Source organism: Pinus tabuliformis, chromosome J (assembly GCF_031772625.1).
Source record: "Pinus tabuliformis cultivar Carrire ecotype Pingquan chromosome J, CPIR1, whole genome shotgun sequence".
Lineage (NCBI taxonomy): Eukaryota > Viridiplantae > Streptophyta > Pinopsida > Pinales > Pinaceae > Pinus > Pinus tabuliformis.
The window spans coordinates 1,113,340,034-1,113,484,212 of NC_142295.1; the positions used below are offsets into that span (position 1 = coordinate 1,113,340,034).

The following is a 144,179-nucleotide window of genomic DNA, read 5'->3' on the forward strand; positions in this document are numbered from 1 at the left end:
ATCGCCACCCTGAGTCATATCTCACAGACTGTTTTCACCTCCGCTAAAATCATTAGCTCCGTTCTGTGTCACTGATGTGGGATTCACTAAGGCCCTCCTTTGACGGATCACTTCTTGTCGACTTCAGCTCATTATCCAAGAAGTTGATCTAGGAACACCCCCCCAGTACTTTGAAGCTTGCATGCCTCAATGGCAAGTTTCTCACTTCCGGCGACAGGTATACATCAACGACCTTCGACCAGAAGATTTTGCGTGGTGTTCGACGCCAAGTCCTTTATTCACACCACGTGAATTGTACTGCAGTACCTTGAGGGTCATTGTCATTAGTGGTGACTCCTCTCGCGCTTGTTAACGGTTTACATTATTGACCGGTAATCAAGCGATGTCTTTCCATGTTCGACTTCAACGTAATTCTCACATGGATCGACTTGTACTTAGAGTGAAGATCGAACGAGATTGAAGACCCCGGATCTAGTTTCATCCATCCGGGCTACGATATATATTCAGGAAATATAAAGCCATTTGATATGTACATCATTGCAGTAGATGATCATCCTACTCAAAGGATGATAATCTCAGCAGAGAATTATCAGTCTATCATCAGACGGTCGTCTATTATATGTACCAAAATGACTTTATAAAGCTGAGCATGGGAATTCCCGCCTCAACTAGATCATGAAAGTAGAATGAAAAATAATGTATTGTATTGTATTTTATTGCAGGGCACCTCTCAGGGATTGAATGAACTTCGGATCCTCCTAATAAAGCATTTCACCCGATAAACGACCTCATAATTTAGGGGGCAACTGTTATAGAAATTTTTGTGCCTATCAGCATGGAGCATGAAATGTCAATAATCTGAGGGATCCAAAGTATCTAAACTTGTTGTTCTTACCCTTAAAGGAACAAGGTCTGCAAACCACAGCACTGAAAATCAGTTCTCCACCTGAAAACACTCAAAAAAAGGCTATTTCTGGATCATGTCAGTTGCTCCACTAAGCATCTGCGCTGAATGTCAACTGCTCCTCCTTGTACCTGCGCTGAAGGTCAAAAACAATGAAGGCTACCTGCGCTGGGCGAGATTGGCCAAGTGGCACAGTCATTCTGCAAGGTGTCAACTGCCCAGGAAGCTTCCAAACTGACACTTGGGTCAAGGAATTCGCCTAGTGATGAGTAAGAGGGTCTTGAACTCCAAGTGGAAGAAAGATTCTCCAAGTGGACTCAAGAACTGAAGATTAACTAAAGTGGGAGAGGACACAAGTCAGCTTTAGGCCAGTCTCAAGATGACTCATCCTTTCTCCAAAAACCTATATATAGATCTCTCTCATGAGGTCTAAGGAGGCTGGAATTTTGTGCAAGTAAGGAAGTGCTGTTGTTTTGAGAACAGAGCTATTGGGTGTTTTGCTTGAAGGAGGTGAAGAGGAGATTTCTTTCAGCTGGGAGGTGTTGCTGGATTGGGGCCTATTATGGTTGTAACTCTCTCAGAACTTTACTTCTATTATTAATAAAGCTTTGAGATTTTTCTATATGCATGTATCTTGATGATGAATTGATGCTTGTATATTTGGTTTATGCTAATCCTTAGATCGATTATGGATGTATGCTTCTTGTAGTTTCCTTTTCTTGTGCTTTTACAGGATCTGTGTGTAGCTGGGCCGGTGAAAGGGCAAGGAGCTAGGAGCAAGCAGCAAGGAGCGAAGACTGGATCGACTATTAGCGCAAGATAAAGGTTAGTAGATCATCCTTTTCTTCCCTCTCTCATCTCATAAAGAAGAATCCTTGAATAGCTTTTGCATTCAGTTGTTGCTGAGGTACTATCACCCTTAGAGTGGGATAGAGGCATTCTGCATTAGATACTTTTCCCCCCAACAGGGGTCACTTGTCGATAAACCTTGGATTATTGTCAAGGAACCGGCAAGGGGATTGAGCTTGATACTCTGCCCTTGCGTGCTGTCGGAGTGTAGACTGTTCCCCCAGGTGCATTTGTTGCGGTTGGTAACCTTAGTGACCATTATCTTTAGGATTCTACCGAGGTGACGGCGGAGGGAAGATCCCACTGTACCTGGAGCAGACGTCGGCTAGACTCACTTGGATTTTCCAGGGGGTTCACTTCACTCAAGACGGTTAAAGTGGAGGAACTTGTGCCGGTCTATTCATTAAGCAGGTTTTCGGGGTAACTGTTCCACCCGCCACTTCTGTACTGAATCCGGCGATGTTGGGTTTCATCACCAACTAGCGCTTTCGGTCTGGAAGGCTACTATTTGTGCTTGGTTTGACGCCCTAGATTCTTTAGGCGTGTGATTCAAATTTGTTTGGTTCTTTAGAGACTTTAGGTGGTTTGATTTGAAATTTTACTTTGTTTTCATGTGTAGTAGTTAAAAGTTTTTAACTCTGGCGTAATTACCGAGACAGTCCCGTAGACTTCGGGGCCAGTCTCCTGAAGTTGTTTCTGTGGCCGAATTGTTGAGAAGATCCTGTAGACTTAGGGGATCACCTCCTCGAGATGACCCCAGTAATCTAGAGGGTTTGAAGGTCCTTGTAACTCCTCCTAGTGGCAGTAGAGTAGGTTCACCTGAAGAAGGAGAATCTTCCTTGGTAGTCAATTCAGATTACCAAGGCCTAGAGACAGGTTATAATCCCGAAGCTATTACAGTTTCTGAGCTTGTTGGTAGTTTTTCATCTGCTAGTGATACAAGCGAAGAACCTGAAATATCTGAACCTGTTACTCCGACTTCTAGTGTTCCAGATTCACCAAGAGTAGAACGAGTTATCACCGAAAATCTTCCTACTGGTCTGATTGCTATTGAAGAACTTGCTCCAGAGGAAGAAATAGGCATCTCTAACCTTGAAGATCAACTTACTATTGAACTCAGGGAGCGTGAATCTATCTTTTACAGTCCTCCTAGGAGTACTACTTGGTACCTTTCGTTAACCAATCTTTTAGACAACTCAGGGGTAGGTTTTTCTACACCTCGTACTCCCTTTCCACCTGGAGGTATTTATACTCCTGTAAATATGTCTGGTCAGTCATCCGTGTTTACTCAAGCTCCTGAATCTTTCTTACACGACGGTCCTTCTGTTCCCACTGGGTATCAATCACTTTCAGGTACCTTTGCGGGGGCATCTCCTCAACCCATTGATCATGGGTTATTAGCTGGAAACAGTGGTAATATACCATTGGGTGTAGGTGACATTTACATGATGTCAGGTTCAGTTCCCGTTTCCCAACCTCAAGGTGGCCAATTACCGCCTGGGGGGCAGCCTCAGTTAACGCCTGGGGGGCAACCTCAAGGTACACCATTCATGTCTGGGGGGAAACCTCAAGGTCAGTATGTACCTATGGTGCAATACATGCCTCAAGGTCAACCCCAGCCTCAATATGTACCCCAGGGTCAACCTCAGTATCAATATTTACGTCAAGGATGGCAACCTCAAGGGTATCAACCCCAAGGGTATCAACCTCAAGGTCAAGGTCAACCCCAGTATCCATATTTACCTCAAGGTTATCAACCTCAAGGTCAATACTCGGGTCAAGGTTATCAACCACCTCAAGGTCAGTCATATGTTCAAGGTATGGGAACTTCACCTTACAATTATCAATCCTATCCTCAATCCAGTTATGAATCTCAATATCGTCAACCTGTTACGGGTCAATACCCCGGAATGTTAGTGTGGGATCCATCACAGGGTCAACAGATGTTGCAGCCAAGTATACAGTTGGTACCTCAAACTGGACAACCCGTAGTTTCTGGTCCACCCCAGCAACCACAGCCTGTCCAGTCAAATGTTCAAACTTCTGTAACTTCGGTAGTTACTCAACCGCCAATTGCACCTAGTACTCCATCCCAAACGGCTGCTGCAACTACCGCTACATCTGCCACGCTTACTTCTGGAGTATCGACGGCTCCGGTTTCTACTATCTCTGTAACCACTCCTCAGACATCTTTACCGTTGTCTGGATCTACGATTCAAACCACGGTCCAGATGCCTACAGGTCAGCCTGGTATAAGTACGGTTGTCACTACTCAACCTCAATTTTTCATCAACCGTATCAGGGACAGTACCAACCTGGGCAAGCTGTCCAACAGCCAGTTTACCAGTATCAACTGTATCCTGGGTACACTTATCAACAACCTCAACAACCCCAGTACGGTCCGGTTAATCCTGGTTTTCCAGGAGGATATAATACCCCTAATGCCACTCATGTTCCTAGTTATCCTGGATATCCTCCTCCTGGGACTGGTCTTGTGACCCAGAGTTTTAGAGATCCTAATCGGCAGTTACCGTTTATCGCAACTTTGGATTTACCAGACTTGACGCGCCTAACGAACGATCCAATTCAATATCTTCTGTTCTGGCCGCCAATGCCAAATAAGTTGCCCAGCGATATACCCAAGTTTGAAGGTAAGTCAGGAGAGGATCCGTCCAATCATGTGATGACTTACCACCTCTGGTGTGCTTCAAATTCTATCTCGGATGCTTCGATCCACTTACGTCTTTTCCAGCGTACACTCATTGGTCTCGCGGTGAAGTGGTACATTGAGTTACCACGGGCCTCTTTTTACAATTTCAGCCAGTTAGCTACCTCATTCTTAACTCACTTTCAGTTGCCGGTCAGATACGATAACGACATGGAGTTATTGACTTCACTAAAACAATGAACGTCCACGTATATTTCTGATCACATTCATGAGTGGAGACGTCGAAGAAGGCTAGTGAAAGTTTTTATCCCGGACCAAATCTTAGCTGAATGGTTTGTTAAATCATTATTACCGAAGATTACTGAAGATGTAGCTAAGGCCGGAGTAGTTACTGAGGAGCAAGTCATTGCTGAGGCGCAATACCTTGACTTAGTTTATACTCAGTTGGGTACATTACACGAGAAGATTCCAGATCTTCCAAAATCGAATCAAATCGTTGTTGCTCCTTCGGGATCTCATGCCGCTGATGGTATGATTGGTATCGTGAATACAAAGAGCAAGAAGAAGTCTTCCAAGGCTTCAACTACTCCTATAATCACTTTACCCGATTCCCCGATAGGAGAGTCTTCTCCTGAACTTTCTGCCGATATTCACGCTATAGAGTCATCTACGGCCAAATAAAAAAACGGTGGAAAGAAGAAAGGAATGAAGAAGGCTAAATCAGACAAGGCTCTGAAGGAGAAAATGGAAAAGTCGGAAACCAATGACGAAAAGTGCAAACCTCGATATCCTTGTCTTATTTGTGAAGAGGATCATTTTACGAGAGATTGCCCTCATCGGGCCGAGGTTGTGAAAATAGTCAAAGGTTCTCCTACTCCTGCTGTGTTAAAAGATCCATTTCCAAAGCAGGAAAGCAAGATGATAGGTTCTTCCTCGACTGCCAGTGAAGAACCCATTTTGATGATGTCTCATGTGAGGATTGCGACTCGATCGCAAGATTATGGTAGTAAGGCTCCTGTTGATGGTAAGGAAGCAGAATCTTCTCATTCTATTCCGTCAACCTCAGCTCCTGGTTCCGATCCACTACAGATCGAAAAACCTAACCCGGACTTAGTAATCAAACCGCCCGCCAAGGGTGTACTTCGAAGGTCTGCTTTCAATCCACATGCGAGAGCGGCCCAGAATTACAACATTGTTGAGGACTTAGTTGTTTCACCCTCAGCAATGTCGGCTTTAGAAGTGCTGCAATCATGCCCAGCACAGCGAAAATTACTTTTGTCGGCTATCGGAGCTATTGATGTTCAGGACCCGAACCTGATAATCTTCGATCTAGAAAGTAGTACACCGCGTCTACCCCATCAAATGGCTTTCCAAATTCCAGTGATAGTAAAAAACAGGCCTATTCATCGGACTGTGATTGATGAGGGAGCTTCTACGTGTATTATGTCGATTTAATGTTGGAGATCGCTTGGTTCTCCTTCGTTGAATCAATCCCCGACCATCCTTAAGGCCTTTGATGGCTGTGGGTTCCGTCCGTTTGGTATTCTACAGGAATTTCCTATAGGGGTAGAAGGTAAAATCGTTAGTCTGGATGTGGAGGTGGTTGACGCCCCTCTAGACTACAACCTTCTTTTGGGTCGAAGTTGGTCATATGCTATGACAGCGGTCGTTTCATCGGTCTTCAGAGTAATTAAGTTTCCACATAATGGTAAGATCGTGACGATTGATCAGCTGACATACTTTTCATCCGACCCAGCCTCTTCAGAGAGTATCCAGCATGTCGGTAAGACGACAATCCCTTATAGGGACATTGGCGTAGGTTTAGTTAAAGATTCTGGTTTACTGGAAACTTTTCCTTTCCCTCCAATCAACGCAGACCCTTCATTTGCATCAATTCATATGATTACATCAGAAAACATTATTTATGATGATCCTTGGATCGTCCCATCTGAATTTGAGATAGACTCATTCGGTGATGCTATGCCTTTGAGTCCATATGAAATTGCTTATGAAGCTTTCATGTCTTTTACCGACTCGCGTTCAACCGAGATCGACCAAATGAATGTGGTCAGTGAAGAGTCACTTTTCACATCAACCTTAGAACGGATAGCGTTTCCCGAAGTTGTGTCATCTGAAGAACAACTTCGCGAAATCCTAAGTGTAGACGATCTACCATGGGAAGATCTCCATCACAGATCTTCGTTTTTACCTAAGGATGATGCTCTTGAAAATGATTTTTCATCTATCTTTACCACTGAATATGTCAAAGACGCTCAGAATCCAACGAAACATTCTGATTTAGAGTTGAATTTAGGGAATATTTCTCGTACTATTCCCATTGATATTTCAGTGAAGCCTGGAATTGAGGAGAAGATTCATATAGGTGCCTTATGTACAGAAGATGAAATCCGAACTTATAAGGCCCTATTCCAAGAATTCCGCGATGTGTTTGCCTGGTCTTACGAGGAAATTCCAGGAATCGACCCTGCCATTGTTGTTCATGAAATAAAAACCTACCCGGATGCTAAACCCGTCCGGCAACGGTTGCGTCAGATTCACCCTCGGAAAGCGGCTGCGATTAAAGCAGAAGTCGAAAAGCTGTTGAAAGTATGTTTCATTTATCCAATACCATTAACAGATTGGGTATCGAATATTGTTCCGGTCAACAAGAAACAAGGAACAATAAGAATCTGTATCGATTATAGGTATATAAATCGAGCTTGTCCAAAAGACAACTATCCTACGCCTTATATCGATCAAATTATTGATGATTGTGCCAGAAGTGAGATGTTTTCCTTCATGGATGGTTTTTCGGGCTATAATCAAATCAATATTCTACTTGCCGACCAACCAAAAACGGCATTCATTTGTCCATGGGGGACGTTTGCTTATTGCAAATTACCTTTTGGGCTTAAGAATGCCGGAGCCACTTTTCAACGGGTGATGTCTTACGCATTTCATGACATCAAGCACATTGTGCAACCGTATCTCGATGATTTTCCTGCTCATTCTTTACATCGAGCTGATCACCTTGTCAACTTACGAGCAATCTTTATGAGGTGTAGGCATTATCGAATTCGGTTGAATCCCCACAAGTGTGTTTTCTGTATAGAGACGGGTCGATTGCTGGGATTTGTTGTTTCAAAAGCCGGCATTCGCGTCGATCCCTCGAAGGTTGAAGCTATCATCAAATTGCCTCCTCCTTCGAGTTTGCGCCAACTCCAAAGTTTGCAAGGGAAAGCGAACTTTTTACGCCGATTCATTCCAAACTACGCCGAGGTCACTAAAGGTTTTACACGGTTGTTGAAACAGAACGCTCAATTCTTTTGGGATGAGATTGCCCAACAATCTTTTGATGCACTTAAACAGGCGTTGACCCATGCACCGTTGTTGCATCCTCCCAACTACAACCAGGACTACTTCTTATACCTCGCAGCTTCGCATTCCACCATTGGAATGGTGTTAGTTCAAGAAGATGAATTCGGAGCGGAACATGTGATATATTATCTTAGTAGGACATTAAATCCCACTGAGCTAAAATATTCGCATGTGGAGAAATTGGCCCTGGCAGCCGTTCAAGCTGTCCAGCGTTTTCGTCACTACATTCTTCTCCGTAAAACTACAGTCATTTCGGATTGCAACCCTATGATTTATATTTTGACAAAACAAATGCTAGGGGGCAAGTACTCTAAATGGATCGTTATCCTGCAAGAGTTCGACTTGGAGTTTGAGAAATCCAAGTCTAAGAAATCCTTAGTTTTTGCGGAATTGATGTGTGATTTCCCGTGTGCTGACACAGAAACTGTGGCAGAACAGTCCATTGCGGACGAATCTTTGTTTCTTATCAGTACTTTAGATCCGTGGTACGGGGATATAATCATCTATCTCCAAACCCAAACCTTTCGGCCTGAAGCTTCAAAGTCGGAACATCGAAAAATTCGGTTTCAATCCCAGCAATACAAGATTATTGGAGATACACTTTATCGCCAGGCAGCAGACTTAGTTTTTTGACGTTGTTTAAATCACGAAGAGGCTGAGAGGGTTTTAAATGATTGTCACTCTGGAGCATGTGGCGGTCATATGTCTGGGTATGCCACAGCTTAGAAGGTGTTGCACGCTGGCTACTTCTGGCCATCTATGTTTAAAGATTGTATCATTGCAGTCCGGAAGTGCCACAACTGTCAAGTGTTTGATCGCAAGATGCGCGCACCACCTGCTCCTCTCCACCCTATAATTTCCGTTGGTCCATTCGCCAAATGGGGTATCGATTTTATTACTTGTAACCCTCACTCGGCCGGGGGGCATGCATATATCATCCTCGCGGTTGATTATTTTACTAAATGGGCCGAGGCGATGCCTACATTCGACGCAAGCGGAAAAACAGCTGCAGTTTTCGTATTCAATCATATTATAACTAGGTTTGGTGTCCCACAAGCAATCATTACTGACCGTGGGAGCCATTTTCGAAACATCATGATGACTGAGCTTACAAGCCAGCTTGGTTTGCGCCACGATAGCTCTACTCCTTACTATCCGCAAGCCAACGGTTTGGTTGAGTCTATCAACAAAGTTCTGGTTATCATGATCCGACGAACCATTGGTATTCATCGGTCAAATTGGCATAACATGTTATTTTCGGCACTATGGGCATACCGAACCTCAGTGAAAACTTCAACAGGGTTCACTCCTTTCCAGCTAGTTTATGGCTTGGAAGCTGTGTTACCTATTGAATGCGAAATCCCGTCACTTCAAATGGATGTCGAATTACTTCCAGCTACTTCCGAAGAGGAGAAGCGTTTATTATACTTAGCTAAATTAGATGAGACTCGACGTGACGCTACATTGGCAATCGAGACTCACGCGAAGCGAATGAAAGCTCAGTATGATAGAAATGTGACCCCTCGAAGTTTTTCAGAGGGAGACCTAGTGCTATTATATGATCAAACTAACGATAAGCTAGGTGCTGGAAAATTCGTTCCTATGTGGCATGGACCCTATATTGTAAAGTGAAAGCTAGCAAAAGGGGCTTATGAGCTGGTAGATTTTGATGGGGACTCTTTGGGTAAACCCAGAAATGGACTTTACCTAAAGAGGTATTATGCTTAAATGGTGGGTATGGAGAATTTTTAGTTAAGTTAGGTTTTCTTTCCAGCTAGTATGTTTGTTAGTTTAGTCAGTGTGCTTAGCTTAGAGAGTGTGTTTTTCATTGTTATTCTGGCTTATCTTGGTTTTACTCTTGATATTGCAGATGTCGACACCTCTCCAAACATACATCGGATTTGTTGATGGTGCTTGTCGTAGTACACGGAATATCTCTTCCGCAGCTTGGGTTATCTATTCGCCCTCTGACGAGTTAGTTTCTATGCATGGGGTAAGCCTCGGCCAAACAATGAACAACATTGCAGAATACAGTGCAGTGGTTGAATTATTATCCGAATCTATTTCATTTGGAATTCGACGTTTGATAGTGAGGTTAGATTCTGAACTTGTGGTATTACAGCTTAATAGAGTTTATGCCATTAGAAATCCTGTGTTATTAAGGTTATTTTTGAGAGTGCGTCTCTTGGAACGTGAATTTGATTACATTGAATATCAACATATTCCAAGGTCTTTAAATACATTAGCAGATGCAATTGCTTCTCGAATGTTGGACAGACATTTACGATAATCATGCAAGTAAATTTAAAATCATTTCATCACATATGTTAAACAAGATAAGTCGGTAATAGTGATATATATATAGATAGGAGTTTGTCAAAAAATATACATCGTCTTCGATCATAGGTTGAAAAACACCTTATGATCGGCAAAATGATAAGTACAAAAAGTCAAAAATGTCATCTGTGTCTACAAAAGTTACTAGCCAATCACTGGTTGTGCTCCCTATACAACACCACTCCACGGGCTACCTTACACAAGAACCTCCTAAACGGCCCAGGGACCGCGAGTACATAGCGCTGAAGTCTGATAGGAATATCATCTATGGTAGTCTCAGGTATATCCACCGTCAGGCGCTCTAGATCCTGCTCCAACTCAGCTAGTGACTCTGCAGCCGCGTCCTGTGGAGCCGGTACCGGTGCAACTGGATGTCTCCTCTCAAAAGGCCGGAGGTTGGCTCGCCGCTGTGGACCAACATCTGCATTTTAAAATTTTTACTATTAGTTTTGAGACGATATATATAAAAATAAAAAAATATATATAATTTGAAAACTTGTGAAAAATAAAGTACCTCTATCATCCCATTGTTCTCCCTGTGGAAGAACCATGTCCGGATCACCTCGAAAATCTACTCCGGCATACGGAAAATCCTGGATCGAAAAACCTGGTCCTCTAACCAGTGAAAATAACTATCAGGGAATCGAACAACCGCCGCGCCCTCGTTAGGATGTCGGGCCATCACCGTAACCCATCGTATCAGCTTTGGCTCCCGAGGACCCAAGATTTCAACAGTGACTTGCTGAGGGATCAGCATCGGAACTCTCTCTAAGGCAAAGCTCACAACTAGAGGCCCATATCCAAAAGTATTTAGTTGTTCTTTCTTTGCCCTAGTCAGTTGACCCTTCATATTGGCCGACACAGCATCGCACCAGTTGAAAATGGTGCCTTGGAAACAGTCAATCGCCATCCGCATTTGGGACCCAGTGGCAATATGTAAAGCGGCTGCACCGCAAATTCTGGTAACCGTGAAAGCTATAACCTTGAGTTCACACAGAGAGATGTGTTTGATTTCTACGCCTTTCGCATGGTGTGCATTGGGTATGCACCAATCTGCCCGGAGACTAGCAAGGGATTGGCCACCCGGCCTAGTCCCGGCTAGATTGAGTTGCTCACCCCTATTTGGCAAGCCAGTGAGAAAGTATATATCAGAGGGCTCTATCTCGAGCTGGTGCCCTCCGATGTAAAAGCATTGCCCATGAATGTTCCATCTCTCAACCAGCCACTCCAAGAATCTCACCTGAGCCCTCACGCCAGGTATGGCCCAGTATTTATATAGTCTGCATGCTTTTAGGGCATCAATGGAAGGTTGATGATTAATTGCGGCTAAATCAACATCCTCGTGCTCTCTTTCTCTCCAATCCAACATGGTGAGTGCCCTGCACACCAAGAAATGAAGGTTAGAATTGATTTGGGAAAATTCAGATGGTTGTTTGTGGAGTTTGGGGTTTCAAATTCCGCCTTTCGCGGGGGACGCACCCCGCGTTCAGGACACAGAGCGTCGGGACGCAGCTGGCCTGAAGGTGGGCTACGTACCCCGACCTTTTTCCTGTGTGGAAAAAAGTCGGGGGACGCAGGTCACCCTTAGGGCACCTGCGTACCCCGCAGAGCGATTTTTGAAACCCAAAACCCCCCAAAAATCATCTGAATTTTCCCAAATCAATTCTAACCTTCATTTCTTGGTGTGCAGGGCACTCACCATGTTGGATTGGAGAGAAAGAGAGCACGAGGACGTTGATTTAGCCGCAATTAATCATCAACCTTCCATTGATGCCCTAAAAGCATGCGGACTATATAAATACTGGGTCATACCTGGCATGAGGGCTCAGGTGAGATTCTTGGAGTGGCTGATTGAGAGATGGAACATTGATGAGCAATGCTTTTACATCGGAGGGCACCAACTCGAGATAGAGCCCTCTGATATATACTTTCTCACTGGCTTGCCAAATAGGGGTGAGAAACTCAATCTAGCCGGGACTAGGCCGGGTGGCCAATCCCTTGCTAGTCTCCGGGCAGATTGGTGCATACCCAATGCACACCATGCGAAAGGTGTAGAAATCAAACACATCTCTCTGCGTGAACTCAAGGTTATAGCTTTCACGGTTACCAGAATTTGCGGTGCAGCCGCTTTACATATTGCCACCGGGTCCCAAATGCGGATGGCGATTGACTGTTTCCAAGGCACCATTTTCAACTGGTGCGATGCTGTGTCGGCCAATATGAAGGGCCAACTGACTAGGGCAAAGAACGGACAACTAAAGACTTTTGGATATGGGCCTCTAGTTGTGAGCTTTGCCTTAGAGAGAGTTCCGATGCTGATCCCTCAGCAACTCACTGTTGAAATCTTGGAAGGTTGATGATTAATTGCGGCTAAATCAACATCCTCGTGCTCTCTTTCTCTCCAATCCAACATGGTGAGTGCCCTGCACACCAAGAAATGAAGGTTAGAATTGATTTGGGAAAATTCAGATGGTTGTTTGTGGAGTTTGGGGTTTCAAATTCCGCCTTTCGCGGGGGACGCACCCCGCGTTCAGGACACAGAGCGTCGGGACGCAGCTGGCCTGAAGGTGGGCTACGTACCCCGACCTTTTTCCTGTGTGGAAAAAAGTCGGGGGACGCAGGTCACCCTTAGGGCACCTGCGTACCCCGCAGAGCGATTTTTGAAACCCAAAACCCCCCAAAAATCATCTGAATTTTCCCAAATCAATTCTAACCTTCATTTCTTGGTGTGCAGGGCACTCACCATGTTGGATTGGAGAGAAAGAGAGCACGAGGACGTTGATTTAGCCGCAATTAATCATCAACCTTCCATTGATGCCCTAAAAGCATGCGGACTATATAAATACTGGGTCATACCTGGCATGAGGGCTCAGGTGAGATTCTTGGAGTGGCTGATTGAGAGATGGAACATTGATGAGCAATGCTTTTACATCGGAGGGCACCAACTCGAGATAGAGCCCTCTGATATATACTTTCTCACTGGCTTGCCAAATAGGGGTGAGCAACTCAATCTAGCCGGGACTAGGCCGGGTGGCCAATCCCTTGCTAGTCTCCGGGCAGATTGGTGCATACCCAATGCACACCATGCGAAAGGTGTAGAAATCAAACACATCTCTCTGCGTGAACTCAAGGTTATAGCTTTCACGGTTACCAGAATTTGCGGTGCAGCCGCTTTACATATTGCCACCGGGTCCCAAATGCGGATGGCGATTGACTGTTTCCAAGGCACCATTTTCAACTGGTGCGATGCTGTGTCGGCCAATATGAAGGGCCAACTGACTAGGGCAAAGAACGGACAACTAAAGACTTTTGGATATGGGCCTCTAGTTGTGAGCTTTGCCTTAGAGAGAGTTCCGATGCTGATCCCTCAGCAACTCACTGTTGAAATCTTGGGTCCTCGGGAGCCAAAGCTGATACGATGGGTTATGGTGATGGCTCGGCATCCTGACGAGGGCGCGGCGGTTGTTCGATTCCCTGATAGTTATTTTCACTGGTTAGAGGACCAGGTTTTTTCGATCCAGGATTTTCCGTATGCCGGAGTAGATTTTCGAGGTGATCCGGACATGGTTCTTCCACAGGGAGAACAATGGGATGATAGAGGTACTTTATTTTTCACAAGTTTTCAAATTATATATATTTTTTTATTTTTATATATATCGTCTCAAAACTGACAGTAAAAATTTTAAAATGCAGATGTTGGTCCACAGCGGCCAGCCAACCTCCGGCCTTTTGAGAGGAGACATCTAGTTGCACCGGTACCGGCTCCACAGGACGCGGCTGCAGAGTCACTAGCTGAGTTGGAGCAGGATCTAGAGCGCCTGACGGTGGATATACCTGAGACTACCATAGATGATATTCCTATCAGACTTCAGCGCTATGTAGTCGCAGTCCCTGGGCCGTTTAGGAGGTTCTTGTGTAAGGTAGCCCGTGCAGTGGTGTCGTATAGGGAGCACCACCAGTGATTGGCTAGTCACTTTTGTAGACACATATGACATTTTTGACTTTTTGTACTTATCATTTTGCCGATCATAAGGTGTTTTTCAACCTATGATCGAAGACGATGTATATTTTTTGACACACTCCTATCTATATATATATATATATCACTATTACCGGCTTATCTTGTTTAACATATGTGATGAAATGATTTTAAATTTACTTGCATGATTATCGTAAATGTCTGTCCAACATTCGAGAAGCAATTGCATCTGCTAATGTATTTAAAGACCTTTGAATATGTTGATATTCAATGTAATCAAATTCACGTTCCAAGAGACGCACTCTCAAAAATAACCTTAATAACACAGGATTTCTAATGGCATAAACTCTATTAAGCTGTAATACAACAAGTTCAGAATCTAACCTCACTATCGAACGTCGAATTCCAAATGAAATAGATTCGGATAATAATTCAACCACTGCACTGTATTCTGCAATGTTGTTCGTTGTTTGGCCGAGGCTTACCCCATGCATAGAAACTATCTCGTCAGAGGGCGAATAGATAACCCAAGCTGCGGAAGAGATATTCCGTGTACTACGACAAGCACCATCAACAAATCTGATGTATGTTTGGAGAGGCGTCGAAATCTGCAATATCAAGAGTAAAACCAAGATAAGCCAGAATAACGACGAAAAACACACTCTCTAAGCTAAGCACACTGACTAAACTAACAAACATACTAGCTGGAAAGAAAACCTAACCTAACTAAAAATTCTCCATACCCACCATTTAAGAATAATACCTCTTTAGGTAAAGCCCATTTCTAGTTTTACCCAAAGAGTCCCCATCAAAATCTACCAGCTCATAAGCCCCTTTTGCTAGCTTTCGCTTTACAATATAGGGAGCATATAATGCATTGTTGGCATTATGGAGGATGGTCTGAAGGAGATCTTGGAAGTAGCTGCAATATGTCTCTATCTCTTTCATGGTGGATTATGGTTCCTCGTTGCAGATCTGGTTCATATTCAGGGGGAGCATGTTCTTAGGGGGAGCATAACCCTTTGCCCTTGATGTCAAAGGGGGAGAATGAAGCTGAAGTTTGTGAGGTTGCCATCCAGTCCAAAGGGGGAGATTGTTGGCATTATGTTTCTGGTCTGGCTATATATTACAGATGTTGTACTTGATGGCAACTCCCGTGGCAAGGCTCTCAATTTATTAAAAATTAAGAAGTACGCAGGAAATCATTTCAGAAGGTGCGTACCCGCAAGTACACCATGCAGGGACCGCGTCCAGATACGCAGGACAACCGTTCAGGAGGTGCGTACCCCCAGTGCACACATTTCAAGGCAAAGAAATTAAAGAGGGGGATGTTGTAAAATACCTGGAAGAGACGGCGTTCGAGTCTGACGGTAGGATTCTCCGCAGCGACCACGAGAAGTTTCTTGCCAAAAGCCCTTTTTTCAACCTCAACAGTAAAATGGTAAAAATGACATGGTAAAAAGACTTTTTATAGGTTTTTTGGATGAGTGAATGCTAAGTTTGTTCATTTTTCACCATGGAAGGATATTTTTCAATGCATTTTTGCCTATCTTAAACAAGTATGAGTAATGTGTCGTTTTTGTGCAGGACAAAGGGATTTAGAGGGAAAATTGTCATTTTTCACAAACCAAAATATCAGAGTCATCTTTTAAGCCCTTTTCTGACTCCTAAAACATGAAAAGATTGCCGAGCGTTTCTTTTACACTCGTTAAAACGGAATTAAAAGACGATCCCCTTATAGCTCTTTTCTGACCGTAAAATCAGGAAAAGATTGCCGGGTTTTTGTCGTTTCAAACTCGATATGGAAATAAAACGACGTGTCCTTGATCGCTTTTTACTTTTCAGGTCAGTGGCACTAATTGTGAAAGTACTCCTCGGTCGCAAGATCAAGCGGTTCCCCCAGGTATTATTTTATACTTTTTCGGGCTTGAGGGACACAAATCTACGAAAAAGTTCAACTTGGAGTCTTCTTAAGTTTTTCAGACTCTCTAAAATTGAAAAACGCCGAGTTTCTCCTATACTGGACTCGTTAAAATTTCATAGTAAAGGACCTGTTCAATTACAAACAGGAACGAACCACTCCTTCCTAGGGTTCGAATCAAAACTAGGTTGGACTCATCCGAAGGATGAGCTTATAATCAATCATATGTTATCCTCCTCAAGCTTGTTAAAAATAAAGAGGTACTTGCCAGAAATGGTGGGGGAAAAGAGAGAAGAATGAGCCTATTTGTTATCTTTTGTCTCAGAAGAAACTTTATTACCACTCTTGGACACGACACTTTTCATTCACCTGGGTTGGGAAATCCTTTACCTCACAGTTGATCAAACCACTTTGAAAGTCTTCAGCCGGGTTCCGGGGATTAACTTTGAGTTATTCATCACCAAGCCATCTGTCGTGTCGTTATGTGTTCAAGAGGTCTGCGAGCAAAACTTTCATCTGCAAAATACTTGTCATCCATTTGACCATCCCTGAGTCAGTCCTTACAACAACATTTCTTCAACTTGAACAATGATTTCGTGTTGTAGGCTTGCCTACAACGGGTCGCTTTCTATCGACATCAGCACTTTATCTAGAGAGATGACTTAGAAATCGTCAGTAGCTTGAAGTCTGCATGCATCAATGGCAGGTTTCTCGCCTTTGACGTCAGTTTACATCATTGACTTTCGATCAAAGGATTCCGTGAAATGTTCGACATCAACTCATTCATTCACATCTCATGGATTGTACTGGGTACTTTGAGAACCATTGACATTACTGGTGGTCTCACTCACGCTTGTTAACAGTTTACATCATCGACTGGTAATCAAGTGGTTTCTACCATGTTCGACATCAACTCATTTATTCGCATGGCTAGAATCGTACCAATTCGGGAAGTAGAAATGAAGACCCTGGATCTAGTTTCCACCATCCAGGCTGCGAGGAGTTTTGTATTCATTGTCTAAGTAGACTAATCATAAACAGATGGCTGCGTCCATACTGTGTCTACAAAAGTCTATGATTATGATGTACTGCAAGATCGTTCCTGTATCAGAGTAGTTAGTCTGTTAGTTAAAGTTTTGATCTGAGTATGGGAATGCCTACCTCAGTGATGATATAATCTTATACATGTATTTTGTGTTGAAAATTGCAAGTTCTGACCAGGCTCTCCATGAGATAATCCTTGAAATGATAAAGCGCTTCACCCTTCCTAGATAATACAAAACCCTAATCTATTTCAGGCTTCGCACTTTAGGGGGCAATCTGTTACACTAAAAAATGTCACCATGGCTATTTACAGTTAGTATGGCTCTATCAACAGTCATGCTATCCTCTTAGGAAAGTCTTATGCCTCTGCTCTCCATGTCAAACTCCAAAAAGAGAGAAAGTCTTTATAAATGTATTTATCTCTGGGTACGCAGGTTCTCTCAACCTTACCTGCGGGTACGCATCCAATGCTCACAAAAGCTACGTCCTTGGATGCTCTGTATGTAAAGGGTCAGGTGCGTCCCCCTGTAAAGGTCAAAATGCGCAAGTTTCATCTTTAAAAAGTTACTTGTGGTCATTTCTAGAGCATTCTAGAAGGTTGTTCGACGTGTATTGAGCGCCTCCAGATGGTTCATGTACCCCTACCAAAGAGGAACTTATCCCATCAATAAGGGAGCTATCCCATCCAAAGAGGGGATTATCCCATTGATGGTGGACCTGATTAACTTCCTCTTGAGCACTATAAATACAGGCGTTGGGCCAGAAGGAGGGGAGGTTGGAAGCTAAACATTTCTAAGGGTAGATGCTGGAGGAATTAGTACTCCCATTTAGAAGCTTGTGAGGAGAGATTTCCATCTTTGCTTGTTCTATTTGGAAGTGGGTGAGCTTTGTCAAAGTAAAGGAGAACTCTTGATGGACCCTGGGAGGGACTTGCACAACACCAAGGCTCAGGTTGTAATTGTTCCTTTTGTTACCTATTAATGCGAATGAGTCCATTCTTCTCAATAACTTGTTATTTATGAGTTGTTTCATGTACTCCTTGGTCTATATGTTAAATATGCTTTATTCTATGAGATTATCAAGTGCTATTTAATCGTTTGATTGTTAGTGGATGCAGGTTTCAAAGTGAAGGAGGAGCTCATCCGGATCAGCGGAGCTGGACTGCTACAATAGCGCTGGACTACAGGAAGGATCTAAACACTTGATTTCCCATATAGTAAATGCATGTTTAGAGAAGGATTGCTCTTGTTTGTCTTGTTTGTCACTAGAGAGTCTTAGGCTCCTAGGGAGGTTGGTTGTGTCCGCACAATCGACTCTTTCCACCTGACAATCCCTGAGATCGCCCGTCCTCCTGAAGGTCCAATCCAAGTAGCTCTTTCTTTATCAGAACGCACCCTAGTGGGTCAGTTTATAGGTCCCTAGCCCTCTCCTAAATCAACAAAGAACTGGGTCTCCAGAAACTGGGCCCCGCTGATCAAGGGAAAAGTAACATCTTACTTCCTCGGAAGAGGATACTTCCTCTTTGAATTCTCAGAAAAAGAGGACAAGGACCTCATTTTCAGAAATGGACCCTATTTCATGGGGCCTCAAGGGCTATACCCGAAAAAATGGACGCCAGACTTTGACCCAGAAATGGATGTACCTTCAACAGTCCTAGTATGGGTAAGACTCCCCAATCTTCCGGTTCATTGCTCGAACTGGGATTCCCTGAAACACATCGGGAACACCCTTGGGAAATTCATTGACAGGGCCAACAATAGAGACCAGTATGACTGCGCCAGAATTTGCGTGGAGGTGTATCTGGAGGTTGGTCTCCCTGAAGCTGTCGAAATAAGGGTGGGCCCGTGGACACATATTCAGAAACTAGACTATGAGCAACTGTCGTTCAAATGCCGTAAGTGCCAAGTCTACGATCATTTCGCTAGAGACTGCCCGTCCAAAGGGGTTGAAGATAAAGGGAAGGAGGAAGGATGGAATCAGGCGAAGAGATCCAGAAATACCTCCAGGAAGTCTGCAAATGCTAGCATCAGAGCACCCCAAACAGTGCCTGCTCAGCAGCCGCCCATGGAAAGTTAAGGGAACAGATATGAGATCCTTGGATCAGAAACCATAATTTCCCAAGAGACAGAAACCCCGAAAGAAGTCTCCCCGCCTAAATCTAAAAGTGAGCCAGAGATTTCCAAAGGAAAGATGTCTGAAGACGAGGAGGAAACCCAAGAATCTGAGGAGTCTGAGGAAGAAGGGGAAATAGGGGAATCACAATCCACCCCCAGAAGATCTACAAGAGGCCTAATGTCAACAAAAGAAAAAAGGGAGCAAGGAACATACAAAGACAAGCTTCAGGACAGCCAGCCTACGCTAGAGAAGCTTCTAACAAAAACTCCGAAGATGAAGAAGGCCCCAATCCAGAGCTCCAAAGGAGCTCACCACAGTAAAAGTAAATAATGAAGATTGTCTCCTGGAATTGTAGGGGTATGGGATCCAAAGCCAAAGAAGAGGCGATGAGAAGTCTGATAAGGCAGGAAACTCCGAACATCCTCCTCATCCAGGAGACTAAGATGGAGGAATCATCCTTCCTCCAAGCAAGTAGAAAGTTTTGGAAAAAAGACGGAGTGCATGCAACCTCGTCCCGGGGAGCTTCAGGAGGACTTGGGTCGCTCTGTAATCCAAATAACTTCTCCCTCGTCTCTAAATCCCTAAATACTCATCGGATATTGTTAAAGCTGCAACACTTAGAACCTAAAGAAATTATTAGTCTGGTCAATGTATATGCTCCTAATAATGCAGGTGAAAAGAAATTATGTTGGGACTCCATCAAAAATCTGGCAGACCGGGAATATTTGGAGAACATCATCATTGCAGGAGATTTCAACCTCACCCTCCTGCCATCAGAAAAGAGAGGAGGCAGTATTGTCAGAGACCCAGCAAGAGAAACAGTAGAGGATCTCATGCAAGATTGGGACATGATCGATATCAAGCCTTCCATCGGTAAGTTCACGTGGTCAAACAAAAGGGCTGGGCCAGGACACATAGCGGCAAGATTGGACCGCTTCTTGGTACAAAGTTCCTTCCTACTCATTGGATTAGAAGCTAGATCGCGCATTCTGCACAACAGTACATTAGACCACAAGCCTATCAGCCTGGAATTACTGACCTCTGAAGATCTGGGGCCTATTCCATTCAGATTCTGCTCTCTCTGGATCAAGGAGGCAAACTTCATGGATAAGGTATGAGAATGCTAGAAAAACCTAGTCAAGGGTTCTGCCTTCTATGTGTGGGAAGAAAAACTTAGAAGAGTGAAAGCCATGCTAAAAAATTGGGCCAGGACCTTGCCCAATCCAGCTGAGGAAAGGAAAAAAACTCAATCAGAACTGGAAAGGCATCACCTTCAAATTGAAACAGCTGATATATCAAAAGAAGATCTAGAAAAGGAGGCCAAGATTCAGCAAAACTTCCACAAAGCATGCCTGGCTGAAGAAGAGTACTGGAGGCTCAAATCTAGAAGTCTTTGGCTTAAAGCCGGAGACAGGAATTCCTCCTTTTTTCACAAACAAGCTCAAGCTAGGAGAGGCTGGAACTCTATCATAGAAATAAAAGAATAAAGCAGCATCCTGAGGGACTTTACAAGCATAAAAAAGGCAGCCTCAGAGCATTTTGAGAAACTGTACAGGGAAGACATCAGAGCAGATCAAAATTCCAGCCTGCTAGATGTTGTTCCTAAGCTCATCACATCCAAAATAAATCAGGCTCTAGAAAGCAAAATCACGCTTAAAGAAACCAAGGAGGCTCTATTCACCATGGACCCGGATAAAGCCCCGGGCCCAAACGGTTTCACCCCAAGATTCTTACAAACTTGTTGGTAGATTATTGAGAAGGAATTCCTTAAAATGATCCAGAAATCACAGGACTGTCAGAAGATTGGAGGCTGCACAAATTCGGCATTTCTTTCCCTTATCCCTAAGGAAAAAGGGGCAAACACCTTCAGCAGATTCCGCCCAATTTCACTATGCAACATTGGGTACAAAGTGATCACCAAAGTGATAGCAAATAGGCTGAAAATATTCCTCCCCAAAATCATCCCGGAAAATCAAGGGGGTTTCATCAAAGGCAGACAGCTAGTGGACAATTTCGTGCTGGTCTAGGAGGCAATCCATTCCAGCCAATATCGTAAGGAAAAAGGTATGGTCATCAAACTCGATCTAGCTAATGCCTTTGACTGTGTTAGTCATAAATTTTTGTTTGATGTAATGTTTAAAATGGGATTCAGGCAAGGCTTTATAAAGTGGATAAAATCCTGTATTTCGGAGCCTTGGATTGCTCCTCTAGTGAATGGAAGGGCTACTGAGTTTTTCAAAGCCTCCAGAGGACTGAGGCAGGGGTGCCCTCTTTCACCTCTCCTTTTCATCATTCAAGCTTCTGTTCTTAGTTTCTATCTGAATAAAAAGCAGCAAGATCATGCTATCACCGGGTTGTGCATTGCAAGATGGGTGAAGCGCATCAATCATGCCCTTCTTGCGGATGATACCCTCCTTCTGGGAGCTGCAACTCCTCAATCAGCTATCAACTTTAAAGCAGTTTTGGATGACTTCTGCAAAACCTCAGGCAATGAGCTAAACAAGGGGAAATGTCAGATATTCTGTTGGAATATTGCTGCTTCCACTACAAGCTCCATAGCTGGATGTTTGGGATTTACTGCCTCCATTAGTTGGTCCTCTTTCAAATATCTTGGGCTGCCAGTCTTCAATAAGAGGGCGTCAAGCAAAGACTGGGCTCCTCTCTTAGATAAATTCAAAACAAAGATGCAATCCTGTGGTTCCTCTTGTCTTAACACGTCGGCAAAGCTGTGCTCGTCAAAGCAGTTCTCAACAGCCTTCCGATCTTCAAATTTGTTGTCCTCCTGGAACCTGTGGGAATTATAAAAAAGATGGAATAATTAATCAGGGGTTTTTTCTGGAAAGGAGGCAGGCAAAATGACAAGAAATTCTCCCTAATTAGTTGGGAAACAGTCACAAAACCATATCTCGAAGGAGGACTAAATCTCAAAGATCTGAAGGCCAAAAATCTTGCTACGGGAGCCAAATTAGTATGGAAAATAATCGCTCCTAATCCAAGTTGGGCTCAGATTGCATTATGGAAGAAGTACTTTAGAGGTCCAAGGCTCAGGTGCTTAGACCATCCAAAAAACTTGCTCAGAACGCACTTCAGCAATCTCCTCAATAGAACCGCACCGATGATTAACAGTTATGCTCATTGGATACTTGGAAACGGTAGGAAAATTCAGTTATGGAAGGACAAAATCATGAATCGATCCCCTTTGGAAGAAGCTGGAAATTTTACGGCGCTAAGGAATTGGTTGGAGACAGCGCACGTCAATACTCTGTGGGATATTTCAGAATGGACAGAGAATTATTGGACGGGCTGGAAGCGGTTATCAGTGCCCATCGACCTGGAAAATGATTGGACGACATTAAGAGCCGGTCTTTATGGACTGGCCCCCCTCCACGCCAACAGAAAGGACACGAGAGGTTGGGAGAACAATCGCTCAGGATATACTGTTAAGCAGGGATACTTCAAGTTTTTAGAGCGCCCCCCACGTCCCTCCCAATCCAGCTCCCTGGGCAGGGATATGGAACTTCCCGTCTATACCAAAAATTGATCACTTTTGCTGGATTCTCAGCCATCAAAAAATTCTTACTGAGGACAGACTTCAAAATAGAGGATTTAATGGACTGTCTAGATGCGTTCTTTGTAAGACAAATTCTGAAACCGCTCTCCATATAATGATTGAATGCAACTTCACAATATCTGTCTAGCAGGAGCTGCTGAACAATTGGAAACTCGATCTCAATTTCCCCACCTCAGTTCAAGAGTTGTTTGCAGATTGGATGGCCAGATATCCAGGTGTTCAACCAAAGAACAAAAAGATCAGATCAGCATGGAGTGCTTTGCCAAGATTTACTAGTTGGCAGGTTTGGTTAGAAAGGAACAGGAGGATATTTCAAGGCAAATCTCATGATCATAGAATTGTAGCTAATTCAGTGAAATGCCAATTAAGCGAATGGTTGGGAGGCATAGATGGCGATTCAAATCTTAGTCAACATGACAGAGAGCTGGACACTGCCCGTAAGATTAGCTTCCATAAATCAAGAAGCTCACCACCTAATCTTGAAGTTTGGCAAATCAGGAAAAATGAGATCGAATTCCAGGAATGGTTGTCCAAACAATTAATTCCATCTCTATTTTTCAATGGAGCAGCTAAAGGGAATCCAGGGAAGGCTGGGGCGGGAGGACACATTATCATGCCTGAAAACATTTCTTCTCATAATTTTGCCTGGGGGCTAGGCCATACATCTAGCATGCAAGCCGAGGCGCTCGCCCTCTTGCAAGGGGTAATCTTCCTCAAGGAGCTGGGAATTCGGGAAGCTAACATTCTTGGAGACTCCCAAGTTATCATAAGAGCTGTGGTGACCAACTCCAACCCATCTGATCTACACCTAGCCAGGATTCTTTCCAGAATCAAAAGCATTTCAAAATCGCTTCGCTTGACATATTTTCATGTTCTAAGAACAAATAATAAAGCAGCAGACACCCAAGCAAACATTGCAGTTCACTTAGAAGCTGGAACTGTTCTCGGAAACAAGGAATTTTTGTGGACTCCTATACCATGAAAAGATATGTTTTATTGTTCCCTTTTAAATCAATTTGTCTGCATCTTTCATCTAGGACAATTAGCATTCAAAGATCATTTTGAAAACTGTAAAAAGAGGAAGTGGATAAGAGAAAAAGCCAATCCCCTCCTGGCAGAAAGGCATGTTGAAAAATGCTCCTCATTTTGTAACCGAATTTGTGGCCATTGGCCAAGCAGATAATGAAACACTATAACCGTTATTGTTAAAAATAAAATAAAATTATGATTATTATTTATTAATTACTTATTTAATTAATTAATAATAATAATAATAATAATAATAATATGGATTAATAATAATTATTAATTATTAAATATTATTACAATCAATTTAAAATAATTATCGTTTTTACTAAATAATTATTGTTATTTATTACTATCACTGCTATTATCAAATAAATATTATTATTAAATAATTTGTTTATATTACATAATTTAAAATTAAATAATATTAAATTACATTTAATATTAAATAATAATTAATGTAAATTAATGAGAATAATTATCATTATTATTAATTGTAATGATAATAGTAATATTTTTATTGTCATAGTCTTTTTTTCAATATTATTTCTATTATTATATATTTATCAATGGTAGATATAAATGAAGCCATCAACGTATCGCTTGGATTTATTATCCCTTGGGGTTTTTAAATCCTTGGGGTTTTAGTATTAAACCAAAGGAATTGATATTATAAACCCAAGGGATTAATATTAAAAACCCAAGGGATTATAAACTTCTCGGTTTTAGTATTAGTTCCTTGTATTAATATCATTCCCTTGGGTTTTTAGTGTTAATCCATTGGGTTAATATGGAAATTCATATAAATGTATATAAATATTAATGTGTATTGATGTGTATTTATACATGTGGTTGATATACGTCTATTTTCGTTTATCAACCACATTTATTAATGTGGTTGTGCTAGTTACAATAATACAAAGGGCAGGTTACATAATAGTTTTTGTCTCATAATGTATAGGATGAGTATGTCATGACATCCTTCCCATTTGATTTGCTTTATTATTACGTGTGACATACGACTAATTTACAACATAAAATGCATGTGCCTTGTCATATCACATGTCATGGTGGTATTTGGAACTAGCACAACCAAATAAATAAATGTGGTTAATAAACATTTATTACTATTTATTTCTATAGTAATAATAGTAATTAAAAAAATTGTTAATTAATAATATATAATTTATTAATTAAATTAGAAATGATTTATTTATATAATAACATTATTAATTAATAAAAATAAATTAATAATAATAATAAAATTAATTAATTAATAAGAAATAATTAATTTTTAATTATTTTTAAATTATTTCATTTTCTATTAAAAATTAATTAAACAATAAATTAAATATGATTATAGATTATTAAGAAATAATATTAAACCCAAGGAACCACGGTTGACCATGGTTGATTTTCATATTGAGGCAATCCTTCAGACAATGCGACATTCGACCATCATTGACCATGTTTGGCTATGATTGACCATTATTGACCATGATTGATATAATAAACCCAATGGATGAACACTAAAACCTTAAGGGAATAATAAAAACAAGGGATTAATACTAAAACCCCAGGGGATTATTAACCTAAGAGAATAAGATTAAACCCAAGGGACTAATATTATAAACCCAAGGTATATAAACCCTACGATAAAATTTTAAACACTAAAATAAACACGGTTGAGCATGAGTGATTTCCCCATCGAGACAATCTTTGTTCAAATGTGACGTTTGACCATGGTTGACAAACTTTGACCATAGTTGACCATAATTGACAATGTTTGACTTTATAAAACATGGTTGATCATGATTGACCATGGTTCGCCATCATTGTTGATCATGGCTGATGAAATTCAATCATTGTTAATCATGGTTGACAATCATTGACCATGGTTAATCATGGTTGACCAAGGTTGATTATGGTTGACCATAAATACATTGACCATGATCGACCAAAATCAAGCATGATTAGCCATCACTGATCATGGTTCACCGTAGAGACATTGATTAACCATTATGACCATGGTTGATGATGGTTTATAAACACTAAAATAAACATGGTTGACCATGGCTAAATTTCATATTGAGACAATCCTTGTCACAATGTGACATTGGACCATGGTTGACCATGGTTGATTTTCTTATGAAGATAAACTTTGTCACAATGCGACGTTGGACCATGGTTGACCAGGCTTAGCCATGGTTGATTTTCATATCAAGACAATCTTTGTCACAATGTGGCGTTCGAGCATGGTTAACCATGATTGACCATGTTTGATTTTATAAAACATGGTTGACCAAGTCTGATCATCATTGTCCATTATTGACCATGGTTGACCATGATTAACATATTGAGAAAATATTTTTCATTATGTGATGTTAAATCATGGTTGACCATGATTGATGATGATGATGATGGTGGTGGTTACTATCCACTAAGACCAAATTGGTCCATCAGACCTATAATTTTCTTTCTTAGTTTCTAATTGTCTGGCTCCTCATCTTTCTTGGCGAGATTGGCGTTGTAGCTTTCTTTTTTCCCTCTACAATCTTCCAACTTTCTTTATCTTGCATCTCCTTCATCTCTTTTGATTCTTGGGACATTGGTGTCTTAGCTTCGCGATCTATTGTGTTCGTCCTTTTGAAGATAGTCGGAGAAGAAGTTTGTTCTAGGAGATCTACTTTGCTGTTAAATGGATATTTATTTTGTGTGGTATTCGAACCCTCATAACTTGAGGGGTTGTCGAGTTCACTCTTTTGTTGTTGGGCAGGGCTTTCCCCCTGCTTGTCTTGAGAGTTGTTTCTTTCTTGTCCGATTTCTTGTGATTAGGAGTTTTCTTGAGAGTATTCTTCTTTGATGACAGTGTAGTGTTCCTTTTGTGCTCTTTCCCACCACATAGATCTGTGGTGATTTTTTCTAGCAGAATTTTTCTAGGAGGCTTTTCGGCAATTTTTGGCTAGGTGGCCTGTCTCAAAGTAGGATTGACATCTAAAGAGGACAATTTCATAATCGAGTTTCTGGTTCCACACATAGTCTTTACTTGTTAGGTGTATTTCAGCTGGGAATCTGACGTTGAAGTCCATTTCCACACAGATGCGTGCATAGGTGGTTGTGGCATATTCCTCTGTTTCTGGGCACCTGTAGTAAAATTTCCCAATTGCATTTTCAATGGATTTTAACAAAGAGAAGTTCCAGAGATGCAAGGGTAGGTTTGGCAATCTCACCCAAACTGGTTTGAGGTTATGACTGTTGTTGAGGGATCGAATGATGGGTTCCATGGCCTCATGAATAGGCCTGATTGCTCCCAAAACCAAGGGCCAGAATCTAGAATACATTGTCTGCTTTCAGGGCTTTCAAAATCTACTATAAAGAAACCCCTAGCATAGGGGTAGATATTAATTGCATCGGGAATTAGAGGCTTCCATACCTCTGAGATCCAACTATGGAGAGCTGTCATTCCGCGACCAAAAACCATTGAATGATCAGATTAGGGCACTTTCAGAGAACTTCAAAGCCTCATCAAGTGAGGCCCGGACCACCTGGATAGTGGCAGATGGGGCTTCACTATCTATATGGGCAGGAGCTTGTCCCCCAGAGGTGGACGGAACTGAGCCAGTAACTATTTTCGCAAAGCTGGGAGCCATCTGGAGAATGCTCTCCTGCTGAGTATAGAAGATTGCCGAAGAGAAGCCACAAAATCAGTAGATCTACAACTTGGAGAGCCGCTCTATATGTCAATAGAGCCACAAATTTGGAGAAATATAAAACCTAAGAGCCGCAGAGGAATCAACAGACCTATTAAATCATACCTAGCATATCTAACCACAGAAGGCCCAATCAAGCCACAAATCGAACCGCAGAAAGAATCGGCAGACCTGTGAGAGAAGTCGTAGACCTGTGCGTAATTAAATCTCTTCTTGCACGTTCGAGTGATGGAGAGTCGTAGATCTAAATTGGAGAGCCACAGACCTGTGCATAATCAAATCTCTTCTTGCACGTTCGGGTGATGGAGAGCCACAGATCTAACTTGGAGAGTTGCAGACCTGTTAGATCTAACTTGGAGAGCTGCAGATCTAACTTGGAGAGCCGCAGACCTGTTAGATCTAACTTGGAGAGCGGCAGAATAATAAACCTAAGCGAATAATAAACCCTAAGGATGAATACTAAAACCCAGAGGGATTATAAACCTAAGGGGATAAAATAAACCCTAGGAATATGAACCCTTAGAAAATAAACCCAAGGGATTGATATTATAAACCCAAGGGAACAATAAACTCAAGGGATAAAAATTATAAACGAAAGGTAACCCTAAGATAAATATTATAAATCGTAAAATAAACACGATTGACCATGGTTGATTTCCATATTGAAACAATGCGAAGTTGGACCATGGTTGACCATTATTTATTTTCATATTGAGAAAATCTTTGTCATACAGTGGCATTGAATCATGCTTGACCATGGTTGATTTCCATATTGACACAATCCTTGTGACAATATAACATTTGACCATAGTTGACCATCGTTGGAAATGGTTCATCATGGTTTACCATGGTTGACTCTAGTTGACCATAAATACATTGACCATGGTTGACCATATTCAAGCATGATTAACCATCATTGATGATGGTTCACCATAGAGACATTGATTAACCATTATGACCATGGTTGATGATGGTTTAAATAAACCCTAGGGATTAATACTAAAAACCAAAAGGAAATATAAATCTAAGGGGATAAAATTAAACCCTAGGAATATGAACCCTTAGATTAATAAACCCAAGGGATCAAATTTTAAACCCATGACTGGCCATGATTGACTTTGGCTAACCGTGGTTGACCATGATTGTCCATGGTTCGTCATCATCATTGATCATGATCAAAGATAATTTAATCAATGTTGATGATGCCTGATGAAATTAAATCATGGTTAATCATGGTTGAACATCATTGGAAATGGTTCATAATGGTTTACCATGGTTGAATCTTGTTGACCATAAATACATTGACCATGGTTGATCATATTCAAGCATGATTAAGCATCGTTGATCATGATTCACTATAGAGACATTGATTAACCATTATGATCATGGTTAATGATGGTTGATGATGGTTTATAAACACTAAAATAAACATGGTTGACCATGGTTGATTTTCATATTGAGACAATCCTTGTCACTATGCGACATTGGACCATGTTTGACCAATCTTAACCATTGTTGATTTTCATATCAAAATAGTCTTTGTCACAATGTGACGCTCGACCATGGATGGCGATGATTGACCATGGATGACCATGTTTGATATTATAAAACATGGTTGACCAAACCTTACCATGGTTGACCATGGTTGATCATGATTATCATATTGAGACAATCTTTTTCATTTTGTGACATTTGACCATGGTTGAAACAGTGATCGATTTTCATTTTGATACAATCTTTGTCACAATGTGATGTTTGCCCATGCTTGACCATAATTGATGATGGTCGACCATGATTGATATTATAAAACTAAGGGAATAATAAACCCTAGGGATTAATACTAAAACCAAAGGAATTATAAACCTAGGGGGGATAAAATTAAACCCTAGGAATATGAACCCTTAGATTAATAAACCCAAGGGAAAAAATTTTTAAAACCAATGTATATAAACCCTAAGATGAATATTATAAACCCTAAAATAAAAATGGTTGACCATGGTTGATTTTTGTATTGACACAATCCTTGACACAATGCGACATTAGACCATGGTTGACCATGATTTATTTTCATATTGAGACAATATTTGTCAAAATGTAATGTTGAACCATGCTTGACCATGGCCAATTTCCATATTCACAAAATATTTGTCACAATATGACAAAGGGATTATCAACCCAAGGGAATAATATTAAATCCAAGGGACCAATATTATGAATCCAAGGTATATAAACCCTAAGATAAATATTATAAATACTAAAATAAACATCATTGACCATGGCTAGTTTTCATATTGAGATAATCCTTGTCACAATGCAACTTTGGACCATGGATGATTTTCATATCAAGACAAACTTAGTCACAATGTGATGTTGGGCCATGGTTGAACATGTTTGATTTTTATATCGAGACAATTTTTTTCACAATGTGATGTTGGACCATGGTTGACCATGTTTCATTTTATAAAACATGGTTGACCATGATTGACCATGGATAACCATGGTTGACCATGATTGTCCCTGATTGTCCATCATTTTTATATTGAGACAAATTTTGTCATAATGCGACATTTGACTATGGTTGACCATTGTTGAGTATGATTAACCATGATTGACCATGATTGTGCATGGTTCACCATCATCGTTGATCATGATCAAGAGAATTTAACCAATGTTGATCATGGGTGATGAAATTCATCCATGGTTAATCAGGGTTGACCATCATTGACCATGGTTCATCATGGTTGAATGTGGTTGACAATAAATACATTGACCATGGTCTACCATATTAAATTATGATTAACCATCGTGGATCATGGTTCATCGTAAAGACATTGATAAACCATTATGACCATGGTTCATGATGGTTAATGATGGTTGATGATGGTTGATGATGGTTTATAAACACTAAAATAAACATGGTTGACCATTGTTGATTTTCATATTGACACAATCCTTGTCACTATGCGATGTTGGACCATGTTTGACCATGCTTAACCATGGTTGATTTTCATATCAATACAGTCTTTGTCATAATTTGAAGTTCAAACATGATTGACCATGGATTACCATGCTTGATTTTATAAAACATGGTTGACCATGGTTGACCGAGCCTGGCCATGATTGACCATGGTTGACCATGATTATCATGTTGAGATAATATTTTTCATTATGTGACATTATACCATGGTTGAGATAATGATTGATTTTTAGATTGAGATAATCTTTGTCACAATACGAAATTTACCCATGGTTGACCATAATTGATGATGGTTGACCATGATTGACATTATAAACCCAAGGGAGTAATAGACCCTAGGGATTAATACTAAAAATTGAAGGAAGTATACACCTAAGCAGAAAAAATTAAACCTTATGAATATGAACCCTTAGATTAATAAACCCAAGGGATTGATATTATAAACCCAAGGGAACAATAAACCCACGGGATAAAAGTTTTAAACCAAAGGTATATAAACCCTAAGATAAATATTATAAACCCTAAAATAAAAATAGTTCACCATGGTTGATTTATGTATTGAGACAATCCTTGTCACAATGTGACATTGGACCATGGTTGGCCATGATTGATGTTCATATCAAGACAATCTTTGTGGCAATGCAAAATTGAACCATGGTTGACCATGGTTGATTGATTGCCTCATCATTGGGTAATTATATGGGCCTTAATTGGACTTAATTCACCTCCTAGCTTAGTCAAACCAACTATTCTCACAACTTATTGCATACTTTTGATTATATTTTGTTTATGAGATGAGTTAGAGTTGGATATTTTGCTTTATGGTCTAATGTGCATGTAATGCATGAATACAGGATAAAAGCAAGGGAAAATTTAGGAATAAAGGGTAAAAGCAAGGAGTTGTGGCAAAGACCTTGGTAAAAACTCGAATTGGACAAGGGAGAGTAATTATAGGAGGTAAATCCTCCTCATTTACTACCCCTCCATTTGAATATTCCTTCATCAGCTCGGAGAGCAAATAGCCATCTCTTTGAGGACTAAAAGACATCCAAGCAAGTGAAAGTGATAGAAACCAGTTTATCTTGAGTTGGGAGCCAAGCCTCCCTAATTGGAAGGAAGTCATTAGAGACTTTAGATGTATAAGTAGAGAGGCTTAGGACCTCAGTAGGATTCAGATTTTTATTGTAAAACTCTACTTTGTTTCTGAGCTACAAGACTTGTGACAGTTTTGTTTTGTAATCCATGGTTTTGATAATAAGAATGAGTTTCATTTTGAGCCAGCGCTGAGTTAACTTAGAGGGCTAAAGCTCTTGGGTTAGGCCACAACTCAAGCATCCAAAGCTCCTCTTTAATATACATGTATGCTAGCATAGATTTCTGGTTCTATTCATTTCCTTAAGTAGCTTCTTGGTTTTCTGTTCATTTGCTTGAGTAGTTTCACTTTTTTACAACAGTATAGCATAGATTTATGGTTTAACTGTTCATTTTCTTAAGTAGTTGCATTCCACTTACAGAATTGTAGAGTAGATCGGTTGTGCTTTCGTTTACTTTCATTTGTGCCTTCTTTCAATTCATAGGTTAGCTAGGAGGAAAAGATCACCACAAGGTTTTTCGCAAGTGTCTCGGCCTCACCTCCTCCCTCTGGGACCATGTCTTGAGGAAGAGACCCTTCAACAACCCCAAAAACATAGGTTTCTAGTTCTCGCATGAGCTATGGAGTTTGTTGTTTGATGCAGTTACTTGTTCACCCTCACTGGTTTTTTTGTCGTTTTCATTTGAAACCTCCTTCGGCATGTTCTTCATGCATCGTTTCCTCACCATCTAATCCACAACAAACCTGCCCAATCATCATCTGATTCATTAGTTTATCCAACTTCCACTTCGCATGAAGTCTTCCACCTACTTTATGCGCTTTAAATCCCCATCGTCGATCTGACTCACCAGATCCGAAGTCTATCATATCACCTCAACACTTTATGCCCCTTAAACCCCCACCATTGATTTGCCTCCCCTGATCTGATAACTGCCGCATCACCTGATCACCAACTAGCTTGGCCGATCTCCACCGTTGATCTGTCTAGCCTAATCTGACGGCTATCACACAATCTTGCGTGGATTCTTGCATGGCCGTTATCCGCTGGAGATCATGCAAGAAAAGTGGTTTTCTCATGCTACGTGTCACTCAATTAGGCTAATCGCGTGAAATTAAAAAATAAAACTTACAACCTTGAGGACACGTGAGAAACTTCTTACCGCCTTCGAAACTCGCTCCATCATTTCTGCACATTTTCTTCCCGCGATATGATTTATTTCGTCCATCCTCCAATTAATCTTGTTCGTCCATCTCTTCATGTAATCTCCACAGTCCATCCTTTGATTAATCCTATCTGTCCATCTCTTAACTTAATATCCATGATAAGATCTATGATGTTCATCTGCTTCATTACCCTTTTCGTCCATCCATTCACTTAATTCCTCGCAATACGATCTCCACCGTTCATCTGCTTCGTTACCCTATTTGTTCACATATTCATTAAATCACCCGCGATAAGATCTTTGATGTTCATCCTATTCATTAACCTTGTTCATCCATCTATTCACTTAAGCCCTCGCGATAACATCTCCACTATCCATCTTCTGTTCGTTGATCGATCCAATGGTCCCTATGCACTACTGTGTACCTACGTCCTCCTTTCACCAATTTCAATCTCCGACTGCTCTTCTACACCTTAGTATAGTTTAATGCTCTTTATCTCTGCAACTTAGATAGTAGCATTAGGTTAGTGTTGATTTAGAAATTCTGTTTAGCATAGTTGTTTAGATGGTTAGTTAGGTTATGGTGTGATTTAGCATTACATGTTGTTTTCTTCATTACTGCAGTAGAGTAGCTCTCTCTTAGAATAGATTTTCTCTTCTTCCATAAAAGAATTAAGCTTCTTTTGACCCTATAGAAGTCTGGCTTGGAACCCTTGGGGTCTCTTACCAGATGAGCAGTGACAGTAGGCAGGACCTTCACTTTTACTTGTGCATATAGCAATGTCACCTCCAAGTTTGTACAAACCCCAGGTTGATAAGTAAAGCTGGTAGCCCTGGGAGTTGCATCATTCTTGTTGCAATACCTAGGCTCATCACTTTTTGGCATCATTGCTTGGGAGGTGTCTAAGTAGAATGTGATTACTGATTTCTTCTATTTTTAGTCTCCAACTTTCTTTTCTTCTACTTCTTATCCTCAATTTTCTTCCATTAGTTTATTTCTGCAAAAGTAGTATAGTAGCTTCCTTTCTTTCATTTGTCATTATCTGCTTTCCTTTTCATTCTGCAAGTAGTCTTTTTCTGTCAAAAGTCTTCCTTCAATCAACAATTTCATTCTGCAAGTTGAATTTCAATTAAGCAAGTAGTTTTTATTGTTAATGGTTTTTCATTCAATCAACAATTTCCTTTCTGCAAAGTACTTTCTAGCTTAAAAAAAATCTTACAAAAACCAACCCAAAAACATTTACTTTCATGCCTCGTAGGAATAGGGACAATTCAGGGAAATTCTTGTCAAATACCCCCACTGCATCCAACAATCAACCTTCTCTCTTCTTCGGTGACTATGATTTGGAGGAACCTTTAGGTGAGAAATCTTACATATTTGAATAACCTACAGTGGAAGAAGAAGAGGAAGAATTGATTCCTACTGAACCAATGCCTGAAAACCGAAATGAGAGAGGAGATAGAGAGAGAAATTAGAGTGCCTTCTGTTGAGTCTTGAAAATGTCATTCATTTGCATTACACTTTCACTATTATGTCCATTATATCACCTCCATTTCACCTCCATTTCACTACTATGTCACCACATTCATCCCACTTTCATTATCATTGGGCCACCTTTATGTTTTTCCAATCTTTATTATTTCTAAGCCTTTTAAGTGAATTTGTGGTTAAACATTAGAAAATAATGTGCATATGCTTATACCTAACAAATGGGTTGAGGTTGTTGACATGTGTAGGTTGAAAGGAGACTTCTAGAAGACCCTTATGTGGCACTCTAAGGCCAAATTCGAATTTGGTTGGAAAGAATCATGGGATCATGAGGATATGTGTCACATCTCCTAATTGTATTGTAACTCTAAAAAGACATGTGTCTTATCAGTTCCTATTTTGATTAGGACTCTAGAGGTAGAGGGAGAGATTTATGGACTATCATTAATGAGATGGCTCTCATCTTTTTGTATAAATAGGAGATCTCTCTCCTTCATTTGTTAGTCTTTAGTCCCTAGTTCTTAAGTTTGTAGTTCTTCCTTGATGGCTTTTGAAAGCCTTGGAGGACTTTGTTGTACTTTGTACTTTTGAAGAAATTGAATAAAGCTTTGATGTTCTCAACATGGAAGGAGATGTGAAGTAGATGTCATGGAGCATATTAGAATGTAAGGTAGATTAGATTTCATTTTGTAAATATTGGTTTGTAGAATGTAAGGTAGATTAGATTTTTCATTCATGCAAGTGTGTTTAATTTTTCTTTGATTTCATAGGTGGTAGAGGACCCCTGCCTTGCATAGTTGTCATTTTATTTTTGCATTTTATTTCACCATGTATATTAGTTGTACATAAATTTCTTTCAAGTTGATTGTAGATTAGTGATGCACATAGCCTTTTAATGAACTAATGACGTGATAGAATCATCTTGTCCTTTTGCTGAAGCAGCAAGGATACTAGGTCTCATAGTCATTCTCTCATTAATTGATTATTGCATTTTATTTTGATTGAACTAGTTGTATATTTACACTTTTGTTTAAATACTAACTCCATCAATAACATGTTTTAAGTTCTTTTGAAGTGCTAAGTTTTGGAAGTTACCATTAGGGACATAGGCCTTGTCTTGAAATCTTTATCCATACTTGTCCTTTAAAAGTATTCTTAAGACCTTAGAATAGGATTTCCATTTGCATTAAACACTTTAGAAAACCAACAAGAACAAAACCCCAAAAACAACATAAACTATAAAACAACGAAGTAAGAGAAAGGTTAACTAAGCACATATAGTGCACCACACTTCATCAGTTTACGATACCCGGATTGATAATTTATGTAGAGCAATTTAAGACATTAAATTGACTAGACACCTTCCCCATCAGGGAGACCAATGTGGACACTAAGATGAAGAATATAAGTTCCTCTGCTCTACCTCATTTCCATGGCCTAACCACAGAGGACCATAACACTTTCCTTTTTTAGTTTTTTGTTATATGTTGAAGCTATGACTATATGGACGATGAGCAAAAGTTAAAACTATTTCCATCTACCCTCAAGGATGTAGCATTGTGATGGTTCATGGGTTTACCTAGAGATAACATCACAACTTAGGCGCAGATGTGGTAGGTTTTTAACAAAAAATATAGGGATTATTGTAGGTCAAAGGATACTAAAGAAGAGATTTTCAGGACGACCATAGGCCAGGATGAATCCCTAGAAGACTATGAAGAAATATTCCAGCTCAGTTACAAAAGGGACAGGTGCACACTTGACCCTGAGTCACTAAAGTTGGTCCTGCTTAGAGGAGTAAGGGAAGATATTCTGGATACCTGACACATGTTAGCAGGAAGGGATATCTATCAATTACCCTATGAGGATATCAAGACTATCTTTAGAAGCCATTCTAGGGCAGCTAGGAAAAATGGTAGGGGTAGTCAACCTATGGCGAGTACATCATCCTCCAACTTATCCATCAAGGGTGAAATTGGAAATATGCTGGAAGATTTCAAAGGTGATATGTGGTGAGCTCCAGTATTGTAGCAATAATGCTACAACTCCTGGGGCTTCCTGTCTCTCATTTTTATCAACCCGGTAGTTCGTACAAACTTGGAAGCGACGGTGCTATATGCACAAGTACTAGCTCTTGTTGCAGCTGTCACTTGGTCAGCTGGCACAAGTCCGCTAGGGCTCAAGCCAACTTCTATAGGCTCTCAGAAGAAGCTTGCTAATTGATGGACGAAAGCTATTCTCAAAGGAAAGCTACTCTACTTGATAAACTGAACTCAAAGCAAATCAAAGCATGTAAACCTAGGAAACCCTAATTTAACTAGTCTAACCTCTACAATGCAAAGAATATGAATGAAACTTCTACCAATGCTGTCATCACCTCTAATAAGTGAAAATGCATGGATCTAAACTACTTGCATCATGAAAGTTATGTTTTTGTATTTTTCCTTTAAGTGAATTTTATGATTGTGATTTTGTGCTAACTAGGGTTTGGTTGTGCAGATGGGATAGAGAAGGAAGGAAAGTGTGGGACAGGTTGGGGAGGCTAGGAGAGGTCCTTAGGGATCCTTAGCATCCATCCACAGAGGTTCCTCGCATTCAGATGCTCAGCAACCGAGAGAGTGGCCTCCTACAGGATGGATGCAGGGGATCCTACAGGATACTCTGGTTTCTACAGGATGTCTACAAATGGCTACAGGATGACATACCGTGAGTGTTCGGTGTGATGGAGGAGTGATGAAATGGTAGAGGGAGATGTGTAAGGTAGGGATGAGGCTGGTGATGGCTGTACAAGTGGAAGAATAGGATGGGAAGTGAGTGTAGGAAATAGGTTGGGAGGTAAAGGGGTATGTCAACGAAAGGCTAGATAATGGAAGTACGTGAGGAATGAAAGACTTTGGGAGATGACAGAGTGGAGTAGATATCAAAGATGTGTTTGCATGCGTGATCAAGATGGAGGAGAGAGTAATGGAACAAGAGAAAGCAGTGTAAGTGAAACAAATGCTTATGACTGTCACAAAACCGAAAATGCATCAACCTAAACTACCTGTGCTTGTAAATTCAATGAACAGCAATCCAAAACGCGAAGGAGAATGTGCATGAAGCTGTGGTAAAGGAGTGTGGTGCAGGTGTGAATCATGTGGAAGCATCTAACATAACGTGACTGTGTTTGCAGCAATCATGAAATAAAGAAATGTGTATTTTTGGTGGTTAGTCATGGACTTCACCCCAATCCCAAATGAGACGGTAGTGAGCCTTAACAACCTTTTTGTTGGAGCTCTGATCGATTATACCTATCCTCTGCTACACTAAGCAAGTGGAAACAAATTCACCATAAGCAACTCCTATCTAACTCATGAAAAAGACCAACTTAACAACCTGTAATTCGAATTGCATGTGCAAATGAAAAGCTCAAAGTGCTGAAATGAAATGGAAACAACACTACAGCAGAGGGGATCTATGGCTCTCAGGTTGGGCCCTAACCTGAGAGCTATAGTCTCCTTAAGAAAACTCAGAACTAGATCAGAATCTGCCTTCTTTATTCATAATCTAATATCATGCCAAGTTGGCTTACAAAAAGGAACAAAAACTGAGCTGTGCTCCAAAATTACAATAGCAATACGAGAGTTTCAACAACCTATCTAAGGCTAAGGCCTCTATACTTATACAAAAACGATGATCCAACAAGTGTCCTTGATTTTAGGAGCTCGGCTGTCCAACTAGAGTTTAACTGCTGATCCTGTAGGATGGTCATAACTGTTGTTCCTGTAGAGCAGTTTATAACTGTTGTTCCTGTAGAACAGCTGGCTGCTTCTAATCTCAGAGGGGAGATGGATTGGAGCTCAGAGTTCTTGGTGGGAATCACGAGGAATGTCCCTTAGACCGTGGACATCCTCTCCTAAAAACCAGCAGTGCCACCTCATTGTCTCCTTGTCTCCTTTTCCGTTGTCTTTTGCTCCCTTTTAATGCCAAAACCTGGAATCATAATGCATTAGTCACGTAGATAGAGTGCCTACCCTTCTTCCTACGAACAGAATGAATAAACTAAGAAATGCATGCATAAGCAATAAAAAAATGAATGGTTTGAGCAAGTAGAATAGGCCAAAATGAGCCCAAATTGTACCAAAATTGGGGCTCATCATCACCCCCCAGCTGAACCATTTGCTCATCCTTGAGCAACTTAGTCAAGATCCTCATCCTTCATGGCTTTCACTGCTCCCCTTACATCCCAAGCTTCTGTGGTGATGTCTTCTTGGTCGATATGAAACCCTGCTGTGTTTTCCACTTTTTCCCATTGTGCCTGGTCATCCTTTCCTGTACTTCCTTCAACCAATCCTAGCAGCAATGGAGGGCTGAGTTTAAGGCCAATCCAGCTGGCCTGAAGTCTTTGCACGGATCTCTTGTAAAGGTCCACTCTTGCCAATGCTTCCCTCATTCTGGTCGGGGTATGGTATTCCCGGATCTTCAAACTATGTGCCAAGGCATGCCACCTACGTGCACAAGCCTGGGCAGCAGTTTCTCCCAATAATCTGTCCATGTCTTCAAAGTGGGCTATTGCTTGGGCTTGCTGGTCCATAAATTTCAAGGAAGCTGTGGGATCATTGGATAACTGTTGGCGGGCTGAGATGAGGGCAACCGGATCCTCTGGTTCTGCCCGAATGTACAGTGGCTCACTCACTTCTCGGCTCATGACCAATTTTTCTTCAGTGGCTCTCTGATCCTCATGGTTCAGCCATGAAGCAAAAGCCATCAACTACAGATCACCTAAGGCGATATTGGGATCCCAAGAGACTTCATTGGGCAAAACCAGATTGTGGATGTAGAATTCTGCTAGCTTGGCTTTGTCCTCTGCTGAGCTAGTATTGCATATTTCAGCAAATTTTTGTGGGTTATGGATTTGCTCAATACCTCTTTGTGCTAGCGTGTTTATCTAGAACTGTAGCCACTGATCCTTTAAGTACAACCCATAAGACTTTGCAGGATGTCTGCACTGCAGGGCCTCCATGGCCCAACTGGCCATGCAAGCCAATTGTGTTTCCTTTTGTTGTAGTTGTTCCTTTAAGGCTTGCACTTCAATTCTTATCTGTTGTTCTTCTTCCTATAGAAGTGCTTTTGGCCCTTCAAGATTGGTGGTCAGCTCCTTCTTGCCTTCTTGTTCATTTGTGATGCCCCTGGAGTATGTTTCTGCCCCTGCCTTGAGTTCTTGTAGCTGTAACCTTAACTTCTGGTTTTCTTCCTGTAGAAGTGCCTGCTGGCAACTAGCCACATGTTTGGCCATGGTGAACTCGTTCCTGACCTCCCTGAGCTGATCTTGTAGAGGGCCTATGTCCCCCACCCCCTTTGATTTGGCAATTTGCATCCATGTATCGGAGCGGACTCCTTCTTTCTCTAATTCAAAGAGTAGGGGTACAGTAAATTTTTTTGGGATGATCTTGCCCGCCTCCAAGAAGGTATAATATGAATTCAGATTGGGCGAAGGGCTAGTTTCAGGTATATGTTCTCTTGCTGTTTCTTCAGGTAGTTCTGCCTCATCCGCCCTTGGTGATGAGGGTCCTCCTTCTTCTCTTTGTTTGGTTTCCTGTAGTCGAGCCAAGGTATCCTGTAGGACGTTTTCAACTTCCTGTAGCCTGGTTTTCTCGTCCAACAGGTCCACTCGGTCTTGCCATGTGCTCTTCTTCGGGCTTCCCTTTTCGTAGGTAACTGTGACCTTTGAGGGGGATTTTTCTTTGGGAGAAGCAGGGGTGTCCTTAATGACAATTGGGCTGCTGGACTGCTGCTGTGGTTTCCCTGTTTTTATCCGAACACTTCTCCGTGCTTTGAAGTAGAGAGGGGGGTCCCTCTTCCTCTTTCCTTTTGGCTTAGGTGGCGTACTGAGGCCAGCTAATACAGCCGCTGCCTCTCGGGCTAAAATATCCACCTTCTGCTTTTCAAATTTTGGTTTTGCATGGCTTCCTGTAGAAGCCTGTTTTTGCACTTTTGTGCTTCCTGTAGAAGCTGTTATCGGGCTTCCTGTAGAAGCCTTGGTCTTTGCTTTTGGGCTTCCTGTAGAAGCTCGCTTCTTCTTTCCCGTAGTGGCAGGTGTCTCTACTTTTACTTGCTTTGCTGCAGGGGTTTGATCCTCTTGTTTGCTTGTGAGTGCTGAAGAGGTAATTGGGCTGACATGGCCTGCCCCAAATTTGTCTCTTCTGCTTTTTGACCTTATTTCGCTTGCTGACGGGATGGGGGAGTCAGCTTTTTCTCTGTCATCCTTTCCCTCCTCCTTCTCCTTTCGTTCTTTCTTCTGTGTTGGAGTCGGGACCTTTTTGCTTTTCCCTTTCTTACTCTTGGCTACGGGCTCTTCTTTTTCACCGCTAGAGGATCCCGTTTCTTCAAGCATCATCTTTATGTCCCCTTCTCTTGTTAAGTTCCTAAATGATTCCCATGCGAGGGGGACTTTATATGAGTGGAGAGCATCCTCCACAAGCAATTTTATTAACCCATGATGGGCTATCTGATGAGGGATTCCGTCCTTGAGCTTTGTAGAGCACTCCATCAAGGACTGCAGTAAAAAGTAAGGAATGCTCAGCCTCTGTGCTACAGGGAGGTCAATCTGGTGTCTTAGTTCATTGAGCAGCCTGAAGTGATACGCATATACGATGCTGTAACGACCCTCACAGGTGATATATTTCATAATTTGCAAACTGACTTCGTTCCATTGTGGCAACAGGCTTGCCCTTTTCACCCCATTTTTGTCCTCTGTGAATGATTCTTCAGGTGGGAAGAACTCCTTCTTTGCTTGTTGGCTTTGCTTCCGCTCTTCTTTATCCCACGGCAGACCCATGGGCAGTTCTGTGATTCAACTTATATACTCTGGGGTGAGTTGGAGGCTGAGACCTCTGAAGCTTACTGTGGCCATTGTCTAAGATTTAGGCTTCAATGCCTGCAAGAATTCCTCGGCTACTTCATCATCGTAGCCCTGTAGCTTATCACAAAAAGGCATCCATTGTGCCCTGGTAAAGAGATCTACCACTGCTGGATTTCTCCTTAATTTGGTGGAATCTGTGGGTTCTCGCCTGATAAATCCACCCGGCATGATGCAAAATTTTCTTAACCGGAGGTGGTGATGGTGGAAGAGAGTTTAGTTTCGGTGACAGAGTGCAGAACAATGCGTATAACCCACGAAAATTTTACAACACAGTCTAAACCACGCAAAAATCCTGTAGAATTGCAGTATGGGCACACAGACAGCAATTGGTCTACTTTCTCATTTACCCTGACAGTAACTGACAATCCTACCACCTTAAATGAGCAATTGCATGGGAATTCCAGGTTTACCTCGTTACTCGGCCACCTTTTTTCGTGAACACCCGCGTTCCTGTAGAAGACTGCGTCCTGTAGGACTGCGTTCTTGTAGAAACTGTTCCTGTAGGAGTAGTGTGCAAACTTCGGGGAGGACTGCAATTGGACTGCAGTTGAGGTGCGCTTCACTGGTGTTCAGTCGGCCGAAAGCTTGGCGTATCAACATGCAGAGGTATTCAGAAGAGTTACTCAAGTTTTGAAGTGGAGGTGGATGGATATACGCGCAAAATCTAGCCGATTAGATTTTGAATCGGCGCAGCTCATGGCGTGGAGGGTGAGCTATCCCCGCCGGACCGTTGGTTGACGTCACCCATCATCCGCCTGCACATTCACTTGCTGCCGCATTCATTCCCACAGATCTGCCGCCGCCCTTTTCGGTTAAACTCGTTTCTCGGTTGACGGGACTGATCTTCACGTGCGTGCTGCGTGTTCCCTTTGTCGTGGCTGCCACCCCATCATCTGACTATCCCTTCACTAGCCGACGTGGCCAGTCAACTGGCCTTACGATCGCTCAACCATTCATTTCTACGCCATGCAAACAAATCAAAGTAATACTCATGCGATTTGATGGAAGGAAGGATTAGAACACTTACCTGTGCGCGTCTGCACATGATTTTCAGTTTTTTGGACGACGGATCTACCTGCTGCATGTGGCTTACACAGTCCTGGAGGCTCGTGGTTACAGGATGCTGGCACTGTAGTGGACGCTCTGGTTGCATGCGCCCGTGTGTTGCTTGCAGATGGTTGGGCGATGAATGGTATCCAGTCCTGCAGGTTTGACTACTACAGGATTCCCGCGGGGTGCCTTGTAACAGTCTCCCCTCCTTGGGTGCATGTTGCTTGACAATGGAGATGACCTGCTAATCGCGCTCCCGAAGCTTCTGATGCTTGACATGGACATGGTATGAGCTCTCGGTGTTCATTTTTCTCTGACAACTGATTTTTCTACGAGAACTCATTGATCTGGTTTGCTGGTGCAGGGATCTTAGTTGCATAGTGACGAGGATGGTGGAGCAAGGTATCAGCGTCGTGCATGGGCCCAAAAGAGGCTTGCATGCGTCCACACCAACCCGTAGTCATCAGATCTGCTCATGAAACGCATTCTGGCTCGTTCTGAGCTTCTTCAGGAAGTTTCCTGTAGAAGTACAGAGCTTCCTGTAGAAATTTGCACCTTCCTGTAGAAAATCGCACCTTCCTGTAGAAAATCTGTGTCTTCCTGTAGGAGACTCAGCTTATAATAAAAGTGCACATACCTTGAAGAACATAGGCATTCTTGGAGGAGGTGCTGGTGAGGTGTCCTGGCTGCATGATAAGGACTTCTGGCTTTGAGTTGAGAGGCTTCCTCTCCTCCATAGAACACCTGCAATCTCCATGCAAATTTCACATAATGACTTATTGATTTGGTTTTTTTCTTTTTGTTTTTTTTTTTTCTCTTTTTTCTTTTCTTTTTTGAAAGATAGCAGGGGCGCCTCAATGAGGTTTTCACCCCTACCACTTGCCTTAAGCGCCTCAGAGAGGTTTTCACTCAAGGATCTTTATCTCCTTTTTTCCTTTTTTTTTTTTTTTTTTTTTTTTTTTTTGAAAGATAGCAGGGGCGCCTCAATGAGGTTTTCACCCCTACCACCTGCCTTGGGCGCCTCAAAGAGGTTTTCACCCAAGGATCTTTATTATTTATTATCCCTTTTTTTTTTTTTTAGATGCTTCAGGGTGTGCCCAAAGCAGGGGCAGGACCCTTCTCTATGACAAATACTGCCTTCTCCATTGTTTTGATGAACTCTTGTCTTGAGGGAGGCTTCCTGTAGATCTTCAATCGATGCCCATTGACAAGCATGGGAATGGTTTCCTCATCAATGGTTTGAATGAGGACGGATCCATTGTCATGACACTTTTCCACTAAATATGGTCCTAGCCATCTGGTTCTCAACTTCCCCTTGAAATCTTTGTATCTAGAATCATACAACAAAGCCCAATCTCCCTTCTGAAATTTCTTGTCATGGAGATGTTGGTCATGCCACACCTTCCTCTGAAGTTGAACCACTTCTGAGTGAAGGAGGGCCTGCATGCGGTGCTCATCCAGTCCATTCAGCTGCAATAACCTTTCTTGCTGTGCATGGCTGAGATCTAGGTCCAGCTGAGCTGCCATCCTCAAAGTGTTATACTCAAACTCAATGGACAGCAAAGCTTTCTTCCCATAGACCAGCTCATAAGGTGTGAAGCCGGTGGTGGTCTTCCAAGTGGTGTTGTAAGCCCATGTGGCTTCAACCAGGCGATCTGCCCAGTCCTTTCTTCTGCTGCTCACCACTTTAGTCAAGATCCCTTCTAATGCTCTATTGGTGACCTCCACCTGCCCATTTGCTTGAGGATGATAGGGAGTGGAGGTTCTATGCTTGATCTTGTGATGAGCTAGGAGATCTTCAACCAGGTGGGAGGTGAACTGGCTCCCTTGATCAGTGACCAGCTCTCTTGGATAGCCAAACTTATAGAAGATGTTCTCTCTGTCACACGGAATCTGTCAAGGGTGCGGACACGACTGACCTTCCTAGAAGTCTAAGACATTCTAATGACAAACAAGACAAAATGGAATGATCTTTCTCTAAATACACCTTTTACAACATGAAAACTACAAGTGTTTAGGCTTACCTTATTCCAAAACGCTGTTGTTGAAGTCCGTTCTTGACGATCCGGATGAGCTCCTCCTTCAAGTCAATTCCTGCAACCACAAACAATCAAACAATTACCAAGCACTTGCATTTCATATAATAAAACATATATTCAACATGCAGACCAAGGAACACATGAAATAACTCATTAACACAAGCTATTGAGAAAAATAAACCAGTTTGTATTAATAACGAAACAAAGAAACTCTTACAACCTGGCCTTGGTGTTGTGCAAGTTCCTCCCAGGGTCCATCAAGGGTTTTCCTCTACTTTGACAAAGCTCACCCTCTCCCAAGTAGAATCAAGTGAAGACAATCTCTCCTCACAAAGGCTCTAATGGAAGACCTAAATCCTGCAGCATTTACCCAAAGAAAATGTATAGCTCCAACCTCCTCTCCTTCTGGCTCAATGCCTTCATTTATAGTGCTGTAAAGAGGTTATTCAGGTCCACTATCAATGGGATCATCCCCCTCTATGGGTGGGATAGCTCCCTTATTGATGGGATAGGTTCCCCCTTAATAGAGATACATGAACCAACTGGAGGCGCATCCATTTCATCAAACCGACCTCTAGAATGTTCTAGAAGTAACCACAAGTAACTTTTTCAAGATAAAACTCGCGCATTTTGCCTTTTACAGAGGGACGCACCTGTCCCTTAACATACAGAGCGTCCATGGACGCATATTTTGTGAACATGGTCAGCGTCCCCGCAGGTAAGGCTAGAGAGAACCTGCGACCCCAGAGATAAACATGATTTTTACAAGACTTTCTCTCTTCTTTGAGTTTGAGATGGATAACAGAGGCATGAGACTTGCCTAAGAGGGTAGCATGACTTGTTGATTGGAGCCATACTAACTGTAAGTAGTCAAGGTGACATTTTTTAGTGTAACAGATTGCCCCCTAAAGTGCGAAGCCTGGAATAGAATAGGGTTTTGTAATTCTAGGAAGGGTGAAGCGCTTTATCATTTCAAGGATTGCCTTGTGGATGGCCTGGTTGGAACCTGCAATTTTCAACACAAAATACATGGATAAGATTATATCATCACTGAGGTAGGCATTCCCATACTCAGATTCAAAACTTTAACTAATGGACTAACTATTCTGATATAGGAATGATCTTGCAGTACATCATTTTTATAGACTTTTGTAGACACAGTATGGACGCAGCCATCTGTTTATGATTAGTCTACATAGATAATGAATACAAAACTCCTCGCAGCCTGGATGGTAGAAACTAGATCCAGGGTCTTCACTTCTACTTCCCGAATTGGTACGATTCTAGCCATGTGATTAAATGATTCGATGTCGAACATGGTAGAAACCACTTGATTACCAGTCAATGATGTAAACTGTTAACAAGCGTGAGAGAAACCACCAGTAATGTCAATGGTTCTCAAAGTACCAAGCACAACCCGTGAAATGTGAATAGATGTTTTGATGTCGAACACTTCACGGAATCCTCTGATCGAAAGTCAATGATGTAAACTGACGTCAAAGGCGAGAAACCTGCCATTGATGCATGCAGACTTCAAGGTACTGTCGATTCCTAAGTCATCTTTCTAGATAATGTGTCGATGTCGATAGAAAGCGACCCGTTGCAGGCAAGCCTGCAACACGAAATCATTGTTCAAGTTGAAGAAATGTTGCTGTAAGGACTGACTCAGGGATGGTCAATGGATGACAAGTATTTTGCAGATGAAAGTTTTGCTTGCAGACCTCTTGAACACATAACGACACAACAGATGGTTTGGTGACGAATAACTCAAAGTTGATCCCTGAACCTGGTTAAAGATTTTCAAAGTGATTTAGTCAACTGTGAGGTAAAAGATTTCCCAACCCAGGTGAATGAAAAGTGTCGTGTTCAAGAGCGGTAATAAAGTTTCTTCTGAGGCAAAAGGTGACAAATAGGTTCATTCTTCTCTTTTTTCCCCCACCATTTCTGGCAAGTACCTCTTTATTTTTAACAAGCTTGAGGAGGATAACATATGCTTGATTATAAGCTCATCCTTCGGACGAGTCCAACCTAGTTTAAATGCGAACCCTAGGAAGGAGTGGTTCGTTCCTGTTTGTAATTGAACAGGTCCTTTACTGTAAAAGTTTAACGAGCCCAGTATAGGAGAAACTCGGCGTTTTTCAATTTTAGAGAGTCTGAAAAACTTAAGGAAACTCCACGTTGAACTTTTTCGTATATTTGTGTCCCTCAAGCCCGAAAAAGTATAAAATAATACCTGGGGGAACCGCTTGATCTTGCGACCAAGGAGTACTTTCATAATAGTATCGTTGACCTGAAAAGTAAAAAGCGATCAAAGACACGTCGTTTTATTTCCTTATCGAGTTTGAAACGACAAAAACCCGACAATCTTTTCCTGATTTTACGGTCAGAAAAGAGCTAAAAGGGGACCGTCTTTTAATTCCGTTTTAACGAGTGAAAAAGAAACACTCGGCGATCTTTTCATGTTTTAGGAGTCAGAAAAGGGCTTAAAAGATGACTCTGAAATTTTGTTTGTGAAAAATTACAATTTCCCTTGAAATCCCTTCGTCCTGCACAAAAGCGACACATTACTCATACCTGTTTAAAATAGGCAAAAATACATTTGAAAACATCTTTTCATGGTAAAAAATGAACTAATTCATCCAAAAAACCTATAAAAAGACCTTTTACCATGTCATTTTTACCGTTTCACTGTTGAGGTTGAAAAAGGAGCTTTTGACAAGAAACTTCCCGTGGTTGCTGCGGAAAATCTGACCGTCGGAATCGAACGCCGCTTCACCGAGGTATTTTACACATCCCACTCTTCATTTTTATCCGTTTAGTTTTTTGTTTTTGGTCTCTATTTCATTTTTTGGGGGGGTTTTGGGTTCAAAATGCGCCCCTCGGCGGACGCAGGTGCCCTTCGGGTGAGCCGCGTCCCCCGACTTTTTCTCACACGGGAAAAAGGTCTGGGGACGCAGTCCGCCTTCAGGCGAGCTGCGTCCGGACGCCCTGTGCTAAAAAGCCGGGGTGCGTCTTCCGCAAAGGGCGCATTTCAAAACCCTAACTCTCTCAAAAAACCACCAAATTTTCTCAAATTAATTTCTAATTGACTCTTTTGATGTGCAGGGGCAAAACATGTTAGACTGGAGAGAGAGAGAGCACGTAGAAGACGATGAAGCTGCGATTAACCACCAACCCTCTCTGGATGCCTTAAGAACATGTGGATTGTACAAATATTGGACCATACCGGGCATGAGGGGCCAGGTAAGATTTTTGGAATGGCTAGTTGAGCGATGGAACGTTCAAGATCAATGCTTTTACATTGGAGGGCACCAGCTCGAGATAGAGCCCTCGGATGTATACTTTCTCACTGGCTTGCCAAACAGAGGTGAGCAACTCAACCTTGCGGGGACCAGGCCGGGTGGCCAATCCCTTGATGATCTCCGCGAGGAGTGGTGCAGACCAGGGACTCGCCATAAAAAGGGCGTGGAGATAAAGCACATCGCTCTGGCGGAACTTAGAGTTATTGCATTTACGGTCACTAGGATTTGTGGCGCGGCCGCCTTGCACATTGCTTCCGGATCCCAAATGCGGATGGCAGTTGACTGTTACCAAGGCACCATCTTCAACTGGTGCGAAGCTGTGTCGGCTCATATGAAGAGCCAACTAACCAAGGCAAAGAACGGACGACTAAAGACTTTTGGATATGGGCCTCTAGTCGTGAGCTTTGCCTTGGAGAGAGTTCCTATGCTGATCCCTCAGCAACTCACTGTTGATGACTTGGGTCCTCGGGAGCCAAAGCTTGTTCGATGGGTTGCGGTGATGGCCCGGCATCCTGACGAGGGTGCTGCAGTGGTTCGATTCTCTGACAGTTACTTCGACTGGCTAGAGGGCCAGCTTTTTGTGATACAAGACTTTCCATATGCCGGAATGGATTTCAGAGGTGATCCGGACATGGTTCTTCCACAGGGAGAACAATGGGATGACAGAGGTACTTTCATTTTCACAAGTTTTCTAATTATGTATTTTTTATTTTTCATATATATCGTCTCAACGTAACAGTAAAATTTTAAAAATGCAGATGTTGGACCACAGCGTCCAGCCAATCTCCGGCCTTACGACAGACGACATCCAGCTGCACCGGCACCGGCCTTACAGGATGCGACAGCAGAAGTACTAGCCGATTTGGAGCATGATCTAGAGCGTCTCACGGCAGATATACCTGAGACTACTATGGATGACATTCCAATGAGGCTTCAGCGCTTCGTGGTTGCAGTCCCTGGACCGTTTAGGAGATTTCTGCGCAAGATAGCCCGCGCAGTGGTGTCGTACAGAGAGCACCACCAGTGATTGACTAGTCACTTTTGTAGTCACATGTGACATTTTTGACTTTTTGCACTATCATTTTGCCGATCATAAGGTGTGTTAAACCTATGATCGAAGACGATGTATATATTTTTGGACACACTTCTATCTATATCTATATATCACTATTATCGGCTTATCTTGTTTAACATGTATGATGAAATGTCTTTAAATTTACTTGCATGATTATTATAAATGTCTGTCCAACACTTGAGAAGCAATTGCATCTGCTAATGTATTCAAAGACCTTGGAATATGTTGATATTCAATGTAATCAAATTCACGTTCCAAGAGACGCACTCTCAAAAACAACCTTAATAACACAGGATTTCTAATGGCATAAACTCTATTAAGCTGTAATACAACAAGTTCAGAATCTAACCTCACTATCAAACGTCGAATTCCAAATGAAATAGATTCGGATAATAATTCAACCACTGCACTGTATTCTGCAATGTTATTCGTTGTTTGACCGAGGCTTACCCCATGCATAGAAACTAACTCGTCAGAGGGCGAATAGATAACCCAAGCTGCGGAAGAGATATTCCGTGTACTACGACAAGCACCATCAGCAAATCCAATGTATGTTTGGAGAGGCGTCGACATCTACAATATCAAGAGTAAAACCAAGATGAGCCAAAATAATGACGAAAAACCACACTTGCTAAGCTAAGCACACTGACTAAACTAACACACTTGCTAGCTAGAAAGGAAATCTAACCTATCTAAAAATTTCTCCATCCACCATTTTAAGCATAATACCTCTTTAGGTAAAGTCCATTTCTGGGTTTGCCCAAAGAGTCCCCATCAAAATCAACTAACTCATAAGCCCCTTTTGCTAGCTTTCGCTTTACAATGTAGGGCCCATGCCACATGGGAACGAATTTTCCAGCACCTAGCTTATCGTTTGCTTGATCATATAATAGTACTAGGTCTCCTTCCGAAAAACTTCGAGGGGTTACATTTTTATCGTACTGAGCTTTCATTCGTTTCGCGTGAGTCTCGATAGCTAAAGTAGCGTCACGTCGAGTCTCATCTAATTTAGCTAAGTATAACAACCGTTTCTCCTCTTCGGAAGTAGCTGGAAGTAATTCGACAGCCATTTGAAGTGATGGGATTTCGCACTCAATAGGTAACACAGCTTCTAAGCCATAAACTAGCTGAAAGGGGTGAAACCTGTTGAATTTTTCACTGAAGTTCGATATGCCCATAGTGCCGAAAATAACATGTTATGCCAATTCGTTCGATGGATACCAATGATCCGTCGAATCATGACGACTAGAACTTTGTTGATTGACTCAACCAAACCGTTGGCTTGCGGATAATAAGGTGTAGAGCTATCGTGGCGCAAACCAAGCTGGCTTGTAAGTTCAGTCATCATGACATTTCGAAAATGGCTTCCATGGTCCGTAATGATTGCTTGTGGGACACCAAACCTAGTTATGATATGATTGAATACGAAAAGTGCAGCTGTCTTGCCGCTTGCGTCGAATGTAGGCATCGCCTCGGCCCACTTAGTAAAATAATCAACCGCAAGGATGATATACGCATGCCCCCCGGCCGAGTGAGGGTTACAAGTAATAAAGTCAATGCCCCATTTGGCGAATGGACCAGCGGCAATTATAGGGTGGAGAGGAGCAGGTGGAGCGCGCATCTTGCGATCAAACACTTGACAGTTGTGGCATTTTCTGACGGCAAGGATACAATCTTTAAACATAGACGGCCAGAAATAGCCAGCGCGCAACACCTTCTGAGCTGTGGCATACCCAGACATATGACCGCCACATGCTCCAGAGTGACAATCATTCAAAACTCTCTCAGCCTCATCGTGAGTTAAACAACGTCGAAAAACTAAGTCTGCCCCCAGGCGATAAAGTGTATCTCCAATAATTCTGTATTGCTGGGATTGAAACCGAATTTTTCGACGGTTTTCCTTGGAAGTTTCAGGCCGAAAGGTTTGGGTTTGGAGATAGATGATTATATCCCCATACCACGGATCTACAGTGCTAATAAGAAACAAAGATTCGTCCGCAATGGACTCCTCTGCCACAGTCTCTGTGTCAGCACTCGGGAAATCACACATCAATTCCGCGAAGACTAAAGATTTCTTAGACTTGGACTTCTCAAACTCCAAGTCGAACTCTTGCAGGATGACGATCCATTTAGAGTACTTGCCCCCTAGCAGTTGTTTTGTCAAGATATAAATCATAGGGTTGCAATCCGAAATAACAGTAGTTTTGCGGAGAAGAATGTAGTGACGAAAACGCTGGACAGCTTGAACGGCTGCCAGGGCCAATTTCTCCACATGCGAATATTTTAACTCAGTTGGATTTAAGGTTCTGCTAAGGTAATATATCACATGCTCTGCCTTGAATTCATCTTCTTGAACTAACACCATTCCAATGGTGGAATGCGAAGCTGCGAGGTATAAGAAGTAGTCCTGGTTGTAGTTGGGAGGATGCAATAACGGTGCATGGGTCAACGCGTGTTTCAGTGCATCAAAAGATTGTTGAGCAATCTCGTCCCAAAAGAATTGTACATTCTGTTTCAACAACCGTGTAAAACCTTTAGTGACCTCGGCGTAGTTAGGGATGAATCGGCGTAAAAAGTTTGCTTTCCCTTGCAAGCTTTGGAGTTGGCGCAAACTCGAAGGAGGAGGCAATTGGATGATAGCCTCGACTTTCGAGGGATCGACGCGAATGCCGGTTTTGGAAACAACAAATCCCAGCAATCGACCTGTTTCTATACAGAAAACACACTTGTGGGGATTCAACCGAATTCGATAATGCCTACACCTCATAAAGATTGCTCGTAGGTGGACAAGGTGATCAGCTCGGTGTAAAGAATGAGCAGGCAAATCATCGAGATAGGGTTGCACAATGTGCTTGATGTCATGAAATGCATAAGACATGGCCCGTTGAAAAGTAGCACCGGCATTCTTAAGGCCAAAAGGTAATTTGCAATAAGCAAATGTCCCCCATGGACAAATGAATGCCGTTTTTGGTTGATCGGCAGGTAGAATATTGATTTGATTATAACCTGAGAAACCATCCATGAAGGAAAACATCTCACTTCCGGCACAATCATCAATAATTTGATCGATATAAGGCGTAGGATAGTTGTCTTTTGGACAAGCTCGATTGATATCCCTATAATCGATACAGATTCTTATTGTTCCTTGTTTTTTATTGACGGGAACAATATTCGATACCCAATCCGTTAACGGGATCGGATAAATGAAACCTGCTTTCAACAGCTTTTCGACTTCGGCTTTGATTGCAGCTGCTTTTCGAGGGTGAATCTGACGCAACCGTTGCCGAATGGGTTTAGCATCCGGGTAGGTTTTGATTTCATGAACAACATTCCTGGCATTTCTTCGTAGGACCAGGCAAACACGTCGCGGAATTCTTGGAATAGGGCCTTGTAAGTTTCAATTTCTTCGTCAGTACATGCGGCACCTATATGAATGTTCTCCTTGATTCCGGGCTTCACTGAAATGTCAATGGGAATAGTACGAGAAATATTCCCTAAATTCAGCTCTGAATCAGAATGTTTCGTTGGATCCTGAGCGTCTTTGACATATTCAGCGGTAAAGATAGATGAAAAATCATTTTCAAAGCATCATCCTTAGGTAAAAACGAAGATCTGTGATGGAGATCGTCCCATGGTAGATCATCTACACTTAGGATTTCGCGAAGTTGTTCGTCAGATGACACTTCTTCGGGAAACGTTATCCGTTCTAAGGGTGAGGTGAAAAGTGACTCTTCACTGACCACATTCATTTGGTCGGTTGAATGAAAGTCGGTAAAAGACATAAGAGCTTCATAAGCAATCTCATACGGACTCAACGGCATAACATCACCGAGTGAGTCTAGCTCAGAGTCAGAGGGAACATACCAAGGATCATCATAAATAATGTTTTCTGACGTGATCATATGAATTGTTGCGAACGAAGGGTCTGCATTGAGTGGAGGGAGAGGAAAAGTTCCCAGTAAACCGGAATCCTTAACTAAACCTACACCAATGTCCCTATAAGGGATTGTCGTTTTACCAACATGCTGGATAGTTTCTAAAGAGGTTGGGTCGGATGAAAAGTATGTCAGCTGATCAATAGTCACGATCTTACCGTTATGTGGAAACTTAATGACTCTGAAGACCGATGAAACGACCGCTGTCATAGCATATGACCAACTTCGACCCAAAAGAAGGTTGTAGTCTAGAGGGGCATCAACCACTTCCACATCCAGACTAACGGTTTTACCTTCGACCCCTATAGGCAATTCTTGTAGAATACCAAACGGACGGAACCCACGGCCATCAAAGGCCTTAAGGATGGTGGGGGATTGGTTCAACGAAGGAGAACCAAGCGATCTCCAACATTGAATCGACATAATACACGTAGAAGCTCCCTCATCAATCACAGTCCGATGAATAGGCCTGTTTTTGACTATCACTGGAATTTGGAAAGCCATTTGATGGGGGAGACGCGGTGTACTACTTTCTAGATCAAAGATCATTAGGTTCGGGTCCTGAACATCGACAGCTCCAATAGCCGACAAAAGCAATTTTCGTTGCGCTGGACATGATTGCAGCACTTCGAGTGCCGACATTGCTGAAGGTGAAACAGCTAAATCTTCAACAATGTTGTAATTCTGGGCTGCTCTCGCATGTGGATTGAAAGCAGACCTTCGAAGTACACCCTTGGCGGGCGGCTTAATCACTAAGTCTGGGTTAGGTTTTTCGATCTGTAGTGGATCGGAACCAGGAGCTGAGGTTGATGGGTTAGAGTTAGAAGATTCTGCTTCTTTACCATCAACAGGAGCCTTACTACCATAATCTTGCGATCGAGTCGCAATCCTGACATGAGACATCATCAAAATGGGTTCTTCACTGGCATTCGAAGAAGAACCTATCATCTTATTTTCCTGCTCGGGGAATGGATTCTTTAACACAGCAGGAGTCGGAGAACCTTTAACTATTTTCACTACCTCGGCCCGATGAGGGCAGTCTCTCGTAAAATGATCTTCTTCACAAATGAGACAAGGATAACGAGGTTTGCGCTTTTCGTCATTAGTTTCCGACTTTTCCGTTTTCTCCTTTGGAGCCTTGTCTGCTTTAGCCTTCTTCTTTCCTTTCTTCTTTCCACCGTTTTTGGATTTGGCCGTAGATGACTCTACAGCGTGAATGTCGGCGGTAAGTTCAGGAGGAGAAGACTCTCCTGTCGGAGAATCAGGCAAAGTGATAATTGGAGTATTGGAGGTCTTGGAAGACTTCTTCTTACTCTTCGTAGTCACGATACCGATCATACCATCAGCGGCATGAGATCCCGAAGGAGCAGCAGCGATTTGGTTTGACTTTGGAAGATCCGGAATTTTCTCGTGTAACGTACCCGACTGAGTGTAAACTAAGTCAAGGTATTGTGCCTGAGCAATGACTTGCTCCTCAGTAACTACGCCGGCCTTAGCTACATCTTCAGTAATTCTTGGTAATAATGATTTTACAAACCATTCAGCTAAAATTTGGTCCGGGATAAAAACTTTCACTAATCTCCTTCGACGTCTCCACTCATGGATGTGATCAGAAATGTACGTGGATGTCGATTGTTTTAGCGAAGTTAATAATTCTGTACCATTATCGTATCTGACTGGTAACTGAAAATGAGTTAAGAATGAAGTAGCTAACTGGCTAAAGTTGTAAAAAGAAGCCCGTGGCAACTCAATGTACCACTTGGCTGCGAGACCAATGAGTGTACGCTGGAAAAGACGTAAGCGGATAGAATCATCTGAGATGGAATTTGATGCACACCAGAGGTGGTAAGTCATCACGTGATTAGACGGATCCTCTCCAGACTTACCTTCGAACTTGGGTATATCGCTGGGCAACTTATTTGGCATTGGCGGCCAGAACGGAAGATATTGAATTGGATCGTTCGTTAGGCGCGTCAAGTCGGGTAAATCTAAAGTCGCAATAAATGGTAACTGCCGGTTAGGATCTCGGAAACTCTGAGTCACAATACCAGCCCCAGGAGGAGGATATCCAGGATAACTAGGAACAGGATTCGCATTGGGGATATTATATCCTCCTGGAAAACCAGGATTAACCGGACCGTACTGGGGTTGTTGAGGTGGTTGATAATTGTACCCAGGATACGGTTGATACTGGTAAACCGGTTGTTGGGCAGCTTGACCAGGTTGATACTGTCCCTGGTACGGAGGTTGAACAAATTGAGGTTGAGTAGTAACAACCGTACTTGTACCAGGTTGACCTGCAGGCATCTGGACTGTGGTTTGAATCGTGGGTCCAGACAACGGTACAGATGTCTGAGGAGTGGTTACAGGGACAGTAGAAACCGGAGCTGCCGATACTCCAGATGTAAGCATGGTAGATGAAGCGGTAGCTGCTGCAGCCGTGTGAGGTGGAGTACTCGGTGCAATTGGCGGCTGAGTAACTACAGAAGTTACAGGGGTCTGAACACTTGACTGGACAAGTTGCGGTTGCTGGGGTGGACCAGGAACTGCAGGTTGTCCTGCTTGAGGTACCGACTGTATACTTGGTTGCGACATCTGTTGACCCTGTGACGGATCCCATGTTAACATTCCAGGGTATTGACTCGTAACAGGTTGAGGATACTGAGATCCATAGCCGTATTGAGGATAGGGTTGATAACTGTAAGGTGTAGTCCCATATGATTGCCCTTGAGGTGGTTGATAACCTTGACCAGGGTATTGACCCGTAGGTTGATAACCTTGAGGTAAATACGAATACTGGGGTTGACCTTGACCTTGAGGTTGGTATCCTTGAGGTTGATACCCTTGGGGTTGATACCCTTGGGGTTGCCATCCTTGAGGTTGATACTGATACTGAGGTTGACTTTGGGGTACGTATTGAGGCTGGGGTTGATACCCTTGGGGTTGATACCCTTGAGGTTGCCCCCCAGTCACAAATGAAGTACCTTGAGGTTGCCCCCCAGTCACAAATGAAGTACCTTGAGGTTGCCCCCCAGGCATTAACGAAGGTTGCCCCCCAGGCGGTAATTGGCCACCTTGAGGTTGGTTAATGGGAGTTGAACCTGACATCATATAAACTTCACCTATACTCAATGGTACATTACCACTGTTTCCAACTAATAACCCATGATCAACAGGTTGAGGAGATGCTCCCGCAAAGGTACCAGAAAGTGACTGATACCCAGTAGGAACAGAAGGACCGCCATGTAAAAATGATTCAGGACTTTGCGAAAACACAGACGACTGACCAGACATATTTACAGGAGAATGAATTCCTCTAGGTGGAACCGGAGTACGAGGTGTAGAAAAACCTACTGAGTTGTCTAAAAAATTGGTTAATGCAAGGTACCAAGACTCACTTCTAGGAGGACTGTAAAAGATGGATTCACGCTCCCTTAGATCAAGGGTAATTAGATCTTCAGAATCAGAAACGCCTATTTCTTCCTCTGGAACAAGTTCTTCTATAGCAATTAATCCAACAGGAAGATTTTCGGTGATAATTCTTTCTATTCTTGGTGAATCAGGAACACTAGGAGTTGGAGTAACAGGTTCTGAAATTTCAGGTTCTTCGCCTGTTTCACTGGCAGATGAAAAACTACCAGCAAGCTCGGAAACTGTAACAGCTTCGGGATTGTAACCTGTTTCTAATCTTTGGTAATCTGGATGGACTACCAAAGAAGATTCTCCTTCTTCAGGTGAACCTACTTTACTGCCACTAGGAGTTACAAGGACCTTTAAACCCTCTAAATAACTGGGGTCGTCTCGAGGAGGTGAACCCCTAAGTTCACGGGATCTTCTCAACAATTCGGCCACAGATACAACTTCAGGAGACTGGCCCGCAATACGACGGGACCTTCTCGGTAATTCCGCCACAATTAAAGATTTTAACTACAACACACGAAAACAAAGTAAAAAATTTCAAATCAAACCACCTAAAGTCTTCTAAAGAACCAATCAAATTTGAAGCACACGCCTAAATAATCTAGAGCGTCAAACCACACACAAACAGTAGTCTTCCGGACCAAAAGCGCTAGTTGGTGATTAGGCCCAACCTCGCAGGATTCAGTACAGAAATAGTGGGTGGAACAGTTACCCCGGCAACCTGCTTAATGAATAGACTGGACCAAGTTCCTCCACTTTAACCGTCTCGAAGTGAAGCGAACCCCCCAGAAAATCCAAGTGAGTATAACCGACGTCTGCTCCAGGTACAGTGGGACCTTCCCTCCACCGTCACCTTGGGTAGAATCCTAGATATTATGGCCACTAAGGTTACCAATCACAACAATTACACCTGGGGGAACAGTCTAAACTCCGACAGCACGCAAGGGCAGAGTAGCAAGCTCCAATCCCCTTACCGGCTCCTTGACAACAATCCAAGGTTTACCGATAAGTGACCCCTGGCTCCTCGACAATGGTTAATCCGAGGTTTACCGTTTGTAATACGTACTGCCTGGCGTCGTTCCCAACGAGGGAGGAATGATCCCCTCACTGGTTCGGACACGAGCTCGTGTTTCTCCTTTAAGAGGAGCTTTCCCAGAATGTAACTGAAACAATTGGATTTGTTCTACTCAAGATAGACTATCTGTTTGGTTTTGTAGTCTTGGAGAGTTAAGTACTCACCTACTCCAAGACCCTAGCCTAAGCTATGTTGGTGCTTCAGAGCCCTAGAAAAATAAAGATTACTAGATTGATTTTAATTTAAGCGTTACTTTTAAGGTTGTTTCTTAAGTCAAAAGGTGATGGAAGTGAAACTAGTGGTATGTTGACTCGACTCGAAACCACTACAAAATGCACCTAAAATGATTTATCCACTACTTTACTTTTTCGATGAATTGCTTAACTAAAAAGTTGAGAGAATGCAATCCTTATAAAAGCAACTTCTTAATTGAAGACAATCAAAGAAACAATTCGTTTTTCTTTTCCAAGCATAAAAACATAACTTCTCTTTACATGCACGAAAAAACTCTTTTCTTCTTTTGAAAACAAAAAGCTACTTGAAACAAGACTTTTAAGAAGATGTTTTTGTATTTTTCTTTTAATAAAGCAAATAAATCTAATATAACCAAAAATCAATCTTAACAACTCTTAAAATCTATGAAAATGCACTCATAAGCAAACTAAAGGCAAATTTACTCTAAGCAATCTTAACGAGGCCAAAACTAACAATGATTATTTCTAAGGTGTTTTACTTGATCACAATCAAATCAAGGACTAGCTTATTGCAGAACCAAAAACTAGTCAAAACAAAATTCTAATCTTTTTGTCCTTTTTGAAAATGGAAATCAATACTTTAAAAACAAGCAATTCGAAATTTGACCCAAAACAACTCAAATGACAAGTTGCTCAAACAAGGAGACTTTACGGCAGGCTCAACTTCTAAGAAGGTTGACTAACCAGAGATATCTAAGGCTGGACAACTTTCTAAGCTCAAAGTCACTACAAAGCCTTTCCAAAAATCAAACCCTAGGTCTAAACTTCGTTGAAAACCACTAAAACACTCAAAGCTCACAAAACCAGTTCAGGTAAGAATTCTTGACAGGGTACTAAAGGATCTGGGCAGAAAACACTAAGAAAAAACAAAATCTAAAAGTAATTTAAGGCAAAAATGGAATTTTCTTAACTTTTACAGGAAGACGCAGGCCAGCAGTTGTCACAGGTGCGACCCCGCACTGTGCAGTCGACAACAGCGCGTCCAAGGACGCACTGTGCAGAACACAGAGACTGCGTCTTTCTGGAAAAAGAAGAAAAACTAAAGCCAACTAAAGCTACAGCTAAGCCACCCAAATACTAATTCTCACAGTCAAAAACCAGAAAATAAAAATGATTTTCTCAAAGCAAAGTTCATATAAAGGAAAAGACTCTCTCATTAATGGATTCCCCAGTGGAGTCGCCAATTTGTCACACGGAATCTGTCAAGGGTGCGGACACGACTGACCTTCCTAGAAGTCTAAGACATTCTAATGACAAACAAGACAAAATGGAGTGATCTTTCTCTAAATACACCTTTTACAACATGAAAACTACAAGTGTTTAGGCTTACCTTATTCCAAAACGCTGTTGTTGAAGTCCGTTCTTGACGATCCGGATGAGCTCCTCCTTCAAGTCAATTCCTGCAACCACAAACAATCAAACAATTACCAAGCACTTGCATTTCATATAATAAAACATATATTCAACATGCAGACCAAGGAACACATGAAATAACTCATTAACACAAGCTATTGAGAAAAATAAACCAGTTTGTATTAATAACGAAACAAAGAAACTCTTACAACCTGGCCTTGGTGTTGTGCAAGTTCCTCCCAGGGTCCATCAAGGGTTTTCCTCTACTTTGACAAAGCTCACCCTCTCCCAAGTAGAATCAAGTGAAGACAATCTCTCCTCACAAAGGCTCTAATGGAAGACCTAAATCCTGCAGCATTTACCCAAAGAAAATGTATAGCTCCAACCTCCTCTCCTTCTGGCTCAATGCCTTCATTTATAGTGCTGTAAAGAGGTTATTCAGGTCCACTATCAATGGGATCATCCCCCTCTATGGGTGGGATAGCTCCCTTATTGATGGGATAGGTTCCCCCTTAATAGAGATACATGAACCAACTGGAGGCGCATCCATTTCATCAAACCGACCTCTAGAATGTTCTAGAAGTAACCACAAGTAACTTTTTCAAGATAAAACTCGCGCATTTTGCCTTTTACAGAGGGACGCACCTGTCCCTTAACATACAGAGCATCCATGGACGCATATTTTGTGAACATGGTCAGCGTCCCCGCAGGTAAGGCTAGAGAGAACCTGCGACCCCAGAGATAAACATGATTTTTACAAGACTTTCTCTCTTCTTTGAGTTTGAGATGGATAACAGAGGCATGAGACTTGCCTAAGAGGGTAGCATGACTTGTTGATTGGAGCCATACTAACTGTAAGTAGTCAAGGTGACATTTTTTAGTGTAACACTCTCTTAGGAACTCGGCCACTTTTTCTTCTGTTGCTGCTTTGATTTCTTTGGTCTCTGCCCACTTCGTCAGGTAGTCAGTGCACACAATGATGTAGGATCTTTGCCTCAAAGAGGGATTGATTGGACCCACAAAGTCCATGCCCCACTTCTCAAATGGCTCAAGAGTCACTTGAGGTTGGAGAGGCATCTCATCCCTTTGGGTCGGTTTCCCCATTCTTTGGCATTGGTCACACTGGCTGACATACCTTCTGACATCTTGATGAAGTGTGGGCCAATAGTAGCCTGCCTGCAGGATCTTGAAGGCAGTTCTCTTTGCTACAAAATGTCCTCCACAAGGCCCATCATGACAGGTGAGGAGGATGTCAAAGACTTCCTCTTCCCTTACACAGCGCCTTAAGATCTGATCGGGGCCAAGCTTGAACAGATTGCCCCTGATCCAAGTAAATGAGGCACTCTTTCTGATGATTCTGCTCTTCTCTTTTGAAGAGAGGTGCGGAGGAAACTGAGCTGAAACAAGGTAGTTTTCTATATCAGCAAACCATGGAGAGAGTACTGAGATAGCAAACAGGTGCTCATCAGGCATCTGGTCATCCACCGTCCCATCTTCATCTGCAGACAAATCCAATCTAAACAAGAAGTCAGCAACAACATTTTCTCTCCCTGGTTTATCAACAATGGTTAGATCAAACTGCTGCAATAAAAGTAACCATCTAATAATACGGGCATTCACATCTGGTTTATTCATCAAATATCTAATAGCAGCATGGTCAGTATGTACAAAAGTCTGGTAACCAGTAATATAATGTCGGAACTTGTTCAGTGCATGGACCACAGCCAAGAATTCCTTCTCGGTTACAGTGTAATTCAGCTCTGCTTTGGAGAAGTTTTTTCTAACGAAGTAAATGGCATATGGGAGTTTTTGCTCAACTTGTCCTAAGGCTGCACCTATGGCTTTGTTCGAGGCATCAGTGTGGATGTGGAAAGGTAGGGCCCAGTTTGGACCTCTCAAGATTGGTGCTGACACCAACTTGTCCTTTAACTCATTCAAACTCCTCTGACAATCGTTAGTCCACTTAAACTCCACATCTTTTGCCAACAGACCAAACAATGGTGAGGCTAACTTGCTGAAGTCCTTAATGAATCTCCGGTAGTATCCTGCTAATCCCAAGAAACTCCGGACATCCCTTACTTTTTGAGGAGGTGGAACCCTCTTGATGAGAGCAATTTTGTTAGGATCCACCTGCAATCCTTGGGAAGAAATGGTATGGCCTAGCACAGTCCCCTCAGTCATTAGGAATTCACATTTTTCAGGACTAAGGGACAAGTTCATCTCGGTGCATTTGGTTAGGACTTTCCCCAGGTTGGACAATGCCTCCTGGAAGTTGGCCCCATAAGGAGTAAAGTCATCCATGTATATTTCCACTGCATCATGGACCAACTCCGAGAAGATGCTCAAGACAGCTCTCTGAAAAGTAGCAGGAGCATTGCATAGCCCAAAGGGGAGGACTCGGTAGGCAAAGCTACCCCAAGGACAAGTGAAGGTGGTCTTATCTTGGTCTTCCGGGCTGATTTGGATTTAATTGTACCCGCTAAACCCATCCAGGAAAGAGAAGAACTTCTTTCCTGCCAGTCCATCCAACACTTGATCTATGAAAGCTAGAGGGAAATGGTCTTTCTTGGTAGCTTTGTTGAGCTCACAGTAATCTACACAGATCCTCCACTTCCCATTCTTCTTGGGAACCAACACTAGAGGGGGCACCCATTCACTATCTGAGATGGGGTAGATGAATCCGGCATCCAACATTTTTTGCAACTCTTCCTTGACAATGTCCTTAAGGGCTAGATTCATTCTCCTCTGGGGTTGCCTAACTGGTTTACAATCCTCTTTGATGTATATATGATGGGTACAGACCGATGGATGGACTCCTTTCATCTCCTTATAGCTCCAAGCAAAAGCATCTAAGTGGTTGGCCAATAGGCTACACAACTCCTTCTCCTGGGAAGGAGATAGGGAGGAGCTGATCTTTAATGCTCTCTCAGGGCCGAACTCCACACTTTTGACTCTGGGAGTGACATGGCTGGTTGTACAAAGGTCCACTAAGGTGCTAGCTTGGGCATCCTCCACCAACTTCTCTAAAGATAGTGCACTGGAAGGTGGATTCTGGATCAGGGTCTCAATCAAATCATCCTCGTTAGGAGGGAATCTTCTAGTGGTATCTAGGGTGCACAGAGGTGCAGAATACACCTCGTCTTCCTCTCCTTTCTCCAACCAGAGTGGTAAATCATGCTCTAAAGAAGGTTGGGCAGGAGGGTATAGGACTAGCTGCTTGGACATCGGACCATTTTTGATGGTCATGTTTCCTGCCCGACAACTTATGTAAGCATCTGCAGTAGCTAACCAAGGCCTTCACAAGATGAGAGGATATCCAGTAAGCTTGACCTTTGGTTGCAGAACCAGGAAGTCTGCAGGGTATTCCCAAGAATCAATAGAGACCAAGACATCCTCCACAATCCCTTCGGGAGTCACGGTGGAGCGATCTGCTAATTGCAGTACTGTCGAGGTCTTCCTCAAGGAACCCTGAAGATTGAGTTTAAGCATGGTATCCCTGGTCATCACATTGATGGCCGCCCCCAGATCAATCAAGGTGTGGGGGATAATGGTGCCATTGATGTGAACATCTACTACAGGACTTCCAGGATCTAGGTACTTTGGGCAGATGACTTGTCCTAGCATAAGGTCAGACAGCTGTCCTATGACATTGATAGTTGAGGCATCTTTCTTCCGTCTGCCTGGGTGTTTGAAACACTTCTCCTTAACCAGCTTGTTATATATTGGCACATCCTTGATGGCTTGGAGAAGTGGGATTTTTACACACAACTGCTTGAGCTCACCCAAAAGCTCATCTTCTTCTGGGTTAGGTTGTGTGGTGGCTGTTAGTCTCTCAGGAAAGGGTGGAATAGGCTTTGGTTCACTCTCCTGATGGTTTTCCTCATCCTCTGGGGGAGTAGGTTGGCGATCTGGAAGAGTCTTTCCAGATCTAAGATTGATCTCCTGGATCTCCACAGCATAGGTAGGGCATGAGGTCTCCCCAGTATATACCTGCTGAGCCTGTCTATTGTTGGGGTTCGGGTTCGGTTGAGCAGGCATCTGAGGTTGCCTTAGAGGAGCAGGAGGTAAAGGCTGAGGTTCAACTGGTGGTGGAGGCAAAATGGCAGGAGGAGTGTTGTATTGGGGCCTCGACCCCGACTGAGGAGCACTCCATTGAGGCTGTGACTGGGTATGTGAGTGATATGGATGAGAAGTAGGTTGAGTAGGGTACTGAGGTGGACAAGACCATGGAGGAGGCATGGACCAAGAAGGATGAGCAGGGGGACCCCAGGAAGGCATGGGAGCCGAGTGGTTGGGGTTGTAATAAGCTTGAGATGCCCCTTGCATCCCCTGCTGATAAGGTCTAGATCCTTGAGGCCTCCTTTGGTTGATGAAGTAGAGAGGTTCAGTGGGGGCTACGGTTCCTTGGTACATGGCTTTAAACCCAGGTAAGGTTGGACACTGATTTGTTGGGTGGTCCTCCTCACAAACGAAACACACTTCAACCGAATGCAATGGACATTCGTTCTTAGGGTGTCTCCTGGTGCACCTAGGATAGAAGACAGCCAAGGCTCTCCCAGCTTCTTCTTTCTTCTGCTGGATCCTGAATGTGTCCAGCTGCATGGCAATCGTCTGTCTCACCTCACTCTTAAGATCTTCTAATTGGTTTGTAAGCTCATGTTTGGAGAAAGGGACACCAATGGAGAGGAGATTTCCTCTACCTCGTTTTCTAGCTGCCCTGGAATGATTTCGAAACACCGTCTTGATGTCCTCATAAGGCAGTTGGTAAATGTCCCCCCCAGCGAACATGTGAAGGGTGTCTAAGAGATCTTCAGGGACTCCTCGGAGTAGAACCAACTTGAGGGATTCAGGGTCAAGTGTGCACCTGGCCCGTTTATAGCTAAGTTAGAACCTCTCCTCATAATCCTCTAAAGACTCATCATTCCCCATGGTCATTCGAAAGACCTCTCCCTTGGTTTCCTTCGACCTACAATAATCCCTATACTTGGTATTGAAGGCTTGCTGCATCTGAGCCCAAGTAGCGATGCTATTCCCAGGTAATCCCATGAACCAGCGTAGTGGTGCATCCTTAAGAGTGGAAGGGAAAAGCTTCAGCTTTTTCTCATCTTCAGTATAGTCATAGGTTCTACAAAGGACAGCAAACTCAAACAAGAAGGTATCAGGATCCTCAGTGGTCAGTTCATGGAAGTGAGGCAAGGCGGAGGGGCTAATGTTTTTCATTTTCATATCTCCATTGGTCTCTCAGATGGGGAAAGCTCCTTCTATTCTCTCATCTTCTCTCCTATTATCAGCCATGGCTTTAGATGGAGTGGTTTCTAACTCTTCTTCTTCTATAGGGTCTTGGTATATCTCAGGATGTTCACCTATAGGTTCCTCTGGGTCACTGTCACCAAAGAAGAGAGAAGGGTGACTCAGTGATGTGGTGGGGGTGTTTGGTAGGAATTTGCCTGATCTATCTCGGTTCCTACGAGGCATGAAATGGAAAGGACTTTTCTTTTTTTGAGTGCTTTTGCTTTTTCTTTGGTACCTGCAAAACTGAAACAAAGTGATCTATAACTAACTATATTGCTCAAATGAAATTGCAGAATTGGAAAGCTAATCTAGGAAAGCAAGAAAAATTACTCTAGGAAAGCAAGAAATATTAGTCTAGGAAAGCAAGAAATATTAATCTAGGAAAGCAGGAAATGCTAAGCTAGGAAAGCAGGAAATGCTAAGCTACTTTTGCTGAATGGAAATGAAATAAACTACTGAGCAGAAGTAAGAGTACGAAAGTAGAAGAAAAGCAACAATTACTAATACTCTGACGCTTCCCCGGCAACGACGCCAAAAAGATGGTGAGCTCCAGTATTGTAGCAATAATGCTACAACTCCTGGGGCTTCCTGTCTCTCATTTTTATCAATCCGGTAGTTCGTACAAACTTGGAAGCGACGGTGCTATATGCACAAGTACTAGCTCTTGTCGCAGCTGTCACTTGGTCAGCTGGCACAAGTCCGCTAGGGCTCAAGCCAACTTCTATAGGCTCTCAGAAGAAGCTTGCTAATTGATGGACGAAAGCTATTCTCAAAGGAAAGCTACTCTACTTGACAAACTGAACTCAAAGCAAATCAAAGCATGTAAACCTAGGAAACCCTAATTTAACTAGTCTAACCTCTACAATGCAAAGAATATGAATGAAACTTCTACCAATGTTGTCATCACCTCTAATAAGTGAAAATGCATGGATCTAAACTACTTGCATCATGAAAGTTATGTTTTTGTATTTTTCCTTTAAGTGAATGGAATGATTGTGATTTTGTGCTAGCTAGGGTTTGGTTGTGTAGATGGGATAGAGAAGGAAGGAAAGCGTGGGACAGGTTGGGGAGGCTAGGAGAGGTCCTTAGGGATCCTTAGCATCCATCCACAGAGGTTCCTCGCATTCAGATGCTCAGCAACCGAGAGAGTGGCCTCCTACAGGATGGCTGCAGGGGATCCTACAGGATACTCTGGTTTCTACAGGATGTCTACAAATGGCTACAGGATGACCTACCGTGAGTGTTCGGTGTGATGGAGGAGTGATGAAATGGTAGAGGGAGATGTGTAAGGTAGGGATGAGGCTGGTGATGGCTGTAGAAGTGGAAGAATAGGATGGGAAGTAAAGGGGTATGTCAACGAAAGGCTAGAGAATGGAAGTACGTGAGGAATGAAAGACTTTGGGAGATGACAGAGTGGAGTAGGGATCAAAGATGTGTTTGCATGCGTGATCAAGATGGAGGAGAGAGTAATGGAACGAGAGAAAGCAGTGTAAGTGAAACAAATGCTTATGACTGTCACAAAACCGAAAATGCATCAACCTAAACTACCTGTGCTTGTAAATTCAATGAACAACAATCCAAAACGCGAAGGAGAATGTGCATGAAGTTGTGGTAAAGGAGTGTGGTGCAGGTGTGAATCATGTGGAAGCATCTAACATAACGTGACTGTGTTTGCAGCAATCATGAAATAAAGAAATGTGTATTTTTGGTGGTTAGTCATGGACTTCACACCCAATCCCAAATGAGACGGCAGTGAGCCTTAACAACCTTTTTGTTGGAGCTCCGATCGATTATACCTATCCTCTGCTACACTAAGAAAGTGGAAACAAATTCACCATAAGCAACTCCTATCTAACTCATGAAAAAGACCAACTTAACAACCTGTAATTCGAATTGCATGTGCAAATGAAAAGCTCAAAGTGATGAAATGAAATGGAAACAACACTACAGCAGAGGGGATCTATGGCTCTCAGGTTGGGCCCTAACCTGAGAGCTATAGTCTCCTTAAGAAAACTTAGAACTAGATCAGAATCTGCCTTCTTTATTCATAATCTGATATCATGCCAAGTTGGCTTACAAAAAGGAACAAAAACTGAGTTGTGCTCCAAAATTACAATAGCAATACGAGAGTTTCAACAACCTATCTAAGGCTAAGGCCTCTATACTTATACAAAAATGATGATCCAACAAGTGTCCTTGATTTTAGGAGCTCGACTGTCCAACTAGAGTTTAACTGCTGATCCTGTAGGATGGTCATAACTGTTGTTCCTGTAGAGCAGTTTATAACTGTTGTTCCTGTAGCAGCTGGCTGCTTCTAAGCTCGGAGGGGAGATGGATTGGAGCTCGGAGTTCTTCGTGGGAATCATGAGGAATGTCCCTCAGACCGTGGACATCCTCTCCTAAAAACCAGCAGTGCCACCTCATTGTCTCCTTGTCTCCTTTTTCGTTGTCTTTTGCTCCCTTTTAATGCCAAAACCTGGAATCATAATGCATTAGTCACGTAGATAGAGTGCCTACCCTTCTTCCTACAAACAGCATGAATAAACTAAGAAATGCATGCATAAGCAATAAAAAAATGAATGGTTTGAGCAAGTAGAATAGGCCAAAATGAGCCCAAATTGTACCAAAATTGGGGCTCATCAATATGCTGAAAACCCTTGCCTTGTAATTGGACACCATGAACATGAAAAGGAAGTAAGAGGAAGTAGAGAGAACCTTGGCCATTTTTTGTCCCAGATGCACAAGGAGGCATCCTGGGAACGAATGTCGATTGAATTGTATTAATATTTGCTCAGTCTGTGAAGAAAACCACTCCACAGACAAGTTCCCTTCTTTACCTAGACTCAAAGCTATATATCAAGGAGCTAAAGGGGTCACTAAGTAGTTTTGCTACATCAACCAAAGGATACCTTTTAGGCCTAGACCATACTAGTAGGGTATGCAAGGGTCATCCCATGCATATTACAACCCCAACCAAACCACAACTATACCTTCTTGGGGACCCCTGCTCATATCAGTATCATTCCCAGCCAGCTAGCCAGTCATTTAAATGTTATGTTCAACCACAACCTCAGTGGAATACCCGACTCCAAGGGTGGAGGCCCCAATTCAACAATGTTCCAACCCTATTTCCTCCACCACCTACCCAACCAAAACTCCTGCACTCTTATCCACCCAAGAAACCCTAGATGCCTGCCTAGCCAAATCCGAACCGAAACAATAGGTAGGCTCAACAAGTCTACAGTGGAGAGACATCATACCCAGCTTATGTTGTAGAAATCCAGGAGATCAACCGAAGATCTAGGAGAATTCTCCCAGATAACTAACCTCCCTCTCCACATAGGGAGGTTGAGGAAGAAAGAGAGGAAAGCAACCTTAAAGTAAATCCACCATTTCTTGAGAGATTAACCCAAACACTCCAGCCTACCCCAGAAGAAACTGAACTCTTGGGAGAATTGAAAAATCTATGTGTAAAGATCCTCCTTCTCTAGACAATCAAAGATGTTCCCATTTACAATATGCTTATTAAGGATAAGTTCTTTAAGCATCCAAGAATAAGAAAAAGGGGTGCCCCCACCATTAATGTCATTAGGAAGTTGTCTGACTTAATGCTGGGGTAGGTAGTATGTGCAAAATATTTGGACCCTAGAAGCCCTGTAGTAGATGTACACATCAATGGCTACCATTAATGTGATGACCAAGGACACCATGCTCAAGCTCAACCTTCAAGGGTCATTAAGGAAGACCACAACAGTTCTTCAATTTGCAGACCATTCCACAGTCACCCCCAAGGGAATTGTGGAGGATGTGATGATCTCCATTGATTCCTGGGAGTACCCTTTAGATTTCCTAGTTCTCCAGCCTAAGGCTAAGCTTACTGGTTACCCTCTCATCCTTAGGAGGCCATGGTTGGCCACAACTGATGCTTACATTAGCTGCAGAGCTGGGAATATGACCATCAAGAATGGGCATATGTCCAAACAATTAGTCCTATAGCCCCCTACTCAACCTACCCTAGAGCATGATTTACCTTTATGGTTAGAGGAGGAGGAAGAAGATGAGGTTTAATATGCCCAAATTTATGCTTTGGAAGCAACCATAGGAGGAGGATAACAAGATGAGGATGACTTAATTGAACACCTACTCCAAAGTACAACTCCTAGTTCATTACCATTAGAAGAAGAAGTAAGGGAAACCCAAAAAAATCATCCAATTGACTTATGCTCGGCCAATTCCAACCCACTCCATGTCAAAACCATATAATTTGGCCCAGAGAAAACTTTGAAAATTAATCCATCTCTGTCTGCTCTTGAAGAGGAAGAGTTATGCAACATGTTGAGAGAAAACCTAGAAGCCTTCGCTTGGAGTTACAAGGAAATGAAGGGAGTACACCCCTTAGTGTGTACTCACCACATATACATAAAAGAAGGCTGCAAGCCAGTCAGGAAACCACAAAGGAGGATGAATCCAGCTCCTAAAGACATGGTCAAAGAAGAACTTCAAAAACTGCTAGATGCAGGATTCATTTACCCTATCTCAGACAGTGAGTGGGTCTCTCCTTTATGTTAGTTTCTAAGGAAAATGGTAAGTGGAGGATTTGTGTTGATTATAGGGAGTTGAACAAAGCCACAAAGAAGGATCATTTTCTCCTACCCTTCATTGACCAAGTGCTAGATGGCCTGGCAGGCAAGAGGTTTTTTTCCTTCCTAGTTGGATTCAGTGGGTACAACCAAATATAAATCTACCCAGAAGACCAACATAAGACCACATTCACCTGTCCTTGGGGTACTTTTGCCTATAGGATCCTTCCTTTTGGCCTATGTAATGCTCCTGCCACTTTCCAGAGAGCAGCCTTGAGTATTTTTCCTGAATTAGTACATGATGTTGTGGAAATATATATGGATGACTTTACACCTTATGGTTGTGATTTTCAAGAAGCCCTGACTAACCTAGGCAAAGTATTGCACAAATGCATTGAAATGAACCTGTCTCTCTGTCCAAAAAAATGTGAATTCTTAATGACTGAAGGGACTGTGCTAGGTCATTCAATATCTCAACAAGGACTGCAGGTGGACCCAAACAAAATAGAAATCATCCAAAGGGTCCCACATCCACAAAAGTAGAGAGATGTCAGGAGTTTCTTAGGGTTAGATGGATACTACCGAAGGTTCATAAAGGACTTCAACAAGTTGGCCTCTCCTTTGTTTGGGTTGTTGGCTAAAGATTATGAGTTTATATGGTCCAATAGCTGTCAAGAGGCCTTAGACATTCTAAAGGATAAGTTAACTACTACACCAATACTTAGAGGCCCAAACTAGGCACTCCCTTTTCATATTCATGTTGATGCCTCACAAAAAGCCATAGGAGCAGCCTTAGGTCAAGAAGAGGAGAAATTGCCCTATGCCATCTATTTTATCAGTAAGAACCTATCAAAGGTTGAGATAAACTATATTGTGACTGAAAAGGAACTCTTGGCTATTGTGCATTCATTAAAAAAATTTAGGCATTAACAGGATATTAAACATTTGTGCATACTGATCATGCTGCAATCAAATATTTAATGAACAAACTAGATGTGAATGCTAGAATTACAAGATGGTTGCTTTTATTACAGCAGCTTGATCTAACTATTGTTGATAATCCTGGTAAGGAAAATGTTGTTGCAGACTTTCTATCTAGGATGAATCTACCTGTAGGTGAAGATGGAATGGTGGATGACTAGTTACCAGATGAGAATTTGTTTGCTATTTTAGTTCTCACCCCATGGTTTGCTGATATAGCAAACTATTTGGTATCAACACTGTTCCCACCAAACTTTACCTCCAAAGAAAAGAGAAAAATAGTTAGGAAAAGCGCCCCCTTCACCTGGATTGGGGGAAATATGTTCAAACTTGGCCCATATCAAGTCTTGAGAAGGTGTGTAAGTGAAAAGGAATTTTTTGACATCCTTCTGACCTGTGATGATGGGCCTTGTGGAGGTCACTTTGCAGCAAAGAGGACAACGTTCAAAGTGTTGCAAGAAGGCTATTATTGGCCTACTCTTCATCAGGATGTGAAAAAGTACAATAGTCAGTGTGATCGGTGCTAGAGGATGGGAAAACCTACTCCAAGAGATGAAATTCCCCTACAACCTCAATTACATTTCGAGCCATTTGACAAGTGGGGCATGGACTTCATTGAGCCTATCAACCCTCCTTCAAAGCAAAAGCAGTATATTATTGTTTGCACTGATTATTTTACTAAGTGGGCTGAAACCAAGGCAATTAAAACAGCAATAGAAGAGAAGGTGGATGAGTTGCTAAGGGAGAATGTATTCTACCCATTTGGGTACCCTAGAGAGCTAGTCACAGACCAAGGCAACCAGTTTACCTCCAACATGATTGAAGAACTGCTTAGCCATCACAAAATCAAGCATAAGACCTCCATTCCTTATCACCCGCAAGCTAATGGGCAAGTGGAGGTGACCAACAGGGCACTGGAGAGCATCTTAACCAAGGTAGTGAGTAGCAACAAGAAGGATTGGGCAGGGAGACTAGTTGAGGCCACCTGGGCCTATAATATAACATGGAAGGTCACCACTGGATTTACACCCTATGAGCTAGTCTATGGGAAAAAGGCTTTGCTATCCATTGAGTTTGAATATAACACATTGAGGATGGTAGGCCAACTAGATTTGGATCTCAGTCGTGCACAGAAAGAAATATTGTTCCACTTGAATAGCTTGGATGAATTTAGAATGCAGGCCCTCCTACATACAGAGATAGTTTAGCTTCAGAGGAAGATCTGGCATGACAAACATCTTAAGGAGAAGAAATTTCAAGAGAGAGACCAGGCATTGTTATATGATTCTAGGTATAAAGACTTCAAGGGAAAGCTGAGGACAAGATAGCTCAGACCTTATGTGGTGGAAAGATGCCATCATAATGGTTCAGTGCAAATCAGAACTATAGATGATCAAGCCATTACATTGCTTGTTAATGGACGCCGATTGAAAATGTATAAGAGGCCTTTATAAAAAAAAGAGTTCATTGATAATATCAATAAGACAGTGATGATGGTGGAGCAAGTTCCATCTCCTCCCTCATCAAGGCACTAAAAAAGAGAAAAAAGAATAAGGATTCATCTGAAAACCTCCATGAGGCGCCTGAGTCCCATCTTTAGGTTGAAAACCTCGTGAGGCGGCCCAAGGATGAGAAAAATTGAGAAAGAGTAAGAAGATCCCTGGGTGAAAACCTTCCTTGAGGCACCCAAGGCAAATATCTAGGGTGAAAAACTTTTTGAGGCAGCCTAGGTGTTTTAAAAAATAATAATAATAATAATAATAAAAGAGAAAAGAAGAAAAAAGACATAATTTTTATTTGCAGGCGGGTGAGAAAGACAATCAAGGAGCAAAGAGAAGATCTAAAGGGAACCCTGCCTCACATATATTCATCTCCTCCACTCCTTACCATGCATCCCTCCATCAATTCCATTGTTTTTCACTTCATTGCTTCAATTCAGGTGAAGATTGTGTTTTGTACAGGATCCCCTGAATGGTAGATTGGTTAGGTCCCCAAAATTCATTCTAGACATGATCTAATCCCTCACCTCATCCATTACCATCATCCCTACACTCACACACACTCCTACTCCCTCTGTCCATTCATTACAACATCCTCACAACACCAGCCAACAATTAAGAAATTCTAAGGGAGACACCAAACATTGCCAAGTGGTAAGCTCCAAAGCAGCAACAACATCAGATATCTAGTCATAGACACCTCCAATAGCAAAGAAACCATCCACAGATAGCAGAGGAGGAAGAAGAATGACCATGCAGCAAATAGACAATGCAACACCTCTGATATTTGACAACTGCAGCATGGCATCAAGACCACATGTAAGTATCCCACTCACTCACTCATATGCATCATTTGCTCAAAAGTTGTAAAGGTTAAGGTGTAGTTGGTATGTAAGTGAAAAGGGGGCCAGTTAACTTGGCCACTTTCATTTATCCATCACATACAAAGCATGGTGTCCTCTCACACATGGCTGTAGTCAACTCAAAGAACAGAGAAGGAGTAGGACAAGAAGTGGTTAACTATGTATTTAACAACTGTGGGAGATGATTACAAGGAGTGGGAATGATGAGGTGGTATAAAGTGAAACAAAACATCATTTGCATGCATTCATGCATTCCACCTCCTTGAAAGTCCCTCACTCAAGTAGCTCTCATAACTATGGCCACCCACTGGAAGCAAGGATCCATCGTTTAGAAAGCAAATTCCTACAAGAACAGTCTACAGGGTACATAGGGGAAATCTACAGGATAGGTAGAGAGGGGTTTAAGAGGTAATATCAAGAGAATTGTCCATTGCCACCATTCTAAAGATGTAGGATCTAAAAATACATCCCCATTTATAAGCAAATGAACTAGAAGTCCTCTAAAAAGCTAGTGGATTACATACACATGAAACTATGTTTTCTCAAGAATTTTCTCATTCCCTCACTCCACACAGTAGAATCCATGCCACTATTATAGTTAGAGGGCTCACTATAGATCTCACCCCAAAGTTCATGAGTAGGGTCACCATACTTCCCCTAGGAATTGCATGGAGAAAAGAAGACAAAGTAGACAGTCAGGTGGCAAAAAGGAAATTCTTTTTAGAAGGTGAAGAACCCACAAAGGATAAAAATGGAGTAAGGAGGGACAGTCTTGCATACCCATGGAGTGAGGTAGGCTACCAACTCATTAAATATATCTCATATGAGGGTAGATACAGTGTTGTTTATGGCTACCATTTTAGGATGCTTGAAGAACTAAGATTTTGGGTAGAAACACTAGTTCACCAAAGACTCAGCATACCCTATTTCTTGATGCAATCACTGATAGACTCCAGCAACAAAGTAAAGGAAGGGAATTCCCAACAATTGGCTCATCATGGTTTGATCATAATCCGCATTGAGGATGCCCTCCAAAACCTCAGGATCCCTATAAAATTGTCAGTCTTCAAAGACTTACCAGCAGACGATGACATCAAAATCCTCATCTATGATGTTAGTCCTTCTGCCAAGGAGGAAGAAGGCATTGAAACAGAGGAGAAAGAACATCAAGAGGCCATCCAGTGTAGGATTCCAGCTAAATCCTATGCTCTTTACCTCAGAGAACAATGGCTTCAATTTCAAATTAAAACACTAGCACAAAGGGGCACCATGCCATTTCAGGACTGCAAGTAGTTTATTGATCTTTTTTATCAAAGTACACTAGAGGATAGCGCTAGAATGGCTGAGTTTTACTTGCAAAACATGGCCCTCATAGACATGAATATTTTGGGTCCTAATGTAAACCTAGGAGATCTACAATTAATGGCTTCAACATCATCGATGAACCATGAGAAATCAAGGGTTGTAGAGATGAAAAGAATATTTGCTAGAGAGAAAAATGAACCTCTTTCCATCAGAGCTGAACAATCAAATCCTATGGCCCTAATTAGCACCCATAATATAATTGCAAATGATCCTCAGTTGGCACTTAGATATCCTGCTGCCCAAGAGCAAGCAATTTCACATTTTGAGGATATGTTTAGGCTGCTAAAAGTGATGGAAAACACTGCCACACTGCTTGAAGATCTGAGAATATCACTCCCCTCAAAGGTTGATAGAGGCACTCAACAGGACACCTATATATAAGCAATCAATGCAAAGGTTGAAGGTCAATTGTATAGGCCTAAAACTTAGTCCACCACTACTCCTAGGGATGCTAGAAAGGAGAAAAGAAGAAGAGGAAAAGAGGCAGTGGGAAGAAGTAGAAAGGAAGGTAGGCTTCTATAAACAAGAAGAAGAGACCACAATAGAAGCATGGGATGTCAGAGAGGCTACCAAAGACATGAAGGACATGGACATTGACTAAGTTGCTCAGAGGATGAGCAACACTTCAGTAGGGGGTTGATGATGAGCCTCACCATTGGGTAATTATATGGGCCTTAATTGGCCTTAATTCACATCCTAGCTTAGTCAAACCAACTATTCTCACAACTCATTGCATACTTTTGATTATATTTTGTTTATGAGATGAGTTAGAGTTGGATATTTTTCTTTATGGTCTAATATGGATGTAATGCAGGAATAAAGGATAAAAGCAAGGAAAAATGTAGGAATAAAGGGTAAAATCAAGGAACTTTGGCAAAGACCTTGATAAAAACTTGAATGGGACAAGGGAGATTAGTTATAGGAGGTAAATCCTCCTCATTTACTACCCCTCCATTCAAATATTCCTCCATCAGCTCGGAGTGAAAACAACCATAAATTTGAGGACTAGAAGACAGCCGAGCAAGTGAAAGTGACAGAAACCTGTTGTTGGGAAAAGTATCCAATACGGAATGACCCTATCCCACTCTAAGGGTGATAGTACCTCAGCAACAACTGAATGCAAAGCTATTCAAGATTACTTCTTTATGAGATGAGAAAGGGAAGAGAAGGATGATCTACTAACCGTTATCTTGCGCTAATAGTCGATCCAGTCTTCACTCCTTGCTGCTTGCTCCTAGCTCCTTGCTCTTTCACCGGCCCAGCTACACACAGATCCTGTAAAAGCACAAGAAACGGAAACTACAAGAAGCATACATCCATAATCGATTTAAGGATTAGCATAAATCAAATATACAAGCATCAATTCATCATCAAGACACATGCATATAGAAGAACCTCAAATACTTTATTAATAGAAGAAGTAAAGTTCTGATAGAGTTACAACCATAATAGGCCCAATCCAGCAACACCTCCCAGCAGAAAGAAATCTCCTCTTCACCTCCTTCAAGCAAATCACCCAATAGCTCTATACTCAAACCAACAGCACTTCCTTACTTGCACAAAATTCCAGCCTCCCTAAACCTCATGAGAGAGATCTATATATAGGGTTTTGGAGAAAGGATGAGTCATCTTGAGACTGGCATAAAGCTGACTAGTGTCCTCTCCCACTTTAGTTAATCTTCAGTTCTTGAGACCACTTGGAGATTCTTGCTTCCACTTGGAGATCAAGACCCTCTTACTCATCACTAGGCGAATTCCTTGACCCAAGTGTCAGTTTGGAAGCTTCCTGGGCAGTTGACACCTTGCAGAATGACTGTGCCACTTGGCCAATCTCGCCCAGCGTAGGTAGCCTTCATTAGTTTTGACCTTCAGCGCAGGTACAGAGAGGACCAGTTGACATTCAGCGCAGATGCTCAGTGGAGCAGCTGACATGATCCAGAAATAGCCTGTTTTTGAGTGTTTTCAGGTGGAGAACTGATTTTCAGTGCTGTGTGTTTGCTGACCTTGTTCCTCTAAGGGTAAGAACAACATGTTTAGGGACTTTGGATCCCTCAGATTATTGACATTTCATGCTCCATGCTGTTAGGCACAAAAATGTCTATAACAGTTGCCCCCTAAAGTATGAGGTCGTTTATCGGGTGAAATGCTTTATCAGGAGGATCCGAAGTTCATTCAATCGCTGAGAGGTGCCCTGCAATAAAATACAATACAATACATTATTTTTCATTCTACTTTCATGATCTAGCTGAGGCGGGCATTCCCATGCTCAGCTTTATAAATTCATTTTGGTACATATAACAGACGATCGTCTGATGATAGACTGATAATTCTCTGCTGAAATTATCATCCTTTGAGTAGGATGATCATCTGCTGCAATAATGTACATATCAAATGTCTTTATATTTCCTGAATATATATCGCAGCCCAGATGGATGAAACTAGATCCGGGGTCTTCAATCTCGTTCGATCTTCACTCTAAGTACAAGTTGATCCATGTGAGAATTGCGCTGAAGTCGAACATGGAAAGACATCGCTTGATTACCGGTCAATAATGTAAACCATTAACAAGCGCGAGAGGAATCACCAATAATGACAATGACCCTCAAGGTACTGCAGTACAATTTACGTGGTGTGAATAAAGGACTTGGCGTCGAACACCACGCAAAATCTTCTGGTCGAAGGTCATTGATGTATACCTGTCGCCGAAAGTGAGAAACTTGCCATTGAGGCATGCAAGTTTCAAAGTACTAGGGGGGGGTGTTCCTAGATCAACTTCTTGGATAATGAGCTGAAGTCGACAAGAAGCGATCTGTCAAAGGAGGGCCTTAATGAATCCCACATCAGTGACATGGAACGGAGCTAATGATTTTAGTGGAGGTGAAAACAATCTGTGAGATATGATTCAGGGTGGCGATCATGGGTGGATGAAGGATAATGTATGGCAGTGGATGGGACACGGTTGACTCTTTCTGAACACATCTCTTGAACATATAACGACACTGATGTGATGGATCGGTAGCATTACCCCAAATACGGATGGTTTGGCGAAGACCATGGTGATGAGACCGGTGAATGAAACAACCCAACCCGATGTGGTACGGAGGACAAAGTGTCATGTTCAAGAGCGACTTGCTACCATTAAAGCTTTGAGGTTCTCCCAATTTTTCCCCAGTCATTTCTGACCAGTACCTCTTTATTTTTGTCAAGCTTGAGGAGGATAACATATGCTTGTTCTATAACCTGCCCTTCGGGCAAGCCCATCGCTATGTTTTAACGAGCCTAGCGATAGGGAAACTCGTTCTCGTCTAAAGACAAGTTTGTCGCTATTTAATCATTTTAACGAGTCTAGCGACAAAGACAACTCGGTCCTTTTCATTTTTAGAGAGTCTGAAAAGGTACAGAAAGTTAACTCCGAAATTCCTTTTTCATCATCTAATCCCTTAAGTCCGAAAAAGTATAAAACAATACAAAAGGGATGAATTTTCGATAACTTTAACGAGCCGAATAAAACAAGCGCTCGACCTTTTTGTGCAATAATCCCTCAGGTCCAAAAAGATTAAAATCTAGAGGAGGGATAGCTCTTCCGGTCCTTTTTAACGAGCTGGAAGGCCAAAACTCGGCAAACTTTTCATATTTTACGAGTCAGTTGAAAAGAGCTCAAAGAAGACTCGTCTTTTAAGGAACGAGTGATAAACAGGGATAGCGGCAGATTCCAGGTACAGGTTGGAACTTTCCAATCACGGCAGTGTCACAAGGATGGCTAAGTGAAATCACTCTTCGCAGTTGTTCCTCAAAATGGGTAAACAATCATATGGGGGTGAACGATCGGCCAAATGGAATGGAGGTGGCAGGTGCAAACACGACCAAGGCTTTTATGGCTAATAAATTTACGATCACAATGGTTATTTACCGGAATAGGTTCTTTTTTTAGATAAAAATGAGCTTAAACTCTGGAGGAAACATTGCTCACTGCTTTTATTTATTTTTTAACGAGCATGAAGACCGCGTTAAAACTGCTCGGATCTTGCATTTATTTTTTAACGAGAATGAACTTTATGCTAAAACTGCTCGAAATACGAGTCATAAGATAAGAAATGTCTCCTGTGAGATCTCTATTTTTTATAGAGCTTCATCTTCACTAAGCTTTGCTCCCTCTCATCCTTTCTTTATGCAAGTTCAGAAACGGCTAATCCTACGAGTTTAAAGGGTTAGACCTACAGGTTTAAAGGGAGGACCTAAAATTTAAAAAAATAAATAGTCGTCCCTTGCTTGCATTCCAAAAGGTTGCATGCCCCCAGGTATAAAATACAATTTCAAGGCTGCCCCTACTTATCCGATAAAACATTTGTTTTAAAGGGTGAGGCTTGCCTCTTTCAGGTTATCCAAAAAATGGTTTTATTTGCTGCCGCAAATGAAATTCTTTCTTCGGCGATGACTATCATTAGGTTACTCAAAGATGGTTACAATTTGTTGCAGCAAAGGAATCTCTTTCTTTGGAGGTTGCCCCTACTTATCCTTCAAAACATTAGTTTTAATGGGTGAGGCTTGCCTTTTACCCAAAGATGGTTACAATTTGCTTCCGCAAAGGAATCTCTTTCTTTGGTATTGCCTACCTATTTAGACAAAGGTGAATGACTAGAAATCATCAAACACATAACTTTAACAAAAGAATCCTATCCCAGAACAACCCCTCTTCCACATACGGACGGGGTACGGACTAGTCATATTCTTTCGCAGAAATTCTACTCTATACCCAGGGTTTCCTCTGCCCGAAGCAGACCAGGATGCATGCCCCCTGGGTTCCAGTCCCATCTTTCCGAATTACTCGCATTCATCGGGAAGGAGGACTGGGGGTGGAGACATTTCTTGAGTGAAAAGACCATTAAGGGTTGGTATTTGACTATTTGCGATGCGTGATCCCGGAAATGAAAGTTGGTCTACGAGCTTGACCACTCTTCCTTCGTGTGGAAAACACATTACTCTAAAGAGTGAGGAGACTATAGCTCCCATGCAATATATATAGTCACGTCCAAGGAGTAGGTTATAATCCAAGGGTCCTTGAACGACCATCACGTTCATTTGAACGGTCTTCCCTTTCAATGTAATAGGCACATTGGGGAGGATCCCTAACGGTCGACTAGTTCCTTTATCAAAGCCCGAGAGATTCCTTATCTCAGGCAAAAGTGCCGGGGAACCCAGTGCTTTCCAAGCAACAGAGGAAAGGATACTCACAGACGCCCCTTCATCAATGATAGTTCCAGCCATCACCATTCTATAAATTTGGACTATGATTCTGAATGGTATACTGGCTGGTAACCGGGGTCTGCCTAGTTGGTTCGAATCAAAGGACACAACCAGGTTGCTCGGTGGTGGGACCAAATACATGGCCGGATACGATCCTGACGACGTTCCTTCCTGCGATAAAGGAATGGGCGCATTTCCCTGATGCTCATCAGAATCTGTGTTGATGAAAAGAATCTGGATGGTGTCATCCTTATTCTCTTCGGTGGGGGTGTCATTTGAAGATGAATCTTCAGTGACGGTGTCATTTGAGGATGAAACCTCTGAAGGAAGAACCGGGTCAACTGCCGTATCGACCTTTAGACTTTCGTCTGGTCTGGATTCAGTAGGTTCATTTTCAATGACTGACGCCTCAGCCGACCACTTGAGCGGGCCAGCTGTGTTTTCAACTAACGAAGGACTTGGCACGAGTTTTTTGTATCCAGGAGGAAGTCTCAACGGTGAAACCGGACGATCTTCCAAAACTCTCTTCGCTTCGTCTAAGAAGGGACAACGGTGGATGGCGTGGTCGCCTTCACACAGTCTACAGGGGGATTTTGCTCCCCCCTTTTGTCTTGATCCTTCACTTTTGCTGGTTGACGGTAAGCACTCAACCTGGATATCAGAGGTTGAAGCTCCCGAATTGTGCAATCGAGGGGACCAGTCCCTTAGTATCCGAGGAATACAGGGACAATCTCTATGGAGATGGTCTCCTCTACATATGACACATGGCGATTTAGGCCCGGTCTGTGTTGTGTGTGGGTTTTTGTTAGATGTCTTTTGCTTGCCCCCAGTCGCCGTAGGCTCCTTCTTCTTCTTCTCTTTCTTCTTCTTTTCCTTCTTCTCCGTGGGAGCTTGGCTTTTGCCGGCTCTACCTTTTGAAGATGAAGGATTGGAGGAAGGGTTAGAGGAAGTAGAAGGCTGGTGGGAGGCTCTAGACTCATCTAACTGTTGATTCGACTGCTCAGGTACCATGGTGTTCTGAACTACACTAGTTGAGAATAGCCAAATAGGCAGGCCAATTGTCAGTCCTAGAAGCGACAATGTGGCCATATGGGGCGCACCAACTTCTCCCCAAGAGGAGAAAGGACTAGGATTTCCATCATGTGGAGTTCCTTGGTTGGGGCGTTCCATGTTCTCAACTTAAAGATCAACGCGGGAATAGGAGGTGATTATGTTCCGTTTAAAATAAATTTTATAACGATGCTTAGACACAACTTGCTTTTTCACTTTTTAAGAGTCGAGAAAAAGCTAAAGATGACTCTAGTCTCCTTCGATGTTTTAACGAGCCCGAAGTGACAAATGCTCGGATGGACTTTTTCAGTTATAGAGTTTGAAAAAGGCCAAAAGAAACTGCTCTGGAGTTCTAGGCAGAGGGTGTGCCAAACATTTCGCAAAACCACAGAATACGTTTTACGGTACGAGTGGTCGATCTTCGTGAATGCTGTGTTCACTGCATTGCGATCAGTAGGGCGGCCGACACGGTTTCCTATGGATAAAGGCTTTGATCCTATAGGGGTCTCCCAATATATACGCGACGGTACGTGGGAGCACAAGTCCGTATTGATACTTATCGCTTCACCGTGGAGGAATCACCCAACCACTCAACGCTAAGATATCACGTTTAACGACGCCGGAACACGTCTCTAGCTTAGACCTCTATATGTTTGCGTTATGTTTCAATGCATTGTTATGTAAGTTCAATTTATTTTAAGGTTGATCTTGTTTAGCAGTTTGCCTTTATGGATCACCACGGGATGTATAGTAACACTCCTGAATGCAATCTAATATGATAAGCAAGCTTTTCAATCTTTCAACTTTGAAAACCTTAACTACTGAGGGAGAAGGAAGATAACACCTTTTCACACAGATCATAGAGCACACACTAATGCATTTTCCTAAATCATCATGCAAACCGTCATAATGCACATGCACAATGCAAGTATTTCTTTTCTCTTTCTTAATGTTGATGAAATACAAAAAGAAAGTTGTTGTATAACATTGAATTCAATTTCAAGCGAAAGCAAACAAGTTTGTCCAAAATCGAAAGACACCTTAAGATTTACTTGTTTCGACACTAGAAATATATAAATTCAAACCATATGACGAAAGTGACAAGCTCAATCAGCTATGAACAACAAACAAACTAACTCTTAAGATCAGAACGACACTTAATCACAGGTCTAGATCTAAGAGGCCACAGCAAGACTGGTTCACTTTCGTTATGGGAAACTGTAAATGACACAAGAAATAAAAAAGAACAAACACAATTTCTTTATACAACTGAGGCGGAATAGTGACAAAGGAAGTTGGTTTCAGATAGGCACACTGACTGGCAACAAACAGCAAAAACAAGAGTGAAAACAAGGCAAGACACATCAGGAAACCCCAGCAGCTTAAGCCAAGACTGGTCCAGCGCAGGTGGAACACTGCCTATTTGACCTTCAGCGCAGGTAGCCCCTTCGGGAACTGTGCTGAAATGCAGACAGCCTTTGTACAGCCTGCACTGAAGAACGAGACTTTCGTCCGTCTTGGTTTCCGGGTCACAGATTGCTCAAAAATTCACAGTTTTTGCTCAAATCAGAAGCTATCAGTGAAGGAAACACTAAGGGATGGAAAGGAGGATGAAAAGCTATCACTAAGAGCTTATTAGAGTCCTTGTGGATCAGCTCTTCAAATCATAAACTTGCCCAGAAAACTGAGCTAGAGTAGCTGCCCTCTACTTTGTATTTGATAGATCCAAATACAGTTCGATTCGGTACTCCCTTTGTTTATGAAATGAATAGCAAAAACACAAACAACCAACAAGATACGGTCCCCAGTGGAGTCGCCAATTTGTTGTTGGGAAAAGTATCCAATATGGAATGACCCTATCCCACTCTAAGGGTGATAGTACCTCAGCAACAACTGAATGCAAAGCTATTCAAGATTACTTCTTTATGAGATGAGAAAGGGAAGAGAAGGATGATCTACTAACCGTTATCTTGCGCTAATAGTCGATCCAGTCTTCACTCCTTGCTGCTTGCTCCTAGCTCCTTGCTCTTTCACCGGCCCAGCTACACACAGATCCTGTAAAAGCACAAGAAAAGGAAACTACAAGAAGCATACATCCATAATCGATTTAAGGATTAGCATAAATCAAATATACAAGCATCAATTCATCATCAAGACACATGCATATAGAAGAACCTCAAATACTTTATTAATAGAAGAAGTAAAGTTCTGAGAGAGTTACAACCATAATAGGCCCAATCCAGCAACACCTCCCAGCAGAAAGAAATCTCCTCTTCACCTCCTTCAAGCAAATCACCCAATAGCTCTATACTCAAACCAACAGCACTTCCTTACTTGCAAAAAATTCCAGCCTCCCTAGACCTCCTGAGAGAGATCTATATATAGGGTTTTGGAGAAAGGATGAGTCATCTTGAGACTGGCATAAAGCTGACTAGTGTCCTCTCCCACTTTAGTTAATCTTCAGTTCTTGAGTCCACTTGGAGATTCTTGCTTCCACTTGGAGATCAAGACCCTCTTACTCATCACTAGGTGAATTCCTTGACCCAAGTGTCAGTTTGGAAGCTTCCTGGGCAGTTGACACCTTGCAGAATGACTGTGCCACTTGGCCAATCTCGCCCAGCGCAGGTAGCCTTCATTAGTTTTGACCTTCAACCATGGAAAATTTTAGGGGCTAATGTTCGCCCAGTGGGCTAATTTTCCATGATTTTTCCACAAAAAAGATTCGCCAATTTCCAATTTTATAAAAGACGATTCGCCCAAATTTTAGAATATAAAATTATTTTACCTTAAAAATCGCCAATATTATATAGAGACTATATAAAAAATAATTATAAATTTGAATAATTTTACAAATATATCAATAAACATTTATAATTTGCATATTAGGGATTAGTGAGATTTGCCAATGTTTTAAACTTCAAGAAAAATTTCCATCCTTAAAATTTTCCTTGCCTTCAACGCAGGTACAGGGAGGAGCAGTTGACATTCAGCGCAGATGCTCAGTGGAGCAGCTGACATGATCCAGAAATAGCCTGTTTTTGAGTGTTTTCAGGTGGAGAACTGATTTTCAGTGCTGTGGTTTGCTGACCTTGTTCCTCTAAGGGTAAGAACAACATGTTTAGGGACTTTGGATCCCTCATATTATTGACATTTCATGCTCCATGCTGTTAGGCACAAAAATGTCTATAACAAAACCAATTTATGTTGAGTTGGGAGCGAAGCCTCCCTAATGGGAAGGAAGTCTTTAGAGACTTCAGATGTATAAGTAGAGAGGCTTAGGACCTCAGTAGGATTCTGATTTTTATTGTAAAACTCTACTTTTTTTCTGAGTTGCAAGACTTGTCATAGTTTTGTTCTGTAATCCATGGTTTTGATAATAAGAATGAGTTTCATTTTGAGACAACTCTGAGTTAACTCAGAGGGCTGAAGCTCTTGGGTTAGGGTCCAACCCGAGCAACCAAAGCTCCTCTTTACTATACATGTATGCTAGCATATATTTCTAGTTCTGTTCATTTGCTTAAGTAGCTTCCTAGTTTTCTGTTCATTTTCTTAAGTAGTTGCACTTTCATTATAGTAGTATAACGTAGATTTATGGTTTAACTGTTCATTTTCTTAAGTAGTTGCATTTCGCTTACAGAAGTGTAGAGTAGATCAGTGTGCTTTGGTTTACTTTCATTTGTTCCTTCTTTCAATTCATAAGTTAGCTAGGAGGGAAAGATCACCACAAGGTTGTCCTCAAACGTATTGGCCTCACCTCCTCCCTCTGGGACCATGACTTGAGGAAGAGACCCTTCAGCAACCCCAAAAACACAAGTTTCTTGTTCTCACATGAGCTATAAAGTTTATTGTTTGATGTAGTTACTTGTTCACCCTCACAGGTTTTTCTGTCGCTTTCATTTGAAACCTCCTTTCGCAAGTTCTTCATGCATCATTTCCTCACTATCCAATCCACAAAAAACTTGCCCAAACACCATCTGATTCATTAGTTTATCCAATTGCCACCTCGCGTGAAGTCTTCCACCTACTTTATGTGCTTTAAATCCCCACCGTTGATCTGCCTCGCCTGATCCAATGCCTATCGCGTCACCTCAACACTTTATGCGCCTTAAACCGCCACCATCGATCTACCTCCCCTGATCCGATGGCTATCGTGTCACCCGATCACCAACTAGCTTGGCTGATCTCCACCATTTATTTGTCTAGCCTGATCTGACAGCTATCGCGCAATCTTGCGCGGATTCTTGCATGACCATTATCCGCCCGAGAGCATGTGAGAAAAGTGGTTTTATCGTGTTACGTGTCGCTCATTTAGGCTAATCATGCGAAATTCATAAATACAACTTATAGCCTTGAGGGTGCATAACATACTGCTTACCACCTTCGAAACCCGCTCCATCATTTCTGCATGTTTTCTTCTCGCGATACGATCTCCGTCGTTCATCCTTCGATTAATCCTGTCTGTCCATCTCTTGACTTAATCTTTATCGTCCATCCTCCCATTAATCTTGTCCGTCCATCTCTTGACTTAATCTCTGAGATAAGATCTTTGTCGTTCATCTACTTTATTACCCTTTTCGTCCATCCATTCACTTAATTCCTCGCGATACGATCTTTGCCATTCATCTGCTTTGTTACCCTGTTCGTTCAACTATTCACTAAATCGCCTGTGATAAATCTCTGTTGTTCTTCCTGTTTGTTAACCCTGTTCATCCATCTATTTGCTTAAGCCCCCGTGATAAGGTCTCCACCTTCCATCTTCTAGTCGTTGATCGATCCAATGGTCCCTATGCACTACTGCGTCCTTATGTCCTCCTTTCACCAATTTCGATCTCTGACTGCTCTTCCCCTTTAAGTTCATTTTCTTACACCTTAGTATAGTTTAATGCTCTTTACCTCTACAACTTAGATAACAACATTAGGTTAGTGTTGATTTAGCAATTCTATTTAGCATAGCTGTTGAGATGGTTAGTTAGGCTATGGTGTGGTTTAGCATTAGATGATGTTTTCTTCATTACTGCAATAGAGTATCTGTCTCTTACAATAGATTTTCTCTTCTTCCATCAAAGAATTAAACTTCTTCTGACCCCATAGAAGTCTGGCTTGGAACCCCTGGGGTCTCTTTCCAGATGGGCAGTGAAGAAAGGCAGGGCCTTCACTTTTACTTGTGCATATAGCACTTTCACCTCCAAGTTTGTACGAACCCCTGGTTGATAAGTAAAGCTGGTAGCCCTGGGAGTTACAACATTCTTGTTGCAATACCTAGGCTCATCACAATGTAACATTGGACCATGGTTGGCCATGATTGATGTTCATATTGAGACAATCTTTGTGTCAATGCAACATTGAACCATGGTTGACCATGTTTGATTTCCATGGTTGATTTATGTATTGAGACAATCCTTGTCACAATGTGACATTGGACCATAGTTGACCATGATTAATGTTCATATCGAGACAATCTTTGTGGCAGTGTAACATTGAACCATGGTTGACCATGTTTGATTTCCATATTGATACAATTTTTCACAATACGACGAAGGAATTATCAACCCAAGGGAATAATATTAAACCCAAGGGACCAATATTATGAACCCAAGGTATATAAACATGGTTGACCATGAGTAAGTTTCATATTGAGACAATCGTTATCACAATGCGACATTGGACCATGGTTGACCATGGTTGATTTTCATATTGAGATAATATTTGTCACAATGCAATGTTCGACCATGGTTGACCATGTTTGTCTGTCATTGTTTATGATTTTCATATTGAGATAAAATTTGTCACAGTGCGACATTCGACTATGGTTGACCATGGTTGGCTACGATTAACCATGATTGACCATGATTAATATTATAAACCCAAGGGATTGATATTATAAACCAAAATTAATAATAGAACCAAGGGATTATAATTCCAAGCTAATAATATTCAACCCAAGGGGCTAATATTATAAACCCAAGGTATACAAACCCCAAGATAAATATTATAAACACTAAAATAAGCATGGTTAACCATGGTTTATTTTCATATTGAGACAATCCTTCTCACAATGTGACATTCGACCATTGTCGGCTATGATTGACTATGGTTGACCATGATCAATATTATAAACCTAAGGGATTAATACTAAAACCCTAAGGGATTAATACCAAAACCCTAAGGGATTATGAACCGAAGGGAATAATATTAAAGGGAAGGGACTAATATTATAAACCCAAGGTGCTTATAAAAATTTTAAACAAAAAAATAAACAAGTTTGACCATGGTTTCCATATCAAGACAATCTTTGTCACAATGCGAAGTTCGACCATAGTTTACATGATTGACCATGGTTGACCATGAAAGATCATGACTAACTATGGTTGACCATTATTGTCCATGGTTTACCATCACCATTCATCATGATCAAATAGACTTTAATAAAGGTTGATTATGGTTGATGAAATTAAACCATGGTTAATCATGGTGGACCATCGTTGACCATGGCTGATATTGGTTTACCATGGTAGATTGTGATTAACTATAAAGAAATCAACAATGGTCGACCATATTTAAGCATGATTAACCATCGTTGATAATGGTTCGCCGTAGAGACACGATCAAGACTCCAAGAAAATTACAGGAGTTGCATAGAGAAGATTTAACTCTCTGTAGATGCAAATCTTTCATTACTGCCCTCTGCCTTGAAGGAAATGACTGCAAGAAAAATAGAGCGATGACCATCCATTAACTCGACATTATTGAGCTTTCATGTCATGTCTACCAAATTAATTATAGACCTTTTATTTTCTATTTCATAAAAGAAAATACAACCAATAAAAAAAATCTTTCCAGAAAAACTTTCTAATTTATCGTTTTTTATTTTATTAATATTAATTTTCACAATAATATTAATATTAATTAGTTACTATTTTTATATATATATTTTTTTAATAAATGGTTTATATTTAATTAAATTAAATGTAAATTTGAATAAATATTACTCTAGATCCAATGAGCCCATTTTTATCCTTCATTGATAGAATTTTTACTTTCTTTGATACATAAGCTGTAAATTTTATTAATGTTTAAGTTTCCCAATATTTTTATATTTATATTAAAAGTTTTATAGCTAAGTTATAAGAAATATATTAATTTCTTTTCCGAATAAACTATAAGTTTTTTATATATGGTCTTTTTATTGAAATTTTTTTGATACAGTGGAATCTGCAATAAGGGCAGCCTCGCGACTCGCGTTACACGGGGTCGATTCTAACCGCTACCTCTATAACCACTGGGAGCATGCACCCGCCCCTCTCCACAGCTCTGGGTTAGTCTGGGGGATTTGAACTTATGACCTTCAGTATGGAGCTCGCCTTTCTAACGAACTTCACCGCATTGTGATTACCAACTTGCCTACCCCGTGGGGCTTATATATGGTCTTTTTAATAAATAATTTCAATTTCATTTTTATATTGTTTTTTACCTCTTTATTGCTCGTTTTTTTAATAGTTTCCTTTAGTTTATGTCAGCGATAAGTTATGTGATTTTTTTAGTAAACATAAATTGTAATTATATTTATTGAATTTATTTTTTCCAATATTTTTAATTATTATGGTTTTTTAATTTTTAGTGTGTGTGTGTATATATATATATATATATATATATATATATATATATTCTCAATTTCATTAAATCAATATAAATTTAAATAAATATTATTTTTTAAATTAAATATTAAAGTGGGATTCAAATAATTAAAAAATTGATAAATATTTATTAATGTATCAAAATTATATATATATATATATGTGTGTGTGTGTGTTATAAATTTACTTATATCTAAATTATATATATTTAAACTATTTTTAACATAATACATTTAATTGTCTGCATGGGGTAGCTCAATTGACGATGGTTGTAGAATGAAGTCTTATCGAACCATAGATCTTGGGTTCGTATATTGTGCTACCCTCTCCCCATAGTGGGGTGAATAATGGACATGTAAAACTCGAAAATCATAGAGTCCTACCAAGCTTACGAAAAAAACATAATACATTTACTCAATTAATTAATCAATCAATTCAATCCTTACAATGAGTGTTGTTGTTGAGAAGTAATTTGTAAGCATTGGAGGTCACTCAACTATTTGTTTTACGTCTTCCAAACATTCCCTAGTTGTCGTCCAAACAATCTGAATACTTAATAATAAGGCTTCAACTTATTAAATTCAGAAATAAAAATTAATAGTCACTTTGGCCAGAAGAATCTTCAAGTGAATTCACTTTAGTGAAATCTGGTCACCATATCACAACCTCCAATTGCAATCTAATTCTGAGTTTTAATGCTAAATTAAACCTTGAGTTCCACTTTCACCCCTAGGAAAGCACTCAAATGAGCTCGTAGGAGGCCCAAGTTGATCCTTCGATGATCACTATATTGGCTATGATCTTGACTTTCCGTCACATAGATGCGATTGCTCCAAAGAAATACACTCAACAATCATTGTACATAATAGCTCGATGCAATTTTAATGGTATTATAAGGTTAATGCCTATGGGATGGGTCCCTCAAAATTCTTCTCAATAATTCGTTTTTAACCTCAAGATAAGAGATTCTCTCTTCCAAAAGTTTCCTAACTCATAAAAGTAACTTGTTACATGAGCCTACTTCGAAGGGTTGGTCATATGCAATATGATAATATAGCATTCTATCCCTCTGGAATTAATTTAGGTTACATATTATTTTTCTAATGTTCTGAATGCTTCTATGAAACATATATATTCAAGAGTGGCAATTTATAATTAAAGAAACTAATTTTTAAATGAAAATTGATTTTTCTATTCAAAAAATTAACGAATATAATTATATGGAAATTTGTCTACTAAACACATGAAGATATAGATCCAAGGGTAGCAATTTATCACTACAAAAATTATTTTTATTTGCTAACCTAAAAGAGAGTTATTTTTCTTAAATATGTTAAACCATATATTTATATGGAAATATTTTATATGTGATCTAATTATACTTTGAGCGTGTCACTAAAACTATACAGAAAAAGAGCGTCGATATCAAACATACAAAACAAATGTACAGAAAAAAAAGGGATTTTTTTTAGTTTTATCAAATTAAACTATGATGATATTTACCATTGTACATTTATATGATCTATTATAAAATACATTTTCTCTCATTTATTAACCATAAGACACTTTGTTTTTCCATTTAAGAAGTTGGAAAATATTTTTATAATTAAAAAATATGTCAATATCAGTTTTACCCTTTCCACTTGTCCTTTTTTGTGCATCTGCCATGCACCTACCCTCCCTCCTCATCTGAGGGTCGTCGCAATCCTCCGCTGTTTGACCTACCTAGCATCCTCGCCCTCACTATCACCTCTCTCCATTTGCAACGTTTTCCCAGGCGGGGAGAGGAGCTCGTCCACTATAGCCATCAGGTCTCCCTACATGAAATCACACACTACCCTCAAGCTTCGTCGAGATGCTGAGCAAAATACAGATGAGACCAGCGATGTTCTTTCGCCCCATGCCACATACCACTATGTTTTTGTTTCCTTTAGCCATTCTTCCACTGTTGCTCCTCGCGGCCACGAACCAGGTAAATGCAGAATCACTCCTAATTTTTTCATGTTTTTTTCCTTATTAGTCCACTATGGCGGTGAAATATGCCAAGCCCTAACTATTTTCATATCTTTTGTTCTTGTGCAATCCAATGATGGGACGAGTCACGTCACTAGACAGGAGAGGAATTTTGCCAACGCCGATCGAGCCTGCCAGGTTTTTCTCTGTTCCCACCGCTTGCTTTGAAGGGTCGACATCGCTCTCCATCTTTTTGTCTGCAAAAAAAAATTTGACACTAACATCATTGGCCTTAACATTTTCAATAAAATCCATGTCAAATGTTTACACCAAGCCACTAAATAAGTTCCATAATCACTGCGTTGTACCATGCATCGATATCGTACTCTGAATTTGATCGATTATTGCATGAATTTGAGAGATTTTTTTAAAATTAAACTGTAAATTTATATGATCATAAATTTAGTCCTTCTATCCAAGGTTTTTATTCCAAGAGTAATTGCTACATTTGATAGTATTCATTAACATCTAAAGAACCATGGAATTTTACCATAAGAATTCGAATTGTGGTGGTGGTTCACATAAGACATAGTGATCCTGAAGGAATAATAATGTTACAACAAATCGAGAGGCCATGGAAAAATTCACAATAGTATTTCGCTAGGCATTCTTATTATTACATGGGTAGATGCAGACATGGGAACAAACGTTGTCCATTGGTCTTGCAAATTATTTGGTAAATTCGATTCGTTTAACAAACCTTACTATCACCAATATGTTCACAGGGTCTACTTGGGAAGAAACGAACGCAATGCATAATTCCCACTGGATAGTCAGATTATACAAGCGTTGCCATTTCCGGCTAACACCTAACACCCAACAACGGGTCAAACATATTTTTTATTTCCCCAAAAATATATTTTCACTCTGCAACTTCATGGTCCCGATTCCCGCAGCCATGGTCGATGTTAATAGACCGTCAGAGAATGGAAATGTTAGCTCTTCCAATTCACGCTCCCATCGCCACAACCATCGATCTGGAACTCAGACAAAACATATTCGGTTGGGGTTCAATCGTGACCATCCAGAAATTAAAAATATCTGCTCATAAATAAAGTCAACATCAGTACATCCATCGAGGAAGGCGGGGTCGATATGGACGTGTCTATCGACGAACAAGGTGCAAGGCCCAAAGTTGGTCAATGGATGACGTTGAGAATGAATACACGACATAAGCTGTCTAACATGGAGAATGAATACACGACATAGACGTAGCCATTCTTGTGCATAACATTTATTCGTTTGATCCTAAAGGGGTTGGTGGGCCATGTTTTAAAGTGTTTATCATACATGAAATACATATGGTAAAGGAGTAGTCTACCTAGGTGGAGGAATGGGCCGGTTTCGTCACCGTCCGGAAAAATCTCTCGCTCCGGTCGCCAGAAATTCCTCTGCCCAGCGACGCCGCAAACTCTACCCAGTTCAATTTCGTAATTCCTCTGCCCAGCGACGCCGCAAACTCTGCCCAGTTCAATTTCGTAGACTTCCACTTATTAACAAAAATGGATGTGTGGCACAATGGTAGCACGTCTGACTCCAGATTACAAGGTTACGTGTTCGATTCACAGGAGGTTGGATGTTGTGAGTTCGCTATTGATATTTTTATGCTGCATATAATTGTTAAAATTCTGAGGATCTTTCGTGTAGTTTTCATGTTACGTTATCTTATTTTACAATTCCCTTCGCTGTGGATCGCTCGAGACGTCATAAGCCCGACCCAATTCTTTGAACTTTTCTAGATCCATAAGTCTTCCAGAAGAAGGAAAGGCTCCATAAATCTTGAGAAGAATGACTGCTGACTCTCCATGCGCAATCCCGCCTCCGGTGGATATTTCCAGAGTTTTTTATTAAAAAAATATTCGGAGACGACGGTCAAAGATTTGGGACAGCTTCCTCGATTCTTTATCTAAGAATTTATGTTCTCTAGCTTCGAAATGCACAACAGAGGTTGATTGGCGTCTAGGGGCAGCTAATGCAATGACTGTTAAAGGTGAACTTCCAATTCGTGCGCGTGGTTTTTCTGTAACAATAATGCTTTGAACGTTCTCATTCACCGTTGAAAGATTTTTTAATTAAATGCCTGAATATGAAGGTGCTTAAGTTTATTTTCTTCTGTATCGCAAACTTCCGAAGATTTTGCGAATCATTGATTTCTGATGGCCTGAGTTTATGGCACATAGCGTATTTAGGAAGGACTCAACGCGGAGGAAATGACAGTCAAAGCTGACTTTTTCACCATATTCTGCAAAGAGCCCTGCTTGAGTACTTATATTCTGCAAAATCTACGCCATTCTCGTAAACTCACGATACGATATAGCCATCAGAATCCTCAAAGATTTAATCCTTGATTTCCTCAAAGTTTTTCCACGATTGGTGCCTTGAAAAACTTAAAATGTATGAAAAGTATTAGATGAAGTTTGGTGAGCATATAAAACAAAGGAGTAGTCTAAATTGTAAAATAAGATAACGTAACATGAAAACTACACGAAAGATCCTCAGAATTTTAACAATTATATGCAGCATAAAAAAATCAATAACGAACTCACAACATCGAACCTGATGTGAATCAAACAGGTAACCTTGTAATCTAGAGTCAGACGCGCTACCATTGCGTCACGCATCCATGTTTGTTAGTATGTGGAAGTCTACAAAATTGAACTGGGCGGAGTTCGCGGCGGCGCTGGGCGGAGCTCGCGGCGAGTGGCGGAGCTGGGCGGAGGAATTTCCGGCGGCCGGAGCCGGAGGTTTTTCCGGGCGGTGACGGAAACCGGCCCATTCCTCCGCCTAGGTAGACTACTCCTATGGTAAATGAGTAACTTGTGTGATATTCCTATTGTCACACGTTTACATATGTATAATAATAAAATAAAATCTACAATATATTTTAGAATCCACCAAAAGGTCAAATTTTATATATATAATATAATATAATAGGTTATAAAATATTTATATATATATTGTTTCTTACCATTACAATATATGTGGGGTAGATTTTAGAATCGTGGTTTGTTTTGTAGTTAGATATTTTAGATTTTTCACAGTAATATTTGATAGTCATCGACGTTTTGAATCCATAAGAAGATTCATCTTTAGAATAACACAAGTTTTTAATTATAATTATAGTTAATATGTTTTAGATTAAGTTAACATATAATTGTAAAATGTAATCATTATAGTGAGATAATAAATATATACATAAATTTGCATGGAAATAAACCACATTCCTATTTTGAATAAAGTAGTTGAAATTCAATGTAATAATAAGTTTGAAACTAGACATTGAGATCAACAGATTATAAATCATGGGGAGCTTTTGGAGAAGTGAAGAAAAACAAGTGTATGGAAAACGGTGAGGAAAACCACTCAAGAACGTACAATCAAGGCAAAAAATTCAAGGATCAAGACTAAATATATGTTAAATATTGGTAAAACCTTGAAGAAATAAGAAGCATAAAAACTAGATAATGAGGATAAGGAAACCATTGACTAATCAAATGCAATTTGAATGGATAATTTCCAAAAACTTTAATGGGGGCCTTTTCACTTTCACTAAAAATCTAGGGGAGTTATTGGAAGACCAACAAATGATGACTTACTGGTCGAAACAATTATATCTGGTTAGATAATACAAATATATAAATGTCAAGGAATAAATATTATACATTTCAATATGCTAATCCTAAAATAACCTAAAAGCTTCAGCCCTGAATTGTCTAGTTGATATCCCAAACCATATCCATCATCATTCAAAAACTTGTTAAAATATGAACCCAATAAATTTTAATATGCAACAGGTTTTATATGTAGATAGTGAAATTTATCAATAATTAATCTTGGGAAAGACAAGGAAACTAAGTAAATTATAGTATTAATTTAACTTCAATACCATAGGTATGGAAACTCCTTCTAGTAGGTATCTATAGTTTCAACATGTATTCCTTTTAACCCAACCAAATGCTTTTATCCCATCTATTAGATATAGATTCATAAGTTCTATTTAATTTTACATTTATGGATTTTATTAGAAACCAAATAAAGGTTGTCGTCCTGGCTTGGTGACCATTTAATGACAATGGCATTCACAGAAACCAACAAGAATGAAGAAGTTGGCTCGTGATGAGACTTCTTATCTTTCAATTTTGCAACCAAAAGCCATTTCCCTAGCTTGGTGGCTAGTGGTAATGTCACTTCCTAGGGATCCATGATCATGTTAGGCCCGCCCATGATGAGACCTTCTATCCTTCAATTAATTCTATATGTTAATATAAAACTATGATAATGATTAATCTACAATAGATTACATAATAGATGAGGAAAAAATCTACTCCTTAAGTGCAAGGGATGACATAAAAGTTTTCCAGTGACTAATATTTACTCGTTAGTCCCGCTTTCCCAAGGAAATGGTGACCTTAAACTATTTATGAATATGTTTCTTTTTTTTTATTATTACAGTTAAAGATAGAGTTCTTAAGTAATGATGGACAAATTCAGATATATATCAAGTATAGTCCAATAACAAGTCACCAAAATCAAGGACTTAGCTAATCAATAAATTTGAGTGACAAGTGTCAACATAAGAGAGACACTCTATTAAAATATTTCCTTAAAGATAAGATTTTAGTTTTGTATAGTAAATAATCCACTATTTTCCCAATCAGTATACCAAGGAAAATCTGAAAATGGTAAAATCCACCCTTCTTCAATTTAAAGAGAGGGACAAGAGAAACCATCAAATCCAAAAGGAAAGTGAAGCAAAAGAATGAAAATAGGCTAAGAATAATTAAGCATCTATCGATATCAAATTACAAGTAAAAAATGATAAAAGGGATCAAACTTTAAGAGATAAGAGGATCTTTAAAAATTTAGATATTTAGTCCCTATTTGAGCTTTTAGAATGTGAATGCATACTTGTGTGGAAATAAAAATTTCGTTAGACATTATGTGATATGTTTCATAATTTGACCTTTTATTACACAAGAAAGAAATAAAATACTAAACAAAACAAATCCAAAAGAAAATGAGCATTTATGATGTTTATTTCAAAGCAAACAAGATCCATAACAATTAAATTTAATGAGAGAAGATTAATGAATATTCAATTCACTTAAAGGATTCTTGTTTGATGCCTATTAAACATTTCATAATGAACAAGTATAGAAAATGAAAGGAAAAAAAGTAAAGTTAACTTCCCAGTTTGTGTCATGATGGTTGATCTTCTTCAGTTTGACACTAGCATGCTTTCATAACTTCATTATTCAAGCGACATAAAATAAATCCATCTAAACAAAAAAACTAACTTAATTAATCTACTCTAAACTACTCAACGATCACAGTACTATGTGAAGTGAAATTTCCAATGTAGCCATCAGATTAACTCTAATCTTGCAAAGACAAAGAAGTTGGCAATTAGCAAAAAGAATCATTGTATTTCAAAATTAAAAATAAGAAGGTCATGCTTACCCTTATGATCTTCATTTAGAAACAAAGTAAGTACAACCTTACCATCTCCTCATAAATTTTCGAGAATTGTGTAACAACCCTGGTAGAAATTCCATGTAATAAAAGTAAATAAAGGAAAAATAATAACCATGGATGATGGGACGCTTATTCCAAGCTGAATGTTGGGCAAAATCCTAGTGATGGAGATCACTTTGTTATTGTTTATGGCTAAGGAAATTGGCAAAGGAAATGTCTAAGGCTTTGGAAAGGCAAATTGACATTTTGGCACAATTATTTATGAAAATAATGGAATCTAGGAGAAAAGGGAGGTCAAAGGTGACATGTTGCATGTGAGAAGGAAATTGAAGAAAAATAATGGAAAATGAATAAAATAGAGGCCTCATTCACAAAAAGGCTTCAGAGGATCAGTTGGTAAATTTTTTTCAGTTCAGATTTGGAGCTCTCTCATTATTCTCTCTCTCCCTCATACTCTTGGGGACATAATGTTCTCTTCGAGCACTCTTGGGGGGTGTGGCATGCTTAGATTTTCGGAGAAAGAAGGAAAAGGAAGGGTAGGAAAGCGCAAGAAGGCATGAGGATTAGCAACTACATTAGATTTTCTTGCAAGTACCAAGTTGCATGTATGTTTCCTTCACTAGTTTTGGCATGCATGGCTAATGCATGTGGTTTCTTGGTTGTGATCTATCATTGGCATGGAGGATGGCCGAGATTGACAATGGATTGCCTAGCCTTGCCATTTCCTAGATAGCCATGGTGATTGTGGGTTTACTTTCATTGTTTGTTTTTTGTTGGTTCTCAAGTTTCCTTAGCTTGGGTTGATTTATTATTCTTGGAAGCCCTGGTTGGAAAAACAATCCGGAAACCCTGTAACAACTTGGGTTGAGTTACTAGTCTTGGAAGACTTAGCTGGACAAATGCCTTGGAAGCCCTTGGAGGGTTGATTTACTAGTCGTGCAAGCCCTCGTTGGAAAAACGCTCTGGAAGCTTTGTTGGCATGAAAGAGTCATCAGGGAGAAAATACCCTAGGTTCAGGCGTAGAGGGCCAACAATGATCCGTTCTAGTCTAGGACAATGCCGGTATTTTCACCTTACCCAAAGGGTAAGGTGTCTCACCAGAGGTGTGCTGCGACCAGAAGCAAGAAAGTTCGTCATGGAGTCCAAGGAATACTGACCGAAGCATCATTCGATAACAAATATATATACATTACACACATAACAGAGATAAAAAAATAACATCTATTATACAGGAACTACTAGGTACATGCATTTGATGGGACATTCAAATTTTTTAAAGAGTCATCACACCATAGCACCCGTACATATCATATTTTGCAACCAGTCTATCCTTTATTTTCTATTAACTTAACAATAAAACAATACAATATATCTTCAACATTTTCTGTAATCAAATATAAGGAATACCTAGTTTAGGCTCATGGCTCGGACTTAGCCTCAAGGGCCCTGCTCATCTAGGCTCATGCCTTCTAATATCGGTCTGTTGCAACCAAATGTCCTCTTGCCAAATCCCACAGCCTCACCAACCAACTAACCAACCTCTCTTCTTTACTGTTGCCCTCCTTTTATATTCATTTATGCCACCTAGACTGTGAGTTCCTGCTTGACTGCTCTCTCGCTTGGCTGCTCTTGCACCTTCCCGCCTGCTCGGCTGCCTTTTTCTTCCACTTCCACCTTGCCGCAACTCTTCTGCAACTGCCTGTTCCTGCCCCGCTGTCTAGCTTACTCCTCCGCAAGCTAACCGTTGCTACCACTCATTTCCTTCTCATCCTTCGGTCAACCAAAATTGATCAAAATCTTTTCAAAATTAAATGAAGGCCCCAACAGACCTCGACCACAATTCTTTGACTTGTCCCCGAGTTAATTCATTTCGACCTCGATCAATCTTTCTAGTATTTTCATGGGCTCTACAGGTGGTGGCTGCACTGTCAAATGCGCTGGTTCTACTAATGCCTCGGCTGATGCTTCTTTTGCATTGGCTATTTCTCACGAAGTGGAATCTATTTCTACTGCACTTTCGTCACATTGAGGTTCCCTCATTCCAAACGAAGGCTCCAACTTCGTAACAATGACCATGGTTTGTTGCGTAAATTCCTGGTACCTCTATATGGAAGTGTCCCATCCGACGAGGATTGTGTTAGTGTGTTGAGTGAATGCTTCGACTGAATTTAACATTAACTCTATTGGTTGTTGGCTTTGCAGGTCACTCCATTGTTGTCCGTTGGAGACACACACCTCCCTCAGAGTTAGAACTTGCATCCGAATTGGTGGCTGCAGATCTCTGATCACCTTCTTCATCTTTGGAGACTCTTCCTCAATTTGATCAACTTGGGCTTTGATGGCATCAATTTGGTCGTTGATTTACTGTAGTTGGGTAGGGTCTATACAGTCCTTTGTGTTGGTGAATAAGGTCTGTATTCGCTCTCTCATTGGGTAGACTGAGTGATTTTTCAACTCTAGACTTCCTAGCAAGTCATGAACTTTGTTCATCAAGCATAGCCATCGACGAGGGCATCTGCTAAGGCTTGTTTCTTTGATTCCATTTCAATGATTTTTCCCTCGACCGTCTTCATGTAGATCTCCACTAGGTCCGATGGTGTTGATCTCATTGTCTCCAGCTTCCTCTTCATGTCAGCATTGGTAGCTACCAGATTCGAGCATGTTGCCTGGATGTGGTTGCAACATTTTACCACCATGTAGGTTGTGATGTCTGTCGGCGCCTCTATGTTTGCATCAATGATTGTTGGCCATAATGACTTGAATTGTTGCGTGATTTGATCAACCTCGACTTTCAAATCTATATTTTCTCACCATAGGTGATCATGCTCTTTTGTTACTTCTTGCAATCACCTTACTTGTTGCTCATGTTCCTTGGCTAGATCCTCATGGATCCCTTTGGCCCTGTGCGCTACTTTCTTTATAAATGTAAATAACTGGGTCGATGACCAGTGCTCGAGTGTGTCAGCCTGCATTGTACTGGGTTTAGGGAAGTGTTGTTGTATGGGTAGGCCACTGCCGATAGATTTTTCAGAGTGGGAGGCGGGTGAATGAGTTTGTTCTGACTGTGGAGTGAATTATGGAGTGGGTGGAATGATGCTAGGGTTCAGGACCACTGTGAGATTTATAAGGAAAAGTGGCCGGTACGGCTCAATCCTTTCTCCCTATAGAATAGTGTCTAGGCTTCCTCCTTATGGTGGATTCGACCCAAGCATTTGTGATACAAGTGATGTTAGTTATGTGTCATTGGAAAAAATGGTTCCCTTTTCCTACCCATCTTACTCAACTTCTATTTCCATAGTCTTTTTTTGTTAGCCTGATAGGAAGGTCTCTAATAAGGTTGTGGAGGTGGAGGTTGTGTGCAAAGATGATTCCCACGACTGATGTAAAACGGTGGAAATGGTGGTGGGAATCTCTTCAACTATGGGGGCTATGGAGATCGAATGCTCGACCTCATAAGTAAGGTCAACAACCAGGGGTGGTGGAGTAATTTTCAACTTTTTGATGGCCGGACTGTGAACAAATCGTTTCTTATTTGGATTGGGGATCATTGGCTGAGAGGGAGACTGGGCTACTCCCGTGGGGAGTTTCATGGCCAACGGGGTTGTGATAATAAGATAGAACATGGTAGAGCCTTGAAATTGGGTAGGATAATTGTTCACACTTGATTGTCCTTTGAAACTAGCAATTGTTGGTCTTAGCTTGAACATGTTCTCCTCCATCTGAAGCACCATTGGGTGGAGGTCATCTTTGGATGGATGATTCCTGCTGCTCTCCACCACATCTCCCCCTTGTGCCTGCTACTTCAAAGCTCTGAATAGATAGTTGTATTTCCCGTCTGTGATTTCGCAGGCCACTCCTAACCATGATCCCACCTCCTTGTGTAGCGATGTTGTTGCTAGAATGAACCTATGGGGCCTCATTTTAAAGGTCTTTGGGTGGACACACCATGGTATAAGATAAGTGTGTGTGTGAGGCTTCGAACCAGATCTCTTCTGAGAATTCTTCCAACAAAGCCTTTGGTATCCTCTATATTGACTTGATGGTGGTTAGCATCTGCTCATACAAATCCTTGAAAGTTGTCTCATTTATCTCTTTCATGATGGGGTCTCTTGATGCCCTCCATGGGTCATAGTGGAGTGCTATTGGCTGTCTTTCAACAATGGTCGTCATTTCCCTTTCCTTCGATCTCCACCACTTCCACATTTCCAAAGACATCAAAATGTACCTGAACACGAAATTGGTTCCCCACCTGTACACATCTTCACAAGCTTCAAAGAGCTCATTACGAACAAACACAGACCAGATAAGTACATCTACTTGGCAAAAATGTTTTGTAACTGAAATTTCATCTAGTGTGCATTCGTTCTTCATATAATGTCTCATGGTTTTTCCCTCTATGATGTAGCAGGAAAATTTGATGTTGACCTTGTTGATCATATCAAGCTTCGCTCCTCTTCCACCCCGCTGAGTCCCATATCTTGCATAGATGTTATCCTCAATCTGATTGTTGGCTTTGTTAGCCCCTGGCTGAAATGTTGTGCTCACTGCCTTTCCCCCTTCTGACAACCTTGTTAGACGATTAATGTCATCCACATGCATGGGATACTCCTTTTCCAACCATAGTGATCCTCTATGCACCTTGCTTGCCAAAAGTTTGGTACACTCCATTGCAGTGAATTAAGTACCGAACACAGGTTAGCTTATCAAATGGAGAAATTTCGACCTCTGTATCCATTCGAAATTTTCCCTGACCTTAGAAGTCTTGGTTTCGTCCTCCCTCTGGATGTCCTTTGCATAAACTTCCCTTTTCAGAGTTGGAATTGGAAACAGTCTGTAATATCATTTTCAACTAGATTCGCCTTGTCATATTTGCCATACAAATTGTTGACCAACTCAATTTTTTCATCTAATGTGTCCTGTGGGATTGATACAATTCCTTTCACCATCTCCCTTCGCCTTTGTTAAACGATCTGCACCTAAGGTTTCTTGATTCTGTGTCTCTATACATTTTCTTTAGAAAGGACTTGTAATTCTCTTGCTATTTGCAATTGAAGTTCTGGAATTCCCTTCATTATCCTACGATTTAAGCAGTCGGGCTTGACACAATGTTTCATGACTGGCTCGACCTTAGCAACTAATTACTCCAGCAACTTTCCCCATGTGTTCTAGCTATACCTTTCTGTCGTCAGCCGACCTGGATGTGACAACTATGACGTGGACTGGGAAAGTACAGAGTGGGCTGCATGGCGTATTTGTTTTGCCGTCATGGGGTTATTTATGAACTAAATTCGTGCTTAATGGGAAAACATTTTTTAGCTCCTACTTTGACAGTTGCATTATTAGTTACTTAATATGGAAATGACTACTAGTACGATGGAAAGGATGATTACGGTGTGTGATCATAAATACTACAAAAAACGCATGCCTACATGTACCTTGTTGATTGAGACTACATGTGTGACTACTAATTCTACTTTTCTTCCCTGCCTCGACCACAAATGGATTGTGGCGTGTTGAAGTTGCTCCCGCAACCTTATTGACCTTCTACTTATTTCTTTGAAAAATCCCATGACTCTACCTAGTTGCTTATTATATATTTTTTTTTTCTTACCTACTTGCAGGCTCGTTTTTGAGACCCTCTTTTATCTTGATTTATGTCTTGTGGAAGGGCTTCAGGCGAGCGCCATTCACCCATCCGTGCAGTATGACTCCATCCAGTTGCGCAAGTCTCACTGCTCTAGAATCTCTGATTTCTGTGACTATAAATGGGCCCAACCAGTGCATCTGCAGTTTCCATGGGAACTTCTGGAACTTGCTATCATATAGTTGTACCTATTCCCCTACTTCGAAATAATTCCTCCTAATGTGCCTGTCATGCCAAGATTTTTGTCTTCTTTACTCCACTCACTAATGAAACTTGGCCAAGAACCAGGTTTCGTCAAGTTCCATTAGCTGACTCAGACTGTCTCGTAAGGCCATGTTGTCCATCATCCCTGTGGCTTCAGATATGAGCATTCTTGGTAATATACTAGCTGAAACAAAGTTTTCTTATGAAGTATCTTTACTGTTGTTCTATATTCCCATAGAGTTGCGGGTATTCTTTCATCCCAGTCATCCCTGTTGGCTGATATGACCTTTGTTAGCCCTTTCTCTAGGATTTTGTTGAATGCTTCAACTGTGCCATCGACCTGTGGGTGATACGGGCTATTGTTGTTATGTTGAATCATGAAGGTCTTCGGCAGAGTCTCAATGGTTTCATTCCGAAAGTGTGTTCCTTGGTCGCTTGTGAGGCTCCTCAAACATCCAAACATTAAGATTATGTTCTAAAAGTTAAACCTTACAGCTTTTTCTGCTGTAAAATCCTTGATGGGTGTTGCTTCTGCCCACCTGGTGAGGTATTCTGTTGCGGTTATTAGGTATCTCACGCGTGAATGCCTTGCCAATGGTGTAATGGGTCCAATGAAGTCTATTTCCAATTTGTAAAAGATTTTCACTGTGTGAACAAGGTTTAGAGGAAGCTCATCCCGTCACGAAGGCTTTCCAACCCTTTGACAAACGTCACAGCTCTTGGAAAATTCTTTAGAATCTTTATAATTAGTTGGCTAGCAGAGTCCTACTTGTAGTATCTTTCTTGCAATGGCTCTACCTCCCACATGGCCTCCTGTGACTCCCGCATGGCATTCCTATAACACATTGTTTCTTTCATGTTGAAGGAAACAACATCTCAATATTTGATCCAAGCCCATCTTGTAGAGGTTTTATGCGATTAGCTGGTAATCTACTGCCCTTACTACCAAGTGGTGCCTTTGTGCTGCCATATATCCTTCTGGGCAATGACCTGTTTTTAATAATGTGGCAATCCCTTCTAGGTGATCTGGGATTGCCTCTATTCTGAATAAGTCGGCGTTGGGCAGTTGATCATCCATTACTCCTTCATTCTCACCTGTCTCCAGCCGCAACAAGTGATCTGTCCCCACATTCAGTTTGCCCGGTTTTATGACCACCTTGAAAGTAAATTCCTGGAACAACAAAAACTATAGACATATTCTAACTTCCAGTACTGGTTTGTTTACTAAGTATTTCAGTTCTGAATGGTCAGTAAAGAATTTGAATGGCACGCTCAACAAGTAATGCCTGAACTTTTGAAGAGAATAAACCATGGCCAGGGCTTCTCTCTCGGTTGTTGTATAGTTTCTTTCCACAATTGACAGCTTCCTGCTAGCATAATACACCACATGGTCCATATTCTTCTCCCTTGGCTACGCTAAGACCACTCCCAACACTATCCCTGATGCATCGATGTGTACAAGGAACATTTTGTTCCAATCTGGATATAGAAGTATAGGGGTGCTTACCAACCTTTCCTTTAACCTATTCAGAGCTATTTGACAACCCTTAGTCCAAACGAACTCTTCCATCCTCTTCAACAATTTTTCCATTGGGGCCGTTATTGATGCATAGTTCCTAATGAAGTGCCAATGATACCTGGTAGGACCCAGTGTTGATCTTAGTTTCTTCACATTGAGTGATGGTTCCATGTTGACAATTGCCGAAACCTTTGCTCGGTCTATTCATAGTCCATCCTTGCAGATGATATGGCCTAGCAGTGTTTCAAATGGGACTGTGAAGATACATTTCTTGAGGTTCAAAGAAATCTACAATTGTCTGCACCTTTCAAACATTACTCTTAATAAGCTGGTGTGGGTTTTTAATAGACTATACATTATCCAGTCATCCCTGTACAACTCTATAAATTTGTGAATATAGTCTCGGAATGCAGCTATGACAATCCTTGAGAAGAACGTTGGTGCATTCTTTAGTCCAAATGGCATCACATTGTATGCATATGACCCCCACTTAGTAGTGAATTATTTTTTTCTTTTATCCTTCTTAGCTATTTGAACTTGGTGGTAGCCCAAAAATCCATCCGTAAATGAATATTCTTCATTCCCCACCACATTGTCTACAACCTCATCACTAAAAGGTGTTAGAAATGGACCATGCACACATGCGTTGTTGAGGCTTCTGTCATCAACACATACTCTGATTTCAGTTGCATCCTTCTTGTTTTGTATGACTATCAAGCTTATCCACTCAGCTTCATCTATCGGAAATATAATTCTTGCTTCTAATATTTTTTCAATTTCCTTCTTAACTTTCTCCTTGACCCTTGGGTTCAATCTATATGGTCTGTGCTTTACCGGCCGGGCATTCGGTCTCAAAACAATATTCATCTCCTCTGTGTCACCTTTTATCCCCTTTAGCTCTGCCAATAAAGCTAGAAACAGGTCCTGATATTCTTGTAATAGGTCAAAAATTTCTTTTGTGGTCTGTTCATCCCAGTAGTCTTCTAGAGATGCCATCTTGGGCTTATCCTCTGTCCCAACATTTTGTTTACTCAGCTTCATCGGTAGAAGGTGGGCACCTTCAATTGAGGGGCTCTCCCAGCTGTCTCTTTCTTCTTCTATTTCCCCAAATGTCAGGTGTCTCAATCCATCTAACCCATCCTCCTCTGGCTCTATATCCACCTTGTTGTAGGTCGTGTATCCTGGAGATTCCATGTCATACAGACATTGTAGAAAATTTTCCTGGGGCCCTCCTTCAACCAACTGTCCTGGGGTGAGCATAACCCCTTTTATCACATGGAGTGTCTCTGTCATGTGTTCCTCGTTACTTCTTAATGAAAAGTTGCTAACAAACTGTACCTCCAAAACATCCCAATCCACCATCTCTCGATGGAGCTCTTCCTGTACATATCACACTCGAAAGATAGTTCCTAGGGTATGTATAAATGTGTGTACCCATCGATCCTTCAGCATTACCTGGTTATTCCAATTGGTTGTGCAATCTTTGATGTGCCTCTCAGGACTTGAATCCCCCTTGTATCTTGCCTTATCATGTGGTCAGTCTTCCTCCTAGGAAAATCATTCCTTCATGACTTGCTTGATGCTTGTCCAGTCTCTTAGTGCACTACGATGCGTCTTCCACCATATTAATGGTGTTTCCATGAGAGTAATATCAAGAAAGGGAATCTTTTGATCCTCCATCATTTCCTGGTCTACCTTGTTCAAGAAGGTGTCCACCGTTCAAGGCCATAATATTTGGGATAATCTCTTATCTCTGTTCCTATCCAATTTACTCGGGTTATCATTGCACAGTGTCTAGTGTTTAGTTCATACCTGCCTTGCTGCCATGCATCCCATGTAGCTTCTGAGCCGGTCTCTAAGCTTTGAATACTTCTCTAGATGACAGATCCTCCTATAGTGGGATTTACGTAATCTTCCCTCTTTCCCACTGTGAGTGTGTATAGCTGGTCTAGCATTCCTCGTTCATCCCTATCATCTACTGGTTCTGTGAACCTAGGTCCTTGATAGGGGTCTAAGGGTTGGATCACCCTTAGTCCTGCTTTGAAAATCATCAGTTCTTTCTTTAGGTCTATGACAACATAGTTCTCATAGGCCCAATCGATCCCAAGGAGCACTGACTATGGGTCTTTATCCCCCATGATCTCAACCATTTCGAATTCGGTGTGCGTCTTCACCCCGGCGACATCAACTTCCACATTCTCTAACCTTCCAATGGGTAGTATACAATACTGGTTTGCCATTCTTAGCTGAATTGGTGAGTATTTCAGTTGCGGCTTTCCCATTGCCTCCCATGTTTTTCTAGGTGGGATGTTTACATCCGATCCTTGGTCTAATATTGTGTCCCTTATTTGGAACCCCGCAACCTATGTGTTGATTCATAATTCCTTTTCGCTTCTCCTCTTGTTCTGTTTCACTATTTTGGAATTATTTTTTGGAAAGTTGGCAAGTGATTTCTCCACTTCCCATTCTTCTATGGATAACGCAACCTTCAAACTTTTCTACAACTACTTTAACATGCATTGATCCTCAACAATCTTTAGGAAGATTTTAAACCACTCTTCAATCGGTTGGTCATGATCAATCACGTGATCCTATGGTTTCTGGTTGTCCCTCTTCTTAGTCATCCCCTTAAACAAATTAGCTGCTTCATGATAATGCTACTTTTAGCATTCGGGCTTATGTACATTCTGTGGATATGTTTCTTTAATAATCAAGGGTGGGTCCGCTTTGCTACGATCCTCCCTCGTATTCTTTCCTCCTCAGGTGACTATATTAATACTAGTTGCAGGAAGACCATCGTCAGTACGAGGTTCAGTATTAACCAGGTTAGCCCCCCTTTGCCTGGTCCTTTCTTCCCAATTTGCAATGAGTTTCGAAAAATCCTTCGTGGTGTGGGTATTAATCCTACAATATGAGCACCAAAGTCTCCTCAGGAGCGCACATTCACTGGCGACATGCCCTTCCTATTTGCAGTTGTAACACCTTATGGGACCTCTTCATCTCATCCTCCCTCCTCGCCCATTTCCTCCTTGTCCTCCTCGGTTTGACTCATTAATTCTGAACGTAGATCTGCCCAGCTGTTCTACCAGAGCATCCAGAAACTGATCAGTGTGAGGCATTGTAGATGCACAGAACTCACAATAGTTTTTAAAGGGGACGTTGGAGTATTTTTGTAGTATCGGGCACATACGTGGAAGGGGTCCATACATTCTATAGATCTTGCAAAATTCTTGGTTATTCCTTCCCGAAAGATCTCCTTGTGCTCCTATTGCCACAAATCATGCATTTGGTGGGGTGCCTGATGACCCCACAACTTCCCCTACATGATTAATCCCTCACAACCGGGGGAATTTTGTCGTATCATTTCCTTCCACCATGCAGTGGGTGCACCATACATTGGGTCTGGCTAGTTGTACTGACTGAAGATCCTTCAGGTTCTCCATTAAAGTTATGATCTGATTCTGGAGACCCATGATTAATGGGTCTTGCAAGCTCGTCCCGACCCGGTATTCATGAGGATACCCAACCATGGCTTCTATTCAGGATGGTTGCTCTAAAGCATCTTGGAGGGTTCCGATTTTTTGTTGTGTTAATGGCATTCTGGTTAGGGACAAGAGTTCCTTGATAAACCAATCCCGCTTGTGATTCAAGTCCAGGGTGTAACTCAACTTAACAATGGCATCCTTAAACCTTTGCATGAGCTCCTAGGCCATCTCACCCTCCTTCTACATGATTTCCCACAGCTTTGATAACCCCTGCTGGTCCATCTGTGGTACTTTGAATTCCTACTCAAATCCTCTCTTGATATCATCTATCATGGGATTCTGGTTCTACTCCACCCATTTCATAAACCAGCGTAGAGATCTCTCCCTCAGCATGGTCTAAAATTCCACTATCCTAACATTGTCTGGAGTCTGACGTGCCCTCCAAATAGCTTCACATAGATACTAGTGCTGCTCCACATCCTTGTTTCCCCTTCCCACAAACTCTAGATATCTGGTAAAAGATCCCACCATATTGACTTGGGTATGAGCTAACAACACAAACCCTTTGTTCCCTAGCTGATGGGATCCCTGTAATCCTAAGTTACTAATACTACTAGTTCCTTTGTTGCTCCCAATATTAAAACTCGCTTTATATTTCTCACATGCACTATATACTCGTACTGCCTTGTCTAAGCTAATAAAAAATTCCTCCTAATCATTGTTAGGCCCCTATACTACTAGTGTAACCCTTTATTGTTATTAGTACAACCCCCTTGTTTATATTGATGTACCCATGTAGTGCCCATATTGTTACTATTGTGCCCCATAGAAGCCCACTATTGTTATTATTGTGCCCTTACATTATTATTGTTATGTTGGCTCCGATTATATTATGACCCCTTAGACTCCTATATATAGAAAGGAGGTCTTTTCATTTGTATCATCCAAGAATTGTTCATTTATGTAATGTAAAGGAGGTTGCCCCCTTAAAGAGGCTAAATTCTAAGGCATTGATCTATCTTTTCCATCTTTTTGTGAGCTGGTTTCATAACATTTGGTATCAGAGCTTTGGATTCTAGGGTTTCGCTACTCCAAATAGGTCATCGTGGCATTTTCGCTATAACTCTTTCCTTGCGATGTTTCAGAAGCGAACAAAAAAAAACCCATTTGAGATGAAAACACGTTGAACCTCGGGTCTAAATTTCAGAGCTTTGCATGCTATATTTGCAGAGATATGATCTGAGGAAGTTGGTCTTTTTGCAGACTCCTGAATTATATTCCAAACAGGGGACCTTGGGAAAGTCATCATAAATTTTGTTTTGAGCATCAGATTGAAATTTTGTAAGAAGTTGCAGAAAGAGAACAGACTGTAGTTTCTTGTGTATATTTTTTAGATCCCAAGGTTAACACAGTGACACCTAGCACTTCATACAAGTTCGATCTTCTAAAAAGGTATATAATCAGGTCATCTTAGGATATTTTTCATAGCTCTTTCTTGGAGAGTGTCAAGCGATAAAAAGGTGTCTTTTTAACTCCTAATTACCTTCACATTAATTGTCAACCCAAGGATGACTTTTATTTCAAGAGTGTACTCAGTCTGAGGCGGCTATTTACTCAAGAGTAATGTTATGAAAGATGTAGTACAGTGCTCAAAATACAAGAGTAACCAGATGCTCGAAATGAGATCTACTTACAACAAAGCACTTTAAGACTTAAATCATGCATTCAGAAAATTACAGCAAATGATCAGTCAAGGGTACAGTAATAGTAACTCATCCCTTTGTAAACTGATGCAATTAAAAAGACACTCAAAAGAAGGATCATCAAACTGGGAACTAGACAACATATGTCAATGTTCACTACAATCTCAGACCTTCTGCACACCAAAGTAAAGATAATGCGAATAACAGGAAATGGAACAACAACTAGGAAACTGTAACAGCAACTGATTTCAATAAGCAACCACACCTTAGTCTACAAGAATAAATGCAACAATCGTGTTCTACAGAAATCAGATAGCAATCTTTACTCTAAGAATAAATCAGACAACAAACGGAAATAGAATGGAAACTAATTAGAAATGAAATATAGAACAACGATTAAGATCAAATATAAATGTGCAGTTAACTAAAATACACACGGCACACCTTAATAGTAATTTGATCTTGGTAATCCACTTATCAGTCTTAGTTATAAAGAATACGATTGTATTTTATAATGGAACAACAACGTCAATAGATTCAACAATCGCAAGGAAATATAATCTCTAAGATGAATTCAGTAATACCAATTAAAGAGTGTTACAACACGGTTATGCTGTAATTGAATAGCAATAACATTCTGTAAGGATCAGCAACGTTATATCAATGATTAAAAGAATAGCAATGCGTTGCAAATTCGATATGATATTTCTGTCTCAAAGAATGAGATTACTCGATAGATCAAACGTAACAGAGTTGTGATGTAAAATAATAGAACATACCAGATTACCGAATAAAGCTAATAAGCAAAACCACGCATAAACCAAAAATATAATATACAGCAGCAACACAATCCACCAGAGGCTGGGCCCTTAGCTGCCAGCGGATGCTGCTAGGCTACTTCAGATCAAGTGAATGAACAGCAACTCCCAAATCATATATTAATCATCAAACTGTGAAATCATTACAACAGCTGAAGCTTTGAGAATTACAACATGCAAAAATCCCTTTTCCCTCCTATCCTATCATGAATCATGAATCCTTAATTCTGAATTTCTAATTCTCAAATCATAATTCTGAATCCATCATTCCTAGTTCTGCATTCTCTCAGCTATCCTCTTCCCATTTTTCCATCATTTTTCCATCCCCCTTTCTGATCTCTGTTTTCATTTAAATAGAGAGAGATCAGAGAGAAGTTACAATAGAGATAACTACAACATGATTTATATTACAAAATTGGTTTGTTTCTAACCAATTGATCAACAAGAGCAAGGCGAATTTGGCTTTGCAGTTAAGATTTGGAGGACGGCCGCAACAACAAATCTGAGAAAATCGTGCTCAAAGAACCCTGCGTTTCTCTCAGTACAAGCCGAATTTGGGCAAACCATTCTTTTGCTAAAGTTATTTGGGTCCGTTCTGGATAAAACCAATGTTCAGGATTTTCCAGATTCTGCTTCATTTGCTTAGAATCTCAACCGCAAAACTGTCACTTCTTATTCCAGCGAATTTCTAAGTTGGCACTTTTAATGATCAAATCTTCAATCTAGAAATTATCTTGGAGGTTTAAAAATGGTGAATGATGTTACAACCAATTTATTGAAACTATCATTGATAAAATCATGCATAATCATCAATTTATTAGAAATAAAGGAGAATAAATTACATTTATTCATAAGAGCATAAATCATCATAAAATGGATTTATATAATAAATTATAATAAATGACATTATAAAGAAGAGTAAAAATGGATGAAATAAGTGTTTAAAAAGTGATAATAATAATGGCATATTAACGGCCCAACACACCCCCACACTCAATATGTTGCATGTCATCATGCAACAAAAACTGAATATATTGCATGTCTTCATGCAACCCAAAGACAAAACCCATGTGTTAACCAAGCAATAAAAATTTGTTCATCCCAACTCATGAAATGGATAGAACAAATGAATGCTTCCTTATTTAATGAATATTCAAACTTAGCGATTTTGATGAAGGAATAACAATGAAGTTGCAGCAAAATATGATATAAGTAACATCAACCTTCATTAACCATGTACAAACCATTTTTTGCTGAAATTTGGCAAGCAGATTTCTACTATATCAATGCTTCTATGATCCAAAAATTAGATTGTTTTGATGCATGGATCATGAGATATAAACAAAATGGTTGTAGGTGATAGTGCATGATTTCCAAAATTTTATGAACCAATATTACTTGAAATTGTTTGGGTTTATATATTTTAATGATACGTCTGTGTTATCCAGAAATCACAAGAATTGAGTTCATAGTTTTAAAAATATGTGGAAATCAATTTCTGCATTGTATAAAAATGAAATTGCATGCCTTAAATGAGAAAGAAAGTAGAAAACATCCATCATGCGTAGCAATTCCTCCCCCTCTCTGAAGAATTAGCATGCCCTCATGCGATGCTAGAAAACAAATAGAGGTGGTTGCTACTATCTGTTGAATTATATGCTTGGTGTAAAAAAAAATGGAATAAGCAAGGTGTTGAGAATGAATAAGAATAGCAATGGATGATAAAGAATATGAATGACATGATCATAAGAAAGAAATGAATGAAAGCAACACTCCCCCAAACTGAAAGATGATATGCCGCTGAAAAATGGGAAGTGGTACAGAGGTGGACTGAAGGATGATAAATAATGCTCAAAATGGATTTTTATGAAATTCTCCTAATAAATCAAAAAATTATGCTATTTTACCTCAAGTTTTACCTCCAAAAAAAAAAATGTGGAATGACATATATGGACTGGTAGTTGTTGAAGCTGATGTAGGCAGAGTTGATGCTAGAAGTGATGCAAAAGGTTGAATCCAGGCAAGCACATCATGTCTGATCAATTGTTCACGTTCAGTTGCTCAAGCCTCTTTTGTTAGTTGCAATAGTGTGATCATGCTGTGAATAGAGTTCTGCCCATACTTGTTGTTCTTCTGTAAACAAAGTTCTATTTTGCATACAATGTTCTTGAATCCATAGTGTTAGTTTTGAATAGAAATAGATAAGATGCATGCAAAACTTTCAATCAGAAAAACTTTTGTCAAATCAACAAGTTATGGCAGAGTGCAGTAATCATATTGCATGCTATCCCATAATGCATACATTCCCCCCTCCAATTGGAAAAGGAATTCCATGACCATAAAGCGTATGAGAGGTGTTATGCTGATGGCAAGGCAAGGGAATGAACAATATAGCAGTAAATGAAGCAGAGTACACATATCAATGATAGGATGGCAAGAGGTATGGTTATAATGAGGGCAAAGTGTGTAAAGATAGTTATGAATAAGAGATAGGACGCTTTGGATTGATGATAAGTTATGAAAAAGAGAAAAAGGACAGCAATAAGCCAAAAAGATGCTTTGCTGATGGTATTCTAGCTGAAAAAGGATGTGATTGATCAGAAAATAATTTCTCATGCGTAAAGGTTCAAAACAAGGAAAAAAAAACAATGAAATAATTTCTCTGATAAAAAGAAAAAAATAAGAAAATGGTATTATAGTAATAATTGATGATAAGATATAACTTCAATACCATAAGCAGAGCCTCTATTGCCAGTAGGCGTCCATAGCCTCGGCAGGGTTGCTTTTTAACCCATATGAGCCAAGATCCTCAATTTATAAATGGAGAGTTACAGTGTTGTTCTACAGAAGAGATCAGTGTGCTGGCGTGGTAACCAGATAACCACACTACCATTCACTAGGATGTAGCAAAAGTGATCAGGCTGGCTTGTGATGAGACCTCCTGTTCCAAGGATAATTTGGCTATCCAATGGATCATAACCCTGGTGTGGTGGCCATAATGGGAATGTCACTCTGTTATAGCCTTATGAACATGGTAGGTTGGCTCATAATGAGACCCCCTATCCTCCATCTACGAACAAAATTTTGTTGTTATTACACATTTTTATGATAAAAAGAGGGAGGCTCAGTACTCCTTAAGAGCAAGGATGGTGGAAGAAGTTGAACATGTCAATAGAAAAAATATACCCATAATCTCATTTATTACAGATAGAGAAGATTATAACTAGGAAGGGTGGAACCAACATGGTATTAAGATGATCAATCAATATCATGTACAGCAGAAAACAATGCAGTAAAGTAGTATATAAATAATTGTGTCCCTTTTGAAAAGAATCTATCATCAAGGAGTTGTCTTATTAAAGATCATAACGTGAATGGTATTAACTCGCTTCAATAGAATCCATAATTCTTGTCCTCATAAAAGTATTGTACTTCATGCCATGAAGGGGAATCAGTAAAATGTGGTTGAGATGAACTAAGAATAATCCCACAAGAGGAAGGAATGGTTTCTCTCTAAAATACTCCCAAAGTGTTGTTTCTTTAAAGTAACAGCAAAAACACTCAAAAAGTGGTGTTCCATGTAGGGAACAGCAAAGGAAATGCACACCAAAAAGCAAAAATACACATAAAAAAGTGTGAAAATGCAAATGTCGTTCCTTTGGAAAAAGGAACAGCAAAAATGAAAAGTGTCGTTCCTTTGGAAAAGGAACGACAAAAATGCAAGTGTTGTTCCTTTGGAAAAGGAACAAAAGAAATGAAAAGTGTCGTTCTTTTGGAAAATGAACAACAAAAACGCAAGTGTCGTTCCTTTAGAAAAGGAACAGCAAAAATGAAAAGTGTCGTTCCTTTGGAAAAGGAACAACAAAAACGCAAGTGTCGTTCCTTTGGAAAATGAATAAAAAAAATGAAATGTGTCATTCCTTTGGAAAAGGAACAGCAAAAACGCAAGTGTTGTTCCTTTGGAAAATGAAAAGAAAAATGAAAAGTGTCGTTCCTTTGGAAAATGAACAGTAAAAACGCAAGTTTCGTTCCTTTGGAAAAGGAACAACAAAAATGAAAAGTGTCGTTTCTTTGGAAAATGAACAGCAAAAATGCAAGTGCCATTCCTTTGGAAAAGGAACAACAAAATGAAAAGTGTCGTTCCTCTGGAAAAGGAACAGCAAAAACGCAAGTGCAGTTCCTTTGGAAAAGGAACAACAAAATGAACCGTGGAAAAGGAACGGCAAAATGAACCATGGAAAAGGAACAGCAAAATGGACAATCATAAAATGAAAGCATGCAAAAAACAAATCAGCTGTTCATGGCATTGATGCTAAGGATGAGTTACACTTTGAATGAAGCAACACCTGAAACACAAAATATAAAAGAAATTAGAAAAGAAACAACAAAAAGCAGTATGAAAATAAATAAATTAAGTTACAACAGCTATGATATTATGTAAAAAAAATGATCTCTTTGAAAAATGTTTTTGTAGCAGTGATAAGACAAGAATCTTCATATTGAAATCAATTCTTCATTTTTTCTATTATGAATCCATGGGGTAATGAGTTGGATGAAATTCCTTTGTTTCATAAAATTTCTTTCAAAAATCACTCGTCCATAAATTGACCTTCTTTATTTTCCCGAGACCTGCAAAAAACGAGTGTCTACCTGCAATAAAACATTAAATCATGGAGAAAGTGAGGTGATCGGGCTCTCCTAATACAATAGTTGTGCAAAAAAATAACAATTAGTTACTCTGTATAACAAATCCACTGAGAAAATAACAAAGCAAAAGTTATTTGTCACCTGCGGGAGAGCAGTGGCCATTCATGCTAACCTGCAATGTTTTAATTAAAACTTCTTTGTTTTTCGTCCAAATTGAGTGATTCTAAAGCCAAATGAGAGCTAATTCAAAGATGTATCTTTAATAGAAACATATTTTAAAAATTCAATGATATGATATGTCAATTTTAGTTAGAACAACCTGCATAACAGAGTCATTTTCGATTACCCCATTTAGAACAACAGTTGATATTTCAAGCATAAATTTTTCGTTTGATGTCAGATTCGAATGATTCAAATTGGAAATGAAAGTAGATTAATTTATTTATCTCCAATAGAAAAAAAATTGAACACAAGAAGAATTGATAAGTCAAATACTGTAAGGAACAACCAGAAAGACAGAGTTTTAAGGGTGCTGATTTACGATAGACAGTCAGTATTTTGATCATAACTTCCCCATATGATATAAAAAATGAGTGATTCCAATTGAATTGTAAACTAGATTCATAGGGGAACCTACCATAGAAACATGTTTTAAAAATTCATTCATTTAGGCCTCCCAAAACTGACTGTCCCAACTTTGTTCCTGAGCTGCTAGCAAGACACCCTGTCAATGTTTTGGTTCTAACTTTTTTGTTTCAAATCCCAATTGAGCGATTCAAATTGGGTTGGAAAGTAGACATAAAGGGCTACTTAGGATAGAAATAAGTCTTAAAAATATTCTCTTTTGGTTCCTCAAAACATGACTGTCCCGACTGTTTTTCCAAAAATTCCATCAAGCCCGTAAGTCAAAAAAATGATATTCAAGCATTTTTTCAAATTGGTGATAAAAATGAAAATGAGTGTTTGTAGAACTTATTATTTCCATTATGATTCATCTACATACACAAATGATTTAAAAAAATTATCACCGATGTTGATTTCGATAGCTTGTTGCAACAAAAAATCAACTAGTTTTACATAAAAAAACAAAATGCATTTATTTATTCACTTATTTATTTTATTTTCTAGACTAACCTATTTTGATTTGAGAAACAAATATGACTATGTATATGAGTACTTCCAATGGAACCATTTTCGAAATAGGGCTTCATGTATGGACATACCCAAATTTGAAAAATGCATGTTAATGAATATTAGGGTATGAGAAGCCAACTTCCCTTGAAAAAATGGTATCAAAAATTGTTGAAGCATAGAGTGATGTTGCAAAGAAATGATGGAGTGAAACCAATCTTCAATGTATCCATTACTTTCTTGATTTCCCATAGCCATCATATCATGAAGTTCTTGAGCTTTTAAAATGACTTGTTGATGCATACTAAAAGAAACCTCATTTTCTTCCATAGCTTCTACAATTTTTGAATTTGAAACATTCTGAATCTCATTGTAAGTTTTCTCCATTGGTGCATGTGAGATAGAATGGGTGGGAAGGGTGGGTAAATTTTGCAGTTCAACATTGTAAGCATGTTGTCCTAGTTTATTGTGGTGAGGGTGTGGAATTAGTTGAGCAGGAAAATGTGTAAGGAATGGAGCATTGTGATGATGTGGTTGGTTGGGTTGAGTGGATGAATTTGATATGCAAGCAGGATGTTGTGGAATATTTGGTGAATAATATGGAGAATATGTTTGTGCTACAAGATGAGGAAGAGTAGTCATGCAATCATAAGGTGAACCATGCCCAACTTGTAGACAAGATTGGTGGTTATATTGAAATTGACATGGCTGCCCTAACACATTAGTATTCCATAATGGATTATGCAAGTAAGAGAATGAAGAGAAAGTGTTTTGAACCATACCTGTAGGCCATGATTTCCATGCTTTTAACCTTGTTGTAGCTTCTTCATCTCTTTGAAATGATACTTCCATCCTAGATAAGGAAGAGTGAGTATCTATGAGATGCTCCTTGTTATAGACATTTTTGTGCCTCGCGTCAAGGAGCAGGAAATGTCGATAATTACAGGGATCCTCAGTCCCTAAACATGTTGTTCTTACCCCTATAAGAGCAAGGTCATCAATCAACAGCACTTCCAATCAGTTCTCCACCTGAAAACACTTCAGAACAGGCTTATTTTGGATCATGTCAGCTGCTTAACTGAGCTTCTGCGCTGTATTGCAACTGTCCCACTCTGTACCTGCGCTGGAAGTCAAAAACAATGAAGGCTACCTGCGCTGGGCGAGATTGGCCAAGTGGCACAGTCATCCTGCAAGGTGTCAATTGCCCAGGAAGCTTCCAAACTGACACTTGGGTCATGAGATTCGCCCTGTGATGAGTAAGAGGTACTTGATCACCATGTGTAAGCAAGGATCTCCAAGTGGACACAGGAACTGAAGATTAACTGAAGATGGAGAGGACACAAGGCAGCTTCATGTCAGTCTCAAGCTGACTCATCCTTTCCTCTTCTCTCCTATATATAGAGCTCTTCTATGAGGTCTATAGAGGCTGGAATTTTGTATAAGCAAGGAGGTGCTGTTGGTATACTGCCAGGATTATTGGGTGATTGTTTTACTAGAGGTGAAGAAGAGAGTTCTTGCTGCCGAGGAGGTGCTGCTGGATTGGGGCCAACATCATTGGTTGTAACTTCCTCTGGAACCCTGTTACTTTCTATCAATAAAGTTTGCATGTTCTTCTATATACTTGTTTTACATAGATGCTTTTGTGTTTACATGTATATTTGATGCAACCTAATCCATGCTTCAATTATGATTGCTTGTATCTCGTAGTTTGCTCCCTTTTGTTGTGCAGATTCTGTGTGTAGCTGGATCGGCTTGGAGAGTAAAGAGTTGGGAACGGGATACAAAGCGAGAAGGACAAGGATCGACTAAGCTGTTGGTATACTGCCAGGATTATTGGGTGATTGTTTTACTAGAGGTGAAGAAGAGAGTTCTTGCTGCCGAGGAGGTGCTGCTGGATTGGGGCCAACATCATTGGTTGTAACTTCCTCTGGAACCCTGTTACTTTCTATCAATAAAGTTTGCATGTTCTTCTATATACTTGTTTTACATAGATGCTTTTGTGTTTACATGTATATTTGATGCAACCTAATCCATGCTTCAATTATGATTGCTTGTATCTCGTAGTTTGCTCCCTTTTGTTGTGCAGATTCTGTGTGTAGCTGGATCGGCTTGGAGAGTAAAGAGTTGGGAACGGGATACAAAGCGAGAAGGACAAGGATCGACTAAGCGCAAGACACCAGGTTGGTTGATCCTCTTTCTATTCTCTCTGTGCTTTTATAAAGATGAACATGAAAACTTTGTCATTCAGTTGTTGCTAAAGTCTGTCACCTTTAGAAAGGGTTAGTGTCATCCGCATCGGATACTTTTCCCCACAACAAACTGGCGACTCCACTGGGGAGGTCCTAGTATCTTGTTGTTGTAGTATTTTGCTATTCATTTCTTGAAGAAAGGAGTACCGAATCGAAAAGCTTTTGACTCTATCAAAAGCGAAGTAGAGGGTTTTTGCTACTCTTGCTCCTTTGCTGAGCAAATTCAAGATTTAAAGAGCTAATATACAGATGAATCCTTACTCTTTGTGATAGATCTTTATCCTCTTGATCATCCCTTAGCCTGTACTTAACCCATAGCATTTTATTTCAGTCAAAACAGTACATTTTTGAGCTTTTTATGACCCGGAATTCTTAGCAGACGTAACTCTCGCAAGTCAGTGCAGGCTGTCCACAGGCAGTCTGCATTACAGCGCAGGTGCTCCCTTCGGGAACTGCGCTGAGAGTGAGATTGGCAGACCAGTGCCTGCGCTGGTCCAGTTGGCCTTAGTCTAGCTCAGCTCTTCCTTTGTGTCTTGGCCCTGTTTGCACTTGTTTTTGGCTGATTGCTTGCTGGTTATTGTATTTGCTGTAGACCTTATCTCCTTGACATTATTCCGCCTCAGTTGTGTGATGAAATTGTAAACGTTCTTTCATTATTTCTTGTTTCAGTTACAATTTCCCATTGTGAAAAGCGAACCTAGTAGCTGTGGCCTCTTAGATTGCGATCTTATGAGTTAGTGTTATTACTGTTCATAGCTGTTTAAGTTGGTTTGTTTTCACTTTATGGTTTGAATTCATATATTTTTGGTGTAAAACAAGTACCTGTAAAGCGTCTTTTCATTTAGACAATACTTGTTTGTTTACGCTTCAAATTGAATTCGAAAGTCATACAACAGTTTTCCTTTTGTTAAGCATCAACATTAAAGGAAAAGAAAAGAAATACATGCATCTTGCATTTGCATTTTGATAAGTTTGGGTGTCTGATCTAGGAGAAAGTGCATTAGTTTGTGCTTTGTGCTCTGTGTGGAAAGATATTGTTTTTCTCTCCCCTCAGTAGTTAGGATTTTCAAAGCTAAAAAGATTGTGAAAGCTTGCTTATCATTTTAGCTGCATTTAGGAATTTGTACCAATACATCTCGTGGTGATCCTGAAAGACAAACTGATAAACAAGATCAACTTAAAATATATTGAATGAATCTAAAAACGCATTGTAACATAACGCTCACAATAGAGGTCTAGGTAGAGACGTGTTCCGGCGTCGTTAAACATAGTGACTGTCGATCTCTACGAAGGTGGGTGATTCCTCCTGAGGGACGATAGCACTAATACGGATTTGAGCTCCCGCGTACCGTCGCGTATATTGGGAGACCCCTATAGGCAATTATCCTTTATCCTTAGGAAGCCGTGTCGACCGCCCTACTGATCGCGATGCAGTGAACACAGCATTCACGAAGATCGACCACCCGTACCGTAAAACGTATTCTGTGGTTTCGCGAAAGGTTTGGCACACCCTCTGCCTAGATCTCCAGAGCAGTTTCTTTTGGCCCTTTTCAAACTCTATAACTGAAAAGGTCCAACCGAGCATTTGTCACTTCGGGCTCGTTAATACATCAAAGGCGACTAGAGTCATCTTTAGCTTTTTCTCGACTCTTAAAACATGAAAAAGCAAAGTTGTGTCTAAAAGCGTCTAATAAAATTCATTCAATACGGAAACATAATTCCCCTTTTTGTATTTTAGTTGATCAAGTAATCCGCAACCGTGGAGGAAAGTCAATTAAAACCCCGTCGTTCAGGGAGACTTGCGGGTCGACCATCTTTGTCTCCGGAACCGAAAGTAGTACGAGCAAAGCGATCTCGCTGGGCCAGGTCAAAATCTCCTTTTAAAGTTAGAACAGAAGTTCCAACAACATCTGAGATTCTGGTCACTCCCGATATTTCTGGAATCCCTGCCTCTATTGAAGAAGTTCAACGGCAACAGAAGGACAATTGTATTGATCCTAGTCTGAAAGCAAGTACTTGTTTAACTGAACCAGTTCCATTTGAAACCGGTCCACAGAGTCTTGTTGTTCAAACAACTGTCGCTGTCGAAACAACCCCTTCTTCGGCACCAGAAATCTATTACGGACCTGACGGTCTGCCTCTTCCTCCTGGTCTGATCGCAATAGAAGAAATCGTAGAGGACCAGCAAGCAAATACTCCAATTCATTTTGGAGTAGGTTCCACTCTTTTTCCTTCTGCATCAGAAGTTTGTCTATCGCCACAAGAAGTTCCTGAAGAATCGTTAGGAAGTTTATTGGATAGACTTAAAATGTCTGAACAACCGTCGACATCTAGAACTGTGCCAAACGACACGGCGACAGCAGAAGCTCCTGCTGCCATTCCAACGATGTTTGCCGGCATACCATCTGTCCCAACTAGTTCTCATCAACTAGAAGGAGTCCACCCAGGGACTATTATGACAACTTGGTCTGTTCCAGTTTGCTCTTCCGGTATAATACCCGGTAATTCTTATGTTGAAACTAGACAAATTGATCCCTTTAGGAATCATTTTGGGCCATCCAGTCCTCAAAGGCCATCTATACCCTTGAGCTCCGGATTGTTACCGTATGGGGGGCAATATGCCCTTTCACTTCCTCTTTCGGGAGGATACCCATACGGCAGTTTTCAACCACATTCAGGTTTGACTGAAGTAACGACGAGTGGATGGGTACCTATGTTACCCCAACAACCAAGAGTTGTATATTCTATGCAACAAAGTGTACCTATGTCTCATATCCCGACGACGCCAGCAATTGTAACCGTGTCGCAAGTTCAATCGATGCCTGTTGTATGTCAACCCCAAGTTGTAATGCAACAGCCAATTGACCCTGCAACACAACCACAATCGCCAACTGCCGGGACGACACAGATACAAACGGGGACCATAACCCCGCATCTTGGGCCGTCGGTTAGTGTTGCACAACAAAACATGGCTTCACAACCATGGATGGTGCAATACCAACAACCTCAGTTTCAACAGGTATACCAGGGATCTGAGCAACAGATCTTTGCGAATAGTGGGCAACCCTATATTCAGAATGGGTTAAACCAACCACTTTACAGTGGTCAAGCCCACCAACCATATCAGTCATATCAACATCAGTTGCATTATACTGGTATGCAAAGACCTACTGCTCAGGCGATTCCATCGTACCCTGGGTACGCCTCGCCAAACCTGAATCAGCAGTTGCCATTCGTGGCGACTTTAGAATTACCAGATTTACATCGATTGACGAACGATCCAATCGCCTATGCCCATTGGTGGCCAGCGATTCCTCACAAACTTCCTTCGGACATTCCTAAATTCAATGGAAATCCGGGCGAAGACCCGTCGAATCATGTGATGACATTCCATCTGTGGTGTTCGTCGAATACCTTGAATGATGATTCAATAAGGCTTCGTCTTTTCCAGAGGACATTGACTGGTCCGGCGGCCAAATGGTATATTGAATTACCTAGAGCCTCTTTTGACAATTTTAGTTCCCTAGCCACGACTTTCTTGACACACTTTCAGTTACCTATAAGGTACGAAACTGGAACAGAAATCTTAACTAATTTCAAGCAGACAACCGCCACACATATATCTGATCATATACATGAGTGGCGTCGTCGTCGCAGAATGGTAAAGACCTATGTTCCAGATCAGCTATTAGCTGAGTGGTTTATAAAGTCGCTTCTACCGGCAATTACAGAAGACGTGGCCAAGGGGGGCGTCGTAACAGAGGAGCAGGTTATTGCTCGTGCTCAGTATTTGGACTTAGTGTATACTCAGTCGGGCATGCTCTATGATAAGATACCTTATGCCCCCAGACCGGAATTTTCAATCCCTCCTCCTCCCGGATCGAATAGTGACTCTCATGCCGGTGATGGCGTGATTGGAACTGCAAACGCTAAGTCGACAAGGGATTCGAATAAGAAAGCCCGTAAGACTTCGAATCGAAAAGCAAATGAAGAGATTCTTGCTTCGGAGGTAAATGCTGTATCTACAGATAAAGACAAAAACTCCAATCAACCAGGAAGCAAGAAGAAACAAAACAAAGGGAAGAAGAAGAAACAAGGTGGATCATCCCCTCAAAAAACTTCTTCAAACCCTCCTGGGCAAAAGAAACAATTTCCTCCATGTCAAATATGTGATGAAAATCATTCAACAAAGAACTGTCCGTTCAAAGCTGAGTTGAAGAGGTTCTTGAAAAGTTCCCAAACTTCAGCTGTGTTGACTGATCCGTTTCCTGCCCCAGGTCAGAATATGGTTGATAGTGGAAATGCTTCCCCGTCACAAGTACTTATGCTGTCAGTTTCTAAGCAAAGTGATGCTTTGATATCGACTAGGAATAAAGATTATGGAAATCCGCCGGTGTCGAACGACAAAAGGAGAGATCAACCCAGTAGTTCGACAACAACTTCGGCAGAAGTTGTACCCCCCCTCACGCATGAATTAACAATAAAGCCACCTAAGGGAGTAGTCCACAAGTCGACATTCAACCCTCGCGCCAGAGCGGCGCAACACTATAATGTAGTGGAGGATTTGGCCCAATCGCCATCTGCTATGTCGACTCTTGAGGTACTACAAAATTGCCCATCCCAAAGACAGGCATTGTTATCGGCAATTGGTGGAGTGGATCCTAAAGATTCCAATCTTGTATCCTTTGATCACAAAGGATATGATCCTCAGTTACCAGCACAATTAGCTTTCCTTATTCAAGTGAAAGCACTCAACAAAACTGTTCATAGAACGATTATTGATGAGGGCGCATCGACATGTATCATGTCGATGAGTTGTTGGAAAACTCTTGGATCTCCAACATTGTCGCGATCTTCGACGACATTGAAAGCATTTGACGGTAGGACGTACACTCCGTACGGAATCCTAAATAACTTTAAGGTTGAACTAGGAGGAAAAACAGTAGAGATTGATGTTGAAGTCATTGATGGCAATCTTGACTATAACATTCTACTGGGAAGACCATGGATATATGCCATGGCAGCTGTAGTGTCGACATATTTTAGGAAGATCGCATTCCCATTTGAAGGAGGGATTACGATCGTCGACCAACAGAATTTCCTCCCTAATGGTTCACAAGTTACTGGAAGCATTCCCCTGATCCATGGGGGCGACCATTCAATAAAAGATATAGGAGTAGGCTTGCTAAAAGATCCCACAATGATGGGAACTTTCGCGTTGCCACCTCCGTTCCATGAAGGGAATATCCCGTTTGTAGCAACATGCAACATGGTATCTTCATCGAAGGTCGCAGAAGACAAAGTCGTCATGGATCATCAAATGGTTTTGCCCCCTAGCCCTATTGAAATATTGTAGCAATCAATGTTTCAGGCATGGGAGGCGAGCCCAAAAGAACGCTCGTCAAGCGTTTGGGTAGATAGGTCCGAAGAATATGGTACCCCATTAGATCCATGGTCAAAAGTTCATGGGACTGACGAAGGAATCTTGCAATCAATGATGATTAAGGGGGCACCATGGAATGATAACCACCATCGTTCCCTTCTTCCAGAGTGTGAAGAAGAAACTCATCACGACCTATACCACCCTTCAGTGTTTGAATTCCTAACAAATACTGTAAATACGGTGGATTCAGAAAGAAACCTATCCAATATTGAAGAGACCATAGCCATAAATATCTCGACAAAATCTGATGTTGTTGAGAATATTCATGTCGGCAAAAGTTGTTCCCCTTCAGAACTAGAAATATATAGTGCTCTCTTTCGCGAATTTAGAGATGTCTTTGCATGGTCATATGATGAAATGCCAGGCATTGACTCGAGCATAGTTGAACATGAAATTAAAATGTATCCTGATATCAAACCAGTAAGACAACGGCTTCGGCAGGTACATCCGAAGAAATCCGCTGCCATTAAGGCGGAAGTTGAAAAACTCCTCCATGCTGGATTCATCTACCCGGTTCCTCTAACCGATTGGGTATCGAATATTGTCCCTGTTATGAAAAAACAAGGGACGATAAGAGTGTGCGTCGACTATAGGGATGTAAACAAAGCTTGTCCAAAGGACAACTACCCTACACCCTTCATCGACCAGATAATTGATGAATGGGCCGGATGTGAAATCTTTTCATTTATGGATGGATTTTCCGGGTATAATCAAATAAATATCCGCCCACAGGACCAGTCTAAGACTGCATTCATCTGTCCTTGGGGCACATTCGCTTATCGAAAATTACCCTTTGGTTTAAAGAACGCAGGGGCGACGTTTCAGAGGGCAATGAATTATGCCTTCCATGACATCAAGAACATCGTTCAACCTTACCTCGACGATCTTCCGGCTCATTCGCGGAAGCGGACTGATCATCCGCGGCATTTGAGAGCAATATTTCTACGTTGCCGACATTACAAGATAAGACTCAATCCACATAAGTGTGTGTTTTGCGTCGGCTCTGGTCGCTTACTTGGATTTGTGGTTTCTAAGGACGGGATTCGTCTCGACCCCTGTAAGGTTCAGGCTATCATTAATTTGCCTCCACCTTCAAATTTGCTTCAGATTCAGAAACTCCAAGGGAAAGCAAACTTTCTGAGGAGGTTCATTCCTAATTACGCAGAACTTGCAAAGGGTTATAATCGTCTTTTGAAAAAGGATGTACCTTTTGTCTGGGACCAGGTTGCGCAAGCTTCCTTTGACGCTCTGAAAGATTGTCTAGTAAGAACATCATTAATGTACGCCCCGGACTATCAAAGAGATTTTAACCTGTATCTTGCTGCAGCAGATACGACCATTGCGATGGTCTTAGTGCAAGAAGTCGATGGAATTGAACATCCTATTTATTATTTAAGTAAAAACTTAAATGACACAGAAAGTAAATATTCCTATGTTGAAAAACTAGCGCTTGCTGCTGTTCAAGCGATTCAAAGGTTTCGACATTATGTCCTCTTTAGGAAAACTACCGTTTTGTCAGATTGCAATCCCATGACATATATACTGTCGCGACAGTTGCTTGGGGGCAAATATTCAAAATGGATAGCCATCCTTCAAGAGTTTGATTTAGATTTTGTAAAATCCAAATCGAAGAAAGCCCTAGTTTTCGCGGAATTATTATGCAATCTCCCATCGTCGTCCAACGATGATACATCAGAAGAGTCAATCGTGGATGAAAATTTGTTTCTGATATCAGTAAGCGATGAGTGGTATGGAGACATCATTGTTTATCTCCAAACCCAAAAATTTAGGCCTAATACCTCACACTCGGAACGGAAGCGTATACGATACCAATCTAAAGACTACATGATCGTCGGTGATACACTTTACCGTCGTGGCATCGATACGGTTCTGAGGAGGTGCCTTACCCATGAGGAGGCCGAAAAAGCCCTGAATGATTGTCATTCAGGCGCGTGCGGGGGGCATCAATCTGGATATGCGACAGCACAAAGAATCTTACGAGCAGGATATTTCTGGCCAACTATGTTTAAAGATTGCATAATAGCTGTCAGAAGTTGCCATGCATGTCAGATCTTTGATAGCAAAACCAGAAGACCACCCGCACCCTTACAGCCGATAGTCGCTGTTGGGCCCTTTGCCAAGTGGGGCATCGATTTCATGCAATGTAACCCCACCTCGACCGGGGGGCATGGGTATATTATAGTCGCTGTTGACTATTTTACCAAATGGGCCGAGGCGATGCCTACATTGGATAACACTGGTGAAACAGCTGCCCTTTTCTTTTTCAATCATGTAGTCGCCAGGTTCGGCGTACCGCAAGCTATAGTGACAGATCATGGATCGCATTTTCGCAATCACATGATGATCGAATTAGCTGCCAAATTAGGGCTATCTCATGACAGCTCTACTCCGTATTATCCACAAGCCAACGGACAAGTTGAAGCAATCAACAAGGTCCTGAAGCGTATGTTGCAAAGGATGATCGGGGTTCATAAAAGAAGATGGCATCTAATCCTGTACTCAGCACTATGGGCTTACCGAACCTCGGTAAAAAACGCCACTGGGTTCACACCATTCCAATTGGTGTATGGCCTGGAGGCAGTTTTACCAATCCAGTGCGAAATTTCGTCACTTAAACTCGCAATTGACCTCCTCCCCGGAACCTCAGAACAAGAGGCTCGTTTCCTGGAATTGATCCAGTTGGATGAAAACCGTCGTGACGCCGCTTTGGCGAACGAGGCTCATAAGAAACGAGTCAAAGCACAGTTCGATAAGAATGTCAAACCGCGCAACTTCTCTGAGGGTGACTTGGTTTTGCTTTACGACCAAGAATCCGATAAATTAGGAGCAGGAAAATTTCAGTCCTTATGGATGGGTCCTTATATTGTTAAAAGGGTGTTAGCAAAAGGAGCCTACGAGTTAATGGATTATGACGGAATACCGCTGGCGCAACCCCGTAACGGGTTGTACCTCAAGCGTTACTATGCCTAAATAGTAACCTGAGTGCTTTTGTTGTATTTTGTTTTCGCTAAAATGTTTGTTTCGGTAGTAATCCACCCTTCTCGTTTGTTGCAGATGTCGAATTATTCTGAAACATATGTGGGATATGCCGACGGAGCGAGTCGTAGTACGCGGAATTTGTCCTCCGCTGCCTGGGCCATTTTTGATCCAAGCGGCGAGTTAGTGAGTTTCAGAGGTGTGTGTATTGGACGGTCGACAAACAATATCGCTGAGTATAGTGCGTTGATCGAACTCCTCTCTGATACCATTGCTCATGGTATACGCCGACTAATTGTCAGGCTAGACTCACAACTTGTGATACTACAGCTCACTGGTATATACTCAGTCCGCAATCCAGCTATTTATCGTATGTTTCTAAGAGTTAAGATTTTGGAAAGAGAGTTTGATTCAATTCAATACCAGCATATTTCCAGAAACTTGAACACATTAACAGATTCATTGGCAAACTATGTATTAGATAGACATTTACAACATATATAAAAAGAGATGCGTCGGTGCTATGTAAGTGGATCACAAATAAACTGAAATAAACTCCGAAAATCAAAATATATAAAGCTGTTTATAGTTTGTACATAATGTGCTGTAATCAAAACAAAATTGGTCATACGACCTAGAACTCAAAAAGATGCTAGGGGGCACCCTAGCCTAATGGTGCTCATGAAAGTACGTCACGGTCTGTGCGATCATGCGCAAGAGACGAGTCCATCGTCTAGGCACGCCGATGGTGTGTCGCTGCAACTGTAAAGGTAACTCGTCAATCTGTACATCCGGAAGGCCACGAGTAAGGCTCTCAACCTGCTCCTGCACAGCTGCAAGTATCTTAGTATCACCAAGGTCGCGAATAACAACTCTCCTAGCAGGCTCTGCTGCTGGGGCAGCAACTGGCGACCGTGGACGAGCTACTGGACGAACAGGACCAACATCTGCATACACCCAAGAGTTTGATCAGTTTTGAACAGTAAACATCATGAATGAAAACAATAAACAGTGATATGGTCAGAGATTTTACCAATAGCACCCCATTGCTCGCCATCCGGAGGCACCAAGTCCGGATCACCTCGGTAGTCCATACCTACGTAGGGATACTCAGAAAATGCCATCTCCTGACGCTCGAACCACCTAAAGAAGGACTCAGTGAATGTAATATGAGGTTGACCAGCATGCCGGGACATATGGTCAACCCACCTCTGCATGCGTGGCTCGGTCGGAGAAGGCACATCAAGCAAGATGTACTGAGGTTGCATCAATGGGATTTTCTCCAAGACAAAGGCAGTGAGAATAGAACCAAATCCGAAGTTCTTCAGCCCCCCGTCCTTTACCTTGGTCAATTGACTTTTCATCTGAACAAGTACTGCATCACACCAGTTAAACACTTTCGGTTGGAGACACTCCAAGGCGTGCTGCATATAAGATCTGTTGGCAACATGCAAAGCTGCGCTACCGGCCATCCTACCAATAGTAAACAGAATGGATCTGAGAGACCTGTCAGTGATGTCACGGATATTGATCTTGCCGTCTTTGCTCGGCTGTGAACCTTCCCGGCAATACTGACGTATATAGTCTCTGGTGGAAGTAGTCCCTCGAGCCGTACCTGACAAAGAAATGGGAGCACCCCGCCTTGACAACCCAGTCAAGAAGTACATGTCCTCTATGGTCAAGGGAAAGGACTTCCCCCTAATCTGGAATACTTGGTTAACAGGATCCCAAGCATCAAGCATATACTGCAGTAAAGAAATCTGGGCTCTCATGCTAGAGATACGGAAGAACTTCAGCAGGCCACAGTTCCGAAGCGCGTTCACCGTGACTGGGTCATGGAGTGCAACCATGTCCTCTGCTTCATGTTCTCGTTCTCGCCATGTAAGGGACATTTTGTCCAAAGTTCCCTACAATCAAACAAGAGAATGAGTAAGTTCCTGAATTTGATGAAAATCTGGCGAAAAAACATCAAAAAACTCATGCAAGCTCAGTCTTTTTGGGCCCAGCGCAGGCAGAGAGTGTTCCCCCTGCTCTGTAATTTAGTTTGCCTCAAAGATGACTGGAATACAACGCAAGTTTCGAAAGGGGAACCTGCGCTGATGCCAGGGCGCCCTAATGGAACCCCTGGGGCCCAGAAACACTGAAAAACAGGCATGAAACTGAAAAAGGAAACCATGAAAGTGAAGGGCTAAAGTTTAGCTCCTACCTGGTCCAAACGGCGCCGAAAATCGTCCACAGAATCTCCCGGAATCAGCTGGTGAAAATCAAGGAAGAAGAGGCACCTCCAGAGCTCCAACAAGCAAAATGCAAATGAAATGGTAAATGAGAGGTAAAAACCCCTTTTTATGACTTTTTACACCGTTTAAAGTTAAATATTAGGGTTATATTCTCGTTTTCATGCAATTATTATCCATTTCTAACAAAATTTGTTGCAGCAATTGATAATGAAGTACTACATTTGAAAAGAGAAAAGCTAATGAAAGTAAAAAATTAAATTTGACCATGAAACGAGCAGTTTTACCACGGAATTTATACTCGTTAAAAAATAAAAAAGTGTGAGCAGAGTTTTTCCGCCAAAGTTCAAGCTCATTAAAAAATGAACCTATCTAGGTAAATAACCATTGCGATCGTAAATTTATAAGCCTTAAAAACCTTGGTCGTGTTTTCATCCGTCACCTCCATTTCATTTGGCCGATCGTTCACCCCCATATGTGTGTTTACCTATTTTGAGGAACAGCTGCGAAGAGTGATTTCACCTAGCCCTCCTTGTGACACTACCGTGATTGGAAATTCCAATTTTTACCTGGAATCAGTTGCTATCCTTGTTTATCACTCGTTCCTCAAAAGACGAGTCTTCTTTGAGCTCTTTTCACTGACTCGTAAAATATGAAAAGTTTGCCGAGTTTTTGGCCTTCTAGCTCGTTAAATGACCGAAAGCTATCCCTCCTCTAGATTTTAATCTTTTTTGGACCTGAGGGATTATTACACAAAAAGATCGAGCGCTTGTCTTGTTCGGCTCGTAAAAATACCGAATAGCCATCCCTTCTGTATTGTTTTATACTTTTTCGGACTTAAGGGATTAGATGACGAAAAAGGAATTATGGAGTTGACTTTCTGTACCTTTTTAGACTCTCTAAAAATGAAAAGGACCGAGTTTTCCTTGTCGTTAGACTCGTTAAAATGATTAAATAGCGACAAACTTGTCTTTAGACGAGAACGAGTTTCCCTATCGCTAGGCTCGTTAAATCTTAGCGATGGGCTTGCCCGAAGGGCAGGTTATAGAACAAGCATATGTTATCCTCCTCAAGCTTGACAAAAATAAAGAGGTACTGGTCAGAAATGACTGGGGAAAAATTGGGAGAACATCAAAGTTTAGAGGTAGCAAGTCACTCTTGAACATGACACTTTTCTTCCGTATCACATCGGGTTGGGTTGTCTCATTCACCGGTTTCATCACCATGGTCCTCGCCACACCATCCATTCGGGGTAATGCTACCGATCCATCACATCAGTGTCGTTATATGTTCAAGAGGGGTCATTCAGAAAGTGTCAACCGTGTCCCATCCACTACCATACATTTTCCTTCATCCATTTCATGATCGCCACCCTGAATCATATGTCACAGTTTGTTTCACCTCCACTAAATCATTAGCTCCGTTCCGTGTCATTGATGTGGGATTCATCAAGGCCCTCCTTTGACGGATCACTTCTTGTCGACTTCAGCTCATTATCCAAGAAGTCGATCTAGGAACACCCCCATCAGTACTTTGAAGCTTGCATGCCTCAATGGCAAGTTTCTCACTTCCGGCGACAGGTATACATCAATGACCTTCGACCAGAAGATTTTGCGTGGCGTTCGACGCCAAGTCCTTTATTCACGCCACGTGAATTGTACTGCCGTACCTTGAGGGTCATCGTCATTATTGGTGATTCCTCTCGCGCTTGTTAACGGTTTTCATTATTGACCGGTAATCAAGCGATGTCTTTCCATGTTCGACTTCAGCGTAATTCTCACATGGATCGACTTGTACTTAGAGTGAAGATCGAACGAGTTTGAAGACCCCGGATCTAGTTTCATCCATCCGGGCTGCGATATATATTCAGGAAATATAAAAGCATTTGCCATGTACATCATTGCAACAGATGATCATCCTCCTCAAAGGATGATAATTTTAGCGGAAGATTATCAGTCTGTCTTCAGACGATCGTCTGTCATATGTACCAAAATGTATTTATAGAAAGCTGAGCATGGGAATACCCGCCTCAGCTAGATCATGAGAATAATGATGAATGAAAGATAATGTATTGTATTGTATTGTATTACAGGGCACTCTCCTCAGCACTGGAACGAACTTCGGACCCTCTAGCTAAAGCATTTCACCCGATTAACGGCCTCATACTTTAGGGGGCAACTGTTATAGACATTTTTGTGCCTCGCGTCAAGGAGCAGGAAATGTCGATAATTACAGGGATCCTCAGTCCCTAAACATGTTGTTCTTACCCCTATAAGAGCAAGGTCATCAATCAACAGCACTTCCAATCAGTTCTCCACCTGAAAACACTTCAGAACAGGCTTATTTTGGATCATGTCAGCTGCTTAACTGAGCTTCTGCGCTGTATTGCAACTGTCCCACTCTGTACCTGCGCTGGAAGTCAAAAACAATGAAGGCTACCTGCGCTGGGCGAGATTGGCCAAGTGGCACAGTCATCCTGCAAGGTGTCAATTGCCCAGGAAGCTTCCAAACTGACACTTGGGTCATGAGATTCGCCCTGTGATGAGTAAGAGGTACTTGATCACCATGTGTAAGCAAGGATCTCCAAGTGGACACAGGAACTGAAGATTAACTGAAGATGGAGAGGACACAAGGCAGCTTCATGTCAGTCTCAAGCTGACTCATCCTTTCCTCTTCTCTCCTATATATAGAGCTCTTCTATGAGGTCTATAGAGGCTGGAATTTTGTATAAGCAAGGAGGTGCTGTTGGTATACTGCCAGGATTATTGGGTGATTGTTTTACTAGAGGTGAAGAAGAGAGTTCTTGCTGCCGAGGAGGTGCTGCTGGATTGGGGCCAACATCATTGGTTGTAACTTCCTCTGGAACCCTGTTACTTTCTATCAATAAAGTTTGCATGTTCTTCTATATACTTGTTTTACATAGATGCTTTTGTGTTTACATGTATATTTGATGCAACCTAATCCATGCTTCAATTATGATTGCTTGTATCTCGTAGTTTGCTCCCTTTTGTTGTGCAGATTCTGTGTGTAGCTGGATCGGCTTGGAGAGTAAAGAGTTGGGAACGGGATACAAAGCGAGAAGGACAAGGATCGACTAAGCGCAAGACACCAGGTTGGTTGATCCTCTTTCTATTCTCTCTGTGCTTTTATAAAGATGAACATGAAAACTTTGTCATTCAGTTGTTGCTAAAGTCTGTCACCTTTAGAAAGGGTTAGTGTCATCCGCATCGGATACTTTTCCCCACAACACTCCTTTTGGCAATGAGGGAAAAACACTTCTTCAATTTCTTGATTTTTTTGAACCTGCAAAGCATCCAATTTTGAACTTAGAGAGCTAATAAAATCAAATTTAAAATCTTCAAATAAAGCATTGATTTCAGCTCTTATGTCTCCTATTCTTGTAGCAGATTTGGAAAACAAAGAACAAACATCTCTAGGATTCTTACCAGCCTTGGAGATTCCTCTTGAATACCTTATGCACAATTCACAAACATCATCATATGATAACTAAAAAACATCACCTTTTCCTATCAGATTTAAGAGTTTTAAAAATTCATCTTTGATTCCTTTAAGAAGAATTGTTTTTAAGATCTCTTTTTCCAAATTCTTATATTTTGATTTTTGAAGGTTGTAATGAAATCGATCTACATAGTCCTCCAAGATTTCATCTTCCCCTTCTATCATATTGAAAATATCTTCATTGGCCTTGCAATAGTCTTGGTACTTCTTCAAGAATATGTTCTTCATGTCCTCCCTTGTTTGGATGCAATTCCCACCTAGGCTCATGAACCATCAGAGAGCTACTCCTTTTAGAGTAAGAGGAAACACTTTCAATCTTTGATCGTTAGTGTAATAATCGTATCCTCTACAAAGTATTTCAAACTAAAATAAGAATGTATCTGGATCTTCATTTGCTAAACCATGAAAATTTGGTAGAGAAGATGGGGGAATTATGTGCATTTGTGTCACTCCTCCTAGATCTTTGATAGGAAATTCAAAAGTAGAAATGTGAGCCATTTCTTACCATAATAGAAGATGTTCTTCATGTGTTTCTCTGAGGCTCCTTATTCAAATGTTCCTATCAATTGGTTAGTGAAATGGGTGGTGCTTACATCACCACTTAAGTGAATTCATGAGATTTGTTTTTCAATATTTCTATTTTTTTTTTAGTCATTCACACAAAAATTCAAACATTTACCCTAAGTTCTTTAACAGTTCTGTTGGAAAGCGGGCGGGGGAGCAGGGCTTCTACATGCTCTGTACGCAGGTTCTTACCTTCTCTTTTTAATACCTAACTCTTTCCTAACAGGCACTCATCAAATGCACACTACTCTTTAAAAATGGCTACACTCTCCCCAGCAACGGCGCCAAAATGTCGAGCGATAAAAAGGTGTCTTTTTAACTCCTAATTACCTTCACACTAATTGTCAACCCAGGGACGACTTTTTATTTCAAGAGTGTACTAAGTCTGAGGTGGCTATTTACTCAAGAGTATGTTATGAAATATGTAGTACAGTGCTCAAAATATAAGAGTAACCGGATGCTCAAAATGAGATCTACTTACAGCAAAGCACTTTAAGACTTAAATCATGCATTCATAAAACTACAACAAATGATCAGTCAAGGGTACAATAACAGTAACTCATCCCTTTGTAAACTGATGCAATTAAAAAGACACTCAAAAGAAGGATCATCAAACTGGGAACTAAACAGCATATGTCAATTTTCACTACAGTCTCAGACCTTCTGCACACCAAATCAAAGACAATGCGAATAACAGGAAATGGAACAGCAACTAGGAAACTGTAACAGCAACTGAGTTCAATAAGCAACCACACCTTAGTCTACAAGAATAAATGCAACAATCGTGTTCTACAGAAATCAGATAGCAATCTTTACTCTAAGAATAAATCAGACAACAAACGGAAATAGAATGGAAACTAATTAGAAATGAAATATAGAATAGCAATTAAGATCAAATATAAATGTACAATTAACCAAAATACACACGACACACCTTAATAGTAATCTGAACTTGGTAATCCACTTATCAGTCTTAGCTATAAATAATACGATTGTATTTTATAATGGAACAGCAACGTCAATAGATTCAACAATCGCAAGGAAATATAATCTCTAAGATGAATTCAATAATACCAATTAAAGAGTGTTACAACATGGTTATGCTGTAATTGAATAGCAATAACATTCTGTAAGGATCAACAATGTTATATCAATGATTAAAATAACAGCAATGCGTTGCAAATTCAATATGATATTTTTGTCTCAGATAATGAGATTACTCGATAGATCAAACGTAACAGAGCTGTGATGTAAAATAATAGAACATACCAGATTACCGAATAAAGCTGATAAGAAAAAACACGCATAAAAAAAAATATAATATACAGTAGCAGCACAATCCACCAGAGGCTGGGCCCTTAGCCGCCAGCGGATGCTGCTGGGCTACTTCAGATCAAGTGAATGAACAACAACTCCCAAATCATATATTAATCATCAAACTGTGAAATCATTACAACAGCTGAGGCTTTGAGAATTACAACATGCAACAATCCCTTTTCCTCCTATCCTATCATGAATCATGAATCCTTAATTCTGAATTTCTAATTCTCAAATCATAATTCTGAATCCATCATTCCTAGTTCTGCATTCTCTCAGCTATCCTCTTCCCATTTTTCCATCATTTTTCCATCCCCCTCTTTGATCTCTGTTTTCATTTAAATAGAGAGAGATTAGAGAGAAGTTACAATAGAGATAAATACAACATGATTTCTATTACAAAATTGGTTTGTTTCTAACCAATTGATCAACAAGAGCAAAGCAAATTTGGCTTTGCAACTAAGATTTGGAGGACGGCCGCAACAACAAATCTGAGAAAATCGTGCTCAAAGAACCCTGTGTTTCTCTCAGTACAAGCCGAATTTGGGCAATCCATTATATGCTAAAGTTAATTGGGTCTGTTCTAGACAAAACCCATGTTCCGGATTTTCCAAATTCTACTTCATTTGGTCAGAATCTCAACCGCAAAACTGTCACTTCTTATTCCAACGAATTTCTGAGTTGGCACTTTTAATGATCAAATCTTCAATCTAGAAATTATCTTGGAGGTTTAAAAATGGTGAATGATGTTACAACCAATTTATTGAAACTATCATTGATAAAATCATGCATAATCATCAATTTATTAGAAATAAAGGAGAATAAATAACATTTGTTCATAAGAGCATAAATCATCATAAAATGGATTTATGTAATAAATTATAATAAATGACATTATAAAGAAGAGTAAAAATGGATGAAATAAGTGTTTAAAAAGTGATAATAATAATGACATATTAACGGCCCAACAGAGAGTCTAAATTTGATCAGGCTAGTGGCATTGGAAAGAGGATGTAGAGGGCTACTGCAGGTCACAATTTTAGTACTGGAAGAACCGAAATTACAGAGTTATAGTCATTTTAAGATTGAGCTCCTAAAATCAAGAAAAGGTGATATGAGGAAGTTTGATGGCAAGCATCTAGTAAATTGGATACTTCAGATGGAGCAATATTTTGATCTACATGGTGTACCACTGTTACAAAAGGTATGTATTGCATCTTCATATTTAGAACCGGATCAATTTTTATGGTATAAAGGGCTTTGTCCTCATAAACAACTTGTTACGTGGTCAATCTTCACAGAGGAAATGATACCACATTATGAGGATACAAAGAGCAACACCTTCTTTAGAGCAACACCACAACAATTGGAAAGAGTAAAATGGCTTTGTTACATAGTGGAAAGTAAAATTATGGCAACAAGTAAGTCTATCCCTCACAACTATAAATATGGAAGTGTTGTTTCTCCTAGCCTTCCACAACCTACAAGGGTTACATCACAACAATTGGAAGAAAAAGGAGAAAAAGGGCTTTGTTACAATTGTGATAGCAAATGCACTAAAGGTCGTAAGTGTGTTGAGAAGAAATTATTTGACATAGAGTATGAAGAAGAGGAAGAAGAGGTTCAAGAAACATCAAAAGAAGAGGATATATGCCAGGACCCAGCCCTAGAGAAGGAAGAAATGAATCAGACCATATCTTGTAAAGCATTGGCAAGAATTACCACTCCTCAAACTCTCAAGATAGTAGGACATATCAAGAAGAAAAAGGTGCAAGAAGTTAAATATCACATCGAGAAAGAAGAAATGAATCCAACCATATCTTGTAATTCATTGGTCAGAATTACCACTCCTCAAACTATCAAGATAAAAGGACATATCAAGAAGAAAAATGTTCAAGAAGTGAAAGATCACATCGAGCATCACGAAATGAATTCGACCATATCTTGTAAAGGATTGGAAGAAATTACCACTCCTCAAACTCTAAAGATAGAAGGACATATCAAGAAGAAAAAGGTTCAAGTAATGAAAGATCACATCGAGCATCAACAAGTTCTCCAACTTTTAAAGGATAACACCACTTTGGTGCAAAATCGAATGAAACAACAGGTAGATCAACATCGTAGTGAAAAATGTTTTGATGTAGGTGATTCGGTATTTTTACTGCTACATATCAAGAAAGCTATTTATGAGAAGGAAATGTTGGCAATCCTACATGTATTTATGAAATGGTGACCTTACCGAATGGGAAGACACTTCAAGGTAAAAATTGATCATGATAGTCTTAAATACTTCTTAGAACAACTATTATCTTTAGAGGAATAGAAAAATTGTGTCACAAATATGTTGGGTTATGACTTTGACATCATCTATAGGAAATGGAAGCAAAATTTTGTTATAGATGCACTCTCAAGAAAGGATGAGGATGTGGAAGCATTGCTTTGTGCTATTTCTATTATCGAACCAAATTGGATAAATGAAGTAAGGGATGAATGGAAGAAGGTCGAAGATGTGTGACCACTTATTCAAAAGTTTCAAAAGATCCTGATTCAAATAATATTGCCAGAAATTGAAGAGGAAGGAAAAATCATATTGGAACCTGGAGTAGTCACTGAAACAAGAACCTGACAGCTACGAAATATATAAATTTCAGAGTATCTCATCAAGTGGAAGAGCTTACCCACTGAAGATTCCACATGGGAGGACAAGAATTTTATATAGAAGCATCAAGAACTACTCAAGTGTTGAGGACAACACATTTTGAAGGAGAGGGGCATGTTAGGCCCCTATACTACTAGTGTAACCCCTTATTGTTATTAGTAAATCCCCCTTTTTATATTGATATACCCATGTAGTGCCCATGTTGTTACTATTGTACCCCATATAGGCCCACTATTTTTATTATTGTGCCCTTACATTATTATTGTTATGTCAGTTCTGATTATATTATGACCCCTTAGACTCCTATATATAGAAAGGAGGTATTTTCATTTGTATCATCCAAGAACTGTTCATTTATGTAATGTAAAGGAGGTTTCCCACTCAAAGAGCTTGAATTCTAAGGCGTCGATCTATCTTTTCTATCTTTTTGTGAGTTGGTTCATAACAATCGTAATAAGGTACGAGGGGAAGATCGAGGGAGATGCCACCTATGTCTCGGGGGTTTTGCTGCAGACCCTTAATGGATGCTTCTCCTTCATTAAATAATCTCCTCATCACATCACCCATGTCCTCTTCTCTTTCCTATCCATACCCACTTGGCCTTTGCTCTTGCGATCTCCCTTCCGCAACCTGTAGGGAAGGTCCCCCTTCATCACTCTAGATCCTATTTCTCCTGTCACCAATCTTACTCTACTCATTGTCTTCCCTTCCTCCCTCTTCAACTCGGGGTTTTCCCATCACCACTCCTACTTGGTGAGGGCCCATCCTCCTTTTCTTCAGATTCTGAATCACTCTTGCCTGCCACTTATCTGCTATAAGTGCTCTCCTCTGCGTTCTGACATCTCTAGCTTTCTTCAATTCTTCTGCCTCCATCCCTTCAGCAGCACCTATATTCCCCAACTGGTAGAATTCCCCCCTTTAAGTACTTCCCCCGGTATTGGGGTTTTACGCTTCCATCTCAGTGGTGGGAGAGGGCAGTAATCCTTTTTCTACCAAATACATCTTAATCCATGTTGGTACTTCCCTCATCAACCTTCCTCTTAATCCAGATCCAAATACTGCTTCTGCCTTTGAGAAGGATTGATAACTCTCGTCAGCAAACTTGACTATATATCCTTCCATCATAGTATTTACCCAAAACTCGACTGCTATGGTTAGATCATTGTCCAACTGCTACAACAGTGCAAGATCTAATGGGGTCCAATTGTGGCAAACTGTCGTCAACCCCACTGACCGATTCTTCCCTTTCAGCCTTCTTAACTAATTGTACAGGCCTTCCAAAAACTTGCACTAAAATATCTCATATCATTCATTGGTACCATCGGCATACAAAATCCCTTCACTCACCTTGTTGGTCGGTTGATTCTAACGGATAGCTTGCTCGGTTACAAATTGATCTACTTTATGGTTCCACCAATCCTTGATCTCTCTCTTGAATATCCTAGACACCAGGTTCCAAACCAGTTCTCATAACTTCAAGTCCTGGAAACAAAAACATTTGTTGGTATGAAAGAGTCATTAGGGAGAAAAGACCCTGGGTTCAGGCACAGAGGGCCAACAATGATCTGTTGCAGTTTAGGAAAACATCAACATTTTAACCTCACCCAAAGTGTAAGGAGTCTCACCCGAGGCGTTCCGCGACCAGAAGCAAGAAAAGTTCATTATGGAGTCCAAGGAATACCGACTAAAGCATCATCCGATAAAAAATATATATACATTACACACATAACAAAGATAACAACATAACAGCTATTACACAGGGACTACTAGAAACATGCATCTGATGGGAAATTCAAAAGTTTTTAAAGAGTCATCACATCATAGCACCAATACATATCATATTCCGCAACCATTCTAGCCTTTCTTTTCTATAAACTTAACAATAAAATAATACAGTATATCTTCAGCATTCGCGGCAAGCAAATACAAGGAATACCTGGTTTAGAGTCATGGGCTCAGCCTCAGCCTCAAGGGCCTTGCTCATCCAAGCTCCTACCTTTTGATATTGGTCTGTTACAACCAGATGTCCTCTTGCCAAATCCCACAGCCTCGCCAACCAACTAACCAACCTCTATTCTTTAATGGCTGTCTCCTTTTATATTCCTTTTTGCCGCCTAGACTGGCAGTTCCTGCTCGACTGCTCTCTCCCTCGGCTGCTGTTGCACCTTACCACCCACTTCGCTACCTTTTTCTTCCGCTCCCACCTTGCCGCAACTCTTCTGCAACTTCATGTTGCAATCCTGGTGTCCATCTTACTCCTCTGCAAGCTAACTGCTTCCGCCACCCATTTCCTTCTCGTCCTTCGGTCAATTGCTCAAAACCTTTTCAAAATTAAAAGAAGGCCCCAACAAGCCCTGAATAAGCTGTGGGTTGAGTCACTAGTTTTGGAAGCCTTGGTTGGACAAAATCTCTAGAAGCCCTGGAAGGCTTGAATGGAGACCAATTTGATGATGGTTTTGTGATGTTTGACATTGAGGTAGAATGACTATTTGATGGGTTGAGGTTGATGGACTCTGCAAGCCCCGGATGAGTTTTGATTGATGTGTTCTATGAGATCCCACTTCACGCTTGGAATATGGCATAGGGATGAATGGCTGAAGAGAGATTTGGCTCAACCATTTTATGGTCGGGTGGAATGTGGAAGTCCCATCCTGCGTTTGGATTTTACATCATTAATGAAAGCTTATTTGTCCTTGTATTTTTATGATCATTTTGATGGATTCTATATGGTCTATATGGTTTTACTTTCATGAGTATTTATGTTGCTACTATGCTTGTTACGTATGTGTTTTATGACAACAGCCATGTGTGGCTCTCATCATGTTTTTACTTGTAATTGAACAATCAATGTATCTATGACCTAATGGATGGAATGACAGTTGATGTGTTGACGCATCAATGTTTCTTAGTGATTCTTAGCTAAGTATGAGATCCCTATGCTCAGAATGGTTAATTACACATGTAGATTACACATTTGCAATATGTTTGATGAAATTCTTGTCATGGCTAATAGGGGTCCAGTCAAGGTCTTGAAAAATTGTTTGCTTTAGTACTGTCATTTCCATGTTATTCTACTCATTTGGAGAGATGATTCAATTTTGGGCAGTGACCTGGGCTCTAGGCCTGAAAAAGTGGCTCAAATTACAGAGTCATTGGCATAGCAATGACAATTTTCATCTCTAGTCACTAGCAAGCAAGCCTGTGAGAGAAAATTTGGATTGATGGTCGCACTCATGCCTATAGCATGGGAGCGATTGAGCCTTAATTTGTCCAAAAGCTCAATGGGAACCCAAGGCAAGCTATGTAAAGTATTGGATTAGTTCATGAGTGTGCTGTAGCTGATGATTAATGTTTTTATGTTGTGTTTCTGCATGTTCCACTTCCTTAATGGGACTTAGGAGGTCCAATCATATCATATTGGACTCTTATAACATGTTTACCCCAGCTAGCTGGTTTCTTGGGTAAATGTGGGAGGAAGGTGTTACTGAGTGGTATTAGAGCATGGTTTACCCCTTAGACTAGATGGGCTATGTGTTGGTCATGCATGCATGTTAGTTTCATGTGTTTCTCGCACACTTGCATTCCATGTGTTTGTTTCATTTGGATGATGTTGGGCATGGTTGTAGTGATGTCATCATGTGGAACTTGAGGCTGTTGTGATGGAATGAAACATCGCGAGTGTATGAATGGTTACATGTCAATTTATGTCACTTACATATATCATTGTAGTATGCTTGGTTACATGCTTGCATATTTTATTAAATTCTTGTATGCTTGGTTGCATGTATCATTCTTACAGGTTTGATTTCAAATATTTTCATTCATTCCTGGTCATATGTGTTTATGCATATGTGTGGATGGTTATGCGTCACTATGTATGTTCATGTTTGTGTGTGATCAAGTGTATAGTGACATAATGATGGTGGTTTTCATGCATGAGGTCATGGTGTGTGTTGTTGTTGAGGTTATGCATTGATGATTGGACCCTAGCTATAATGAAGGTTTCATGGTCATATGCTTATGCTTAATGTTTCTATATGTTGTCATGACTATATTATACATGTATCACACTAATTTTTTGATATTGCAGACAAGGTATCCTCCTCGAGGTATACTAAGGTATGTTGGTTTATTGTGATTTGGTTTAGCTGACATGATATACCTTGTAGGAAGAAATATCAAATGGCTAGAAAGATGGTTGACTGCAAATAATCTCCCTATGAATCAAAAGAGAAGTATGATGTTGGGAACTGTTACAACTTGGCAATGCCACTGATAATTTTAAAGGAATAAATAAGGATTTGTAAGGCAGATAATGACAGAATCATATAGGGATAGGAAAAATTAGTAGAGGTAAATGCAATCATACTTCAAATCTTGTCATATTTGCAACGATAGGGACTGCTTCGTATCAGCCATGGGAAGGAGGATAAAACTAATGGGGCACATGGTAGTAGATCACATGGTGGTCATTGATCAGATAGAGATGACACAATTAGATATGGAAGATTGTTGGACACTCTGGATAGGAGAAGGCATAAACACATGTATGATTCTAGTTCTGATTCAAATAAGAACTATGATTGTCATCAGTATCATCCTTACATGAGTAGTGATAAGGGGTATTTTCTAGACGAGTTTAAGAAAGAAAAGGCAGCTAATTTTGATGGAGAGGTAAAGAAATCCCAATATGAAGAGGCATGGTTGCTAGGCAAGAAGAAGTTCTTCAGATTGCATGACTATTAAGAGAACATGAAAGCTAGAGTGGCTGCATTCAGTCTCAAAGGAAAAGAATATATTTGGAGGGAAGACATGAAGAATGTCAGAGGTATAAATGAGGAATATTTGATTTGGAGGAAGTTTTAATGTATATTCAAGAAGAAGTATTTTTCGAAAGATGACCGAGAAAAATAATTCCATGAGCTAAAGATGGGATCTATGACAGATAATGAGTACACTAGCAGATTTTTGGAGTTGTTGAGGTATGTTCCTTACCTAAAGGAGGATAAGGCTAAGATTCATAGATTCGTTAGTTCATTACTAGTTACATTCAAAGATAGGATTGAGTTTGACAAGACTATATCATTTGAGGAGGCCATCTAAAACTGAAGCATTGATATGAACAATTGAAGTGTAGATTTGAGACTAATTTAGACTGAAGAGGTAATGAAAATAACAAAGGAAAATGGGACAAGAAATGAGTACAACCACAAGCCACAAGTAATAAGGAAAATGTTTCACCACCTAAGAGGTTTAATGCATCAGATAGAGGACAGGGGCACATATATGAGGAGAAGAATAAGGATTTTGTGCGGTGTTGGAATTGTGGAGGAGATCATCGCAGGAAGGATTGTCCATTGTACTAGAGTGGTAGGCCTAAGATATATAATGCGCAGGAGGAATACACTATTGGAGATGTTTGTCAGAGTATTCCACGTATCGATGCAACATTGGATAACAAACAAATAGAGCATCAGGTGTATCAAATCGTAGATTCACAAGTTCATGCAATGTACTAAAGAACGGGACAAGAATCTACTTCTAATTTCAATCTGGGGAAGCCAATAGATCGATGAAAACAATATGAGCAAGAAGAAGATAAATCAATGACACATAACACAAGATATATCTAGGGAAATCCACTGCTCAAAACCCTCCTATCTGTATTTCATATATCAGAGACATGAGTGAATATACAAAGCTTGTTCTCACTAGAACAATTCTGCACAAGTATGCTCAACTCTTTCAGCTCACAAGCTATCTCAAGCTAAATCCTTAGCCTATTCAATAGCTCTCCAAGCCCCTAATCTCTTGCATAATTCTTGGGATGAATAGCCTGTATTTAAACGGAATTCATCTTCAAGAACTGTGCAATCCAAACATAGGCTCAATATCTGAGGCATGCATGATGTTTACACTCTAGTAAATAACACAACTGATAGTACACTATCCCTGCACTCTAGTCTCAATTTGGTCTTTCCCATAATCAACATGCATGAGTTTCTAATGAGGGAATATTCATTTAACTAGAGTGACACTTGTGGATGCACTAGTGCACCAACTGACTTTTAACTCTTTATTAGTTCCACAAACAATTTGGAACTAATTTAACTGAAAGTAAATCAATAAACTGAGAGATCTAATTTCCAACTCAATTTAAACTCATACTGGACTGCTAAAATTGAGGGAGAACATATACATGCCTATAGAAATACTTCCAACTTGAAATTCCTACACTAATTAATTTAATTAAACTTAATTAACTATTTACACGTTGTTATGAGAATAGGATTCAATTTTAATTCTTAGTTTAAATAAAGGATAAATTAAACTAGAATATCTTGTTGTGATTTCTCAACGCTCCCTCTCAACAAGAAATGGATTATCAGCTACCCTGATCTTGTCTCTATGAAACTCAAATTTACATCTTGATAATGCCTTCGTCAAAATGTTAGCATCTTTCTCATACATGGGAATGTACTCTAACAACATAATCCACCTCGATACACAAGCTCTGAGATGATGATGTCAAATATCAATATGCTTGGAATGATCATGAAAAAATGGATTTTTAGAGAGTTTGATACAAATCTAATTATCACAGTAAATCACAGTTGGATCCATCTGCTGACCAAACAAGCCAACCAGGATCTTCCTCATCCAAATGGCCTCACATGATGCCTGAATCGCAACCATGTACTCTGCCTTTTCCGAACTGAGTGCAACCGATCTCCGTTTCCTGTTGTACCAAGAATTTGTCATTGACCCAATATTAAATATCCCTCCTCATGTGCTCTTCTAGTCAAATGGACTCCCTGCCCAATCTGCATCGGTGAAGCCTTGACGCTTCACTCCCTCTATCCATCTACTGCATTGATTCCCTAAAGGAAGATGGCTCTATCACAACATTTTCACCCATAATATTCATGTATCCAGTGTACCTCTCAGGTGATATTTTCTACCTTCACTAAGAAGTGGGTTCTCCCAAATTCTCCCATGCATCATTCAACAATCTGTTAGCCTCTATGGTGCACTTTCTTCCCTCTCTAGAAGATTCTGCCCGAGTGGATGTCTCCACTCTTAGATCCTTTGCATGTGGCTTCTCCACATCAATCTAGGGCTCGTCAACCTTAGGAGCTAGAAGCTCCTCATCCACATGTAGCTCAATCTCCCTCTAAAGGGAAAATCACATGGCCTTCTCCTCATCGAATTGAACATCCCTGTGAACCACTGTCATCTTGTTGGTTGACAAGTACACATGATAGTGGTGAGGTGTATCAGTGTACCCCACAAATATCCCCAACTCTGCAGTCAGCTCAAGATTCTTCTGTGCATCTTTGGTCACATGGAAATATATCAATGACCCATAAATCCTGAAGTGACGAACATATGGCCTCTTACTAGAATAAGCCTCCTCTAGTGTCTTCATCTCAAGTATTTGATTTTGGCTACGGTCCTTAACATAGACCGTTGTGTTGCATGCCTCAACCCACAAGTGTAGTGGTAGGTCCTGATCATGCAACATTGCCATTACTGCCCCTACTATGCTTATTTTCTTCCTCTCAGACACCCCATTTTGTTGAGGGTTATGGGGTGCTTTCAACTCCCGTTTAATCCCTTCTGCTACACATAAGCTCTTAAACTCATTTGAGACATACTCACCAGCGTTATCACTCTATGGAGATTTAACCTTCATTCCTGACTCTTTCTCCACCAATGATTGAAACTCAAAAAACTTAGTGAAAGTTTGATCCGTTTTTTTTCTGCATCAAAAATATAAAAAATTTACAAGAATAGTCATCAACAAATATAACATAATACTTGTGTTTGGGCGTCGAAGATGTCGAGAATGTTTCACACACATCTAAATGGACTCACTCTAGAATAGCATCTACTCAACTATCTCTGTCGTGAAAGGTAGACTTGGTGTATTTTCCCAAAGTACACCCCTTGCCTGTATTAGCTTCCTCAAGTGTACCTTTGGGAAGACAGTTAGATATCTACTGCAATATCTTCAAAGCCCCATGATGCAACTGGCCCAATCACATGTGCAACAACTCACCATCGTCTCAACTCTGCACCCTTTTTGCTTTTATGTTCAAAGAAGCACACTCCTTTACCTCTAGCTTATAGAGATTCCTCACCTAAATCCCTATCTTCTTTACTTGACCCATGGCTATGTGTCAAAGGAATGCCTTTCCTTCCGAGAATATCACCTCATAGCCTCTATCCTAAAGCATGAAAATGGATACCAAGTTCTTCTTCAGCACGGGCACATACATAACATTATTTAAGGTGAGTGGAGCCACATGCTCCCTCTGAAAAGTAATCATGCCCAATCCAGTAACACTATACTTCCCATCATAACCCATCTCGATATGCATCTAGAGACCTTTCTCCTTTAGGTCACTGAATAACTCTTTGTGACCAGTCATGTGGAATGAAGCTCCACTCTCTAAGTACCATAAACTTCCCATCATTGATGACACCATGCATGCAATGAGGGAAAATTCTAATTCAAATTGAGAGGCCAAAACCTCACCCACTTCTACTCCCAAGGACTTCTTCTTGGACTTCTTGAGTGGACATTTTGTAGAAAAATGGCCCAGCTCATGACAATGAAAACACTTAACTTTCGTCATGTCTTTCTTCTTACCTCCATGATAAGAATATTATTTGGAATGGGAAGTTTTACCTTTCTCCTTCTTCTCCTTAATCACTAAGGCATTGTTCTCTTCATCACCAGTCCTTAATGAAATGCCATCCCTAGTGTTGCTCCTGATCTCCTCCTGCATCAAATTCGACCACAGTTGTTCCCAATATGGCAGCTTCTCCCGACCATTGACAGAGTCCTGATAACTATGCCAAATATTTGGGAGTCCTAGAAGACCAAGACTCACCATATCATCCTTGAAAACTGTGATTCTAACACTTCCAAGTTCATCAAGGCATTGAGTGAACTTGGTCAAGTATTTTTGAATAGTCTTAACTTTCTCCATTTTGATTTTCCGAAGTTTGTCCTTCAATGCCAATTTCCTTTGGTCATTGTTGTTCTGATACAAGTCTGTCAATTTTTTCCACATAGTATACAGAGTTTCCTTTCCATGGAGACTCGAGACAATGTGGTCTCGAACTCCCTCAAGGATTATCTGCCTCACCTTTGCCACACACTTCTTCCATTCGACCAAATTTTGTGCATTCGATGTTTTTGGCTTGGGAATTTCTTGATCAATGAATTCCTTCAAGCCATTATCCTCTAGCACAATCTCCATTCTACCCCTCCATGTTATAAAATTCGATTTTCCTTCCAAGGTATACTCGATTCGTAAACCATAGAATGCCATCTCCCGATCCTGAAGTATGTATTTCAAATTCAGATTTCACCTGTAACCCAAAACTCAAAACTTCAAAATCTCCTCTAG

The 144,179-nt window shown here is 40.8% G+C and overlaps 1 protein-coding gene across 1 annotated transcript; it reads left to right on the plus strand.

Moving 5' to 3' along the window:
• The first annotated feature begins 22,965 nt into the window (after positions 1 to 22,965).
• On the plus strand, positions 22,966 to 23,748 carry LOC149230966 (uncharacterized). The gene has a single exon (XM_089381491.1). It carries the CDS (start codon positions 22,966 to 22,968, stop codon positions 23,746 to 23,748), a length of 783 nt encoding a protein of 260 aa, XP_089237617.1.
• Positions 23,749 to 144,179: the final 120,431 nt, after the last annotated feature.

What these genes read in the sequence shown, in the direction of transcription:
- LOC149230966 (XM_089381491.1), top strand. Translation starts at nt 22,966, where the DNA reads ATGGCCAGATATCCAGGTGTTCAACCAAAGAACAAAAAGATCAGATCA.